The 144179-nt window shown below is 39.3% G+C and overlaps 5 protein-coding genes and 1 non-coding gene across 14 annotated transcripts in view; 1 reads left to right on the top strand and 5 right to left on the bottom strand.

Annotated features, from left to right (window-relative positions):
• Positions 1-14061, top strand: part of dab2ipb (DAB2 interacting protein b) — a 133544-nt gene extending 119483 nt beyond the window's left edge. For 7 of the 8 annotated variants that reach the window (XM_078272187.1, XM_078272189.1, XM_078272186.1 and 4 more), the window contains 5 exons: positions 1-205; positions 2370-2507; positions 7768-7970; positions 8050-8137; positions 10073-14061. The exon at positions 1-205 is cut by the window's left edge and continues 690 nt beyond it. In XM_078272187.1, the coding sequence (XP_078128313.1) occupies positions 1-205; positions 2370-2507; positions 7768-7970; positions 8050-8137; positions 10073-10240 (802 nt within the window). In that variant the 3' untranslated portion in view covers positions 10241-14061. The remainder of the gene's footprint in view (positions 206-2369; positions 2508-7767; positions 7971-8049; positions 8138-10072) is intronic. The other variant, XM_078272183.1, reaches the window with a different exon arrangement.
• A 14360-nt stretch (positions 14062-28421) lies between these two features.
• Positions 28422-57381, bottom strand: ttll11 (tubulin tyrosine ligase-like family, member 11). Its single transcript, XM_078271810.1, has 10 exons — positions 56213-57381; positions 52025-52124; positions 51437-51570; positions 48613-48903; positions 48196-48480; positions 44623-44718; positions 44422-44534; positions 34602-34823; positions 33581-33687; positions 28422-30124 (listed from the first exon to the last, which is right to left on the bottom strand). The coding sequence occupies exons 1-10, from the start codon at positions 56762-56764 to the stop codon at positions 29817-29819; spliced, it is 2208 nt and encodes a 735-aa protein (XP_078127936.1). The 5' UTR covers positions 56765-57381; the 3' UTR covers positions 28422-29816.
• Positions 57382-59131: 1750 nt separating this feature from the next.
• dipk1b (divergent protein kinase domain 1B) lies at positions 59132-73889 on the bottom strand. Of its 2 annotated transcripts, XM_078271419.1 has the most exons (8): positions 72240-73889; positions 71050-71100; positions 70863-70956; positions 69546-69627; positions 64839-64973; positions 61136-61243; positions 60677-60853; positions 59132-60591 (listed from the first exon to the last, which is right to left on the bottom strand). In XM_078271419.1, exons 5-8 carry the CDS (start codon positions 64893-64895, stop codon positions 59779-59781), a joined length of 1155 nt encoding a protein of 384 aa, XP_078127545.1. In that variant the 5' UTR covers positions 64896-64973; positions 69546-69627; positions 70863-70956; positions 71050-71100; positions 72240-73889; the 3' UTR covers positions 59132-59778. The 2 variants fall into 2 exon arrangements, with proteins under 2 accessions (XP_078127545.1, XP_078127544.1); XM_078271418.1 differs by lacking the exons at positions 69546-69627; positions 70863-70956; positions 71050-71100; positions 72240-73889 and adding an exon at positions 65884-66956.
• LOC144531939 (small nucleolar RNA SNORA17) lies at positions 69346-69478 on the bottom strand. Its single transcript, XR_013503283.1, has one exon. It is a non-coding gene; the product is annotated as a small nucleolar RNA SNORA17 (small nucleolar RNA).
• Positions 73890-73989: 100 nt separating the features above from the next.
• On the bottom strand, positions 73990-76960 carry mrps2 (mitochondrial ribosomal protein S2). The gene is made up of 4 exons (XM_078271420.1): positions 76921-76960; positions 76581-76682; positions 76354-76474; positions 73990-74712 (listed from the first exon to the last, which is right to left on the bottom strand). Exons 1-4 carry the CDS (start codon positions 76943-76945, stop codon positions 74166-74168), a joined length of 795 nt encoding a protein of 264 aa, XP_078127546.1. The 5' UTR covers positions 76946-76960; the 3' UTR covers positions 73990-74165.
• A 161-nt stretch (positions 76961-77121) lies between these two features.
• On the bottom strand, positions 77122-88488 carry ppp1r26 (protein phosphatase 1, regulatory subunit 26). Its single transcript, XM_078271148.1, has 5 exons — positions 88148-88488; positions 80682-84006; positions 78153-78267; positions 77893-77978; positions 77122-77802 (listed from the first exon to the last, which is right to left on the bottom strand). Exons 2-5 carry the CDS (start codon positions 83933-83935, stop codon positions 77763-77765), a joined length of 3495 nt encoding a protein of 1164 aa, XP_078127274.1. The 5' UTR covers positions 83936-84006; positions 88148-88488; the 3' UTR covers positions 77122-77762.
• Between the last annotated feature and the right edge of the window lie 55691 nt (positions 88489-144179).

Below are 144179 nucleotides of genomic sequence, written 5' to 3'. Positions count from 1 at the left end.
GATAGACCAACCTCCGCCTCAGAGCATTACTCGGGGCCGCACCCCCCCGAATCTGCTCAACAGTGGACCCTACCCACGGCCCTCCTCTGGCAACATGATGACATCTTCACCCGACTGGCCTGGCAGCGGCGCACGGCTACGACAGCAGTCCTCTTCCTCCAAAGGTGACAGTCCTGAGACCAAGCAGAGGGCTCAGCACAAACAGGTATGGGACTTGCACTGTAGCGTACACATACAGTACAATAATTGAGGATGATATTCATTAGGCTGTTATTCAAGACAGCCAACTATAGCTGTCTATGTAATCACCTGAAATTACAGTCATGGAAAAAAGTTTCCTGTAATAAAACGCCCATTTGTCTCATAGCATGTTGAAAAAGGCTGTGTGGGGGCGCAGACACTCACATTGTGCCTTTATGAACTTTAGTCATTGTGCATGTAATAACAGTAATTTGCATACAGGCAGCTCATCACTATGCCACTGTTTTACTGGTCAACTTTAATGGGCTGAGAATGAGGGTGGTGGAAGCACAATTATCATCTTATTAACTAGCGATATATGTGCTCACACATGCTCACAAGGCAACAGAAAACCGACCTCATGGATACAAACAGATATAGGCTATTGCTGGATTGGTGCATTGATAGAGTATGTGTGTCAGTGTGTGCCGTCACAGTGGGAGGTTTCCATTTCTTCAATGCCTTCGCTGGTAAGTCTATGTTCAATATTGGCAGGTCAGAACTATAGGCCGTAATTTAAAACACTGGTCAATGGTTGCCCTAGGTAACTGGCTGAAGGGTAGGGCATTTGCATATTAACCATAATGCTCTGCTCTCTTCTCTATGGAATATTCTACAGGATTGACTCATGGCACCAAATTTGCATGTTAGGGGAATTCAGCACACACGTTAAATATCAGTGGTTGAAGCAGCAACCTTAGGTCCAGAACCTTAAAGCCACTATGTGTACATTTTTTGTGTGTTTTTCATTGTAGTATCTTTTAAATGTCGGTCCCTCCGTTGCTCTGGTCCAGAATGAAATATCTCAACAACTATTGGATGTATTGCCATGAAATTATACACATGAATGGTCCCCAGAGAATGAATCCTTACAACTTTTGTGATCCAGTGACCTTTTCTTCTAGCGCCACCAGCAGGTCAAATTCTTCACTGGTCCAGTGAAATATCTCGGCATTTACTACGTGGATTGGTTAAAATTTTGCACAAACATTTATGGTTCCCAGATGATGAATCCTACTGATTTTGGTGATACCCTGACCTTTCCTCTTCTGCCACCATGAGGTTGACATTTGTTGTTTTGAGTGAAATGTCTTGACAGCTAATGGATGGATTGCCATGTAATCTGGTACAGACATTTGTGTACCCTTCAGGATGGACTTTCGGTGGTCTAGCGCCATCATCAGGACAAAATTGTGATATGTCCAATACTTGGGTTCATGACCACATACATGCAAACTAATCACATTCCCATCAGCCTCAAGTATACTTTGTGTTTACTGCTATTTAGCTAATGTTAGCATGCTACATGCTAAACGAACACAGTGAAAATGGTAAACATTGGTAAACACGCACCTGTTTTTTGATACTACTGGGGGATGCCAAGGTCTGAAATATTTAAATGCTGCATAGTGGCTTTAAGATGCTTCAAATTGTAGTTCAATTGCATGTGCAAAAAAGATAAAATTATTATTTTTTTATAACAGGTTTTCAATGAATTGACAGCAGTCACTAACGAGGGTACTAGTTAAGTTATGATACATTTTATCTGTAGGCTGACACAAAAAAAGTATTTGATTGTGTCCGTTTGTAGTTATTCAGAATCCGATATTTCAGCCTTTTCAAAAGCCCTTAATGCTAATGAAAGTGCTGGACTATAAAAAAAACATCCTACGTTTCCTCTCATGTACTGAAACAGCCCACGGCCACCTTCTCTACTCATCTGTACATCAGATGACTGGCAGATAGAAACAAACACACCTTAACTGATAGTATCTGCCTCCAGGCTCATTTCATTTCTCTCATTTAGTCTTACTGTATTTACCTTCCTTGCTGCTAGTATGACACTGTAGGTGGACACACTCACACATGTTTAAGTCAGTGCTTCGAGGTGTGTGCTCCAGTGTATGTGTGAGCTTGAAGACAGAGGTGTGTATCCATTCCACCTGCTGCTTTCAGTCCAGTTGATTTGGTGCATTTCAAGCTTATTTCTGTTGTTTCTGTGCTGTTATTGCAACCTGCCCCCCTTCCCCTCCCTGTCACTTGCACTCGGCTCATGTGTGTGTGTGTGTGTGTGTGTGTGTGTGTGTGTGTGTGTGTGTGTTTGTGTGCGTGTGTGTTGTGTTCACTAGGCCCCCTCCCCAGTGAACCCTAGTGCGCTGGACCGCACAGCAGCCTGGCTATTGAATATGAATGTGCAGTATTTAGACCATGAGGGGATGGAGCCCGAGTCACTGAGAAACAGAGAGGATCTGACTCAGGTGGAGAAGGTAACTTGCCTCCTCATCCAACCTTTGACCTTTACCAACCCCCCTCCCTTTCACAATCCACCTCAACCTTTCAGCCCTAATACTCCCACTTAACTATCCTTCCTTTCTTTACCCCTCATTAGTTCCCGCATAACCCTCCTCCTTAAAACACCCTTTCTCCACTTAATTGTCTGCTGGATTTATTCCAACTCCCTTTCCTCTAAACCTGAGGTCTCGTAGACATACCCAGATTGTCACTTAAAGTCATAATATGCGCATTTATTACATCAAATTGAGGTAAATAGGACATATTGTGCGTCTGCCTGGCTCTGCATGTGACCCCAAAATACCTCAATCTCCTATTTTCTCGAAATTGGCTTTTCAATAATGTTCAGGCTGTTTTTTCAAGGATGCTTTATTGCCTTTTTCACAGCTAACAGAGTGAGCTTGGCTTTGGCTATCAACAGCAGGAAAGTCATAGCAATAATGGCAGAAGATAGTTATTATAAGTCAAAATAACTGTGAGGCTAAATACAGCAGACAAGAAAATCCTATGTCTATGTCAGAAAATAGTTTTAAAAAAGACCTGTTATTCTCTCCAACAGCCCAAGGAGATGTATTCAGATCACTAGTTTTATTTGACCAACAGTCCAAAACCCAAATAATTCCAGTTTACTATCATATATGACATGAAAAGCATCAAATTCTCACATTTGAGTAGCTGGAATGTTTGGTGTTTTTACCTGAAAAAATAACTAAAACACTTAATAATAATTACAGCTGTCAATCAATTCCTCTTCTAGTCATTGGATTTGAACAACTTAGCTAACATTCCACTTCCTGTATTGTATCTGTTATATAAATGAAGAATAACTTCTAAAAAACACACTGTGCAGTGATACTTGCAGTGATCAATGTTAAATATTGTTATTTATTTATAAAATGTCCCTCAACCTTGAATAGCTCCACATACCCTCACAACTTTCCCCCGTCTTTCTTAGCATTTTTGGAATGAACTTAAAAGCCCAAAGCAGGCGTGTGTATGTGTGTGTGTGTGTGTATGCACATGCAGTACATCCACAGACATGTTAAGCTTGTGTGCGCTTGCATCTATGTGAGAGATGGAGACAGAAAGAGGCTTTCTGCTGCTTCCACTGCCTATGTTCCTGCTTTTCTTCTCAGTAACCTTTACAACTGTTCACCCTCTGCTTCACTTCCATGCTCCCCCATTTTTATTTATTTCTTTCCATCCATAATGAATACAAACCTGTCATCCTTACATAGCTCATACTTTATGGAAGCCAGCAGCCCAGGCAGGGAAAGCAACCAAAGAAGGCAATAACTTCAGTGTTAACAAAGAAGCCGCAGCCACCCTAAAATAGCAGAGCAGCAACATGAGAAGGATTGGAAAACAGTACATCTTCCACAGCAGCTTAGACACAGGCTGCAGCTAATGGTCTGTACAGTCTTAACTAAACAGGCCCACAGTAGCCATTTTAAGCTTTCACATCCATTCACATATACTGTATGTATTCAGTGATCTGTAACAAATTAGGGAATGCATTCGTCTTGTTACGTGGAGTAGACATACAAATAGAAATTCTAATAAATTAAATTATTTGCTCATTTAGATGAACACAAGTAAGATAATAACATACTATTTCTTTTTTTTTTAATTTAAAAACAAATGCTATTTAACATTTAATTTCCCAGTGTAATACCACTGAATATATAAGAGCAAGCAATGCAAGCATAGCAAATGTGAAACACAGGAAGGTTGGTTGAATTTCTGTGCCGTGCATTTCATTTTATCTTGATGTCGGATTGTGCATGAAGGTGAGGATGAATGTTTCAGTCTTTAGGAAAGATGTGAGGTTTTTTTCTTTATTGCCAGATTATACTAAATGTGCATCTGCATTAAAAAAAAAAAGGAAACGGAACCGAAAATCAAATAGAAATGTATAACTGTCATATACATCATTTTATATATTAAGAAAAAAAACTAAATTAAAAAGGGAACCAACGGTGCTAATGTCTTTTCCAAAAAAATTCATGAATTAAATACTTTAGCTGTATTACAGAAAATAAGATTAATGACCAACTTGTTGATTTCATCGATCATCTATGTAATAACCATATTATGACATTTCTATAATTCACCTAAGTTTAATGACTGACAAGCCCTTCTTTAATATTTAATTATGGGTCTCATAATCAAAAAGTATAACTCCATCATCAGCAACATTTGGATTCTTGATGTTTAATTCTTTAGCGTATTCCCTCCATTTCCAAATTGTATTAACTGAGTATCCTTTTATTAGATATTGATCCATTTCTAGGGTCAGTTTAGGTGGTGTTATGCCAAAATTACTATATTTTGGTTTAACTGCTTGTTTAATTTGCAATATTTGTGTGATCAAAATTTATATTTTTGAGGTGATAAATATAGCCATAAAATCTCCCTCCAGTATTTGGACTTTGTCGTTTCACAGGTTTGGTTTCTTCATCCATTTTCCCAATCTCTTTCTTTTAACAGTCCTACTAGCTCTGAGTTCAATGTTGTTATGGTTGCAAATACAGTCTACCTTGATCCTCATCAGGTATAACACCAGGACAGCAGATGCACAGATGCATCTGTTCAAACCACCTTTGTTTTCCTCTCTTTTGTCCTGGTCTGTGTTCAATATTCAGATGTGTTCATTATACTTGTTCTAATGCACAAAATCAAAGAACAGTAGCAAATAAAAAACACTGAGATAATATACAGACTGTTTTATAATCCGTTACAACCATAAAAGATTAAAATACTCTCATCTCCCACCAAAATACACAGATATTTATAAAAGGTCAGTGATGCAAAGGCACAGGGTTTTATCTGAGTAAAACTTTTATTACACTAAATATTCAAATGTAGTCAAAATATGCATTAATGTTGGACTAAGATGTTTTCTCGGTTTTCAATGCTGCAGTTAAATAAAGACAGAGATGGGGAGAACATCTGATTAATACTGTGTGTTTCTGTTCCGACAGATTTGATTTCCTCCTTATATGTTTCAGATAGATATAGAGGATGCAGGTACGAGAGAAGAGTGTAGGGCTGGGGTCTGCCATTAAGTTAAAGTTTTTTGTTTATTTCATGTTAAGTATACATTTGAAATAGAAATGTAAGGGCTTCATTTTAGCACCATGCACTGCGCAGAACGAGACATAGTTTTCATGTTTTGCATGCCTCTCTTTACGCAGTATTAGCTGTTATGAGGTCATATTTTTGTGGGTTTTAAATTAGTTTGTATTTACATTATCTACAGTAAATCTTAAGCATAAGTTTTAATGTAAACTATGAAAGTTGGAGAGCCAGATTTGTCCCCCATTTGCCTACCACTGGCGGAGGGAAAGACATCAGGGGTACAGAGTAGATGTATTGCGTGTTTGAGAGAGAACAGTGCAGGACAAAGGCAGTTACAGATACAGTACATGTCATTAATTCTCAGGGGATCTAGTGACAAGAGCACAGAGATAGAGAGAGTAGTGTAGAAAAGGGTGGAGGAGCCGATAAGATAAATCTATTTGAGGTCACCATTCCTCCTGGAAGGAGCGGTATGATGGGAAAAATGTCCCAGTGGTGGGCAGGGGAGGGACATGGAAAAATAAGTTGAAGGTGACGAGGAAAGATAAATGATCCCAGCAGCATCCTCGCTGTGTGTAATTGAATCTGCTCGTGCAGGGTGCTTTGATAGTTTGTCTTTCGCAGTGTTCTCTTTCAGTTATTGCTGAATAATGAGCTGGATCATGTTCAGATATAATACAAAGATAAACTGTTCATTTTGAGTTTTTTGTTTTAGTTAGGTCTAAAAATGCCATTGATTGAATGATTGATACCTCAATTGATTTGTTTTAGGGAGTGAGTTACTCTCAGCTATAAGGAAGGAGACTTTTGACAAGGTTAATATCGTCAGCCAGAAAGACCAAGAAACATCAGTTAGGATGAAGCTTTACAAGATGTAGTATTTTCTTTAGCAACAACTGAAAAGACAAGGAATTAATCTAGTAAAGCAAACTGATTAGAATTAAGGCTAATGATCTGATTCCACATTTTAGTCATGCTAGCAGCGTGGCTTTATCGATGTCAATGTCGATCAGCTGGCCTGGATTGCCATTACAATTTTGTACAGACATTCAGTAGGATTTTTTTTTTTTCTTTTTTCAAAATTGCCATAAAATTTAACCCGGACATTCATGTACCTTTGAGGATGAATTGTAATAGATTTGGCAATTGTTAAACTTTTCATCACATCAAAACCTAATTTGTCCTATACTTTGTTTTATGACCAAATTCCTGCAAAACTACTGACATTCCCGGCAGCCTCAGCTGCACTTTGTATTTACTGCTTATTAGCAAATGTTAGCATGCTAAGACTGTAAAACATGCTAAACATCAGCATGTTAACATTGCGAGCACGCAGGTGTTAGCATTTAGCTCAAAGTACCACTGTGCTTTAGTAAAGCCTCACAGAGCTGCTAGCATGGCTGTGGACTCTTATTCTTGTTTCCTTGTCTGTAGTTTCACTCTCACTGGTCTTCCAGTGACACGCTGACTGATCACAGTATCCCTCACTGTTATAAGAAATGTGTTTTTCTATCCAGAAGATATTTGATTTCTCCATTAGTTTCCCCCTTGCCTGAAGAAAACTCCTTCAAAAGCCTCTCTAAGGTCCAGCGAGAGGTCAGGGAGAGATTTTCAGAGCTTATTTCACAGACTAGACTCCGACTTCACTGGTTGCATCCCTCCCTCCTCACCTACTCTTTGTCTTTATCCATCCTAAACTTCCTTTCTTTTCTTCCTCTCAGTGTTTATTGCCAGTTTAACCTCAACAGGTTCATTGGTTTCAGAGCTAAACCAGAGGTTTGACCGTGGACAACTGAAAGCTTCTCCCACGTTAGTAGGAGTGTTTGATTGGAAATAAAAATGATACTTTGATTAAAATGGACATTTTTCTAGGGGCAGCTATACAGGTCTAGAATGGAAGAGCAATAATGAAAATGGCTTGTAAATGTGATTCCCTTCTCTGTTCTAAACAGAAATTATACTCTCTCAGGAACAACAGGACATAATCTCAGGCCTGATGGAGAGATTTCTTTTCTGTTTTTGTCGGCTATGGTAATGAAGAAGGGGACATCGCTGATAGGGTTGATGATGATGATGATGATGATGATGATCATCATGATGATAATGACAACAGCGATGATGAGAATCTCCTCATCTCTCTCCTTCTTCGTTCAGTACCAGCAGGAGATCTCAGTGCTGCAGGAGAAGCTGCGGGCGTCGGTGCAGAAGCTGGAAGAGTACGAGGCCCGTTTGAAGGGTCAGGACGAACAAGCACAGAAGGTGCTGATGGAGTACCAGGCCCGACTGGAGGAGTCGGAGGAGCGCCTGCGCAGACAGCAGGACGACAAGGACCTCCAGATGAAGGGCATCATCAGCAGGTAGGGAGAAGAAGACGCTGTCGAAATGCCACTTTGTGTTTTGTTCTTAAGATTTTAATTACGTTTGTCTTGTTTGCAGGTTAATGTCGGTGGAAGAGGAGCTAAAGAAGGATCATTCAGACATGCAGGCAGTGGTAGACTCTAAACAGAAAATCATCGACGCTCAGGTCAGTTCGATCTTTTTTTTTCATGTTCATTTGCAAATGTGTGGCAGCATGTACGTCTGTCTTTAATTTCAATGTAAGATGGGTTCCTTTTACAAGCCCTTAGGTTTTGTTTTTTTTATCCCACCTGTGCATGTTATTATGTTATTGTATATTTCCTCCTTTTTTTATTTTTTTTGCACAAATAAAGAAATACAAATTAAAAAAAATATTTTCACATGTACAATACATTGACAGAAAATAGCTAGCACCCGCTGTGCTGGTTGCATATGGCTCTGTAGATACTTTCTGTCTGTGCGAGTCAAATTTGTATGTGCTGTCACTTGCGTCCTCTGCTTGAGGAAACAAAGGGTCACTGAAATACAAAGAGATGTTTAATTCATAGCCGTCTCAGCTCTGGCATTGACAAGCTTGAATGGCTGAGCAGAATTTCTCCCTCCCACTATCTCTCTCTCTCTTATAAAACATACATTTACAAATTCCTTATCTAGTTTTCTGTCAACATGTAGCTCCTCTATAATCAATGTGGTTCTTATTCATATAAAACTGTTCAAAATCTGTCTTAGAAAACAAAAAAGTGTTGCTTTAGAGCTGCGAGGAATTCTGAATGTTGATTTTTGGGAATGTAATTATAAATTAAGCAGAGAATGATTCTGTGGGTATAACTGTTGCAAGAACGGATTAAGCACTGCTGTAATGTTTGTTACAGCTGTCTGTGGACACCATTTCTTCTATACACTGGAAAACGTGTACATTATATGCATGCAAATACAGATACACAGTTAAGCTCAAATGTGCCTCTTTGGAGATTAATGTCAAAGTGATTTTACAACAGAATTGGCGGGGGAAAACCAACGATGCTGCAACATGACATTTGCACAAACCTAGACACGGACATCCATAGGTGATTAATCTCCTTCACGCCTAAAGTAATGAGACTTTGCATCTGCAAACATGCCACTGTAAGGCAATAAGTTGTCTCCCTCAGTAACCAGGCATAGAGAATGAAAATCTCATTATGAAGACAATGAGGGAAGTTTGCTTCTGTGGCTCAGCGCTGCCTACATTATATAATTAACTCAGTGAGCCTCATGCAAGAACCACTCATACAGAGAGATTCATAAGTGCCACATAATTTGTTGCATTTTTCACCCACTTACAATCTTTTCTTGGGTACGAAAATGTATTAGTGGCCGAAACGTGTGGTACAAGTCATGTACTGTCTCCTGTAAAACACTTGTTCAACTTAAGAATCATAATGCCTTCGTCTGAATTAATTTGGAGTTTAAATGTGTTACAGAAATCAATTAAATAAAAACTAAAACTGCATCATGGCTTGCCAATTTTTTCTTAGATTTTGCCATTAGTAGTTTGGTGTGAAATCTTACATTTACAATTCCGTAGAAATTCTCACAGTCTAACAGCCTCAGGGTCTTTATTGAAGTTGCTGTCCAAGGAAACCTCCTCCTTTATAACACTCCATTATAGAGCGTCATTTGGAATACGAAAGCGACACTGCTAAATTTGTTACGTTTTTGTCTGCTGATTTCCGACCGCAGGACTTGAAGCTCTGCAGTGGAAAAATTCTTCTTTGTACTTTTTTGGTAACATTTTTGTGAATGAAAATGCCTGCAAATGGAGCAGAGAAGGTAGCCTTATATGGTGATTTGGGGGCGTTGATAATGCTAATAATAAGGTTCAGGTTTAAACAAACAATTCACAACAAGTTTGTGCAATTAAAAAAGGTTTTGTAAATCCAACTTGTACAATCAAGCTTCACAGAAAAAAGTAAGAGAGATTTAGGATAAGAATACAAATATGTTCTTGCATGAGGCTCTTGCATAACCTCCACCTGAGTAGGAACACATCATTGTGGCTTGTCTGTAAATATAGATTCTACAATATGTTTTCTAACTGTATTTATGTGTGTATGTGCAGGAGAAGCGCATAGCATCGTTGGATGCAGCCAACGCCCGTCTGATGAGCGCTCTGAGCCAGCTAAAGGAGCGCTACAGCATACAGACCCGCAACGGCATCTCCCCCACCAACCCCACCAAACTGCAGATTACTGAAAACGGAGAGTTCAGGAACAGCAGCAATTGCTAGACAGACTGGCATCTGTCCCGAGTGTGTGTTGAGTGCCTGCGTGTGTACAGTTATTCAATGAGAGGACATCTACATGCATGCATGGCTGCATGCCTGTTTGAAAGACTGCGATGGTTTGCGTGTGTTTTTAAAAGCGGACAGAGTACTTTTGGAGGACATTTCAACTTTTTTTTGACACCAGTGCAGGAGTGAGGTCATCACTCTGAGGGGCCCAATCAGAAGAGGCGGGACTTTAGCGTAACAGACAGATCCCCAAGAGAACAAGATCACCAGACGGCCTTCGTTACGAGGGTGACGGCCAGAGGAGGCGGGGCAGAGCTTGTAAATATGAAACTCAAAGCTGTCTATCAGACAGACACTTTGCCAGTGGATGTATGCAGTCACTGGGGCAATTCAAGAGCCTGCCTCTGCCTGGGACAAACCACTATATAACCACACACAGTGACAACCGCCAGACACGGTCACCCTAGCAACCTTCCTCTCCTCCTCTCTCTCCTTATTCTTCTCCCTCTTGACGACCAAGTGGACCCACTTACAAACAATAACACGCATTGAGAATTATCACGTTAGTTGTCTTGAGAGGATTCCTTTCTAGTGCTTTATTTTAAAGTCATTGTTTATAAAGAACCAAATAGAAGCTCAAATATAGATATTTTTAGTCCAAAATAATCTTTATGTCCCTTTTCATTCCTTGGGTGTGTTCCTGAGCGTCCTGATGAGCCCTGCTTTCATCCCCTCACCCCTCCATCCCTATGTAGTGCACTTTGTGAGAAGCTATTGGTACATGAAACGCCTTAATTAAGGAACACACCTCAACTTTATCCCACAGCTCCCTTATTTCTGCAAAAAAGGCACAACTTATACTGTGGATTTGTAAAGGATACAAAAATAAAATTGTACACACATAAATGTATTATGAACACTAAAGTAAATGAATTCTATGTAATACTATATTAATGAAATTTAATATAGATGTATGCATTTCTTTTCTTCTATAGAGTATACGCACATATCTATATTTGATAATCTCAAATATAAAAGCAGCCCTTTATTTAGGAGTGAAATCTAGTTTTATTTTCTTCTCTTACGATTAAAGACTGTAGTGTGTAGCTTGCTTTAGAGCCCTGGAGGAGATCACATCGAGCAGTGATCAGCACCATAGCCTCAGTCACCCCTTCCAATCTCCATGACGCTTAACCCTTTACATACAGTATGCACTACATTTGAGAGAAATGTCTGTACGAAGTGATCTGTTATTCTTCTGGTGCTTATCATTGCTCTTAAAGACACATCAATTAAACCATGATTTAGATTTAGGTTTGAGGCATATGTGTGGTCTTCTCACTCTAGTAGCACAAGAGCTATTGAGTGCTGATATGTGTTTAGACATGTCTCACTCATACTATACACTGGACTGGTGAGTCATTGTAATAATGGCCTCCTTAGTTACAACATTTTCTCTCTAACTGCTTTGTGGTAATGAAGTATGCTGCATCCAAACTGTGACTCTGTTAATCCAAGTGGCATCATCTCGCTCCTCTCTGTCTGTTTTTCTAACTCGCATCCACCCTCCCTCCATCCCTCGTTCTTCTGAATGTGAAGATGCTAACTCCCAGTTGGTCTTAACATTGGGTTAAGTCCTTCTAATATTTCCTCGCATTGCTGTCATTGCTCCATACCATTTCAACATCTGTATTTTGTATATTTTTGTACTCATTCTTCTTAACCAGTAAACAGACTGTATACATCAAGTGTGAGGCTCTGCATGCTTCATCCTTGCTCTAGGGCCAATGGTAGCGTCAGTATCACCATTTGTTTTCTTTTGTTGCCAATTCGAAGGTGATGATGATGATGAATGCTTTGCCGCAGACATATACAGTAAATATATGATAACCGAGTGCATCAAGAGGCTGGACAGCCTGGGAACGTGTAAATAAAATGCTCACACTATTTTTACCTAATGTTAACAGAGCTTTTTGTAAATGTATCTTGTGCTCAAACTCTGCTGTATCAATATGGATATTGTAAATACAAAATAGCTCAGTCGGTCATCTGTCCTCATTTAGTAGAAATTATATAATTAAATTAACCTTTCAATGTTCTCCCTGTTAAAGCTATTGTTTTGTATTATAGTGTGATATCACTAGCCAAAAAAACTAAGTAGGAGTTTGACTCTTGGGAAGTCGTGGAGGATGCCATACAATCCTGTATGTCTCATCAGTCTGGCTCTATGCACTTTTACATTCAATGGTTGGTGTTAATTATTAGCTGAATTCTTCTTTTTTTAGCACAGCACCTGTTCCAGGTGTTTAAAAACGTGGCAAAGTTCAAAACCGAAGAAAGGGATTTTTGGTATAGCTCATTCACAAACGGTTGTATTTATGTTTTTTTCCTTTTTGAATATAAAGGAATAGCCTCAAACTGAAGATTCCTCTTGTCGCAAAATATCTGAGATATATGACTTTTCTCCTCAGCATACCAGGTATTCAGTCCTAAAACAATATTGGTCAACTGCAGAGATTCAAGCGAGACTATGTTACTTTTGACGGAAGAAATAATACATACTTTCAAATGAATAGCTGAATTCATTAGCAATAAACTGCACTATTGTTCTATTCAGAAGTTGCTTCTGCTAACTAAACAGCCTTATAGCTACTTTTTTTACCAGTAGCATTTGGGCATAATGTTAGCTTAAATGTCCAAATTTCAAGTAAATTTTACTGTAAAAGGCACTTTACTGATTCATTTTGATGACGTTATGACTCTTTCCGCATTTTAGCTAAATGCTAACGGCACACGACTATTTAGCATTTACACTCGCTAAACACATGAAAATAGTGATGCTAACGTTACAGCATACTTGGTCTGTTATGACAACTAGCTTTTGGTGGCTAAGGTTAGCTAACATTAGCAAATTGTATGTTAATTTTTCTGTAAAAGGCATGTTACTGATTTTGTTTGCTGACTTTTGACTTGTGCAACAGTTTAGCATTTTAGCTAAATGCTAAACAACATTTTAGCTAAATGGTGAACTACTGTTTAGCATTTACACCATGTATGTACAGTTGGAAATTATGATGCTAACAGTACAGCCATAGAAATAGAATGCCTTACCCGGGCTGTAATAACAAGTAGCTTTTGGTGGCTAAGGTAAGCTAACGTTAGCAAATTTAAATGCATTTTGCTGCATGATAATTGCTGCATTACGGATTGAATCTACCGATCTTTGATTCTCTTAGCCTTTTAGCTTAATGCAAAGCTATTCTTTAGCTAAATTGTTAAGTGCCGTTTCGCATTTAGTTAAAACAGAGGATTAGCATAACATAGTTTAGCAGTGGCGGTTGTTAAGCAAAAATTACAGTCTCGCTTTAAACTGCAGTGTAGGCCTACAATAATAAAAGTGAACTTATAAAGGGCAGTCATGTATCAGTACATCTACAACAAGAGGACACACTCTTATGTTGGTTGCTAATTAGACTTCTCAGCTATCAGTTCATTTATTCCATCCATGTTCCCACAGTTCTAACTTAAAGAGTCAGAAAACATGAGCTCACTCTTGACAGTTCAGCCAGTTCTACAAAAGATCAATCAAATATATAAAGCTATAAATAAAGTAAAATATGTTGTATGTTTTCTATTATCTTGTAGAAAATACTTTTGTAAGTATGTTGAAAGTATAAAGTATTTGCTGGATTCTGCTTCCTTTGACGACAGTGACAAAACAATAATGTACAGAGGAACTTGTGTTGACAAAATGTGGCTGTGCAATTTATGTACATTTGCAACTAGACCTATTAAAGTTTTATTTAGCTATTTTAAAATCTTTGTTCTCTGTGACGTTTTGTATATGTAAAAATGTAAATTAAGCTTGATTTGAGTGTGTGCGAGAAGAATCACATGTTCATTAAATACTTAAGTAGGCCTAGATAAATGACAAGCAGCAAGAGAGACCATGTTCAGACTTGAGGTCCAAAGGCAGAGTGGAGTGCATGATGGAGGGATGTGACAGACTGGTTTGAGCAGTGCCTACTCCTCAGCAAGCCTGACCTACATACTGCCTGATTGTTATTCCCCAAAGGAGAAAGCCTGATTTTGTAGCAAAATGTCTCAAGCTGTAGCTGTAAATTGAGCTGATTGTTATATAAAAATGCTCACATAGTTTTAAGTAGAACTCAAATCCAGGAGGTATGCCGTAATAAAGTCTTTATTATTATACAGTATGATTGAATGGTTCAAGTGGACCTCATTAACAGCACTCACAGAAAGTTCCTGTGTTGTAAATTGCTCTCTGTGAGTCAAGATTTCTTTGGCATTCAGGACACCAGGCTAATTAAACTAGCTCCAATGCTCCCACCCATGACTCAAAACTATCAAAGGCTAGTAAGCAAATGTAAGCCACTAAGCCATTGTTGATGGTGAGCTGATTTCCTGCCAGGTGCAGTGCAACAGTCGAGGAGTACTTTAATACTTTAAAGTGCCCATATTAAGAAAAAATCCTTTGGGGTTGATTTGGGGTGTTATTTTGTGTCTCTGGTGCTTCCACACGCATATAAACTTTGAAAAAAAAAACATCCATGCTGTTTTGAGTGAGATACGGGTTTCTGAATGTGTCCTGCCTTCCGTCTCCGGGTGAGCTGTTCAAAATCTGCACAGCTTTCTATGTAACTAGCCGAGACGAGGGGCCTAGGGGGCTAACCGTTAGCATGCTAGCTCGTTCTCAATGGCAAAACACTGCTACAACACACACAAATTCACCCTAATCTACAAAATAAATTGTATAGAACTACTTAAATGTCCCTGTTCTGCAGGTATTCCACACAAAGTTGGAAGTGCGCCCTCATTTAGAAGAAGTCTCCCGGCTAATCCTGCCTTGTACAGGCCGAAGTTGCAGAAACAGCTAGCTAGCTCATGTAATCCTTACCTAGCTACTGCGCATGTGCGACTGACAACAAAGATCTTACAGAAGTTGCAAGGTCTCACTCTGTAGCTAAAACAGAGACCTGACACAGGGTGAAAAGAGGATCTGCAGCAATGTGCAGTACAACAAAAATATGGTGTTTTTTGAAAATTAAACCATGTAAACCTATTCTGATACAATCTCAAATTACAATTATGAACCTGAAAATTAGCATAATATGGCCACTTTAATTTCATTCCCAAACATCAACAACAAAAAAAGTGTTTTGTGCTTTGGATAACTATTTTATGCATAACTAAACATTTTATAGAAACATGATGTTTTGACCTATTACTAGGCTAGTCATATTATAGTATGTCGAAAAAAGTCATAGTATAGTATGTCAAAACAAAATCATGAAAAGTCATACTATAATATGTTGGAAAAAAAGTAATAAAAAATCATAGTATGTAGAAAAAGTCGTAAAAAAGTTATAGTATGTCGAAAAAAGTTATAATATAGAATGTCGAAAAAAGTCATAGTAGAGTATGTTGAAAAAGTCGTTAAAAAGTTATAGTATAGTATGTTGAAAAAATTTGTAAAAAGTCAAATTATGGTATGTTGAAAATCATGAAAAAGTTTGAGTATGTCGAATAAAATCATAGAAAGTAAAAGTCGTAAAAAAGTTATAGTATGTTGAAAAAAGTAAAATAAAATTCATAGTATGTCATGAAAAGTCATAGTATTTGTTGAAAAAGAGTAAAGTTATAGTATGTCGAAGAAAGTCATAAAAAATCATAGTATGTAGAAAAAGTCGTACAAAAGTTATAGTATGTCGAAAAACGTTATAATATAGAATGTCAAAAAAGTTTTTAAAAAAGTCATAGTATAGTATGTCAAAAAAAAAGTCATAATATGTTGAAAAAAGTCTTGTTATAATATGTCAAAAAAAGTCATAGTACAGTATGTCGAAAAAAGTCGTAGTATACTACAACTTTTTCATTTCAACATATACTTTCAACATATACTATGACTTTTTTACTTCTTTCAAAAAAGTCATAGTATAGTATGTTAAAAAAGTTGCAGTATAGTATGTCAAAAAATAAAAAAGTCAAAGTATAGTATGTCAAGAAAAGTCATAGTATAGTATGTAAAAAAAGTCTTATTATATGTCTAAAAACGTCATTTAAAAGTCAACAATAGTCATAGTATAGTATGTCGAAAAAAGTAATAAAAAAGTAAAAGTATAGTACGTCTATAAACTTTATCGACATAATATACCATGACTTTTTTCAACAAACTGTATATACAGTACTATGACTTTTTCTTTTTTACTTTTTCGACATACTATACTATGACTTTTCTATGACTTTTTTGACTTACTATACTATGACTTTTTTGACTTTTTCAACACACTATGCTATTTTTTGACGTACTATACTATGACTTTTTTTTGACATACTATACTATGACTTTTTTCGACATACTTTACTATGACTTTTTTTTTTACTTTTTTTCGAGATACTATACTATGACTTTTCTCAACATACTATAATATGACTTTGACTTTTTTTTTAACTTTTCAGCATACTATACTATGACTTTTTGACTTTTGTTTTTTACTTTTCGATATACTATACTATGACTTTTTTGACTTTTTTTGACATACTATACAATGAGTTTTGACTTTTTTTGACATACTACACTGACTTTTTTCGACATACTATACTATGACTTTTTTTTTACTTTTTTTGACATACTATGACTTTTTTGACTTTTTCAACATACTATACTATGACTTTTTTTTTATTTCAACATACTATACTATGACTTTTATTGACTTTTTTAGACATACTATACATACTTTTATTGTCATACTACACTGACTTTTATTGCATTCCATACTATGACTTTTGTTGACTTTTTTCGACATACTATACTATGACTTTTTTTGTATTTTTTCAACATACTATACTATGACTTTTTTGACTTTTGTCGACATACTACACTGACTTTTTTCGACATACTATACTATGCCTTTTTCTACCTACTATACTATGACTTTTGTTTTTGACATACTATGATGTTTTGTTGACTTTTTATTTTTTACAAAGTGTAATTTTGTGGAATCGAACCCTGTACCTTCTTGTGATGAGACAACAGTGCTAACCATTGGACCACCGTGCTACTCTCCAATACTATGACTTTTTTTACTTTTTTCGACATACTATACTACGAATTTTGTTTTTTACTTTTCGATATACTATACTATGACTTTTTTTTAATTTACTTTTCAACATACTATACTATGAGTTTTTTGACTTTTTTTGACATACTACACTGACTTTTTTCGACATACTATATGATATGACTTTTTTGACATACTATACTATGACTTTTTTTTTTTATTTCGACATACTATGACTTTCTTTTCAAAAGTTTCGACATACCATACATTTTTTTTCGGCAGTAAGTCGGACTCGTTTCAGGTGAGAGTTGGCCTCCGCCAGGGCTGCGCTTTGTCACCAATCCTGTTTGTAGTATTTATGGACAGGATATCGAGGCGTAGTCGGGGTGGAGAGGGGTTGCAGTTCGGTGGGCTGGGGATCTCGTCGCTGCTTTTTGCAGATGATGTGGTCCTGATGGCATCATCGGCCTGTGACCTTCAGCACTCACTGGATCGGTTCGCAGCCGAGTGTGAAGCGGCTGGGATGAGGATCAGCACCTCTAAATCGGAGGCCATGGTTCTCAGCAGGAAACCGATGGAGTGCCTTCTCCAGGTAGGGAATGAGTCCTTACCCCAAGTGAAGGAGTTCAAGTACCTTGGGGTCTTGTTCGCGAGTGAGGGGACAATGGAGCGGGAGATTGGTCGGAGAATCGGCACAGCAGGTGCGGTATTACATTCAATTTATCGCACCGTTGTGACGAAAAGAGAGCTGAGCCAGAAGGCAAAGCTCTCAATCTACCGGTCAGTTTTTGTTCCTACCCTCACCTATGGTCATGAAGGCTGGGTCATGACCGAAAGAACAAGATCCAGGGTACAAGCGGCCGAAATGGGTTTCTTCAGGAGGGTAGCTGGCGTCTCCCTTAGAGATAGGGTGAGAAGCTCAGTTATCCGTGAGGAGCTCAAAGTAGAGCCGCTGCTCCTTTGCGTCGAAAGGAGCCAGTTGAGGTGGTTCGGGCATCTGGTAAGGATGCCCCCTGGGCGCCTCCCTAGGGAGGTGTTCCAGGCACGTCCAGCTGGGAGGAGGCCTCGGGGGAGACCCAGGACTAGGTGGAGGGATTATATCTCTAACCTGGCCTGGGAACGCCTCGGGATCCCCCAGTCGGAGCTGGTTAATGTGGCCCGGGAAAGGGAAGTTTGGGGTCCCCTGCTGGAGCTGCTACCCCAGCAACCCGACCCCGGATAAGCGGATGAAGATGGATGGATACTATGATGTTTCGTTGACTTTTTTTTTTATTTATTTTTTTAGAAACTGTAATTTTGTGGAATCGAACCCTGTACCTTCTTGCGATGAAACAACAGTGCTAACCATTGGGCCACCGTGCTGCTTTTAAATACTATGACTTTTTTTAACTTTTTTCGATATACTATACTACGACTTTTGTTTTTTTACTTTTCGATATACTATACTATGACTTTTTTTTACTTTTTTCGACATACTATACGATGAGTTTTTGACTTTTTTTGACATACTATGACTTTTTTTGTATTTTTTCAACATACTATACTATGACTTTTTTCGGACATACTACACTGACTTTCTTTCGACATACTATATGATATGACTTTTTTGACTTTTTCAACATAGCTATACTGACTAATGACTTCTTTTTTTATTTCGACAAACTATGACTTTCTTTTCAAAAGTTTTTCGACATACCATGAATTTTTTTTGATATGCTATACTATGCCTTTTTTTTCGACATTCTATTCTATGATGTTTTGTTGACTTTTTTTTGTACTTTTTTTGACATACTATACTATGACTTTTTTTTTTTTACTTTTTTTGACATACTATGACTTTTTTGTATTTTTTGGACATACCATATTTTGATTTTTTTTTGTTTTGTTTTTGACATACTAAAATATTACTTTCTGACTTTTTTGGACACACTATACTATGACTTTTTTTTGACATACTATGAATTTTTTTATATTTTTTCAACATACTATACTATGACTTTTTTTTACTTTTTTCGACATACTACACTGACTTTTTTCGACATACTATTTGATATGACTTTTTTTTACTTTTTTTACATACTCTACTATGACTTTTTCTAAACATTTTCGACATACTATACTAAGACTATGACTATGACTATACTATGACCTTTTTTTAACTTTTTTTGACATACTATAACTTTTTTCTATTTTTTGGACATACTATATTTTGATTTTTTTTTTTTTTGACATACTATAATATTACTTTTTGACTTTTTTCGACATACTATACTATGACTTTTTTTGACATACTATGAATTTCTTTTAATTTTTTCAACATATTATACTATGACTTTTTTGACTTTTTTGACATACTATGACTTTTTTTGACATACTATAATATTACTTTTTGACTTTTTTCGACATACTATACTATGACTTTTATCTTTTTTACTTTTTTTGACATACTATGACTTTTTTGTATTTTTTCAACATACTATACTATGACTTTTTTGACTTTTTTCGACATACTACACTGACTTTTTTCGACATACTATTTGATATGACTTTCTTTTTACTTTTTTTACATACTCTACTATGACTTCTTTTTTTTTTAATTTCGACATACTGTACTATGACTTTTTTTCGACATACTATATTATACTTTCTTTTTAAAATTTTCGCCATACTATGACTTTTTTCGACATACTATACTATAACTTTTTTTTACTTTTTGTGACATACTATGACTTTTTTGTATTTATTGGACATACTACACTGACTTTTTTTGACATACTATAATATTACTTTTTGACTTTTTTCGACAAACTATACTATGACTTTTTTTGACATACTATTTTTTTTTTTGTATTTTTTCAACATATTATACTATGACTTTTTTGACTTTTTTGGACATACTACACTGACTTTTTTTGACATACTATAATATTACTTTTTGACTTTTTTCGACATACTATACTATAACTGTTTTTTGACATACTATGAATTTTTTTTTATTTTTTTCAACATACTATACTATGACTTTTTTGACTTTTTTGGACATACTACACTGACTTTTTTCGACATACTATATGATATGACTTTTTTGACTTTTTTACATACTATACTATGACTTCTTTTTTTTTTAAATTTCGACATACTGTACTATGACTTTTTTTCGACATACTATATTATGTATATCCCATTTATCATCCCATGGGCCCACCACCTGTGGGAGGAACCGCTGGGGTCGGGTGCGCTGCCACATGGGTGGCAGTGAAGGTCAGGGGCCTCGACGGACCAGACCCGGGCAGCAGAGGCTGGCTCTGGGGACGTGGAATGTCACCTCTCTGTGGGGGAAGGAGCCGGAACTTGTGCGGGAGGTGGAGCGCTACCGGTTAGATCTGGTGGGGCTTACCTCTACGCACAGTCTTGGTTCTGGAACCATAGTCCTGGATAGGGGTTGGACTCTTTTCTTCTCCGGAGTTGCCCAGGGTGTGAGGCGCCGGGCGGGTGTGGGGATACTCACAAGCCCCCGGCTGAGCGCCGCTACGTTGGAGTTTAACCCGGTGGACGAGAGGGTCGCCTCCCTACGCCTGCGGGTTGTGGGGGGGAAAACTCTGACTGTTGTTTGTGCATATGCACCGAACAAGAGTTCGGAGTATTCGGCCTTCTTGGAGACCTTGAGTGGAGTCCTGCATGGGGCTCCAGTCGGGGGACTCCATAGTTCTGCTGGGGGACTTCAACGCGCACATGGGTAATGATGGAGACACATGGAGAGGCGTGATTGGGAGGAACGGCCTCCCTGATCTAAACCAGAGTGGTTGTTTGTTGTTGGACTTCTGTGCTAGTCATGGATTGTCTATAATCGAACACCATGTTCGAACATAGGGATGCTCATAAGTGTACTTGGTACCAGAGCACCCTAGGCCAAAGGTCAATGATCGATTTTATAATCGTTTCATCTGATCTGAGGCCGTATGTTTTGGACACTCGGGTGAAGAGAGGGGCGGAGCTGTCAACCGATCACCATCTGGTGGTGAGTTGGGTCAGGGGTGGGGAAGACTCTGGACAGACCTGGTAAGCCCAAACGGGTAGTGCGGGTAAATTGGCAACGTCTGGAGGAGGCCCCTGTCCGACAGACTTTCAACTCACACCTCCGGCGGAGCTTTTCGTGCATCCCTGTGGAGGCTGGGGGCATTGAACCCGAGTGGACAATGTTCAAAGTTTCCATTGCTGAAGCTGCAGTGAGGAGCTGTGGTCTTAGGGTCTTAGGTGCCTCAAGGGGCGGTAACCCACAAACACCGTGGTGGACACCGGTGGTCAGGGAAGCCGTCTGACTGAAGAAGGAGTCTTTCCGGGATATGTTATCCCAGACGACTCCGGAGGCAGTTGCAAGGTACCGAAGGGCCCGAAGGGCCGCAGCCTCTGCCGTGAAAGAGGCAAAGCAGCGTGTGTGGGAGAAGTTTGGAGAAGACATGGAGAAGGACTTTCGGTCGGCACCAAGGTACTTCTGGAAAACCGTTCGCCACCTCAGGAGGGGAAGCGGGGAACCATCCAAGCTGTGTACAGTAAGGATGGGACGCTGTTGACCTCAACTGAGGAGGTAATAGAGGCGGTGGAAGGAGCACTTTGAGGAACTCCTAAATCCGACTAATACGCCCTCTATGGTAGAGGCAGAGCTGGAGGATGAGGGGGGATTGGCATCAATTTCCCTGGTGGAGGTTGCTGAGGTAGTTAAACAACTCCACAGTGGCAAAGCCCCAGGAATTGATGAGATCCGTCCAGAAATGCTTAAAGCTCTGGGTGTGGAGGGGTTGTCTTGGTTGACACGCCTCTTCAACATTGCGTGGAAGTCTGGGACGGTGCCTAAGGAGTGGCAGACCGGGGTGGTGGTTCCCCCTTTTTAAAAAGGGGGACCAGAGGGTGTGTGCCAATTACAGGGGGTATCACACTTCTCAGCCTCCCCGGTAAAGTCTACTCAAGGTGCTGGAAAGGAGGGTTCGGTCGATAGTCGAATCTCAGGTTGAAGAGGAACAATGCGGATTCCGTCCTGGTCGTGGAACAACGGACCAGATCTTTACTCTCGCAAGGATCCTGGAGGGAGCCTGGGAGTATGCCCAACCAGTCTACATGTGTTTTGTGGATCTGGAGAAGGCGTATGACCAGGTGCCCCAGGGAGATACTGTGGGAGGTGCTGCGGGAGTACGGGGTGAGGGGTCCCTTCTCAGGGCCATCCAATCTCTGTACGACCAAAGCGAAAGCTGTGTCCGGGTTCTCGGCAGTAAGTCGGACTCGTTTCAGGTGAGAGTTGGCCTCCGCCAGGGCTGCGCTTTGTCACCAATCCTGTTTGTAGTATTTATGGACAGGATATCGAGGCGTAGTCGGGGTGGAGAGGGGTTGCAGTTCGGTGGGCTGGGGATCTCATCGCTGCTTTTTGCAGATGATGTGGTCCTGATGGCATCATCGGCCTGTGACCTTCAGCACTCACTGGATCGGTTCGCAGCCGAGTGTGAAGCGGCTGGGATGAGGATCAGCACCTCTAAATCGGAGGCCATGGTTCTCAGCAGGAAACCGATGGAGTGCCTTCTCCAGGTAGGGAATGAGTCCTTACCCCAAGTGAAGGAGTTCAAGTACCTTGGGGGTCTTGTTCGCGAGTGAGGGGACAATGGAGCGGGAGATTGGTCGGAGAATCGGCACAGCAGGTGCGGTATTACATTCAATTTATCGCACCGTTATGACGAAAAGAGAGCTGAGCCAGAAGGCAAAGCTCTCAATCTACCGGTCAGTTTTTGTTCCTACCCTCACCTATGGTCATGAAGGCTGGGTCATGACCGAAAGAACAAGATCCAGGGTACAAGCGGCCGAAATGGGTTTCCTCAGGAGGGTAGCTGGCATCTCCCTTAGAGATAGGGTGAGAAGCTCAGTTATCCGTGAGGAGCTCGGAGTAGAGCCGCTGCTCCTTTGCGTCGAAAGGAGCCAGTTGAGGTGGTTCGGGCATCTGGTAAGGATGCCCCCTGGGCGCCTCCCTAGGGAGGTGTTCCAGGCACGTCCAGCTGGGAGGAGGCCTCGGGGGAGACCCAGGACTAGGTGGAGGGATTATATCTCTAACCTGGCCTGGGAACGCCTCGGGATCCCCCAGTCTGAGCTGGTTAATGTGGCCCGGGAAAGGGAAGTTTGGGGTCCCCTGCTGGAGCTGCTACCCCCGCGACCCGACCCCGGATAAGCGGATGAAGATGGATGGATGGATGGATATTATGACTTTCTTTTTAAAATTTTCGGCATACTATGACTTTTTTGGACATACTATACTATGACTTTTTTGTATTTTTTGGACATACTATATTTTGATTTTTTTTTTTTCTTTTTGACATACTATAATATTACTTTTTGACTTTTTTCGACATACTATACTATAACTGTTTTTTGACATACTATGAATTTTTTTGTATTTTTTCAACATACTATAATATGACTTTTTTGACTTTTTTTACATACTCTACTCTGACTTTTTTTTTAATTTCGACATACTGTACTATGACTTTTTTTCGACATACTATATTATGACTTTCTTTTTAAAATTATTGACATACTATGACATTACTTTTTGACTTTTTTCGACATACTATACTATGACTTTTTTTTGACACACTATGAATTTTTTTTACTTTTTTCAACAAACTATACTATGACTTATTTGACTTTTTTGGACATACTACACTGACTTTTTTCGACATTCTATAATATTACTTTTTGACTTTTTTCGACATACTATACTGTGACTTTTTTTTACATTTTTTGACATACTATAACTTTTTTCCATTTTTTGGACATACTATATGTTGATTTTTTTTGACATACTGTACTATGACTTTTTTCGACATACTATATTATGACTTTCTTTTTTAAATTTTCGGCATACTATGACTTTTTTTTTACTTTTTTTGACATACTATAACTTTTTTCTATTTTTTGGACATACTATATAAAGATTTTTTTTTTGTTATCGGTGTCAGAGCCACTGGATAGACTACTGTATATCAGATAGAAGGGTTGGGGATGTAGTGGCAAATCTTTACCTTGCAGATTTTTTTTTGCCTTTTTGACATACTATAATATTACTTTTTGACTTTTTTCGACATATTATACTATGACTTTTTTTGACATACTATGAATTTTTTTGTATTTTTTCAACATATTATACTATGACTTTTTTGACTTTTTTGGACATACTACACAGACTTTTTTTGACATACTAAAATATTACTTTTTGACTTTTTTCGACATACTATACTATAACTGTTTTTTGACATACTATGAATTTTTTTGGATTTTTTCAACATACTATACTATGACTTTTTTGACTTTTTTGGACATACTACACTGACTTTTTTGACATACTATAATATTACTTTTTTCGACATACTATACTATAACTTTTTTTGACATACTATGAATTTTTTTGTATTTTTTCAACATATTAAACTATGACTTTTTTGGACATACTACACTGACTTTTTTTGACATACTATAATATTACTTTTTGACTTTTTTCGACATACTATACTATGACTTTTTTTTGACATACTATGAATTTTTTTGTATTTTTTCAACATACTATACTATGACTTTTTGACTTTTTTGGACATACTACACTGACTTTTTTGACATACTATAATATTACTTTTTTCGACATACTATACTATAACTGTTTTTTGACATACTATGAATTTTTTTGTATTTTTTCAACATATTATACTATGACTTTTTTTACTTTTTTTGACATACTATAATATTACTTTTTGACTTTTTTCGACATACTATACTATAACTGTTTTTTGACATACTATGAATTTTTTTGTATTTTTTCAACACACTGTACTATGACCTTTTTTCGACATACTATATTATGACTTTCTTTTTTAAATTTTCGGCATACTATGACTTTTTTTTTACTTTTTTTGACATACTATAACTTTTTTCTATTTTTTGGACATACTATATAAAGATTTTTTTTTTTTGCCTTTTTGACATACTATAATATTACTTTTTGACTTTTTTCGACATATTATACTATGACTTTTTTTGACATACTATGAATTTTTTTGTATTTTTTCAACATATTATACTATGACTTTTTTGGACATACTACACTGACTTTTTTTGACATACTATAATATTACTTTTTGACTTTTTTCGACATACTATACTATGACTTTTTTTTGACATACTATGAATTTTTTTGTATTTTTTCAACATACTATACTATGACTTTTTTTGACTTTTTTGGACATACTTCACTGACTTTTTTTGACATACTATAATATTACTTTTTGACTTTTTTCGACATACTATGAATTTTTTTGTATTTTTTCAACACACTATATTATGACTTTTTTGACTTTTTTCGACATACTAAACTGACTTTTTTCGACATACTATATGATATGACTTTTTTCGACATACTATACTATGACTTTTTTTTGACATACTATGAATTGTTTTGTATTTTTTGGACATACTATATTTTGATTTTTTTGTTTGTTTTTGATATACTATAATATTACTTTTTGACTTTTTTTGACATACTATACTATGACTTTTTTTTTGACATACTATAACTTTTTTTGTATTTTTTCAACATGCTATACTATGACTTTTTTCGACATACTATATGATATGACTTTTTCAACATACTATACTATGACTTCTTTTTTTTATTTTGACATACTATGACTTTCTTTTCAAAAAATTTGACATACCATGAATTTTTTTTTGACATACGATGCTACAATGTTTTGTTGACTTTTTTTTTTATTTTTACAAACCATAATTTTGTGGAATTGAACCCTGTACCTTCTTGCTAGGAGACAACAGTGCTAACCATTGGACCACCATGCTGCTTTCCCATACTATGACTTTTTGTACTTTTTTCGACATACTATACAATGAGTTTTTGACTTTTTTTGACATACTACACTGACTTTTTTCGACATACTATACTATGACTTTTTTAAATACTTTTTTTGACATACTATGACTTTTTTTGTATTTTTTCAACATACTATACTATGACTTTTTTGACTTTTTTCGACATACTAAACTGACTTTTTTCGACATACTATATGATATGACTTTTTTGACTTTTTTTACATACCCTACTATGACTTCTTTTTTTTTTAATTTCGACATACTGTACTATGACTTTTTTTAATTTTTTGGACATACTATATTTTGATTTTTTTTTCTTTTCTTTTTGACATACTATAATATTACTTTTTGACTTTTTTCGACATACTATACTATGACTTTTTTGACTTTTTGTGACATACTATGCTGAGACATTTTTTGACATTTTTTGACATACTATATTACTTTTTGACTTTTTTCGACATACTATACTATGACTTTTAAAAAACAATTTCAACATCCCATGATCCCATTCTACTACGTTACAGACAGAATACCAGCTGAGATCAGTTTCATTGTTTTTTTAATCAGGGCAGCAGTTTTCAGATTACATTATGTGTTTATATAATTGCAAAAGCATTCTCGACTGTTGTAGAAAGAAGTGGCTAATCTTTAATGCAATATCTACATTGCCCATTATCAGCAACCATTCATCCAATGTTCCAAAGGCACATTCTGTTTACTAATCTGATATAATTTTAAAAGGCTAACTGAGAAAACATTGGAGAACCTTTTTGCAATTATGTAAGCACATAATGTAATCTGAAAACTGCTGCCCCCAACTTATGTTGTCTTGCACGTTTATTCCTTTTTCTGGACCTTGTCTTCTCTCTTGGTCTATATATAGTAAATGCATGTGTGGAAGATGTTCTTGTGAGTGATCATAGCTGTGTGTTCTTTGACATTAACTTTCCTCTAGACCCTCCGCCCCTGAGAATTAGGGCCCGAAGGCGGATTATTAATCATGATGTTGCTGAGAGGTTTTCTGCCTTGTTCGACCCATGTTCTCTGATGGGATGCAGTGATGCAGATGTGTTTATCCAGTCTTTTAATAGTCAATTTTAGATAACGTAGCACCAGTTAAATCATCTCCCATAAAAAACCTTGTCCTTGGATTAATGAAGCAATCCAAAGTTTTAGGAGAAATCATAGAAAAGTTGAATGTCTTTGGAAATCTTATAAACTTGAGGTTCATAGGCTTCACCTTAAAGAACTAAGGGTTACTTTAAACAAGATGCTGAGAAAGGTGAGAACTTGCTTCTTTCTCAGCTTATATCCTTGAATAAGCACAATCCCAGAATCTTATTTGACACCATTAATGCATTAGTGTCTCCTTCTGGCCCTCAAACAACTGTGTCATCTAAATAGGACTGCAATGAATTCCTCCACTGTTTTGTAAATAAGATCAGAGATGTTAGGGCAAACATCTCACCATCACTTTCTCAGAACTCTGTCTGTGACTTGTCTCCTGCTCATTCTTGGTCCACTTTTAAACCTGTGACATTGCATTCGACATACTATGACTTTTTCTTTTTTTTCGATATACTATACTATGACTTGTTGGCAGATGGTTGTGCTGTGAAACATATCTAAGTTCTAAGAACATGCTAAAAAATGGAGATATTTCCGCATCCATCAACCTTGTTTAAAACCAAGGGGGTAAGCTTCTTCTTGGACCGCGAACCTCCTATGGCGCCATTTTGATGCTAAAAAGCCATCACCTCCCGTTAGCATTCCATTGACTGCCATTCATTCATTCATTCATAGGCTAACGATTGTGTCATAACCACGTGACTTACTGTCGCATAGTAGATGAATTACCGTATAGTACAGGAGAAGCGCGCAGGCAGTTTCGTCTCACATTAGCTGTTTAAGTTTAATTACTAATGTTAACTAGCATTTTAGTTAGCAATAATTAGCCTGTGTCCATGTTATCTCCTTACATATACCTACGCTCTCCGTCTCTGCAAGACTGGGAATGATTGAGATTTCTCTTGGCACAGCTACCAGAAGACTTACAACTTTCAGACAGGTTGCTCACGTCATATTTACGTCGTCTCTCTCAGTTGGAGGCTGCGCAGTAACGCTCAGCCATCACCGGAAAAGTGCTTCTAATGGCCTTCACACACATCAAAACACACACTCGGTTCAAAGAGCAAAATTATTTTTATTTTTTTAAGTGTTATCAATACATTTTATTCATATGATGGATCAATGTTAACGTCATAAATCTACTTCATGTTAAATACATACTGCAGTTAAATATATCGTCATTCAGTACGTATTAGCAGGAAACAGGTTTAGTTCACCGTCCGTTAAACCGCTGCACACGTTGCAGCTGTTTTTAGTGATACGTTTGATTGTTCTTTTGTGTAACACATCACACTTAATTCTTGGTCTGCATGTGATTAATTTATTTCATAGTCATGGTGTAAAACAAACAAACATACAATTCAAATATTAATGTTCCGATGAGTATCTGTAGGTTAAATAATGCAAAAATAACAGCGACGATCTACGACAATCTACAACCTTTCTGGTTGGCAATCATTTTGTGTGTAGCTACGTCACACATTGGATGAGGTTAAATTACAAAACCTAACTGAATTACATTTAAGAAACAATGCATCCGAGTAAACTGTAAAATGTTGTGCCATGCAATAACTAATTCCCAATGGCAGTTGTGTGGCTACAAAGTAATCATCCTAAAAAAATGTGTTCGCTGGAGGTCTGAGGGCTGCCTGACTGAAATAGCTGCTGAACAGAAAGAGGATAAGTGGCGGCACGGCCTTTTCCCTTTGAATACTTATTCACTTAACTCATCACTAATGGACTCATGGAGCTAGGATGCACAGCTGGGCCACTGGCTGTAAATAGTCTTTCACCATTGAGCTAAACACAAATAAATACAGTACAGTACACACGCACTCAGACATACACAATATGCCCACACAAATGCTCAGTCATCCATTTATGTGCAAATGTAATAGTTCAAAGAGTTGTGCAAAATCAAGAATATCACACACACACACACACACACACACACACACACACACACACACACACACACACACACACACACACTAAAGACACTCCCTTAACTGCATTGAATGTGAAGCTGGAGCGTCTAATGTTATCCCTGAAAAAAAAGTTTGTTTCAGTGTGGGTATTGCCAAAGAAAGGTGAAGGGAAGCAGATAGCTGCCCTGTAGAATCAGTAAGTATATTAAAAGCAGCCATACCCTCCCCTCCTGACTGGACCACGCTGTTCATATATGATCACACCAGGAGGGGAAGAAGAAATGATCCAACCCACCCCCCGTAGACATCTTCCTCCTCTGAAGAAAAAGCAATCAGTCTGAGAACAGTCCTCTTGCAAGTCAGCCAGCAGGGTTCAAGCAAGTCCTTCTCTCAGCTCCCATCATCCCCCCCCCCCCCTTGCGGGAGCTTCAGAGGAGAGATGGACATCTAATTTCCCTGCTCCTGTGGAGAAGGCTAAAGGCAGTCTTTGGGAGTGGAATGCCTAGTTGGAGCCCTCTCTCGTCAGTTCTCCACATTGGCCCTGAGTGTGCGAGGCTTGAGTCTTTGATGCAGCCGGTAGTCCTGGCTGGACGCCCTTCGCAGCGGAGCCGGAGAGTTGAGCTGAGGGTTGGTGAGGCCCAGCGTCCTGACGGCCCGTGGCATTGCCCTGCTGCAGCTCACAGAGCGCCTCTCTTCCACGCCAGACTGGGACTCCAGTTGAGCCTCGCACAGCTGGAGTAGTGAAACTACCTGCTCCCTCAGCACCAGGGATTTGAACCTCCGACCTGCCAGGTAGAAAAAGGCTTCCACAAATGCTTGTAGTCCCATACCTGCAAAACAGAACAGCGTGGTTTAGGTGAGGCCGGAGACATAGGAAGGAATCTAAGAATTTAATGAAAATGCCAATAGTTCACCTTTTGTATGGACAAAAAAAAAAAATCTGTTTATTTGTGAACTTTAGAGGTTGTTGTAGGAAGATTTTGTTACCTTTGGACAGAGCCAGGCTAACTTTCCCCCCTGTAGCCAGTGTTTGAGCTAACTATTTGCTGCCTTATACTTAAAGGGGTGGTTCAGAATTTTGGACATAGGACCTCATTTCCAAGTTAGCCGTGTGTTATTTATCAGTGGAGACTGTTTAACACTTTTCATCCAGTCCATCCAGTTGCAGAGTTCGCTGGTGCTAGGCTAGAGCAAGTCAACAGTATCCGCTAGCCTGCTACTAAAAACAGTCTTAACCACTCCACAGTACACCCGAGGCAAATCAATTATAACGCCAGACTATCGATGTAAATGTCTGTGTTGATAGAATAATGTTAGAAATAAAACTACCCTTGCATCTCAATGATCGCATTACATTTTAAGGGACTAGTTTCTCAGCAGCGGCGGGAATTTTACTTCGCTCCAGTTAGTAGTACTGCGCTGAAAAGTAAACAGAGAAGTGCACTACAGTCGGACACCTAGTAGTAGCCTAGTACAGTGGTATTGAAGCATTGGATTGGAAACTAAGGACTAGGCAACATGGTGATTCAGTGTGCATTTAGAAATTGTAAAAATAACAGATGGGCACCACAAAGTTTCCACAAATTTCCATTAGGAGATCCAGAAAGGAACCAACTGTGGCTTCTTGCTGCTAGCTTGGACATCAAGACACCGACCGAGACTCTACTCAAGTGGCGAATGAGTAGTGATCATTTTAGACCAGACGACTTCTGTCGCCCCCATGAGGAATTCTAAGTAATGACAACAACACTGTCGACGCATCCACATGATGCAAGCCTTCGGCGATCACGCACCACCCCAGCCCCTCCTCCATACAGTCGCTAATAGCTGTTATCCCATCAAATCAAGGAAGACATGGAGGATTAAAAACAAAGATGGAATATTGAGAAGAGGTAATTATCTTGAAATTGTTATGTCCTCTTTGTCTCCAAAGCTGAACGCAGCTGTTCTTCCTCAGCGGTGACGTAAAACGTCTGCGTGCGGATGCCGCCGGACGACACCATTTTGTAAACAAAGCCATACTGAGAAATACAGAGAGTTTGTGGAGCTGATAGGCTTAATTAGCTTTGTATCAACTCATTTGGCAATGGCATAAATGTAACGGGCGTTCAATAATATAAAATAGTCGTGCAATATAGCTTTAACGGACAAATATGAGAGTGGTATCGATCTTCTCATTATCAAAAGAAATATCGACTTTAGATCAAGTTAAAGGTGCAGTAGGTAAGACTTATAAAACTAACTTTCTGTCATATTTGCTGAGGGGTGTCAAACTGTGTGTCAATCACTGCTCATGCACACACATTCATTCTCCCTTGTGGAGGGAGGGGCTTAGGAGACTGTTTTGGGCTTTAGCAGAAAGGGGGGAGGGACTGAAAAAAATGTTTGGGCTAAGTCCTGGATCGTATCTACAGCACCTTTAATCAGTTAAGGTCAGCAGGTCTTGACATCATCCATTCATCAGTAACCCCTTATCCTTAACAGATCCCAGCTGAAATTGGGCCAGAGGCAGGATACACCCTGGACAGGTCGGCAGTCAATCACAGGCCTGACACGTTGAGACAGACAACACATTCACACAAACGCACAATTTAGAGTTCCCAAGGGAGGTTGGTGGTGGGGCTTTCAAATCACAATGTTGGGCCCAGTGGTAGATGACTGTAAACCATCTGTGATGGACGATGCCATCTGCCCAATTCTAATATACATATGACCTTTTTAATCAACTAATTTAAAAGCTATGTAGTCAACAGAGTAATAATGAAAACATGTTTTAGGTGTTACCCTAATTGTTTTCTAAAATACCTTGTTGTTAGTATACAGCCCAGGAGTCTCTCCTGAAATGTAAACGTGTTAGATCAGAGAGTTCAGAGCAACGGAAGGTTAAAGAATGTTTGGGAAAACAATAAACTGTTGAGAAAAACAAAGGTCTCTGTAATATTTCCTTGTGCAGCCTCTGTTACGCGATCTAAAAGAGGAAGACAAATGTGCAGAAAACAAATGACTCAATGGAGTGAATAAAGATGCTAATTCAAAGCGGATTAACATCGTGAGAGTTGGTAGCTCATTTGCTGGAGGACTTATCAAAATGGTTACAGATCACAGGAGTCTGGTGCAAGAGAGCATGTTTTTTTTAAATAAATTCCTTCATGTGTCCTTTTAGACTTTGCTGCATAAGCCGACAAAAACACCATCATAAATATGTAAATAGCAATGAAACGTTTTATGCCTCTTCTTCGATTACCACAAATCCACCAAAGCACATACACAGAAATAACGGACCCCGACACTTCAATCTCCCCAATCATTAGGGGTGGAACGGTACACAGAAGTCACGGTTCGGTTCATACCTCGGTTCAGACATCACGGTTCGGTACAATGGAGGGAAAAGCAAACCAAAAATGCAGAAGGCAATTTTTTTTTATTGTGCATGTCTCAGGCTGTCCACTGAGCTAGCTGTAACAGCTTGAAGTGTATAAAGTAAGATGTAAACAGTAAACAATAAGTACCCTGCATCATCTCCAGACTCCATCTGTAACTTGTAAACAAAATAAGACAAGCTAACAGCTAATACCGGAGCAAACAGCAAAGCAAACAGGCCTGGAGGCCATTTGTGGTCGAGGCGAGAAGGGATACAGCTATGTCCATGTTTGGTTGTATATGGAAGGGACTAGTTTGCTTCGTGTGGACTCACTGGACCGACTGACTCGACGTGTAGGTGGAGCTCAGGAGCTTCAGAGCTAAGGGCAGGGCTACAGATTAGGTGTCCCTAAAGAACCGCGTGTCTAACATTAGTTCCGCATTACATTAATTAATTTGCACGCAAGTTTTATTTATTTTTATACCGTGTATTCTCCGTGTAAATTCATGTACCGAACCGAGACACCCGTACCGTTTTCGGGTTAATACGAATACATGTACCGTTCCACCCCTACTAAACATGTATGAGCTCATTCTAAATTCAGCTCACAATCTCCTCTGTAGGCCTACAGACCCTTCCATCTTGGTCTATGTGATCTCCATCCATCCGCCTCGCCTCGCAAACATTCCTCGCAAACATTCCTCGCAAGGTGCAATGCCTGAATAATTCATGTTGGATAGTCTCTTTGCTGTCACATTGTGATCTCAGCTCATTTCAATTATGGTAGTGCAGTGTCAGAGGGAATCTGACAATGAATGACAAGTAATTATCTCCAACCACATTATTTGCTCCGACTCTTTGTCCTCTACAGTTTTCTTTTTTTTTGGGGGGGGGGTTGTTGTTTTTGTGCGTGTGTGTGTCCTACCTGCTTCTCTAGAATCGGGCATCGTTCCTGACCAACGACGTGTGATGTCTATGTAGAGGATGTCCACTGAAGCCATAGAGAAGTTACTGTTGCTCAGCTTGCAGGTCCTAAATGCCATCAGGAATAATCAGAAATAAAAAATCTTATACGTCAGTCCACATGTTTAAAATCCAACTGAAACAACATTTAGTCATCCCTTGTGCAGTCAAAACAAAAAAGTCAAAATGTTTTTCAAACATATTGTCAATTAGAAGGAAAAGGTCTTTGGGAAATATCAAAACCGCTTTATGCAAAGATTTGATTGGCTGTTTGGAAACAAGTTATATGTGGTGCCATCATGACATTAAAAACTATAAAATATAATAATGTCTTCCTTATGATCACAGGAAATGTGATTTACAGAAAAGATATGCATGAAATACTGGCTCAATAAATATGATTTTAAACATATCTAAATCTACAGTATATTAATGATATTTGGAAACAGAAGGAGACTAGCTCATAGTCCCCAGCTCTACCTTTTTTATACAGGGCTTCAAGGAGTTACACTTGATCAACATCTTTCCTAGGCACTACATATCAACAATATGAGAAAGGTGGTCCACTGCTAATAAAACGGGTCTCGATATACTTCAATAAGATCAAAATCAGCTGCTGCTAGTAGTAGTATTGATATGCACTGACTGTTACGGCTCTCAGCGGAAGCCAGATTACAGAAAAGCTGTATTTAGCTGTTTTTAGGCAGTCCTGAATCTTTTTCAGCTCTATTCGAGTACAGTTGCGTCGTTTATACACATACCATGTGGGCCATACCAGTTATCGCTAGACCCAAGACTGAATCAAAAAGTGCTTACACTCTAAATAAGACTACATATGCATGCGTTTGTATAAGATGTCATCCTTGTTTTTATGAGTTTGTTTTATTTGGACATTTTGTGACTGTGTGGACCCCAGGAAGATTAACCACTGCTATGGCAGAAGCTAACGGAGATCTCACAAAATAAATAAATAAAGTTTGTACCTGATGAAGGTTCGGAAGGCGGTGGGCCCCATACGCATGTTTCCCTTGACCCCGAGGAAGCGTATGAACAGAGATGCGATCCGCTCCACCAGCCGCAGGTAGTTGAACTGTTTGGTGTACTTTGGGTAGACCTGCTTCAGACACAGCGAGGGCAGAGCTCCTTCATCCGGACTCCTCTCTTGTGTCTCCGCCTCCATTGGAATCTCCTCCCCGTGTTGGGAACTATGGCCATGAAATAATACATAATGCATTGTATTTCAGTGAGCGACATTTTTTTAATTTTTTTTTATTTATAAGCAAGTTGTCCGAGCGTGGAGATTTAAAGACTAAAAAAGTCCCTACATTTACTGCTTTTTGTGCTGTTGAGCAGCAGGGCTAAAGGCTGTTTTATGCTTCTGCGGAGGCTCCACGCAGAGCTTTCGCCGTAGCCTACGTAAGTGGCCTGGTGTTAATACTTGTGCGCTGGTGTAGGTGTCGAGCCGGCGTGTGTGCGCGTGCGTGCGTGCGTGCGTGCGTGCGTGCGTGCGGAGTGTGCGGTAGAGGGAGAAGAGAGAGAGTGACAGCGATTAGCTTCGGAGCCAGTAGTGACTCTAGAGTCATAGTGAGAGAAACAAAGTGTCTCCCCTGTGCTTTCTGACCATGGTGAGACATGTTTAGCAGGAAAAGTTAACCCTCTCCTTGATTTCATGTTTATGGAGAAGGAGAACCAGGAAATGAGTCGGGGGAAATCAAGGGGGTAAGCCTCTCCCAGGAACGCGTAGCTCCTATGGTGGCATTTTGATGCTACCAAGCCATTACCTCTCCGACTTTATTTGTCCACTGTTCATTTCTAAAGAAACACAACAACGTATAAAAGGCTCCATTACCTTGTATCTCACGTTATGGCTCCGTAGCAGATGTTTTTGTAAAAATAGACTAACGACTGTGTCATAACCATGCGACTTACTGTCGCATAATAGAGGAATTACCGTATAGTACAGGAGAAGCTCGCAGGCAGTTTCGACTTACATTAGCTGTTTAAGTTTAATTACTAATGTTAACTAGCATTTTAGCTAGCAATAATTAGCCTGTGTCCATGTTATCTCCTTACGTATACCTACGCTCTCCGTCTCTGCAATATTCGGAATGATTGAGATTTCTCTTGGCACAGCTACCAGAAGACTTACAACTTTCAGACAGGTTGCTCACGTCACATTTACGTCGTCTCTCTCAGTTGGAGGCTGCTCAGTAACGCTCAGCCATCACCGGAAAAGTGCTTCCAATATCCTCCACTGGTCTCCGTCCAGATATATATGTCTATGGGGGAAATGCAACACTACCAAGCCATGGCCAAGAGATGTGCGTCGCCGCGACGTGTAGCTACATTTTTCGAGAGGTGCACGTCAGGCTACAGCGTAGGGTCCGGTGTAGACGCAGAGAGGTCTGCGGGGGTACGCCGTTGATTCGACGCAGAAGCATAAAATGGCCTTAAGTAATGGCCTTCAGCCCCTGCAGCACAAGAACATAAGGCCAACCCAGAGAGATTTGTCAGCTGAGTTACAGATTACCTGAGGTAGATAAATGCACCAAGATTTTCATTCGAGTCTGCACTTACAGACTGGCTTGGCAGGGAAACGGGAAGAATAATGTTTCATGAAGGATAAAGAACTCTTTTCACTCCTCATGTCGCAGCCTTTTTAGTATCTGATGGGAGTTCCATGCAAAATATCAAAAGAACGGCTTTGAAAATGTTTTATGAGGTATGAAATGCCCTCGCAATCATTTAAAAAAAAAAAAAAACTCAGGAGCCTCTGAACAAAATCCAGCTTAGATTCAGTTTTTCCAAAAAAGGCATTGTGCGTATCATCAAGGCCTAATTAACGTGTTGAATACATTTCCTTCCTCATACAACAACTTGATCATTGTTTATAATCATCATTGTAAATGTTGGCTAGCTTGCCATCTTCTTTTTCCACGCATTTTTCTGGCATATTGTTAGCGCCACTTGTCGATGAGTGGAATAGGGTAAAACCATTGGTAGAAATGTGTATCACCTCTCCCCTTTCCTGTCATAAAGCTATCCCATCAATGAAAGGCCATAAAAGCCCAAAACAATCTTTAAAAAAAAAGGAAGAAATGTGTATCACATTACCAAAGTTCTCATACTAATGAAATGCACAGGGTACCTTTAAGAAGCCCTAAAGAGCAAAATCCAGAGAAACAAAGAGTCAATTCAAATGCAGTTTACTGCGGTTTTCCCTGTTGTAATGATCTTGGCTCACATTGAAATCAAATCACATTCATTTATAATAATATATAAGTTACAGGTGTTATTGGTTACCACCCCACTGCCTTTTTTCCACTTCTTTTAGTTCAGTTCTTTTTTTTTGAATGTCACTTGCCTGTGCCTCACCGCCAGCTATCCCATTGTGCTGCTCCAGAGAGATTAGCCTCCTTCTCATAAAAAAAATGAAGAGAAGCCATGCGTTCTGTGTGTTTTTAACCTCAGGAATGTGTGGGCATGTACACAATGTGCTTGACTGACATTGTCCCTCCCTCTCGTGTTAGCTTTGCTGCACCTGTTACTGTAGGGCACTACCACACTTCTATCACTCTTAGTAGTTCAGGGAGTGCAGTGAACTCAACTATTTCCCATCATAGCAACCTGAGCATAGGGGTCTCATCAGCGAGAATAATGAAAACACCTGTGTGGGTGTGCAGGGCCTTTAAAGACAACTCTTATGGTCAACACATAACACACAAGCAACAAAGCAAAACACAGAGGTACAATAACGTCAAAGGGATTCATAACTGCTGACTTTTATGAGGCAGTTTCTTTGTCCATGAATTAGTAAGCAGTGTGAATGGCACTGAGAGAGCACTGTTGAATGTTTAATAGAATCAATCATCCCTCAGCAGCCAGAAGGACACCACCCACATGTATTTAGGCAGAACAGGCCTGGCTAAAAACGGACACATCTTCAACGGAAGCTGACAGCCAGCAAGACAGTGAGGGGAACATCGACAAACATTCCCAGCAGACGGAGAGAAGAAAATGATGGAGGCGAAGCAAGAGGGTAAAAGGTGAAGAATGACAGGTTATTAAAAAGACATACAGAGAGGTCTGGTGCCAAATGGTAGTTGAGTGTACGTGAGGGCTAGGCCTAATTTATCCGGTATAAATGCTATTTCTGGCCTCCTGGTGAATAAATCTTCAAAGGGTTTTACACAATGTCAAAAGTCTCCGCACACTCCATTTCAGAAATCTGAATTCATAGCCTGAGTTTTTTTCAGAGCATAAGTCCTACAAAAACACTCAAAACTAATTACTCTCCCACAGCTAACAATACACTTGGTGGGTGTGTGTGTGTGTGTGTGTGTATAAATGATTTAAAGCTTTAGTGCGTAACTTTTTGATAGTAATGAACGTCCGTTACATTCAAGCCATTGCCAAATGAGTTACTACAAAGCTAATTAAGACTATCAGCTCCACACCGCTCTCTCTGTATTTCGCAGTATGGCTGTGTTCAGAAGATTGTGTCGTCCGGTGACTTTTACGCGCAGAAGCTCGAGTGAAAATAATTACCTCTTCTGAAGAGTCTTTCTGAAGAGGATGTTTTTTTTAATCCTCCATGTCCTCCTTGGCTACAAGCAACTGCGTGGAGGAGGTCACGGAAGGCTTGTATCATGTGGACGCGCTGACAGTTTTGTTGTCATTACTAAGAATTCCTCATGGGGGAGACAGAAACTACACACTATAGCTTTAACCCCCTTTTCTCTATTGTTCCTATCCACACAACCACAAGAACCAATAAAAACTTGAAGCAGCTATAAATCAAATTCCTTATAATAATGTATCAAATGACATTGTAAAAATGTGAGAGCGTGGAAGGGTTTGCTGGTAGTGATGAATCTTCAAAGAGTTTTCAGTCAGTTGTGTTAGGAGGAAGTGGCAGCTTGATGATAAGTAACGGTGCTGCAAAGGGTCAAAATAGTAGCCGGTTAGGCACGACGCGAAGCCGAGTGAAGTGTAAAATAAATTAATAAATGCCGGCATGCGATTAAAAAAAATTGTATCGCATCGGCCCTTAATCACATCGCGATTAACGCGTTAACGCTGACAGCCCTACTTTTTATACAAATTATGTCTTAGTAATTGTGTCCCTTGTACCCTATTTAAAAAAAACAGTGTGTCTATAAATATATACTTTTTGTTCTCACCCACACTCACATACACCATTGATAATGGCTAATAAATCACTCACAGACACACCGTACACAGGATTAATGAGCTGGGTACATGAAGTACATGTCAGAGTCTCTGATACCATCACACCAGCCTCATTATTCCACCTTTTCTCCACCTTTTCTTCTCAACAGTTTCCCCACTTTGTTCTGCCATTTGATATTAACTTCTCTCTCTTACATAAGCTCTCACTCCGTCTCCTTTAAATAGCTATACCTTTTTTTACTCATTTGCACTTTTGTGTTGTGCGCCTGGTCAGTTCTCACCTCTCTTTCACTTCATCTTGACAAATTAAATGAATATGTTGGCGAGTTCAGTCTAAACTCTGCGTTTTGAATGACTGAATCCCATCCATTCCACTGTAGAACAGCTGTCAGAGACCACAATGCAAGTACATTTACTTACAGGTGCACCATCTGTGCAGTAAACAAATGAATTAAGCTCCCAAAACAATGTCGGGAACAGTTTGTTTGTGCTCCAAAAAGACTGTTTGTTAAGGACTCTGAAAGTTAAGTTAGAAGAAAAATAAATCTGTCCTTCTTCATTAAAATACAACTGAACTGAATCTAAATCTATGCAGCGAATGGCAGCTTAAATCATGTCTTCTTATTAAAAGCTTTAATCCACTGGCATACCTTAAATTTATTTTACTCTGTGAGTGGAGTTCAGCATCAAAAACTGTTAAAACACCATTCAAAAGACTGTCTGGTTCTAATGTAAAATGGTTACCCAATTGTCGTCTCCCCTGCTTATTTCCCTCAATCAGCCAGTGAAGTTGGTTTTTCATCAGCAGTCACATTTTCAGAAAAGCTTGCATTAATCGTGTTAGCTTTTTTCATTCTTAGGTGGATCTTGAATGCTGGAGTTTTTGGCTTCAGCATCGCTAGTGCCGATAGTGAAAAGAAACTGAGCACATTTACTCAAATACCCTGCTGAAGTAAAGTTTGTTTAGGTACTTGTACTTGAGTATTAGACTTTAATGCTACTTTATGCTTTTACTCCACTGCATTTCAGAGGGAAATATTGTACTTTTTACTCCACCACTTTAATTTGACAGCTGTTAGTAGTTACTTTTCAGATTAAGGTTGCACATAAAAATAAGCTTATAAAATACATACAATATGTATTGTTAAAAATTAAACAAGTGGTTCCAATGTTATTGGCGTGTGATCTCTTACATCAACCAATGTATTGTCTTTTTTATTAGTTTCCCCAAAGAGACATTTTCTCTCTAAACTTCTCAGATGATTCTATTTGATTATTTATAAGTTTAATTGTTTATTACCTAGTATTTCACAAGAAAGATGAGCAAAAACTAAAAAAAAAAAGTAAGAAATGCAGACTTGTATCTTGGGAACTTTTGAAGAGGCCCGACCACTAAGTTAAGAACCACTGGACTAAACTAATTATTTTAACTCGATTATCTAAAATATATAATAAAATCGACCAGCTAAAAACAGTAAAATACTTCTTACATATTGACAGATCAGTATTAACAATCTAATAGAGTCACTTATAATAGTGTATCACATTTATTTTGTAAAGACTGAGTCATTTGTTTTTAATCTATAAAATACATTTTCAGGATTGTTAAGAAACTGACACCGATAACTATTGTTATAATGTTGTTTGCAGGATTTTTATTTTTAAAGGATAATGGATAAAATTCACTGTAGCATCCAACGTGGCAGCATTTTTTCTACCAGAATAACATGTATGTTCAATGCATCTGCCTTTGCGTCCATGTAAACACACAAAGAACAGACTGTGTAACTGAATGATTAATGGCATCCTATTTTGTGCCCGTGTCGTTGGCTGCAGTGATGAGTACATGTTTTGGAGCATATCCAATATGATGGCTAATTTAATAAATATTAGCACTAGCTAGTTGAAAAATAATCAGCATATCACCCCCCAAAACCACAAAACTCAGTCAACATCTGCAAAGCTGACAGCACACTTCCTTGCAATCACAACCTGACATGAATACTAAATCTTGGTGTTTAAGAGGCCCACATTTTTTAATTTGCGAATTCTTTTCAATATCACAATCCTAATTTGTGTTGTTATGCACTCTATGAGGTTCAGCTGACAGCCGTTGATTTAGTTTTACCCTTAGTCTGGATCCTCTTTTTATCTGCAATCCTTGATTGATAATGATTTTTATTATTTAACAGCCGAGTGCTGACTGTCAAATCATCAGTATCACAAATCTCTAACTACACCCCCCTTAGACCTGCACCTTAATACCTGATGATAGACTACTGTCACTTGCTATCTTATGATTTATTGCGCTCTATAGTCTCTATATAGTGTCATGGTAGATTTCTGCAAACGTAAAAATACATGAGAATTAGAGCCCGACCAATATATCGGCGGGCTGATATTATCGGCCGATATTAGGCATTTTCCAAACTACTGGTATCAGCATTTATAATGGCCGATAAATGAATATTTAAAAAATAAAATAAAAACGAACGAAACACCCTTCAACCATGTTATGAGTGTTGGCGTTGCATAGTTTGTCCACCAGAGGGCGCTCTACAACCTCCCTGTTGGCAACACTCGTGTTTAACCCTTTAAGTTTTATATCTTAAGTTTGTATTTTTATAAATTTTTATCATAACTTTAATATATTTTGATGTTCAGTTGTGACAATAAAACAAAGAAGTTTATTTTTTAAACTACATTATCATTATTTTAGTGAGGACTCAAAAAATAACTACAAATAACGAATGTCAGGGAAATCTGTTTTGTTACGCGTTTCTGGATTTAAAAAACAAAAATATATATATATTTTTCTTTTTAAAAATCAGATAGATATTTTTATATATATATATATATATATATATGATTTTTAAAATCACCAAATATTTGTATCGATATCGGCCTTAAAAATCCTTTATCGGTCGGGAGAATTTAAAACATTATAAACCCTCTCTTTGTCGGTGTCAGTTTCTTCTACAGCTCACTATAAGCAGTGCTACACTTTTACAGACACTCACACTGTGATATTTTATATAGTACTACTTAATTGGCTTTAGGAGGCTTAACATTTCGAGAAAGAAGTGTCAGTGTGTGTCTAGAATAGAACAAGAAGTCTGCATTTTGTAACAAGAAAGATCCTTTAAAGGGCAGTGGCTGTAGCTGGTTTAAAATAAGTAGGACTTGACCAAAAATGCCGCACTTTGAAACTTATTTTGCATGTCATGTATGCGACAAACTTTTTTTTGTCAATAAAAGTGACAAAAACATTCATCTCCATAGGCTCATTTGTTGTTACTCCTTACCAACCTTTCTAGTTTCAAGTAAACTGATGGACAAATGTTGTCCACACAGCAATTTAAATGGAGAGTGAATGTGATTGAGAGCCTAATGTTCAATCAGAATTACAACACAGCTACAAATATTACGAATATTGAAGTTCAACAAATTGTACACATAACAGAAAACAATTAGGATCCTTTGATTTTGTTTCATTTAAAAAAAAAGAAAAAAAAAAAAAGGTATGTACTGAGTGGTTCAGTTGAAAATAAACTACCCAGTGCTTTCAGGTAATCTATGTAACACTGTAGACTGAATGTTTTAACGTATTTATCAACCATTTACAGTGATACTAATATACCGGCAACAAGCTAATATCAGCCCAGCCAATTCATCAGTCTACCTGAAATTGTCATGATTAAATCGTTTGGTCCAATGAAAAATGCCCATCACAAATTTCCTAAAGCTCTGGGTCACATCTTCAAAATTGCTTATTTTGTCTGAGCAACAGTCCAAAACACAAAGATAACACATTTACTATCACATAAGACGATGACGAGTGGCAAATTCCCACAACTGACAAGGTGGAGCCGTAGAATGTTTGACATTTGACATCATAAAATGACTGAAATGGGTAGTGGAGTAATCGGTTATTGTTCAAGTTCAAAAATAGTTTAATGTAAAAGATAGAGATGTAAAGGTTTGAGTAAACCCCACTAACTCAGGGCCTGAGGTCTAAGTCAACATAACAATTATGATTAAAGGATTAGGGGGTCTTTAAAAGTACGTAGATAGGAATTAGTTGAAAAGAGCAGAATTTTTAATGTGAATACTGCATTATACTGTAGTGTTATTCACGGAGTACAATATGTGGTTCTGCTGAGTCTAGCTCGATCAAAATATAGCAATGCGGGAGGGACGAGGATTAAATTTATTATAGACGGATTATATCAATGTGTTACTGGTCATGAATGTAATAGTTAAGTGGGTATTATCCCCGAGAAGATATCTCTGTTACTTGCAGAACAAAGCAGATCAAATATCTGATATAGAAGATAATCTGTAGAGGAGGCCAGAAAGAAGTGAGGGGAGAGAGAGGCAAGAAATGGAGATTGCGGTGAAATAGAAACAGTAAATCCTCTTGTCACAGAAGAAAAACAGATTAAGAGGGGGGGTGGTGAGGAACCACAAACCCTAATGGTAGACGAGATTTATTGCCAGGCACCACAGGGGACCGGTCAGCCATAGAGAGATTGAGCCACCAGACTTGTACATTAATGTGTGAATTTCCACCTCGACTCAGCTGAATTTAATTTTTCTATTTTACAGGCTTTTGGAGAGCTGCGGAGTGGTACAGAGCTGAGCAGAATAAGGTATCATGTCCCTAAAAGTGGACTCTTAACCCTACAGTCACATTAGCTAGAAGAGACGGCGACAAAGCGACAGGCTGCCATTCATTTTCAATGGGAGTTGCCGTTTGCCAGCGACAAGCAACGAGCTTTCCGCTGCCACGAGCAAGGCGAGGCCGAAATAGACAAGAAGTCTATTTTCTGCAAATGCTGAGCGATGCGACAAAGTGACTGCCAATCGGAGTGAGGCAGCGTGAGGGCAGCGTGACGTATGTACGTTGGCTGCTCGAGTCGAAGAAAATCATTCAAGATGGCGGAAACGCTTCAGGACATTGTATTTCTGTATATATCTGATATGTTTGGCATTTTATCTCATATATTTAGTTACTGCTATCGAGAAATAAATGTTTTCAAATCCAAAAACATCGTTCTTGTGACTTAAAAATACCTCTGAAGTGACTTGTAAGACATGCTTGAAGGTAGCACCGGAGAATTTCTGTTTACTGTTGCCAAGCAACCAGGAGTAGGCTAGGCACGCCCAGGAGCGCCCACAAGCGAGTGTGTGTCGCTCTATTTTGTAGCTAATGTGCTACCTTCAAGCACGTCTTAGGAATCACTTCAGAGGTATTGTTAAGTCACAAGAACGATGTTTTTGGATTTAAAAACATTTATTTCTCGATAGAAGCGTTTCCGCCATCTTGAATGATTTTCTTCGACTCGAGCAACCAACGTACATACGTCACACGCTGCCCTCACGCTGCCTCACTCCGATTGGCAGTCGCTTTATCGCTCAGCATTTGCATAAAATAGCTCGTTGCTTGTCGCTGGCAAACGGCAACTCCCACTGAAAATGAATGGCAGCCTGTCGCTTTGTCGCCGTCTCTTCTAGCTAATGTGACTGTAGGGTTAGACGGGCAGACAAAAAGAGGACGATGTAAGAACCGTGTGTTTCCTGTGCGTGTATGTAAGTGTGTGTATTTACATTGAAGGTTTCTTGTGGCCAGGGTCCATAAGGCGCAAGGTGTCCCTGATCACACCAACTTTGACCTCTTCGTCGACCGGACTGGGAACATATTCAAAAACTCCTGGTGCCACCTGAGACAAACACAAATATTTATTTCAGCAAAGTGAATGACAGGGATGATAATACTACGATAACACTGATGTTTACGTTCACTCTTACCTCCTGTTCATGTTCTATTCTCATACTGGGGTTAGAGTTGACCTCTAGTAATACAGGCTTCAGGTTCTTTGTCAGCAGGATGTCAAAACCTAATATCTGAGACAGAAAACAAAACTTGTAATTACATTTAATAAAGTAGACTGTATACTGTAAATGGTTTGGGTGAAAATCAATAGAGAAAATAGAATGAGAGGTCAGTGGAAAATACAAGTCCAAAATGCATTGGTCCATATTGCATGACTTCTTTAAAAACTGGTGGTTGTGTATATAACGTGAGGAAGCACAGATGAAAATAAATTTGGTTTTAAGTGTCTATGATGAAACATTTAGAAAGTTATTGACCAAAAAATGGGTCACAATAGCACTTTGGGCCATTATCCCTTTAAAAAAGAAGGTTGTACGTAGTAGTAGTACATACAGTCAGGTCCATAAATATTGGGACATCGACACAATTCTAATCTTTTTGGCTCTATACACCACCACAATGGAGTTGAAATGAAACAAACAAGATGTGCTTTAACTGCAGACTTTCAGCTTTAATTTGAGGGTATTTACATCCAAATCAGGTGAACGGTGTAGGAATTACAACAGTTTGTATATGTGCCTCCCACTTTTTAAGGGACCAAAAGTAATGGGACAGATTAACAATCATGAATCAAACTTTCACTTTTTAATACTTGGTTGCAAATCCTTTGCATTCAATTACAGCCTGAAGTCTGGAACGCATAGACATCACCAGACGCTGGGTTTCATCCCTGGTGATGCTCTGCCAGGCTTCTACTGCAACTGTCTTCAGTTCCTGCTTGTTCTTGGGGCATTTTCCCTTCAGTTTTGTCTTCAGCAAGTGAAATGCATGCTCAATCGGATTCAGGTCAGGTGATTGACTTGGCCATTGCATAACATTCCACTTCTTTCCCTTAAAAAACTCTTTGGTTGCTTTCGCAGTATGCTTCGGGTCATTGTCCATCTGCACTGTGAAGCGCCGTCCAATGAGTTCTGAAGCATTTGGCTGAATATGAGCAGATAATATTGCCCGAAACACTTCAGAATTCATCCTGCTGCTTTTGTCAGCAGTCACATCATCAATAAATACAAGAGAACCAGTTCCATTGGCAGCCATACATGCCCACGCCATGACACTACCACCACCATACTTCACTGATGAGGTGGTATGCTTTGGATCATGAGCAGTTCCTTTCCTTCTCCATACTCTTCTCTTCCCATCACTCTGGTACAAGTTGATCTTTGTCTCATCTGTCCATAGGATGTTGTTCCAGAAATGTGAAGGCTTTTTTTAGATGTTGTTTGGCAAACTCTAATCCGGCCTTCCTGTTTTTTGAGGCTCACCAATGGTTTACATCTTGTAGTGAACCCTCTGCATTCACTCTGGTGAAGTCTTCTCTTGATTGTTGACTTTGACACACATACACCTACCTCCTGGAGAGTGTTCTTGATCTGGCCAACTGTTGTGAAGGGTGTTTTTCTTCACCAGGGAAAGTATTCTTCGGTCATCCACCACAGTTGTTTTCCGTGGTCTTCCGGGTCTTTTGGTGTTGCTGAGCTCACCGGTGCGTTCTTTCTTTTTTAAGAATGTTCCAAACAGTTGATTTGGCCACACCTAATGTTTTTTGCTATCTCTCTGATGGGTTTGTTTAGATTTTTCAGCCTAATGATGGCTTGCTTTACTGATAGTGACAGCTCTTTGGATCTCATATTGAGAGTTGACAGCAACAGATTCCAAATGTAAATAGCACACTTGAAATGAACTCTGGACCTTTTATCTGCTCCTTGTAAATGGGATAATGAGGGAATAACACACACCTGGCCATGGAACAGCTGAGCAACCAATTGTCCCATTACTTTTGGTCCCTTAAAAAGTGGGAGGCACATATACAAACTGTTGTAATTCCTACACCGTTCACCTGATTTGGATGTAAATACCCTCAAATTAAAGCTGAAAGTCTGCAGTTAAAGCACATCTTGTTCGTTTCATTTCAACTCCATTGTGGTGGTGTATAGAGCCAAAAAGATTAGAATTGTGTCGATGTCCCAATATTTATGGACCTGACTGTATGTAGTAGGAGGAGCTCAAGAAGTTAGTTTGAAATGTCTTTGGAAAAGGAGAAAGCTATTAACAAATGTTCTAAAGGCTCACTTGGCCAAATAGCATGTACTTTTGAGACAATCCCTAACTTCAACTCATCTGTCATGCATAGTACAAGATCAATCAAGCTTGAGTCATGCACTGAACAACAAATGGTAAAAAAGAATGAAGTTATTTCGGATGGACCTTGGCGATTGTCTGAATATTGAGCTTAAACCTCAGCACACCTCCCTGTTTTTGGCCTTATAGTCTATTTGTTTAGATTCTGGCACATCTGCTTCATGACAGTTCTGCTGCTTTGGCTACAGCTCCTGTTCGCACTGTGCAGATCACCTGGATTACTTTTACAGAAGAAAATGTCTGAATCTAATGATTATGAGAGAAGATTTGAAGTTTTATGATTTGTAAACAGATTTATGGACATTTATCTTCAATGGACATTGCAGATCCTGACTCCCTGTAAAGCTTGATTTATGGTCCTGCAGAGGCTCCACGCAGAGCTTTCGCTGTAGCCTACCTAAGTGGCCTGAAGTTTATACTTGTGCGTTGGTGTGTGCGTTGATCTCTTTAAGAGAATAGCAGGGCCAGCGTGTGTGTGTGTGGGGAGTGTGTGGTAGACCAAGTGAGAGAGTGACGGCGATTCGCTTCGGAGCAAATTGCGACTAGAGGCATTGTGGGAGAAACAAATGGGCGTTTTTCCATCACATGGTACCTGCTCGACTCGCCTCGACTCTACTTTATTGGTTTTCCATTATGAAAAAAAAAGTCCCTGGTACCTGCTAACAGGTACCTTTTTTTAGTACCACCTCCGTCCAGGTTCCAAGCGAGCTGAGGAGATACCAAAAAGGTGACGTGAAAACCTGCAGACTACTGAATGGTCAGAGAGAATCGTCACTAATCACTGCATCATCATTGCTAGCGACAGACGGGGGTGTCCTGAACAAACCCGCCATTTTTAAATAGTTTAGCCAGCGGTGTTTTTTTTTGCTGCCTCCAGCTTCTTTTGAAACAAAATTTGTCTTCTGGCTGTGGCAACAGCCACATGCCGAGAATCAAAAACAACACACCTTCGACATTCTGTGTGTGTCGCGTTAGGTCACGGCAGTTTCCTGCACCCAGCAACGCTCGCCTCAAGCATGAGGCGGTACGTAATCTGCAATGGAAAATGTAGGACGGGGCACCGCGGCAGAGCCGAGTAGAGTAGAGTCGAGCAGGTACCATGTAATGGAAAAACGCCAAAAGTGTCTCCCCTGTGTTTTCTGACCACGGTGGGAAATCCGTAGCAGGAAAAGTTAAGACTCTCCATGATTTCGTGTTGTTTATGGAGAAGGAGAACTAGGAAATTAGTAGGGGGAAATGCAACGCACGCCGAGCGACGTGCATGTGTGAACAATACATGCATATTCATTTACATTCCTGCTGAACACATTCAGTAGGAATGTAGCCACTACCCACACGCCACTACCCACCTGGAAGCAAGTGGGTCCCGGTTTGCCAGGCGGTATATCACACTGATAGTAGACTCTAAGTTCAGGTACCACGGCGATGGCAGTCTTGATGACAAGGGCGATGATGTCTGACCACACCTTCTTGATGTCTACGCCTTTAGCTGCCAGCCTGTACAGCACGCTGGAGAGAGTGCGCTTGCTGCCTGTGCTCTGGCTGTCCGAGTGGACAAAGTTGCCGCTGTGGACGTTGAGGGAGTAGTTGGTCAGGTGCATGAAGACATGGCTCAGATTCTTCTGGCTTGGTTCCTACACAACCAGAATAAGAGTGACCTTAATTATCTGCATTGTCCAGAAGTTTAAGCACACGTTTCATGGCATCAAAGCAAATAAACAGCATCAAAGTAAACCTGCTGACATCAATAGCACCGTCATGGCTACCTGGTAGGGCTCAGTGCAAAAACGTGTCAGGCCTTCCTTGGCAATGTAGATCTCCAACGGCTCCAGGGACTTTAACAGCACGTAGAGGCGGATGTCAAACTTGAGCTTGTCAATGAGTAAGGGCCTCTGGATGTACTCCTGGACCACAGCCTGTTTGGCCTGTGTACCCACCATGAGTTTTAGGTCACTGGGGTCACGAATGAGGTAGATGCCGTCCCCCTGAGAGCCCCCATCTGGCTTGACAATGAAGGTGGGATTTATTGTGGCATCGTTCTCCTTCACCATGCGAATCTACAGTAGAGGTTGGAGTCAGAAAGGATCATTTAACAAAAAACCCCAAGGACTGTTATCGGTAACACTTGAATCACACAGGTTAGACACACTATGTGATTGAGTTTGAGTGATGAAAGTTTGATAGTGCTTTGAAAAGATGTTAATAATTCATCATAGGTCCTTAACAATTTGTCATAAAGAACATAGTCTTCTTTAAAAATGTAACAACCTTATAATACAAACCTTATAAGTCACTGTTCATCTTCTGAATTTAAAAACTTTTACTCGATATACTGAAAAGAACAGCGGACTGGGATTGCCTCCACACAGCTCTCACAGACCATTTTCCAATATGTGAAATTCGTATATTTTTTTTTTTTTCAAAGCCACATCCACGCACGGCCAGAACGGCTAACAAAACAGAGACGCTCGGATTACAACACACAGAGATGGAGTGGGACTTAATTCTCTGCTCAGGACACCACTATATCTACATGTAGTATTACTATAGTAATGGTAATAGTTCTATCTATAGCAAATATGTGTTTGTTGCCATAGTGTGTGTGTGTATTTTATATATATATATATATATATATATATATATATATATATATATATATATATATATATATATATATATATATAAATTGTGGCTACCATAATTCCAGAGCTGAACCCTCGATAAGCAATATGGTTAAATAAATTCCCTTATTTGACTTCTAGCATCTTCTAGGTGTATTATATCCATCCATCTATAGGGTATAGGCTTTATCTCTAGCTACAAGCTAAACAACATCCATCTTTTGTACCTTTTGAGTCAGGCGTTAGATTTTTGTATTCACAAATGTGACCAAATCAAAACCATTTATTATACATGGAAAGTCAAAGCCGAGCCTTATATTTCTGTTTTAGTTTTAAAAAAATTTTTTACGTAATACTCATTTAGTTGACTATCTAATGCCTAATCATTGGCACTGTGACATACAGAACATTTTGAATAAAAGTCTTTATGATTTGTGTCTTTTGATGATATTCTGGTGCCCCCTGCTGGATATAATACATTGTTGCTATATTACATTGCTGCTATTTATTTTTATATATATATACACACACACACACACACACACACACACACACTTCTGAAATGATATATGATGACAAATCTGAATGTTGCGCGCTAAGAAAATAACATTGACAAATAGAAATCTTTATCCTCCTGCTCAAATGGCATGGAGAAAACAGTGATGAAAACAAAACACTTTTCTTTTTGTCTGATCAACTTTTCTCCTAAATTAATTAACACACAAATCTGGATAAATGCTTTTCATTTAAGGCTTGTTTTTGGTTGTTGTTGGTAAATTGTGACATGCTTGCTCACTGTAGTCAACCAAGGAAAAGCAGCTGAGGGACGCTCATTCTTCCACTATTCTCCTCAGGGCTCTCCCTCCTTGTCATACGTGTTTCCTTTACAAAATAATCATACTAGATTCAACCATGTGTTAAGAAGTGCCAGATGACCATAAAGGGTAATATTCATAAATGTGGTACAGTCTGTCTTTTCCCCTCAAGGAGAATGAGCAACAAAGCGAGCACATGACACACAAATTAAACAAGTCATACCATTAAGAACACTACTGCTGCAGTATAGCATGGTGAGTTACAGTGGACAGAGAGAAAAAAGCACTAGTAGTGTATTAGACAACAGAAGATTTCACAACTTCAGCATCTGTGTTGTTTTTGCTAAAATATGACCAATTTAGAAAATTCAGGGGAAGGAAGATGGCAAAAAGAACGTCTGTGACTTTACTTTTCAGAGCTGTCTTTTATTTATAAAGCCATACTGGGAATTCATCTTGCAATCTTTATCCATAATTGACATAATCTGCTGCTTTCTCAAAGGACATAATATAAGGAATTTATGTTTTTAGATGAGCCACTTAAAAAGATAAAAAAGACCTGTTTTGACTTGTGATAGCAGGAACAGCACAGATGTTATTAATGACATTGTTGCATTCCATTTAGGGATTCCAAGTCCAGGCCAATGCTGTTATGCATGTTGACTTATTAACATGGCCTACTGGTGCACTTGCATGGCATTTAGCGATCGTTAATGCTATTAGTAACACCTGTGCTTATGCTGCTGTGTCAAGTCAAAATGTCTGCTGTGAAATCATCATTATGATTATCATAATTACAATCATTTAAATCAATGTATTTTATATCTGGCTGAATTTAACACGATCGTAACCTCTATGTTAAATTACTCTTTTGCGTAATCGTGTCTGTTTTAGCTTAGTTTAGCATTCTTAGTATTGTTTTTATTTTTTTTGTATCGTTTTATCCACTGTATTTTTTGTCCCTTGCAAAAAAAAAAAAGATTTCCGTCCTCACTTTTTACACATACCCTCACCTCTAATCTTTTGTCATCTTATTCTTGTGAACTACAGTCAGAAACAGTGCCAACAATTTAGTTCAGTTATTCCAAAAGAAAAACCTCCACTAATCATGTCCAGTATCACAATTCTTTTGTTATAATGTTATGCAACTATACCTGTGTGGAAAACTGCTGGCACTCCTCAGGCAGGATCCAGGAACGGGGATAGAAGTCGTACTCTTCTGGGAACAACTCTTGCATAGTCCGCACTGCCCGACTCAGGTTGATCTTCCTCAGCATTTCAATCATTCCTGCAATGCAGAAAGCACTGTTTCAGAAGGCAGGCGTCAGGAGGAAATGATAATGCTCGGGGAAAGCAAATACAATCTATGGAAGGACTAAAAAAGGAAGGAAAAACAGACATGAACTTGTAAGGAGATAGAACTCAATATGATACAGGTATCATCTAGAGGAAGATCAATGCAAACCAGGAGACTCCAGTGATGTACATTGATACAATAATCTCGAGAGTTTATAAGTAATGATTATTGCCATGGCATGAAAAGGTTAGCATTGGAGCAATGGGGATCAGTAAGGGTTTAACTAAATCCCTCCTGTTGTGATTATAGAATACTGAGTACACATGAAGTACTGCGAGCTGAAATAAAGCCATCTCTCCACCTACAGTTCAATAAGAACTGGAGTCGGGTGCTTTACATCAGCTGAAGGTTATAGGAGAGGAGAGCGGCAGAAGCGGTAAAATACCTGGGAACTTGTTCACCTGCCCTGAGACGATATTGTCAGTGTCATGGAAGGAAACGCCATGCCAATAGATATCACAGGCTGCTCGTCTCCCCAGAGGAAACTGAAAAGAGAGAGAGAGAGAGAGAGAGAGAGAGAGAGATAAAAGAGGATTTAAAAAAACAAAAGGATAAGAATATGATTTTATGAAAATCACTTTTTTTGCATCTGTAAATGAGAGAGAAGGGTTAATCTGTTAATATCAGGTAATTAATCTCAGGACATTGGCAGGGTGTTTGTCCTTCTGGTGATCCCAGAGTGCAGAGATACTCTTGCCTAAAGATGGTAGGTTGTGCGTGTTCTGCTGTGATGAGCTGGGAAAAAGGAGGGGAAGGGATACTATAAAAGGATTTAGAGAGCTAGGAGATCCTACTGGCACAAGGCACAGCTTTTGTCCTCAACACCTATACTCCTACCAACACTTACACACTCCAAACCACATATTATGCACCAAAAGTGTTGCTACAATGAAGTCAAAAGGATAGGACAGTCAGTGGGATGTACAGCTATATCCAAATTACATGTCTGCACGTTCATCCTTTCAGTTTTCCATCTCATATCAAAGCAGATGGACGAATTCCATCTTAAAAAGTTTTCTAACAAACATGATAGAGTTCAAGAAGTGTTTGGAGAATCGTGACACCACTATTCAAAACATCAACACTGAACTTGGAAGAATTTGTCATGGGAGTCTCTCTCTAACTTTATGACATCAGGACTCTTGATCAAGTTATACTGGAAGGTCAGCAGTATATCGTCACCACTTCTAAATTCTCAAGTCATACGACACCCCCCGCCTCCACTAGCCAGCTACAAGATAGATCTGTGACAGAGTTGCATCTCATTAGTGAGTTAGCAAGAGAGCGTGTGAAACGGGGAAATCCTGCTCGACAGCCAAGACCTGCTATAAATACTGCCACACAGATGCCAGCGTATAACTGTCTAATCGCATCAGGGAAGGAGGTCAAATTAATTGAGTAGTTTCTATGGATCAGTGACAAAAATAACCATGTTTTATGTATTGAGAAATAGACATATGATCACTTTCAAGCCATTGTTGTGGATTTAAATCATGTGTGGGTTCATGTGAAGTTCTTTTCCGAGCCACTTTGTGAACGAATATGCTTTGCTCACTGAAGCCCAGCCAAAGGACAATGTATTCCATTTAGCTACTGTAACAAAAGTTCAGCCATATATAGAATACATTTCAAGTTGCAGCACATCTATCATGCCTCCAGTAAATAGCATTTTAGCATGTATTCATTTGTTATACAGGTTATTATTTTCAAAAGATGCTCCAAGGTAGACCCAAGGTGGCAAGCCTCTTAAAATGTCAGCTTAGTCTATAAAATCCTGATCAAAATACCAAGCCCATAATTAAATGCATAGTTATTAGTCTTATTTTCTGAAGTTGTCACTCAAACCCTCAGGCTTGCCATTCTCTCTCTGCCTCAAAGCGGACTAAAGGTCTATTGGATTACAGGCGCTTAAGGCTAATCGTTTCCCACTGTTTAAGAGAATGCCATATGTTGAAAGTTCATTGACAGCTGTCTCTCAGGCCAGAAAACACTGCTGATGTAGATACTGTATTTATTCATTTGGATGTAAATGGACCTTAAAAGCCAAATGTACAACTCATCAGTCACTAAAATGTCTTCATAAACTTCTCAATTGTATCCACTAACCGATTTTGTAAACCTACTTAAGTGTTTAGGGTCTTGTTTAAGGGATTTTCACTGCTCAATTTTCATTTCATAATTGACAAACAAGGCTACTGGAGTTTCAACCTCTTCAAAGACGTTGACAGGTACACAGGATCTATAATGCCCTTGACTTTGTTGGGGGTGCACCGTGAGGACTAAGCGTGGTAATGTATAGGCCTTTTGTCTACCGTTTCCGATACCAGACCTGGAAGGGTTTAAGTGTCACTGCGTGGTCACCGGTGATAAGTGGAGTCTTTACTGCACCGGTATCGCCGCGTTCAACTTCTTCATTTCTCATGCATAATGGAGAACCATGTTAATAATTGCGGATAGCAGGTATTAATTGCATCATTCAAACTGACCATATGGTGGTTGTGGCTTGGAGAAATAAGAGCTGGATCAATTAGCCCCTCTCGAAAATGTTTCAAAGTTGTTGCCTTACATGTAGAACAACTTTCATCCACATCCATCCTCTGTAATTTTTACAGTAGAGCAAACTGGCATTTCTGGCTGGGTTAACCCTTGTGTTGTCTTCCCTTCAACCTTTTTTCCGACGCCATTTTTTTCAGTTTGTTTCGGCTTTTTCCAACGTTTTAATTTTTTCTTCTACACATTTTCAGTGCTTATTTCTACGTCCCATATTTTCTGATATAAAACAAAAATTTAAAACGGGTCAATGTGACCCGAAGTCAACACAAGGGTTAAATGTGATCGTGTCATCTAATGAATAATGTACCATGCTTTCAATCAATGACTTCTTCAAACTTTGATACCGATACTGGATATAAATAATCAATAGAAGAGAATAACAAGTCTTCACACTCTAAATAGAGCTGCAACTAATGATAACGATTAATTTGCCGATTATTTTCTAGATCTATGACTCCATTTACAATTTACTATATGGATGGAAGATTCATCAACATTTTGTGTTTAGAGAGGTACAAACATTCCTGCGTCTTTGGGAATCCACTCCCTTACCTTATCACTATCAAATCTCCTGTGTATTTTCTGACAGACCAGATTGGCCACCTTCAGTACTGCATGTATTCATACCACTTTCTGACGAGGACAATACATTTAAATAGTTGTGTGTGTGTGTGTGTGTGTGTGTGTGTGTGTGTAACTGCTGGGAAGCTGCGCATAAGGTGCTGCAGCTTTAGATATAAAAAGCCTTTTTGTTGTTATAACCCATTTCCACAGATTAGATTAATAAAAACATTAATTTAAACACATATCAGTCATTTGTCATTTTGCATAAAATATATAAATTTAAGTGTGCAAAACATTCTTACAAATACTCCTACACAGGCTCAAATGTCAGTTCCAACTTTCAGAGATATTGCTGCTCATACAATTTCAGATTTCAGATTATGAAGATAACAAACAGGCAAACTATTATATCATCTAATCTGAAGCACCATTCATATAGAATCTGAATAGAATAGTTTTCCAGGGGGAGGCTGGCTAGTGTAATCATTGCTAGATTGATTTTAAGTAGTAGAGTATATGGATGCACATCCGAACCAAAGAGGGCAGGTGCTGAGCCAAAAGTGAGCAGATCAAAACATAAAGAAATAGCTTGCACACTAGGGCTTGTTTACTACACCTAGCTGACACTACGAGCCCCACTGCTCTTCATCAGACTCAGAGTCTGAGCTATTTATTGGTTTATTCCTAGATTGAGTTTAATCCTGTCTTAATTGTCCATTACAATAATGTTTATGGGCTGCAGCAGCTAAGATTCTATTGTCTTTTAACGACCACTAAAAGTTATCTCAGGTTTTAGAAGGGCTGTGCAGATTAATATCCTTGAAAGCTATAAGAAATGTGCATTGTTGGCATTTTCGTGTCCTATTCACACAGACACTCCAGGCAGCCTTGGTGTGTGACCTTTCCAACCCAGATCCAGCTCTCTCTCTCTCCCCTCTCTCCTTTTTCTGCAAACATATGGTTCTGAATAGCACAGTTTGAAAAAGGTAGGACAGAAGTTTTCATCCATGCACATTCGTGACAAACGCCTTAGTTGGTTGTCATCCGAATGAAACACTGAGCAGCTGATTTCAGGGATCTTCTCTGGGTCAAGCATGCACTGCTTTGTGAAACAAGCACAGTAGCATTTCATAGAATTAAAACCTGCACAACACATGGGTAAACAGAACCTTTTCACGGCAGACATGTTTACATGTCATATTAGGAAAAGCACAGATGTATTCAAAACCATTAATGATGGCTGCATTCCACTTAGGAGAGGCCCTGGTATTGTGCATGCTGACTCACTGAAATAGCTTACTGGGACATTTGATGGAATTGAACCATCGTCCAGGTTATCAATTTCAGCTGTGCTTTTCCTACTATGACAAGTCCAAAATGTCTGCTGTGAAAAAGGTCCATTGCATTTCTCTCAGGCAAACTGCAAAATAACAAAAAAGAAACTCATGTAGCACACCTCTTTCCACTTCAGCTGTTTGATGCTTAACTTTAGTGCCTCCAACGAGGTTTTGGCTTTCGAGATATCCACCGTCACTGGTCTTCCTTTCCTTGCATGTTTGAATCCATCCTCACGGCGTGTTTCTTGAATGTTTTTGGATGGGTGGACGGTTACATAGTTCCCATTATTCTCCGATTTGCCTTGCAGTATCTTTCCAGTTCCTTTGACGTGAAGTGTCCGATCATGCGCCAGTCTATTCAAATTTCTCCCAACATGAGCAGAAACTACAGACCCATGCAATGACACATCTGAGGTGTGTTTGCCACAAGAGTTCTTGTCATCTTTTCCCAGCTTACTTCGACTTTTACCCCTATGTTTACAAGTGATGGAGGTGTTGGACGCATCTCTGTCAGCTATGGTGGTGCTGGAAGGGTCTGGTGGTGAGACAGAAGCAGAGGGAGAACACACTGGCACCTGCTCCTCAGTATCCACACCCTCCTTATCTGCATCCTCGCCAAATGATTTCATTTCCTCGAGTTGAATATTGACTTTTACATAATGATCACTCATTATGCGCAATGCTACGAGTGACGCTGCTGGGCAGGGCACAGTTGTACCACAGAGTGCAATAATCTGACGCCGGCAAACTAACGTTATTCTGAAATAATGTAAAACGCATTGCTAGCTTAAACGGCTAATAAAAAAGTAAAAGCCATTTGCTTCTGTCATGTCGTTTCCAAAACAGAGGGAGTGAGCAGACCGTGCAGATATGCTCACAGCATTTAACGTTACCGGCTGACAGCTCAGGCTAAAGAAGTACCGTTAACGCTAGCTCACGCCTTTTGCCATATGGCCACAATGAATCAATGAGCAACTTCCAAAGGCTAGCAGCTCTCACAAGCTGTCGTTGACTTTCCCTACTGTAGCCGCTAGTGGCAGCACTTGTAGCCAGCACTGAAGCTAACGTTAGCTACTTGAAGATAGCTAAACCTGACGTTAGCCTGTCAAACCTCATTTAGCTAACATATGGGTCTGTACCGTTGGCGAAACTACCCTTTAATTCATGACAGACGTTTTCTAGCGGTGACCAGCGTTGTAGTGATGCCCGGAGTCCTCTGCTTTCTCTGTGTTATCGTCCCTGTGTTGTTAAGCAGCAGCTCAGCGGCAGAAGGCAGACCAGCTCGTTGCCCAGCCTCCATCTGGTTTGAACCCAGCTGATGCTGCCTTTTGAGCTCCTCGTAACCTCCGACTTTCGAAAGTTCTCTAATTCTCTATGACTTTTCGCACATTAGCTAACTACAAATAGAAACGGGGCTCTGGTGGTGTTTGTAAATGTATGTAAATGTTGATCAGTCTATTGATGATATGATATTTATACGTCAGTGTGTTTTTTAAGCGGCGTGCTTTTATTGCAGAAAATAAAAACTAACGTTACGTGCAGTCATGTCAGAAACTGAAATAACCACACCGATACCACACAACGCCGATAGTAATGTGTATGTATTTACCTGTTAATTTTAGAGGGGGATTGTTAGCATTTAAATATCATGAACCTGTTCTATTTACCTTTTCAATTGGCATCTGCTTAGAAGTAGTGACTGTTTCCTACAGCCCTTGAAGGCAATAATGGGATGTCATGTTTCAGTGGCTGTGTCCCCCGTTCTCTTAATACATCCATGGTGTTCCCCAGTTTGAGCAAAGAATATCGTCAAACAAATACCATTATTTACACATGCACATTTGGGTATCTGGAGTCCCTACCAACCCACAAACTGTGAAATAAGACAAGACAGCTTTTTAGAATACACCGATCAATGTATTGTATCCATATCCATGTTTGTAAAAAAAAAAACAGCGGGGTCATATCCATGGTTTTTCATTTCTTTTTTATTGGCCTTTATTGACTTTTGAAGAGAATGTCTTCTTGCAAAAGGCTCACAAAAGGACAAAGACCCCAAAACCATCTGCAGATGAATCTTTACCTACATCCAGAATGTCCAGTACACCCTCTGCGTCCTTCATGGTATCACCTCCCAATGAGGTGAGACGGAGGATACAGAGAGTGTCTTCAGTCAGGACTCCCGGGCGTCAGGAGAGTGTGGGTCTAACTGCTTAAGAGAAACCAAGACCAGTACCACCACCACCACCACCACCACGTGAAGAGAGAGTTAAGACATCATCAGTAAGGATTCCCTCTCAAAAGGACACAAAACAGTCTATACCATCTACAAGGCTGCAAAGTACTTCCACCTATCAAAAAGAAAGCTCCTCCACAAGTTTCAAAACAAAAGCAGGGACAAAAATCAACCAAAGGGTGTGGCAGTTGTGTATCTAGCTGCTGAATAATTGCCCCTACCACAATAAACCCCAAAAAGGGTCTACAGCTGCCAAGGAATTGAGGCCAGTCAGGAGGACTAGCAAAAGGTCTACAGTAAAAAGGGATCTGAGGCTGCAAACGTCTCTGGCCGGACCTAGATCATTTGAGGAACGTGTTCCATACAGACTCAAGGGAGAGCCTATTGTAGATCCAGAACTAGTGCCAAAAAGAACCAGGGCAGGACCTGTGACAAACAGGACAACTGATGCAGAAACTGATTGCTGAAACTGCCACTATATCATGACAATAGCACATAAGACCAATTCTAGCTGCAAAAGCTGACTAAAAATGAGATGGTTTTTGTGTCTCAAATCAAAAAATCATAGTTTCAAAATGAATTATGACAAAAATGTTGGTCCTGTAAAGGAGAAAATGAAAGGTATACCAGTTTTCAATCATATACAATACCGAGTGCTCTAAAAGGTCAGTAAAGGTGATCTACTTCTGCTTTCTAAGAGAACATCTGCCTGACTTCTCCAATTTTGGACTTTTGACTTCTTCTGTCCTGACACCAGCTACCCAGTTTAGATACATGCAATTTTATTCACAATAGTTGAAAATTGGTTTAAACAACTTATGTTTATTGATGGATTAGAAGTTTAATCATATCTGCTGATCATTTACAAGTCCAGTCTGTTCAGGTGGATTTAAATACATTGACAATATCGGATCAATACCAGGAGTGACAGTGATACTGTGTATATGCATTATTCCATCCATTATTTGTATCTTATATCTGCTTCACATGCAGATTCATTGATACACAGGAAACAGCGGAGTTCCACCAATATTTACAGTTGTACAAAAATTATCACAACGTGTTAAATTTGACATTCTGACTCTCTAGGGATAGACAAAACAGTATTCTATAAACTATTTTCAAAACTCAGTTTACTCACAGATTGTTTTACGAATAAAGTTATAGGCAGTGCCCTGAGAATATTATATCTAAACAGATGAATGTGCTTTTTAAAAATAATGCATTGGAAAACAAAAGTAAGAAATAGTCTTCCTCATCTGCCGTTTCATATTGTATATTCATTATTTCACAGTTTCCTGTAATTCACAGTCAATGTAGAGTACAAATACATTAATAACGACCACCCTCTAAGACATTTGGCAAAGCTTCATAAGCAAAAACTCCTCATGTGCATGTATTAATTTGCTCATTGTGTAGAGGTACAGGACGGATAATCACAACCTGTTTTCAAGAGTATTGAGTGTTAGAAATTTTCTTCCACAGTAATGTCTTCAGGTTGTTGAGGACTAGTGAGTGGTGCACCTCCATCTGGCTTGCCAGACCGCTGAGTGTCACACAGGTGCGTAGCTGCTTTTCCAGATCCCCTCGGAGGTCTGAAGGTGCTCCAAAAAGCAGAAAATCCTGCAGCAGCACGCACACCTTTGCAAGATTGGGCTGTAAAACCTCGGTGTTGCACTGCTTCACTAGTCGATCGCAGGTGGCCGTGCAGTCCCGGCCATAGGTGCAGTCAGCGTTAGTCTCACATCGCCGTCCCCTCAAAAATCCCCGCACGACTGCCTCTGATGCCACACTGCGCAGGTTGGCCATCTTGCAGTCGTACTTTGCGTTGTAGCCCACATGGCGAGGACTGGCATCACATATTAGGAAACTCCCGTAGGACCCGTGGAAGACCTCTTCCACAAACTCCAGCAGGCCGATGGTGATGCGAGCCCTGCGGGGCCAGGCTGGTGCGAGCCAGTGGTTCAGGCTGGTGCTCAGGGCCTCTGGGACCAGGGCCTGCAGGTAATGAGGCACCTCTAGCCTGTAGAGGGAGCTGTGGGCCACACGTTCTGTCACATACAAGTCTCCACAGAAACCCAGCAGCTTAGGGGTGTGCTCCTTCTCCTGCAGCGCCACCATCAGGAGGTACTCGTTCATCTGGAGAAGAGCCCAGATGGACTTGGCCTCGGCTAGAGACACTTTGCCATCCTGGTTGACATCAGCCAGGGTAATGACCCTGTCCACCAAGGTGCTCAAAGATGGCTGCTCACCAAGGTTAGCCTGCAAGAAGGAAGTATTGTATGGTGATAGATATTAAAGTATATGTTCCGATATATTATATGGTGTAATTGCTGAAAAAGAATACCTTGAGGAAACTGTGCAGCATCTCTTTAAATTCATCCATAGAGGTTCCACGTGTGGGCTTGTCAAATAAGCTCATCTCCTGTCGCAGTACAGAGTCTGGGGACCCATCAATCTTCACTGGATCCTCAATCCCACACTTGATCACAACAGGTCTCTCCTTCCACAGTCCACTGTACACCTGCAAGTTAAACAAATGGGACAATCATTTCTAAATACAGGCATCAAATTTAATAGAAGCTGAATATTGAATATTTGAATATTCAAAGGCCTTAGGGTGATATGCTTATATTTTAAAAGAATAAATACAACCTCTTCCACTTTCTTCATTATTTTAAATGTAAAATTCTGGTTGTTTTTATTAACATACATGCAAAGCGTGCCTGATTTGGAAGTGGTTTTTTTTTTTTTTTGCCAAATGTATTCTGTGGGTGTGTGTACAGTGTGTGTGTGTTCACTGTACCTGATATGTAGATGAGGTGGACATGCAGTGCTGCAGGGTTAGGGTTCTCTGCTCACACAATGCCTTGCAGGACGAGCCTGATATTATGCCCCTTCTGTAGTGATCGCACTGCAGAAGGAAACAGGAAATGCAGTTCATTAAACACAGGAAACGGTAACGTCAATGCTCCAAGTGTCTCGTTCATCCATCAAGTATTTCAAGATTTGTTTTCTTCCTTTATCCATACATGCTTACGGCATATTATACATGGCCAAAAACCAGAGTAACTGATTAAAGAACAAATATGTGTTTTAGTGCTTTAATGTACTACTACAGTGGTCAACAAATTAACTAGCATAATAATCCCACAAAACTACATGTAGATGTGTTTACATTACATTTCATTTAGCTCTCACTTTTATCAAAAGCAACTTCCATTCACACACTGATGGCCCAGCATCAGGAGCTATTCAGTGTCTTGCTCAAGGACAACTCAACAGGGGACTACAGGGACCAGGGTTCGAACCGGCGACCTCTCAATTGGAAAATGACCGCTCTACCACCTGTGCCACAGCTGCCATAGAATTTTACTGTAAGACTATTTGTATCTTAATATACATACATGATTAATTGCATCTTAACACATTTTAAAGTATTAACGTATAACAGATCATTTTAATACACTGCAATTCAATTTCCTGTAAAGCGATGCAATAACCATATACACAGTGATGCACTCAAGAGTAAAGGATAGTAATGACATCCTATTTGGAGTTTTATATATTAATATAAAACATGTACAGCAGTCAAACAAGTATAAATTGACTATGCTTCAACAATGTTGGAAAATATCTCTAAAAGTGGCATCCTGGTTATAGAAGATCAGTACCAGTCTCTGTACTGTATGGTGAATATGGCAGCAACCGGGTAGCTTAGCTTCTTCTCTTAGCTCAGCACAAAGACTGGAAACAGGGAGAAACAGCCTGGCTCTGTTCAAAGATAACACAATCTGCCTACCAGCACCTCTAAAGCACACAATATGTCATGTCAAAACAAATGTTGGTTTACAGCGGTAAAGGTCAGTGGCTTCATGGAATCTCGTCATCACCTTCATGTTGCCAGGAGACTCCAGAATTTCAGCCCATCTAAGCTAACCTGCTGCTAGTTTCGCATTGCCAGACCTTCCTCCACAGTGGTGTTGAGAGAGGTCTGGCTAGTCCACACGGCATTCCGGGATTGATGCCTCTGCAAAATAGCCTCTGGAAGGAACTTGTTTTGGTGGAACGTGTGTACGTTCAAAGGTTGTTTTAGTCGTGCAACAGAAAACTCAGAATGGACAGATAGTCTAGCCAGCAGTCAACCATAGTCCTCATAAATCGATCAGAGTTTAAATTGCCAGCACAAAGAAAGCAGAAGGTGACGGACATCCCGCGTAATTTCCGGCGGCCCCTGAACAATCGCGGAAATGAAACATTGTTGATATAGATTAACCTGCTGCTGACCATAGCTTCATATTTAGTGAGAGTAGTATTGATCTTCTCATCTAACTTTCGACAAAAAGAAAATAAATAAGGGCATTGCCAAAAAATGTTTAACTGTTCCTTTAAGGTCATTCATGGATGTGTGATGAGATAGCATTCATGCTTTCATTAGTTCAAGGTTGGATTACTGTAATGCTCTTCATGTTGGTCTGAATCAGACCTCCATCTCACGCCTTCAACCTTGTGCAAAATGCTGCTGCTCGCTTTTTAACAAATACATCTAGACGTGCACACATCACTCCTGTTCTCTACACCCCTACATTGGCTCCTTGTGCGTTTTAGAATAGATTTTAAGATTTTATTGTTTGTTTTCAAGGCCTTAAATGGCCTGGCCCCAGAGTATTTGTCCGAGATTTTAACCCTGCGTGAGCACAACCGGTCATTGCGGTCTTCAAATCAACTGGTTTTAGATCAAGGTATAAACGGTGGGGTGATCAGGCTTTTGCAGTTGCTGCCCCGAGACTCTGGAACAAGTTACCCCCTGATATTCGCACTATTACAGATGTAGCTCTTTTTAGGTCCAAACTCAAAACCTCATCGTTTAGAATGGCTTTTAATACGTAGTAGTGGTGTGAAAATGTCCCTCTCCTGTTTCTATGTAACCTTTTCTGCTTTTACCGTTTTCTATGTTTCATTCTTTTTATTGTCTGATATGTTGTTTTATTCTCGGTTCCTGATGTAAAGCACTTTGGATACCTGCTGGTTGCTGTAAAGTGCTATATAAATAAATGTTGATTGATTGATTCCCATGATACCACTGTTCTTACTTGTGTAGGTTATTAATTGTGGTGTGTCCTAAATAAACCCTGAAGCAGTATGGCAAAGCCTGATGACTTACTGTACATCCAGTGTACATGCCTCTTTGCCATGCAAAGCCAGAGGAAAACAGCACAGAACATGACTGTCTCGCACTATTCACAGTTTACTTTTGAGCTGGCACAAATCCTGGTAATCCTTCTCTCTATAACAGGAGTTTACTGCCAGATATCTACTGACACACCTCCACACTGCACCTCTCCTCCCAGTTCACCAAAATACAAAGCAGCAACAGGCAAATCAAAATCCTTTGTGTACCCAACAAAAGTTCCCACCTCTTCCGAGCTAATTCTAGTGTCATGAAATGCTTCCCTGTAATTGTATTGGTTTTTATTGATTACACATGTCTAAAACTGAGGCACACACACTTTCACAATACCAACACAGGCACACACACACTGTTGTGCAAATCTGATTATTTGGTATGATGAGGTTACATCATTGATCTTTTCATCAATTACCCTGAGTAGTTATATTCTTAATCACCAATGTGTTCCTCAGTGTCTCTTTAAATGTCAGTGCCTGTTTCTGTTCTTCAACGGCCAAAGGCTCTGGAAACAGCTGGGCACAGCAGGAGAGTAGTTCAGCTATAGGCTGTATCTTTACCCAGCGTCAAAGGACGTGTGAAGGAAGAGGCCAACCCAAGCAGCCTCCCTCGTCTCCTCAAAAGACAATCCTCCTGTCCCGTTGTCATGCTCTGATGTGAATTCTTGCATGTTATTTAAGCATTTCACTGCATCAGCTGGAACATTATTGTCTTATTCCATCTTGTAGACTGTATTCTTCTTTTTCTGCCTTAGGACTATCTGTAGATCTGTGACACAGCTGTAGCAACAACAAATAAGCTAGTTTCAAATATCACAAAATGTGCCAGAATTACATATAATAACAGTTTGTTTTTCACCCAGTAACTCATGAAACATACAGCATGGCATATTGATTTTCTTGACTCAAACCAAATCAATTTTGTATTGACTTGCATGTGTGCTATCACAGTTTTCTCCTATCTTGAATACGTGGCAAAAACTCCCCCCCCCCCTGCATCTCAACAACAATTTACAAACATCATATCTGAACTACCTAAATCATGTCTTTTGTTTTTGTTGTTGCCATAGTGGCCAATAATGCACTTTTTATGTGGCTCTTATATTTTACACACCAGTGTGTTTCCATGTAAACTGAAACCATAATATAAATTTAGTTCCCACAAATTAACCATGTATCTCAGCAACATAATATTTAATCAATAATTAAGCCTGACCACTGACGGAGATGGTTGTACAGCAGTAAACGAAGCCTTTCTGTAGCATCCTGACCCTCATCACAGTGATGAAGTCGTGAAATTGGCGTATTGAGAGACTACTTACAATGACCATGTGGCACACATGCCCACGGCAGAGTTCAGAGTAAGATGCATACTGCATGTAGATGACCCAGCTGGCGATGAGGATGCCCAGCCATACCAGGAGAAGGTACTTCACCTTAATGGCAGGGAGACGACTCTTTGGATGGTGGGAGGAAAGGGATGGATGGAAAGCAGAAGAGAAAACACACAGTTAGCCTAGAAGACATAAAAAAATGCCTATACTACGATGATTAAAAGAACAGGTCCCTTGACCTCAGGATAAAACTACGGTATCTAATTGGTGAAATAAGAAGGCCAACATGTACTTAAAAGTATCAAAAGTTAAAGTATTTGTGCTGTAAAAAAGCCCCCCTTGTCTGATATATTATTAAATTATTGGATTGTTAATACTGATGCATCAATGTGTAAGCAGTATTTCACTGTTGCAGCTTGTCACTACTTTATGATGTAGTGTAGTCCAGTGTAGTAAAATTCTGTATTCATTTTTTTGGACTTCTCTGTAATCTTTTCTATTATGAACAATATTGGATAATACCTCTAAATGAAACCATCTGAGAAGTTTAAAGGAGAAATGTCTCCGAATTGCTAACACCTCATAGAGATCTTACAAACTCCAAGTAGACTTGTTTAGGGGTTGGTAAGCATCAATTTAAATTACAGCTATGCAATGTGTTTAATTTAACAAGCTCATCATTTCTTTTTGTGAAAATAATATTTCCAAGTGGAAGCATATAACTAGCCTACCTGTAAATTGTACTTAAGTGGGCTACAGTACCCGAATAAATGTAGGCAAGCCACTGATTTACTTTCCATCACTGAGGCCTACACAACAATAACAATAGGCTATATGAATGAACAGCTGGTCACTTGACCTTAATAAGAATACAACAAAGATAGCTTATTTATTGATCTGCACCATCTCTTGTTTTAAGACATTTTGTGATGCATGTAGGACTGGACACATATTGACCTGTTTGGCATGCATGCAGGTAATTTGCTGTGTAATAGCAACAAAGGCAGACTGACATTACGCTCTCCATACATACCTGCAGACCTTTGGACAGAGGGCAGAACAGCACCAAATGGAGCAGTCTCCGCAAAGCCCTCGGCATTATGAGCGACTCTGTTCGGAGGTAGCGCAGCGAGAAACCACGGATCCCAGTCTGATCACATCATTACGGCAAATCTACGCCATGCGTCGCAAGTAACCAAAACCCACGTCTGATTATAAAGCGCAGCGTATATGCCATCCTGTTTCCTTCAGCTTGTTTGTAGGCTACTGCAACAAACGCCTCGGAGCTGACACAACACAGGATCTGACCTGATGGTTTCGTAATCCTATTTTTCAACGCAAATCATTAGCCGGAGAAAAAAAAAAAGCAGAATCAGGAATGCGTCCTTGAAATTGATCGATTTCACATTTCAGCACCAAATGGGCCAGAAAATCTCAATTTTACCCCAGAATGAAATATATCCTCCTCAGAGCCCAGTCTCGATCACCGGCAAATCCAATTTAATATAAATGCATCGTCTTTTATCTCATCAGATTAAACAACAATATGACACAGTGGGTCTCCAGATGAGCATACAGCCTCTGTTTCTCAGCGACTTATCACTGCACGCCTTTAAAAGGGAAAGATGCGGGATCTCAGCCGTGAAATGTTTTAATACCGCCGACATAAATCTCGCCTGCGCTTCACTGTCCGTCTCTAAAACACAAGTCAACAGCACATCCTACGCTCTTACATACATATATGTTTACCCTCTCTAGACGTGCCTTGTGAAAAGAAAAAAACGTTAAGGCCAATAGAAAATCGTTTGTCCCTGTTGCCACGAAACATTTTAATCAGTGGAGAGCCACCTTTTGAAGCTAGTGATCATCTAGTAAAATCATTTTTTAATTAGCCTATACATTTCTGCTGATCTCTCTCCAGATTCGCTAAGTTGTAAATATCCAACTCAAACTGAAATTCTGCTGATTCAGTTAAAGCTCCAGTGGGTACATGCAACAAAAAAAAGCCCTGCTAGAATTTGAAGTAAAGTGAGACCTCTTCCTGCAGCTCCCCCTCTCAATGCAACAGAACAGCCAATAGGAATGCTCTCTCTATCTTATCTAATGACCTGTGATTGACCAAAGTCTCCCTTCACGGCTACATTAGAATTTCTGAACCCTGAATACAGAGTCAATGGCCCTCATTTATTATATTTAAATATATATTATATATATAAGTTAGGTTTTTGTATTTTATTATAAACTTGCAAGTTTACAAGGAAGCACACAGTTCACAAAAGGCACGCAGCGATTAAGTGAAAGGTCTGTTCAACGAATAAGAAAAAGCATACAGTATATATGCATCTCCTCTGCATTATTTACTAAAATTGTTACTTCATGTCTGCTTTGAAAATCTTTTTTTTTTTGTTTGCTGTCAGAGTTCAAAATGTTCAACTCAGACTGATGACTCTGCCTAAGGTGGTATTCAGAAATACACAAGCAACATTTAACTGTCTTTAACACATTGGTTATGTACTCCTTTACCCTTTATTTAACTATATACATGAGAACTTGTAAATCATTTAAATAAAGGGTAAACATATCGTACATATAGGCTTATATGGGCAAATTAAGTGTATATTTCAGGTAATTTGTCAGTTGTTTTTTTTCACATCCTCATAAAGAATGACACCTTGATTACTTCTTTGTTTATCTAACTACTACTTATCTAACTGGGCCACATCGTCTATAACTACCACTGTGTGACTGCTACACAAAAGAAAAGCGGGACACGCTGAATCTCTACATGAGCCACAGCCGTACGGCGCCTGATTGAACCGCGCTGCAACATGTGTTACTGGTTGAGGGTTTAAAAAAAACAAAAAAACACACATTCACGAGGCGCTTTACCTATGCCGTATGGTAAAACCGCCTGTGACTGCACAGTACAAGTTCTGCTTTCAAATGTTAAGTTAAAAGTAAAAAGAGAGGCATTATCAGCACAGTGTGGGCTACTTCAATGTTGAGATTGTCTACTCTAATAGAATGCTGGATATTTAATGCTTTGTATTTAAATTGTGATTTTTTGTGAGTAGAATCTGAATCTGCAATGTTCTCTGTCAGGTAAATGTAGTAGTACAATGTTTTCCTCTGAAGTACAAGTGCACAGTAAGTCAGTAGTATAGGCCTACAGTTGCATATGAAGTGCTTTGGGGTCCTTCTGTAAGTTATTGGTATATATGGTTCTGGAGAAAGCTGCAAGCAGCGATACAGGAGGCCAAGCAATCAGTCATTCCAAACAGGCATGTTTTAAGCAGGCACTGCACTAGTGGTACTAAGTATGCAAAGTGAAACATAAACAGCAGTGACTGATAAATCCATTTACTGTAGGTTACCTGTGATGAACTACTGTATATGTCATATAACTCCTGGTTTGGTGTTGAACTTTCACAGATATGACCTCATATAATATAATAATTAGGGGTGTGCAAAAAAATAAATCGGTTTGTATTCCAAACGTGATTCAAGCTCTACCGATTCAAAATCGATTCATTTATTTATTTATTTTTAAATTGTATGTCTACTGCAATCACATGATATATATATATTGATCACCAAGGCGATATTCAAGGTCCCAGTAGCTTACAGACATCACACACAACATACACATACATCATAAACAGGATGTTAAAATAACAAATAAACAAATCCACATGAATAATATGGACAATAAAAGATACTGAATAAACTAAATAAAAAATCCACATGAATGTACTAAGGGATGTATATATATATATATATATATATATATATATATATATACTGTATATAAATGGGAAAAGTAACTACATTTACATACTGTGAATCGTTTTTAACGGAGAATCGTTTTTGGATCGAAAATCGATGTTGAATTGAATCGTGAGCCTAAAAATCGGAATCGAATCGTGACATTTTCTGAATCGTACACCCCTAATAATAATATAATAGAGGGGGATATTTTATAGCATGAACCCGAACCCTACAGTCATTAACTCAACTTGTGATATGTAAGGAATACAATTACAAGCTGTGAAATATTAGGAATATCATTTTCTTTAGGTTTAATACTGCAAAAGGATTTTTTTTTTAAATGGTTGGCAAATAACTTAAAAGGAACTACAAATTCAAAGAAATAGTTAAGGGGGTAAACAACTTCAACTGCTGTTGCAAAGTCAGCAAAGGTGTTTTAGTCTGATGTTTTTCAGTGTTAATGTAGTTAAATAAAAGAGACTCAGTTACATTGAACCTTTTATTGAATATATGGTCAACAAGATATCACAAAGGTATACTACTGCTTTTTTCGAGGCATGCCTTAATATTGTTCAGGAATGTCTTGAAGCATTTGTTTCAAGGTGGTCAGATGCAAAATTCTCACTTTCAACCATGTCTTCGATGCATATCTGCAGATGGCTTCAAATGTCTTGTCCCAAGATTCAACAATCATTTAATCTTTTACTAACTTTCAAAAAAATGATCTGTTGGTAAACAACTTTCAATCCAAATCCCCACTGTTGTAGGTAGTGACTGCAGATGATGTAGACCTTTTATTCTCTGCCACCTAATGACACAGGCTCAACACAATGTTGGACTCCAACGCCTCAAAGGGCATGCTGGACGAGAGCCAAGGAAAAGCAGGAGCAAATAGTCTGCAAATGTCAAGTCTGCATGAATTCTCACCTTCCCGAGCACCTCTGCTGCAGCTCCACGGCTTTATCTGGTCCATCAAAAGATGAACACCGGTCCTCTATATGATGAAGACCTTCAGTAGAAACAATCAAGGCAAAATGTTAACCGTGTGTTGGTCCTACTTCTTGGTTTATTCCTCTTAAATTGTCTTTTTCAAAATAAAGAGGACTATTTAAAAATATAGATGTACTTCATGTGACTAGCTGCAGTCAAGATTTATAATAAACTACATACAGTACACATGAAGAATTTGGGTTGGCCTACAAAACATTGTTACAAAATGCATTTTATAACAATTCTGGAGCTGCTCATTACAGAAACGTAAGCCAACCAATCCTTGAAATCTGTGAAGTTTTGGGTGTAACTGACAGGAACTATGGGCTTATAGCTGCCTCATAAGAAATGAACAAGACAGGCAAAAACTGATTCAGTGCAACAACAAAAATGTTCTCAAAGTAGGGTTGCACCATATTGACAAAATGTTATATATCGATTATGAATACTGCGATATCGATTTTTTATTTTGATATTTTTAAACATATGTAAATGTATAAGTTATGGGAAAACGCATCCAAATAGATTAATAACAAATAAAACAAGTTTTCTTCTTTTTACAACACAAGGTTTATTTCAACTGACAGTCATATTGGACTGGTACAACATGAATAGATAAATAACGACGTGTCCACAGAACAGGACAACTATTCTTTCGCTTCTCCGATTCGTTCCGTTTAGTTGTCATCATCTATTTCTTCACTTACACCGTCACTCTGTCTAAATATATGCACACACGTCACATGGTACGCTCCATAGGGTTTGTCACGGAGTGGACCCGTGCGCTAACGTGCACTAACATGTGCAAGTGGCACGGTAACTGGCCAATGAAACATGATCATTACAGCGTTTCAAGCGGGCTCTAAATTGAACACAAGTAAGGCACACAGCCAACGGACGGGACGCAGCGCTCCACAAAATATTGCATACTTATCGCAACACTTAAGATGTAATATTGCGCAACGTGATATTGCGATAACGATATTTCAATATATCATGCACCCCTGACTCAAAGTAACTCAGGTTTTACTCAATGGGAATATATCAATCTTTTGGTAAACTCAATCTAAGTATCTGGCCCGGTTCCATACCCAAAGCCCACAAAACATGGGGAACTGAGTAATCGTGAGCCAGTCACTTACTGTCTGCCCACTTATTGCACAACAGAGACACTGCAGCCAGAGTTGCGTCTCAAGGGGCAAAATGAACCCTTATGCAATCTACAGAGTGTAAATGTTCAACAATAGCAGTTACCGTTCTCTGAAACGCAGTCATCTCAATATCTGAGGTCAGCTTTCCTCATGGGGGCAAATCCATGCGTCTTCTCTCGCCATGTCTGTGCACGTACCTGCAAGAATGAGCAATACATCAGGAGACAGATGCTAATGTTTACAAGTATTCCAATACAAAATCATAACCAGTAAAATATATATTTACATACCAAAGATTAGTGTCCACTGATCCATCAATATTTGCTATCCATGAGACAGAGCTGAAGGCCACATCCATAAATGAGAAAAAAAAGGTACCCATTATGTTGCTTAGGCCAGTAGCCTACTGACTAATAAGGAATGAATTGACTAATTCCAATCCTACTTCTTCACAAATGACAGATAATGAAAATAATGACATGTTTCTGTTGCTGACATTTTATTTCCCACTACATCAACTTGCTGTCAATTGTTGTATTATTAACCACTCATGTTAACATATTAAATGTAGATCATATTTTATACAGAGCTGCAACGGTTAGCTGACAGAGAAAACTTAAAACAACCATTTTGATTATTATTTATTCTTTTGGCAATAATGGCAAAGATTTACTGCTTCTAGCTTCTTCAATCTGATTGTTTCTTCTTCTGTTTCTTCTTCTGATTTTCTTACTCTTCTGTGATAGTGGATTGAAATATGCTTTGATCAATCAAGAGAAACATCATGAACCAAATAGTTAGTTGCAACCCAATTTTCATTAAATTAAACACACTGGCTATAAGAATGTATACTACTAGGGACATATTTACACTAGGCTAAGTTACTTCTTTAATCTTACTAATCACCCGAGAGAGATAGTGATACCTACCAACACGCACACATAACAGTTACAGGTTTGACAAGCTTTCAAATGCTCGGCAAGCCGCCCCACCCATTCTAACACACCACCAGTTGATAGATCTGCTAAATACGGCTAATTTAGATACAATTAAGCTTGTGATAAGACCTGAAAGAAAGTGAATCAAGTAAGGCGAAACTCTTGTGATGCACTCGTGAACATGAACTTGCTTAAGCTGAAACTAAAAATAGCCTGTTATTGACCATGTAGCTAAGGCAAAGCATGAAACTATTAACCAAACACTAGAAACAACATTTGGAACAAGCATTTATCCGAAAGTAACCTCGACTGTACCACTGCGATGAAAGTTACCGGTATACAAATATTAACATTACACAGCTAATGTAAGTAGACATTCAGTTTTTGAAGTCTATATGTAAACATTTAAAACTTTAAACACGTGAAACTGGTCTTTTATCAACATTATCTCATATCACCTAATACAATACAACGGTTATGACGTTATATGTTTTAGTCACATATTCCCACCATTGATGGTTAAAAATAAAACTCCCACTCACCATTTTGTCCTTCCAGCACGTTCCCTCTGGTGGTCAGAAAAGGTCGATACAGAAAAACTTGATATACAACTACGGAATCCGAGAGCGACCAAACTTTATCTCTTAAGCGAACCGCCTAAAGTGGCGTACTAGGCTTTATATACCGCAATTAATACCACGGTCTTCTGCCTTTAGAAAACCAGTGACTCCTTTGAAAATGTTCTAATAAGTGATGTTGCCATTAAAACATTTTGCTTTTTAACTAAATAGGTAAGGGACGTCATGGAAGACAAGCTCATAAACTAACTGACTAGAGAACATTTCATACTCCAGTTGAGCCGAGTTTGTTTCTAACCACCATCTTTTGTCTGCTGTCAAAAAGCTAAATGGCGTTACAGTATATGATACTAGGACACTAACACATATCTTGATTCTTGATTTCTAAAACAACCAGAAACGGTAGCTTGAATTAAACATTTACCTGATTAACAGAAATGACTACATTGCAGTCAAGATGCATGTTTTTAAAGTACATTTTATAACGTTCTGGAGAACAGTGCACATCTTATTTGTCTTAAACACCATTTAGCTAACGTTCAGTAAACGTGCTATTATTCTTGCATATTGATGTTATACATCAACATTATGTTCACGTAAACTGAAATATACAAACTGGAGGTCCCATGATTCAAAGTTAATGGAAGAAAATAAAATTTGAAATTATTTTGAGGGCTGATTGTTTCAGTAATTTTTCAAGCAAAAATGCTTGACATTCTCAGTTTCCATCTTGTCATGGGAGATATCCTGCTAGTTGGTTTATCTTTGGGTTTTAAACTGTTGGTTAGATAAAACAAGCAATTTGAAGATCTAAGTTTGGGGTCAGGGAATAATAATATAACTGGCCTGAAGTATTTTAGTATTGGAAAGTATTTTAAATGTTTTGAACACGTTTTTACAAGTCTTCCCACAAGTGTATTATAGCATTTTGTGACATGCTGCAGCACATTTAATAACTAAAATGCTTAAAAAAAACCCCCGACCATCTACCGTCTACTTCCACTTTCCACTTACCGAGTTCAGCAGCGTTTTCCAAAATTTGTACCAACATGGCCTCAAGGATGCACCGTAGTAGGACTGTGCAATTAATCGGAATTTTAAAATCACGATTACAATTCTGGCTCCTAATGATCACAAAAACAGAATAATTGAGAAAAACGACTGTTTTGCACATTACGTTTTGCAAGTAAACTCTTATTTTGTCCTGCGTTCTGAATGAAAACAAAAATGTTCAAATTGGAAAAGTATTAAAAGGGGGAATATCACAGTTCTAGGTGTTTTCACTGTTGATTTGTTTCACTTCTTCCACTGTTTAAGTTCAATAATTGCAACATCTCGCGTTAAATAATCGCAATTTCAATATTGACCAAAATAATCGTGATTATGATTTTGTCCATAATCGAGCAGCCATACACCATAGTGCCAAAAAAGGCGAAACATTTGACATGAGGTAAAAATTAGAGGGAAACTTGGACACTGAAATCATTTGAAGGGATTTAGTTATTACTCAGCTTATGTTCAACAACCTGTGACCGTGAATATGAACCCAGTAGCAACACAAAGTGCTGTCTGATTTAGTTAAGGTTATACGAAGGTTGTGTTAATAGTCACGATAATTTCAGTCCTCGTCATTGTTCGGAGCCAGCGGTGCACAACAGTTACATTTGGACAAACTACTGTAGGTAAAATGTTAAATTAGAACCAGAAGACCATGTCACAGAAACAGAATTCATTAAAGAGTAATATACACACAACTTTAGTCTTAAAACAAGACAGCATTGTGGCCTCAGTCCCAAACACTAGCATCAGATTTCTTTTCCGTTTTTCATTTTTGTTTTAAATGCATTTTTCTTTTATTTTTTATCGTCTCTTATTTAAGAATATATTGTGTCACGAGCTTGGCGTGGAGGGTGCTAACAGGCCGTGCAGTAGTTCCATCCGTCTCCTTTTGTCCTTGGCACGGTTGATAGTCATCTTGAATAAGCGACAGTACATCTCCATGGCAACTGGAGTGTCATCATTCCCAGGCACAGGGTACGTCACCAGGCTGGGGTTGCAGTTTGAGTCCACCACACCCACTGTGGGAATGTTCATCTTTGCTGCATCTACGATTCCAACATGAGGCTGAAACACATTGTTGAGAGTGGAAAGGAAGATGATGAGGTCTGGTAAGCGGACTCCTGGGCCGTACTGGCTGGGGGCGTTGGTAAGTAGGCCGCCCTGCCAGTATCGCGTGTGGGCGTACTCCCCACAATTCTTAGCAGTGCTCTCCACCAGATGGCCAAACTGACGCTGGCGGCTGACAAACAGTATGACGCCACCACGATACGCTACATGGGCGGTGAAGTTAAGGGCTTGCTGAAGGTGCTCCACAGTCTGGTCGAGATCAATTATATCTTGGCCCAAACGGCAGCCATAGAGGTATGGCTCCATGAACCTAAGCAAAAGAGAATTCAATTTAGGTTTAAGCAAAATGCTCACAGCAGCCTACTGAGCTTCAGACACCGCAGTATAATATTGACTTACTGATTGGTCAGCAGTCACTCTATCACACCATATTCTGTTCTGCTCCGTTTCTTTGCTGTGGTAAGCCAACTAGTGCATAAAGCCAGTATTGATAATCCCTCAACAGTCCCTTGATGCGTTTTAATGTATATTTAAAAAAAAAAAAAAAAAAAGGTAGTAGTAGGGCTTTATTGTGGCACTGTTTAAATCTTTGTTGGGTGTAATTTTACATTTCCAACTTGCAAAGCACAATAAATACAGAAGCTTAGGAAAAAATATATGTTAAATCCTAAATAAGTCACTTTAAGCAACCAGAGTGACAGGAGTTATGTAGTTTACAGGACAGTTTGTAATTGTACATTGACTTTTAGTTGTTCTAGCTTTACTCCAATACACTGGATCTGAGGCCTGTACTACGAATCAAGATCAACATGCCCTGGATTTCTTTCAGTTACCCGGATTCACCTAACTAACAACCGCGGTCCTGCATAAACTGTGTCACGACAGTGGTTAACAACTAGTTCAATCAACTCAGGGTCTCCCAATCCAGCGGCGTGCGCGTTCACATAAAAGAGGCGGTGTTTGCGCAGCATGACCAATCGCAAACATCTACCAGAGCCGCATATTTTATATAAGAAGATCAAACTATAATTCTACATAAATATGAATTACACGGACACGGTTTTACAGGCAAAACGCAGGAAGTAAAGCTGGCAAAAAAAGATGACGCTGTTATGAGTAAATCACAACGCTTATTATATTATCAGTTGCAACCCTGGCAGTGGTAAGCGATCGCGAGAGAAAATTAAAAAAAATATATATGGCAACACACGGCTCAAGAAGCCTATACGTAAATCCATCCGCTGAAAATCTACATCTTTCATAAAAATACCCATCAGGGAATGTGAACGGGCTTGTCGGTCTCTAAATGTTTTAACTTTCATGAGCGCCTCGCTCTCTCTCTGTGTACAGGTCTCAGGTCATTTCAAATCAATGTTGTGGAGCACAGAATCAAAACAAGGTCATGTCTAAATAAGTACAGACTGCACTGTGTATTATCTGGTAGAAATCAATTTCATTCACTAGAGCTGAAACAGTTAGTTGACTAAATGATTAGTTGACCTACAGAGAATTAAATCAGTGAATATTCTGACCATGGCTTAATTGTTTTGGTCCATATTCTCTGGTTCCACCTTCTCAATTATGAGGATATTCTGTAAACTGAACGTTTTCGGGCCAAACAAGTTAATGTATGACACATAACACGAAATTTGTAATGACTTCTTAATATATTCTGACATTTAAGAGACAAAAACAATAATCAATAGACAGAGAAAACTGATTACTTGATAATGAAAATAGCCATTTGTTGCAGTCATCTCTCACAATCAAATGGTCCAATTTATCCCTTATTGTATTTTGTTGTTAAAGTGTGTTTTGAGAGTACGTGACTGACTTAAAAATTCCAACCCCAATGTCACTACTGAGTGTAAATCCCTCTCCGACAAAGCATTAAAGCAACGACATATATTAGTTAAACTGATCAATGATCTGTGCGAATTTAAATACCAACCTGTGCCTGCAACCCTTTTTATGGCCAAGATGCACTCTGGCGTCGAACAGGTCTTTCACCGAGAAGAGCTCTGACACACGAAAAAAGTCCGGCTTCTCGAGTGGCTGCTTTATTACTTTTTCTGTATGTAGAAGAAATAACATTGCTGCAGGTCTGGAGAAAACCAACAATGACATAGCTAACTTAACTCACACACACTCCTGCTAGTTTAACATTCGTTAGCTTACCTGTAGCATCATCAATTTGGAGTTGGGGTGATCTGATAGACGCTGCAGTAGCATACTGGTGTCCGACTGTAACAAGCCGTGAGTGTCGCAGCCCCCAAAGCCCTAAATATCAAACACAAATATCGTTTTTTTTAAACATCTGACATCAACATGTAACAAGCTAATACTGCTAGCTAACTAGCTAGCTACAGGCGTTGGCTGTAAGCTGAATGGCTAATTTGTCAGTTAGGATTACACGCATGCTGCAACTGTTTGCGCAAAACGGTGTTCCATGCACCCAACATATTCCGACGACAACGTTTTTCTGTCGGACAATTTAAAAATACTAATGTGCAGATACCTTTTGTCAGTGCCCGGGCAGCCATGCTTGCTTGAGTTCCACAGAAGGTCAGCAAACTGCGACTGCGTGTTTGTAGTTCATTGACTGCCGTAAAGTTCCGTTCCGTCGTGACAGTTTTCCATAATAAACTACAATACCCATGACGCCATTTTGTTTTTAACTTCACAACTTTATTGAAAAACATATGCAACACAACTGACATGAACGATCTCATGTTGTTTAGCTATAAAAAAAACAAACAAACAAACAAACGAGTAACTAAAAATAACTCAAATGTTTGGCAATAAAGATGACACTTCTTACAAAAACATCTGTAGTATCGAGAAGAATTCATGGCATCTATCTTGTCCAGGACAATCCAAACTGAGTTTTAAAGAATATGGTACAAATAAGCAAACAAGTGAACTTAACTTTCTTCCATTTATTGTTATATATTGGTGAATCTCCTTAATATATAACTTAACGGTATACGTGCAGTTTAGTGTCCCAAATTCCCCGTAACGTAACCCCATTTGTACAGGTCCTATCCCCTGACCAATCGGCTATCCTAACCGTAACCACTCAAGGTCAAATGCCTAACCCCAACCAATCGAGCTGCTTCGTAGGTCGGGTCTTGGCGTAGCCTTAGTGGAATTTGGGACACTAAACTGCACGTAAACCTAACTCAACATTAGAAAACAGGGCAAAAACATTTTTTTCCCCCAAAATCCACCCTAAAATAAATGTTCTGTGAGAGAAAAAAAAAAAAAAGAGGCCACAATCCAAAATTGCGACTAGCTTGCAACATAAAAACCAACAGCAAACCTTAGATAAACAAACACACACGTTTTCTTAATTAAGTTTTACTCTGTTATGCTGTGGTGACTGGGTGCTTCATTTCTCCTGAAAAAGATGAGAATCATTTAAGATGAATGGGTTTTTATTTGACTGATCAGTGGAGACAAAACCATTGTGGTCCAACCACATACGTACCTGTTGACTGGAATGAACTGAAGCTTTCTTTTGACACGTTGCACAGTCTTTCTCTGCAATGGAGCCCTACTGTCAGAAGGTACCCCCTGCAAGCATTGTGTAATACACATTTCACACACTCTGGTGAGTTTAGCTGATGCGTTACTGATAATCTGTTTATCATGAAGAGGTACATAAATTAACAATGGGATGCATACATTATTTGTATAATGGAGCAAACAAACTGCTTAAAAAAAAATCATGTTTCTACATAATTGTACCTTATTGAACTTTTTAGCAGGGTATCTCCTGTTGAACATCGTGCTTCTCTCCTCTGTGGTAAGAGCTATGCAAGGTATGAAGGTGATGCCAGGATCAATGGCACTGGACAAAGACCTGGGCAAGGCAGAGCAGGACACAGATCAGACCAATTCCCAGTAATTACTTAATTCTCTAGTAATTCATACCAAAGTCCATCTTCAAGCCAGTGAATGTACCTTGTAAATTAAAACGGTAGGTGTTACTTCAACCATGAGGAGTGTTACTGACACTGTGATGCAATGAGTATTACTATTATACATTATTAATGAGAAAGACCCATTGTTGCTCGGATTCCACTCTTTATTACACTGATGCACTTGAAAGACACAGCAAAGGTTTTTTTTTTCCTGAAAGAGTAAAAGAAAAAAAAAGGAACACTTCTTACAAAATATTTACAAAACCTGGCAATGCACAGCATGTTCAGTAACTTTTTTTTTTTTTTTTTTTGATAAACGAAAATAAATAGCCTTTTTTCACATAGGAAATTCAAGAAAACATCGACATGACAAAGAAATGAACACACTAAATATCAAGTTTAGCAAGACAGAGAGGAGTAACTATATGTGGCTTTTGTGGAATCTGGAACAACACGAGTCATAGAGGTAATAAGTCCAAGACTGTTATAGTGGCTTGAATCAACAACTGAGCTTTAGATTTCCATCAATGAGTTTAAACTATACAATGAGCCAAGAGCACTGTGTCTGAAAAACATATGTTGTTATCAAGATGTAGTATATCGCTATAGTAGTTGAGAAAGCATTGTTCCAATACCAAATGGTGTTCTAAAATTGCTCAAAAAACGGTGCCTATTAAGGGTCAAGATATAACGGGTTTTAAAAAAAGTGCACCCTGGCTTTACTCTTTATGTGCAAAAGTTAGAAGTTAGAAAGGCTAGCCTCAATCTGTAGATGAGGTGAGAAGGTCATTTTCTGTAATTAGAAGAACCCATATTTAGAGCTTTAGCAGTGCGAGGTAAATGCATAAAGAGGTAAGATAGGGAGGGATAAGGTGAGGAGTGAAGTAAAGAGACGCGTTCTCGAGTTGGAGCTAACGACACAGAGTGGCTCTCGTTTGCTGGACCCGCGTAGAAAGGTACTACGTGGGGAGGAGAGAGTGGAGGGTGGCCTGTCGTCACAGTGATAAATACAATACATGGTTGGCATTGTAGCATTTTGGCAGATAAAGTCATGATGAACTGTATCATGCTAGATTAGTTGGCATCTGTCTGGTCTTTATTATAAATCTAAAAATTTAGCATTTAGGAAAATTTGCATATATTTTGATGAATGAAATTGCAAAATTATTTTTTTATTTTAGCCATATTGCTCAGCTCTACATGACATTTTCCCATTAACGTAAAATAATAGTATTTAGGGCTGCTACGAAGGCTTATTTTCCATTATTGAGTACTTATTTTCTTGATCAACTGATTCATCTTCATCAGAGCCCAAAAGGGATGTCTTCAAAGGTCTGGTTTTGTTTCACAAACAGTCCAACACCCAAATAAATTCAAATTACTATCATATATGACAATACTCCAATTTGGGAAGCTGGAACCAGTTTGGCATTTTTACTTCAAAAATGACTAAAGCAATTCATTGATTATCAAGTTAGTGGCTGATTAATGTTCTGGCGACTAATCAATAATTTCAGGTCTAATAGTGTTTTGCGTGCACAAGTCTCTTTTCTGTTTCAGTCTAACCACTTGAGTAATGGTACAACCTGTGCAAAATGTGTCATTTTGATTTACTGTACACCACGTTGTGGTGTACAGTAAATGGATCCAATCATAAAATATAGCCTATGTTTTGTCTTCTGGCTTTTATTACGATACCTAATGAAGGCAGTAATGGAAACGTATTACACAATTACTTTTTAACTTTTGCACATAAAAGGACTTCTTAAAGTAAACCTACATATCACAGGTAGATCCGGTAAGATTATATAATATCAGCATGTATTTTTCTGATTAACATTGCTAAATTGTGTTGTCCCTCCCGTACTTTGAAAAGATACATCCAAATCTTAAGCATTTTGTCTTAACCTTAAATCTTTATTTTGTCACATTGAGGTTATTTTTCTTGGTCACTTCTTTTTACATAAAATATGAAAGATATTTAGGATGATGTCATTTTCTGCAAGAAAGTATTCTGCATTTTGATGGTGGTACAACTCATGCAGTCTGCCTCTTGCACCAAAATGTCCCTGTATTGCTTTTCAAAGGTTTGATGATATGAATGAACCTCAGAGGCCAAAAAAAAAGATCTTACGATGGTGCCATTGTGTTACATAGCAGTATAAATGTACAAACACATTACAAAAAAAAATCTATCGTATCAACAAACATTCCCTTCAAGCCTATAAATGAATGAGCTTGATCATAACCTACATTCCATTTACCAGCAGGGCAAGAAATTAAGAGAAGACATTAACTCATATGAAATTGGATTATGGTGCTATGGGACATAGAGGCCAAAGAAAATACTTACAATGTGGAAAAGCCCTGCGTCTTCTCTGGATTTCTCCTGTTGCCTGACTGACAATCTGCCTCATCTATAAATTCTTCCTCTGTTCTTTCTAGATGCACTTCTTTATCATCTATCTTCATGCTCTCGCCTTCTCTTTTTTTCTCACTTAGCAAGTCTGCGCTCTCCCTTCCCTTGCTCCTTTCCCTGCTTCGAACCTGGACATGGTTGGTCCTATTAGATTCCAGTTCGACAAACACACTCTTGTCTTTAGACATATGCACCATACTCTCCGTCTCTCCTTTCATAGGGCACTGAGACCTGTGGGCGGGCACGAGGCTCCGTGCAAAGGAAATCCTTGGATGCGTCCTGGCAGTAGACATAATATTCAAAACAGGGGAACTGAACGTGGTATTTACATCTGTCTCTGTAGAGCAGGGAAAAGATGCTCTGCTGGTCCTTGCAGAGGACCAAACAGTGACTGGAGTCTGTGATATGGGCCCCCCGCTTTGATATGCTGGAGTTGCTGATGCAGTCTCGCTGATTTTAGATGAGGTGATTTGGAATGGAGTTCGACTGAAAGTCCTAGGGTCAGTCGTGGGGAGTCCAAAGCTCTGGCGCCACTTCATTGACTCAGAGCGAGAAAGGGCAATCTTAGGACTCAAAACGGGCCGAACTCTCTCCGTCTGAGGGATCACATCCTGGCCGTCACCCCTACCAATGCTAGGCCTCCTTTGCTCGGTTCTAGCAGCCCCGGCCCCGTCTGCCGGCTCCAAAAGACTGGGGCTCCTGGACTGGACTGAGGACAGATGCGATTGTGCACCAACGGTAGAGATGTCTGGCAGCAAGCTCTGTGGTGTTGGAAGAGGCTGACTACTCAAAGGAGATTGTCCAGAGAGAGGACTGATACTTGTTTTTGGAACTTCAGCCAGCTGATTTTCCTGTTTAATGTCTTCAACTTGAAGTGGGGTACAAGCCACCACAGTAACGCTCCTCAATACATCTCCGTCTTTGCTTTTCTCTGCAGTGGAAACTTTGGCCTTTTCAGCCAGAAACCTTCTGATCTCTTGCTCAATGCTGTCATCGCTGTCTACTGAACTGCTGTCTTCCTTTATCTCAAGAGCAGTCTGGGTACTGTGTGGCAACGGGGGGTCTTTACCCCCCGCTGCGGTTTCACCTTCACGCACATCATGCTCTTTACTCTTATTAGTTTGTTTATGTTGTGAAACGCCCTTTTTACTTGATCCAGACTTGTCTTTTAGGTCATCCTTACTCTTTTCTACTTTTTTCAAAGGATTGCGCTTGGAAATAGGATCCGGTTTCAACTTTTTGGTCTTTACAGCATTTCCCAGCAGTGTTTCTTCATCTTTGAGGCTCATCCTCGATTTCCGCTTTAAGTCTCTTGTTTTTTTCTTTGACTTCTTTTTTGTCTTGAGCAGGTCTTTTATAGCGGTGTCTAGGTCCTCATCACTGTCAAGTGAGCTGCTTTTGTCTTCACACTGCTCGGTCTTGCAGAATCCAGCTATTGGGTACGTTTGACTTTTCTGGGAAAGTACCAACGGGCAGGATTCTTTTCGATGCTCAGGTAAAGGTTTAGGGGCTGTTTCTTTAACAGTGTTATCTGGCCTTGACATGTTGGAAATGCTACAATTGTCCTCCTTTTGTTTTCTTCTCTGTGTCGAAGACAATTTTTGAGGTTTCTTTTGGGTTGCAACTTCTTTTACTTTCCCTGGTTCATTTATACTTTGAGGCTCTTGAGTCGCAGCAGTGGGTGGCTGTTTGTGCATTTGGGCCTTCTGCTCAAGAAATTTCCGGATTTCTTGCTCTATCCCTTCTTCACTATCAATGGAGCTGCCATCACTTTCTTCATCTGGGCAGTTGTCAGGAGGTGAAGATTGCAAGGACGATTCGGTGGGGGTACAACTGCTAAGGCCAACACTATGATGGAAGGCCCCCGGCATAACAGTTTTTGAAATGTCCAGTATTGCCTCAGCACACATGAGCTCTGCAGTTGTATTAGCCTTCGGAAGAGCAGGCGTAGGTTGCTCTTTAAAACCCTCTACTTTAAACATAAGCAAACCATTTCCTTTACCCTTCAAGCTCTCTGAAAGTGTATTCTTGGGTATGAAAACAGACGAAGCAGGAGGTTGAACAAATTTCAGTTCTTTCTCTGCTCTGGTCTTTTTCTTTCTCAGTCTGTGTTTCTTCATGTTTTCTGTGCTTGTACTTCCAACCGCATGTATCAATGACTTAGTAATGGGTTTTTGCTTGTGTAATAATGGCTTCAGGATGCTCTTCTCCTTGAGTTGCTCAAGCTGGTAGCTGCGGATAGCTTCTTCAATCCCATCGTCGCTGGTGGAGTCGGACTCCTCTTTGAGTGCAGGTGGATTGAAAGTTTCCCTTTTGTTCTGCTGCTCCTTTTTCTCCAATTGGAATCTTTGAATGGCCTCCTCAATGCCGTCATCACTACTGGAATCATTCGAGTCTTCCTCCACCTTAACTGTGACCGGGCACTTTACTTTGTTGAAGAGGCTGATTGTTTTAGAGGGGCTCTTTGTCTGCTCTCTGGGCAAAACTAAACTTTTGGTTGTTGTACTTTTATCAAATGTCTTAACGGTGTTGTCATTTAGGGATTTAGGGATGCTTTTGATATACTTTTGTATAGGTAAAACAGCTGGTGCTGTGGGAGTCTCAGCTTTCACACTTTTTGAAAACTCACTACTGGCAGTCAAAAATGCATTGCTGTCAGTGTTCTGTTTGGACACCTCCTCAGGGGCAGGTGGGCTTTTCCTGGCAATTTTGGATGATTGTAGAAAGGTGGTGAAGCATGGTTCTGCCTTGCGTTTGTGATCATCCTTTTCCTTCAGGTATTCCAGTATTGCCTCCTCAATTCCTCTGTCCACAGAATCATCGCTGTCTGAGTCACTGCTCTTATGGTTGTTTGGGGAAGAAACATCTGCCTGTTGGTTTTCAGTGGCACCTTTAGTTTTGGACTTGGCTCCAACATAAGAACCCACTGCAACTTTGCAGACTTGGGGATGACCTTCCTGTCCTGCTGGCACATTTCCCTCAATCTCGTCGCCCATCTCGAGTGAGGATTGGGTGCTCCTAAGGCTCTCTATGATCATCTGGACCTTATCTGAGATAGGTGTGCCTCTGGTGGACAACTCAGTGTCCGAGTCATTGAAGCAAATTGGAAGGCTATAGCCTCCAGGTGGGCCACATGTTCTCCATTCTGTTTGCGTCACTACGACAGGAGGTACATTCATCAAGTACATTCTAGTGACGTGAGGTGAGGTCCTCGACCATTGGAGAGCAGCTGCCTCCGATCACGATCCCATTGTTCAATCTGAGAAGAAAACAAGAACAGAGCAACAGTGAACAACAGGTCAAACTACACTGATAATTAAAACCACTATGTGTATAATTTCTGTGTGAATAATCCATCACATTATTTTAACGGAATACATTGTTGTTTGTTCTGTGTCCACATACTAGATCATTTCGTAAAAGCTGTGAAAGAAGTCCATTATGCCATTGGAGTATTGCAAACTGATCCATACAAAAACAACTGTCTAAATGACGTCCAAATTTACATTTCGTCCAACCATGGAGAGACACTTTGAACTGGCAATTTATTTCAGGGAGATTTTAGGATAGTTTCAGGTAGCTAACTAGGCTACTTCTACTGACAACCTCCAACACACATTTAGAGAATATAAGAGCTGCAATGGAAAACTATTTTTACATTTTAAAATAACTGGTTAGTTTGTTTATTCTATAAAATGTCAGAAAGTACAAGGTGACGTCTTCCAATTAAAGCCCTACCAATAATGGATTTTTTTAAGAATAGTAATATCGACATTGAGTTTAGCATTTTATTTTGGGTTTTTATATGCATTTTTATGTAATGCTACAGGTAGACAGAAAAGGTGGAAGAGAGGGGATGGCATGCAGCAAACGGCTGCAGTCAAGGACTCGGCCTAAATGGGGCAATCACAAAGGTTTAGTTTATATTTTTTTTTTACAAATTGTAACCAAGATATGTTCCAAGTGGGACATTTTACAGCTGAAAAATAAACTTGCAAGGGCTCTCTGGTGGACAAAACTATGTAACAGAAGAAGAAAGTTGTAAATTACCTCACATTTTCAGCATTTATGTACAGTAATTTCTTGCTACTTTTCAGCTAACATATACACAGATACCGATATATTTCCAGTGAGCTAAAATCGGCGCACTATATGTAGATTATATCGGTCTACATCTAGCACTAATAGCATACATTACTTGTTCAGTACTACAGAAAATGCTACATTACTAATATTGTCTTGGATACTGTATTATTAATATACCTTTTTTATATATGTCCCTGTTGTTGAGCTCTCTCCAACCCTGACAGAACGTACATTTGTACAGTTGTTACTGAACATTTCATTTTGTCAGTTGCCTACTATTTGACCATCAGGATCAAGAAGCTAATATTTCCCCTCTATGCACATCAACTTTCACCAAAATCTATGACTATCTGCTCATTTCCTCTTCCTCACTCCCCTTTACTTACCCTACAGTCTATCAGAGTGGTCAATACTGACAGACGACACCCAATCAGAATACATATCCTTGTTAACAGCTACACATCCTGAATATGCAGCAGAATAGGCAATGCCAGTGCTAGGCTGCCATCTTGTGGAGGAACTTGTGACCACTCTGCAGTACTTCATTACAGGCTGTATGTTGTTATCATGCAATGGTGCTGCATGGTTCTAGGATTTTGTTTGTGGTTCAGGGGAGCAGGATTTAGTGCTTATTTGTGGCCGATTTGATGAATTTCTAGGAGTATTTGAGATGACTGTGTGTGCAGTATGTGCAATGCCCTGTTTTGGTCCCAGTTACCAAATATCACACAGAATTGCTAAGACAGTTAATGTAAGTCAAGTGCATAAAAGTGATTTCTCAGTTATATTGCAATACGGAACAGGATCACTGCTGGAAATCTGGTAAAAGTGAAAGGAGGCAGTGATGCTGGAAGACTTTAAAACCACTGATGGTGTTCAGGTAAATTCTTTTCACATTGAGGGGAAGAATGGACTTCATTAAGACTGAACAAATAGCCCCAGGTCTTTGAGGTAGATCCAGATTGTTTGGAGCATGCCTAAAAACCCAGGGCTGCCCATAGCCAGATCAACCTGCAAGTGGACCCTGGGGAAAAATATAATCGAGAGATTAAAAATGTAAATGTATGGTCTTTTAATCAAGCCTTGGTAAGCAAAATTGCAACTGAACAATAAAGTATTAAAAGTTGATTTTGACACCCCTAGAAGACAGGGCTTTAGATCAATTAAAATATGGTGCATACACAAATTTGCAATAAAATCATATTGCTGCAAAGTAATTGCCACACAGTGAACATAGGGCTGCTCTGAAGCTGTGATTGGAGTGTTAAAAACATTTTATTGTAGCACAAATAATACAAAATAAAGTATTCCACTCCATCCTGAAATAAGATGACTTTGCAGACACATTATCATAATATATTATTGGGCCTATTTGTTGCTTACATACACCCTCCAAATTGTTACTGTTAAGATATTGTTGGAGTAGGAACTGAAGGTACAGGTTGTTAGTGGCTAGTCCATCCATTCATTAAAGAGCACCCAGGGTGTCAGTGGTAGGCTAACAGCAGCAGCGCTTTGATCCAAAGTTCCCCTTTAATTACTGTATCAATTCCCTCGAATAAAAAGTGTTAAATGATCACGTTTATCCAATTGCACCATGTCCCCTCAACACCCTCTCTCTCATTCAGTTTTAACGCTACATTGGGTTGTTGTATAAGCTCTCATTGATGGACAAGTTTGACTGTGTGCGCATATCCAACTGTGTAATGCAATACAGAGTAAATATGGAAAGTATGAAAACAATTATTAAAACTTATTAAAAGTCCTGCATTCAAGTTCTTACTAAAGTTGAAGTACATTCTCGGATAAAAAGGTACTTAAATTATAAAAAGTACTTTTTTATGCAGTATGAATGGCACCCCTCTGTCATACCATTATATAATTAGATAATTATTACTGATACATCAATATGTAAATAGAACGTTAATAATTTAGCTGATGAGGGTGGAGTTTATTTGAACAACTTTATATGTATGGAAAACAATGCACCATATTTCACACATTTTTTTTATAAACATATTTTAGATATACTGCAAAGTAACTAGTAACATTAAACGGGAAATCCTCAAAGTACAAGTAACTTTAACTGAACTTCTTTATGGTAGGCCTACTTGACCAAATGCACTTGGTTACTTTTGGAAGGTATAACCAGAATGATGCTATTTATTTGTATCAGTTAAACATATTCAGCTTGTTTGACTGTCCCCTACATTGTTCCTAGAAAGATAACGTACTGCCTCAGGGAGATGCCTAAACATGCAGGCCATGTAGCTCACTGAGGAGCAGGGTTGAAGACTGACAAACAAGCTGCAGTCATGAACCTCACGCAAATCGAAAATGTTACTTCAGGTACCTGCCAGGCTCCGTAGACAATGGATGATAATCGAACTGAACTCTACTATCGGGCATCTCCAGAGACAAACCGTGTTAACGAGCATGCTTAAAGACATTTAACGTTACCCAATCGAAAAGTCGCTATGCAACAGCCTTTGCTAGCCTACGTACATTAAGCCAAATGTATCCTCCCTTCCAACTCAGTATGCACCCTACAGGGGGAATGGACAACTCGGCTACAGCCTGACACCGAGAGACAACATGCCCATCACGTAATCGTTCTCCTCAGTGATTATAACCTGCTAAACCTGGTAGAAAAGTGCAAATAACTACAGGAAACTAGGATGGGTCATCAAAGACGACCCGCTAAAAACGCCGAGAATCACAAAAAAACGAGCTAAAAACGTAGCGTAGTCTTACAACTTTGTTTGACATATCATGTGTACAAAGAAAGTTTCAACAGAAACGCCAACATTAGTGGGTAGAATTTTTTGTAAAACATAAGCAACAGCGTTTTTGCGTGTACTTTCCCTCCCGGACGCTCCTTGTTGCAACGTTGCAACAGAAAAACCCCGGCTGTCCCCGTAACCCTCTAGCGGCACGGACTGCATCGATGCCCGGCGTGCAGCGTTAGGAGACTCCGCAGAGCAACCATGTTTCTTGGTACCGCGGCCATGGTTGTCAAAACCCTCGGTATTCGGTCGATAACACCGCTAAACTTAAGTATTGAGCGTTAACACTTATACATAAAACAGTATGGTTACATGTTTGTGAGAAATAGACGAGATGGTGTGAAACATCGCAGGGATAACCGTGACTAGTCGGCGACTTGAAAGACACAGGCGGGCCTCCCGGCTGCTGCAGCCCGGCATTTTCTCCGGCAAAGAAAGCCTTTGTATTGAGCCACAGCTTACCCTCCTAGCCTCGGCTATTTTCCACACAGCTACAGCCACAAAACACAATCCACAAGTTTAACTCACCTGGACATGTCACAAAACGACCGCTACAGTAAAAGTGTGTTCATTGCTGCGTTGATTTAAGATGTTAGGAAAGCCGTCGTTGAGATACTTCGGTGTCCGTCGCCAGCTCACTAACCGCCTGAAGCTCTCGCCGTCGAGTCCCCCTCCGCACCAACTGCCGGGCGGACAAGCTTCCTGAGTCCAGCCAAGCATGGACCCTTTCAAATATGGCATCGCATTTGTCCGGAAAATATATAGACTTACATTTATATTCTACATTATTACATTACAAAACACAGTGATGTCTATTACATCGATCAATGCTGCATTAATAAACCAAAACTGGCTTTTCCGGGAACCTTTTTACTTTTAATAGTAGGCTAGCCTAGGCCTATCCCATATGCCACAGTTGAACTATCATACGCCTTATTATTAGAACGTTTTATCGACGGCAGAGTAGTTTGATGAATTAGAGTCTATTTCTAATTATTAGACAACTCCTAGTATAAAAATAAAACTATGTTGGAATAGCCTACAATCCTATTGTAGCCTATATGTTTCAGTGGTGATTTGTTCAGATTAGACTTCACAACTGCTTATTTAAGAGATTTTCTGCATTATACTTCTAAAACAGGCAAGATGTGACTATGGGTTACATCCAAACAGCACCACCTTTATAGAGAGTATCCACTTTATGTTTAATTCCAGACAATGCAGACATTGATATTTCAATCAAGACCCAGGAAAATAGATTATCTTTTGCATTCTGTTCTCATTCTCAGTTAAGGTTCACCCACTGTGACTTAAATGAATATTTGTACTATATACAAGGTTTACAAAAGCAGCTATACAATAAGCTTAACATTTGAGAACCTTTTACTAACATGGTACTCTTTACATTTCTTCAAAAAACAACGTTTTTGTAGTCTGTCAGGTTTGTTGATTCACAATTTTTACTTAGTAAGATATTAATCTTCAAGAACGGTCTATGATAGGATGCATGAGTCTCTCACTTTAACTCAATATAACTATTTTGTTTTAAATGTTGCTCTACATATTATATAGGGGTTAAGCACCTCATTGCAAAGAGGTATTTTGGCAGATTGTGTACTGTTGGAAATGTCAACATATCAGTAATAAAAACTAAATGGCAATGCATAAGAGACCCTGCCAGCCCTTAGCCTCAATAAAACCAACACAAAAACAAAAGTGGATCCAAAACCAATTGAATTTACCAATACAGGGATGTGAAATTGTGTTATTAAACTGTTGGTGAGGGGCTCATTCACAGGATAAGGTATTCACAGTGATGCTTACCTGTTTGACATTAAGTCACTAGTGATGCAAACCTCTTAAAATACTGTATAAAATAGCTTCTGAGCTAAAAGATTACCTTCAGTCATTTGACATTAGCTGTTTACACAAATTAAGTCATTTGAATTTGCGTCCCCAAACTGTCACAAATGTAGACATCAGCGGACCTGAATGAACTCTTATATATAATTATATATATTACAAATTTTCTCTGTCATTAACCCTGAATGTAGTTAATAGAAGCTTATCTTGTGCATAGTTGAGTCTACAACAATTTACAGTTAACTGTTGCATTGTGTGCAATATCTAAGCTTGTAAAAACATATTTTAATATAGAAAATGTTTGTGAAACCAAATAGGACCAGCACATCTAACCCATAGATAGTAGTATAACAATAGTCTTGCCCCTGTTTATTGGGAAAATATTTTAAACGTTTAGAGGTTTTGGAAATAAACGTTCTGCAAAATATGTCTGGAAGGTCATCTTGATATTGTAACTTTTTAATCATTATTAGCCCATAATACATGTCTTTAGATTGGAAGTTACTGAACATGTTACATTGGGATATGGGAATACAATTGAGGGATGCATTTCTGAATTTGTTGTTTGTATTGCACATATTCATTGTATTGTACATAGTGTGTAACCTTGAATAAAGCAACAAGTGAACACACATGTCCTTATAAGTCCTATACGTTCGTTGCCAGTGTTGTTAATATTTTTTATAAGAATTGGAGGGATACAAAACAAATACTGTATCTAAGCTCTGATGCACTGCACTTTACTATTATGATGTATGTGATTTAGGATTGTTGTCATGATTCTGCACATTACCAGTGCCACTCCTGTTGGCACAGATTTCTTCGCCTTACAGGAGCTCTGAGTCATGTTCTGTTGTTTCAGATGGGGTATGCTACAGTGTAATGGGTTTCTTTCTTCCGATTCCAAAAAGCAACACTGCTACTCTAGAGGCAATTAATCCATCAAAGTGTCTGGCCATTTGCCTTCTGTAAGTAAACATCCTGTTCTGTTTGGCCCTGAGATTGCTGTTAGTCAGTCAGTGGAGTGTGGTTAATATTTTAATTCACGGTACTAGTTTAAACCAGTATTTTTCATATTATTTGTGGTAGTTATGACTGCTTCTAATTTTAGGGATGCAATCAACTGTTCGTTTCATTACCGATTAATCGTATAGTCTATGAAATGTCCAAAGAAAGTGAAAACAATACAATACAACTTCCCAGAGCCTAAGGTAACGTCTTCAAATGTCTTGTTCAAACAAAATCTCAAGACGTTATTTTCAGGGAAATATACAAATATATTATACAAAATATACAAAATCCTTTCATTTGAGACTGAAAACCAGAGAATGTTTGGGATTTTTTGTTGTTTTACTAATTTTGCTTGAAGAATGACTGAAATGGTTGCAGATGAATCGACTAATTGTTTCAGCTCTTGAGGTCTTTCTTAAACATTTCATGTGGTGGTCTGTCTATATTCTGAGTATCTGCCCCTGCTTGGTGTACTATCTGGTCGAATATGAGCTTCTCTTCATTTTAACACAAATGTAAAAATTATATATTTTTTAAGCATTGTTAGCTACACCCCCCATGACTTTTCGATAGCATGCTATATCTAATATTATGCTGGTAGCTGAGGGCTTGTACATGTAGCTCAGTCCGAGTTACCATTGGTGGCTCAGTAATTGCAGGACAAACGTATGTAAGGATGCAAAAATATACACTTAGCGTAGTAGCTTATGGCTAATGTACTGTTGATGAGTACATCAGTTACTGAAAGTGTAGATTTGGGATTCAACAAGCTAGTAAAAGTAATAGACACTGTAACTTTTGTCATGCAGTGCAATGATCCACACAATGAGAAAACCGATTCCCAGGCCTAAAACTGTTCACCCTTGACATTTCACTGCACTTCTCCAGGATGGAATTGCTATCCATCATCTTTACATTCTCCACACACATCTGCTCATCCTCATCTCGTGTCTTGACTTGGGACTAGGCCCGTGTGTTTTTTTCTCTGACACTGTAACAAATACACGGCTCCACTTTTCCTAAAGATAAGGTGGTTCGAAATGAGATAGTCACTGTTACATTTTAAGTTGTCATAAAATGCACATATATTAATCAACATAACCAACATAAAATCACTGGTAGGACAAAAATGGAGTATATGTGATCCTGTGAATCAGAATCCCAATAAGTAACATTTAAAGGAATTTGCCTTGGTGGTTGGTGCATACATAAACAAACCAACATATTGAACATTAATATGAAAATAAACAATAAATACAGAAACAAATACATACAAAATAGCTGTTTAACATAAGTGGGTATGGTGTGTGTGATATGATTCAAAAACAGCCATTTACAGTTTATTTTTCTGATACTGTAATGCAGCGAGCACAGAAAACAGATCAGGCAATTTTGTAAACGTATAAAGTTGCATTGCCCGTATAAACATTGTTTATGATTCCCATAGGTGCTAAACAGATGGTTGCTATGCTACGCTGCCAATGTGTGGCTCTGTTATGTTAATCACACTTTTTTTAGATAGAGATATTCAACAGTTTAACAGTGCATACAGAGTGAGTTTGCAAAGTCACTTAAATACTGTCTACTGAATTTGAGAGTATATTAACAATAGTATGAAACGCAGATAATGCGTTGGAGAGTTAGGTTACAGTTGGGATTTATTTATTGGCATTTATTATTTTATTAGTTTTTCACCGGCCTTCCTTTCAACTTTTTGTATAATCAGCCAAATTGAAACACAAATGAGAATGGACACAGTTGTAAAGATCACTGAAAAAAGAAGCCTGTGAAAGGTGCAATTGGTGGTTAATAGTCCTCATCTTACATATTAACATTTGCTGCCATTAGGGATATCAATGTATGAGACTTCCCACTGGAAAATGCTTTTTTATCTTAGTTTTTTGGTTATATTTCAATAAGAGAAGCAATCGGACTTTGACTCTCCTATAATCTACATTCAAGTGATTTGAAAAAAGAAACATGAGGCCTTTAAGGGTGCTTTGATCTGGCAGTCAACATCAGTCTGTCCCTTCAGACACTTTTGTGCAACCATAAGAAAGTATTAAGTACAAGGAGCCACTACAGTAACTACACTATTCTAAATGCAACGGTATACTCTATTCTGTTTCACTGTAAAAAATGAAGCAATTTGAGCAGCACTAATGGTAATGTGACTGAAGCAATTGGCCCCATTTTCATGGCGGCGCAAAGACTGGCACAAGCATCACTGTGTATTATATGAAATGGTAGGTTGGCCCTCACTCAACACAAGAAGGTTCAAACATTGGTTGACTTTTGTGTACAAATCAATAACTGGACACACTCCTTCATATTTAACTACACTTTTAACACCTAGTAGATCTGAATACAATCTAAGATCAAGTAGATACATACTGTATGATGTTCCACAAACTAAAACAGAGTTTGGAAAAACTGCTTTTAGCTACAGTGCTCCAACTTCATGGAATGACTTGCAAAATCAGCTAAAACTGCAGGTTTTTATTTCCCATACTGGATTCAAGTCCTACTTAAATCAAATATATCAACATGTCTGCGCTTGTTTTTAAAATGTGTTCTGTTTTTATTTCTTATTTATTTTTGCAGTCCATCCCTGTTTGTCTGTTATTTGTTGTCTGTTAAAGTGTATCCTTCATGTGCTGGCTTCTCGGCCAGCGCTCACTTGTAAAAGAGATTGCAATCTCAATGTGATTCTTTTCCCTGGTAAAATAAAGGTAAAATAAAAATAAAAAAAATAAAAAAGCATCACTACAACCTATTGGTATGTTCCTGACCTTGAAATGCACTTTGCCTGGAACTGAGAATAGATGTCAGAGGACCATGTCAGTCCTCAAACCATGTCAGTCCTCAGACCAACACTCACCAGGCATGATGGAAATACGAAGCCGTCTGTCTGTCTTGTCTTCCCTGCTGCTCCTTTTCCTGTCTGCTGTGGATGCTTAGCTATGCAGGCACAAAAGGTAAGTTAAAAAAGAGGTTCAGCACCATGGACAGCAACCCTGCTCACTCCAGACTCAGATGTGAAGAATATGGGAACATTTGAGATAACCACAGTAGCTAAATCCAACTTTTACCACAAAAACACATTATATGTATCCTTAAGGCCTTAACATGTTGAGGTAACTGCTGCTGCTGGCAATCAGTATAATATTGCTGCTGAATACATACAAGGCTAGGCCATCTATTTATTTTAGAAGAAGACAATCAAACACAGATGCAACTTGACATTGCAGATGTCATGTGCTGACTTGAATTTCTCTTTCCAGGTCTTGATAGTTAGCTAATGACCCACCACAGATGAACAGACTGAACAATAATGCAACATAGCCATACCTAAAGGTGGGCAGCTACTGCTTTAACTGATTCCTAATGTGGACTGTACCATGAAAGAATAGTCAGTCATCAATGTATTTTATAGTTCCAACAAAAAGGAAGCAAGATGTAGTGGTTCCTAAAAAAATAAATACATCTAGAACAGGTTTTCTGGACAGGCCATATATTAAAACCAATGGTAGCATTATTCTAGAATAGTTCAAACTGCTGTCTCCTTACCAGATCCGGGGGAGAGCATGACAACTGCCCTTACAAATGCTGTAGTCGGAAGGAAGAAATGTAAGTGAAATGACATCCTGTTACAAAGCTGTATTGATTTCCAATGTTATTTAGAAAAACAGAAAACAATACAGGGATTAACCTTGAGAAACACAACATATGATGCTCTACTTAAACACACAGGTTTCATCTGGAGGGTTGTTACTACACCACTTTGTAGCCTTGTCAAATTTGAGTTGCAATCACATAATAAAGCAATATAACTATATAACTATATAGCCCCTCTATAAATCTGGGGGCTGCTAAACATAGACATAAGAATGTGTCTTCTTTTTCTTTTCTTTATATTTCATTTTTATATTGTTTCTGGAGGAATAACAGGACAATTTTGCATCTTCTCGCATGCTTCATTGGCAATTAGGTTTGAGCCAGCCATAATGCATTGGGTTGAAACACAGCAGATTGAGTCCTTTTTAATTATCTATACATGTAATAAATGTATACAGTCTGTGTTACACCCAGGAGCATAAAACACATGGGTACCATGAACTATACTCTTCATGTTCTACAGAGGTAATTGCAGCACCAAGATGCAGTCATTATAACCTTTTATTATTACATGAAAACCTTCCCATCTTCAGCATATTTTTTGTAAAACCTCCCATATGAAGTTCTCAATTTCTCAAAGGAGATATTCAGTGATGTAGCAGTCATACTTAATGTACGTTGCTCCTACAGGGGGCAGCAGAGACCCACTGTGGTGCTTTTCTTGGCAGTATTTGTGTTCAAATGAGAGAAAGGTAGTTCAGTAACAGCCTTAATTACAACATAACGTTCAATCATAATTTGTCTGCTCTCATCCTGCATCATCTTTTTAGAGGAGCTTGACAACCTGATATGATGGCTGATGTTTATTAACCAAAATGAAACTGATCCAGAGCTCGAAATGCCACTCGGCAGGGCCATTATTTTTCTTAATGCGCCTGTCAAATAACAAAAGTGCACATGTCTTGCCGGCATATGTGTGCACTTAGAGCTGGTGGTCTGGGAAAGGAAGATTCTGCAAATACAAATGCAGGCAGACAAGCAATATTTGCCAGGTAACTGTATGAGGGTTTCAGGTGTCTGCTGATACTTGTTAGTAGACCTTTCAGTTTCTGCTGTTTCCTTTCTGGGGTTCAGCTAAGTAAATACCATAGGCAATAACCATAAAGAAGACAAGAGACTGTCCTCCCCTGAAAAACAAGCTTGTTGAAGCAGCAATTACGACCCATATTTATGTTTATAGTGGGCTGTAGTTTATGACCGGAAGCAAAGGAGGAAGTAAGGTGAAGAAGTACAAGGAAGTAAAGTAACGTAACAAAGGTACTGATTTTAACCCAAACCGCAATCTTTTTCTAAACTTAACTAAGTATTTTTGTTGCCTACCCACCCCAAGCTGTGAACGACGTGTTTAAAACCACAACCGTTACGTTTAGATATGAGGACTGAAAACGCTCCTGCGGTTTGTATTAGTGGGTAGGAATAAATAGCCTGTATGTCCTGTATGGTTTATGGGACTTGTTGGATGGAAGCGAAGGCACAACAGTATACTGTAGAAAATAGTAAGAGGAGACAGGGGAAAATGACTGAAGCAGTAAGTGCTTGAGCCCGACGTATAGGCTGTAGAGAGAAGGAGAGCCTAAAGACCCCCTCCAATGACAATAACATTTTCAACCTTGTTAACATGTCCATATGGTCTTTTATATGCTACAAGACATACTTTGAACAAAGTAAGCAGTCAATGCCATGACTGAGCATTTCCACCTTGAAATTCAGACAGCCAGGGTATGTATATGTCACATACCTAAGGAACTGATCCTGTCAACGTTTTGGATTGGGCTTTCTTTATCATTAGCATAATGCTATAACAAGTATAGCAGAGTATTTTATTTTTTACATACTTTAAAACGTGTCTGGAGGAGGACTTTAAGAGTTGAAAACGGAGGTTTCACAATGAGATGTAAAAAGGCTTGAAGATGGTGTGCAGAAAGAAAGCCAAGACCCCAGCTGTGCCCCTGCTCCCACTCAACACACATGTATGCACATATGCAGCTCCACCCACACACAAACACAGTGGGCCAGTGATGATTTGTAGAAACAAATATCAGCACTAAACAGATATACCAGTATTACTTCTCACCTCATATTTAATGCATGAACAGCTGAACCAACAAGCTTCAATCACGGTCGTTGTTTCACAAATTTGCATTAAATCCAGAATAAGCCTTCATATACAATAGCTCAACTGAGAAAGCTAACATTGTAACTGTTCAATGTAGTCTGCAAATCAAGCAACAATTAAAGTTCGTTATGTTTCTCCAGCTAACTGTGACACCCCCTGAGTCTAAGTTGCATTTCTATAGCCAAAAAGAATGAGGTGCCTGCACTCTGCTAATTCTCCCATACGTTTATATCCCATATATCCATTTATATATGTAACGTATGGGAGAATTATCAGAGCACCTCATTCTTTTTAGTTGTATCCAGCCCCTTTTTTGCCCTGCACCTCACCGGTGGGGATGTGCACACTACCACTATTGCTCTACATGCATTTCTATAGCCAACATTATACATGTTTTATACACATAGACCTACATACCCCGGTGGCTGAATATGCTGAGTATGTATTATATACATACATAAATACATATTAAAGATGCCTAAAGACCATCTGGACTCTGTTTTTGCTGTTTCCAGAAGCTTCAATCATAACGCATTGTGTTGTTTTCTGATTGATTTACATCGTGGCAGCTTAGTTTCCCCTGAGGTTTTCTATTCTTAGATTAAATGTAAGTCTCTAAGAAAGAAAACAATATTTCTGCCTGCTGACAGGTTTGACATGTCAGATGATTCTGTGCTACACTGATCTCTGACATCCTATTCATGTGAATGCTTCCGAACATGCACAGCACAGACTTAAGCCTCATGGCAGGGCTGTGGCATGATGTTTGGGATGAAAAGTGTCACCTTAGGAATTTAAACTTGTTCTTTTGAATTCACTGTCAGTTTTGCGACCTTCTCCAGAGCAACAGCAAATGAGTTTGTAAAAATGTAAACACAATCACGGAGAGGAATCTGCTTAATTCAGCTGTAAATTGGTGCTGTGTTTAATTTGTTATTGTATCCCACTAAGGGAAAGGTGTGTTTGTCAGCATGTTTGCTATTGACCAACATGTGCACATAAGCAGTTGTCCTGATGTATTTGGCTCTGCTGCTATTACAGTGTGCTCAGGCTTTACCACATGCTTATTTGTTCTTACAAGTTTTTGTCCTTGCTTTTTCCCCAGCTGGGGCATTTTGATGTTCTGCAAAGTCGCACAGAGGCCATGTTGCATAACCACTTTTCACTCTCAACCTCAGAGACAGCCTTTGTCTTGATGGTTTTTCCTCACAATTCTTGTAGGACTTTTACATTTTCACAAAGGCAAAGGAGTCTGTTTTTGTATCAGACTTTATTTTCAGTGCATTTTGTGCTGCTTATTATCATTTAAAGGCATGTGAAGTAGGGGAATGTGATGGTCAGGTGTACCATGGTTGAACTTATGTGGGAGGAGATGATACTGTTACTAGTATTTCCACTGTGGAGGCAACTAAGCGAACCAGAATAACCTGGCATTTCAAATACACACAGAGACTGGAATGAAAAGAGTAGCATGGAAAGACAGATGAGATAAAGGCTGATCTAGCAAACATATAATGCTTTTTTATCTTATGTTCGCAGATGCAGAGTGGGTGAGGACCCTAAGAGCTCTGCGGACAATGTCATGTCACATAAACACTCTATTTCTAACCCCAACAGCCCTCTATCATCTCCACACAACCGGGTATTGATTAGTGTTAAAAGTACATTTCTCTCTCAGCAGGTTTGCTGAGCCCAGCTGTCCATCAGACCCCTTTTTCTTTGCTTAATGGAATATTCCAGAGTAAAGAGAGTGAGTAAATGTGTGCCTTCAACACCTCCACTCCATAGGGAATGCTGATTTGATGAGTTCCTGTCATGGAAATCACATGGCAGTTATACACTTGGGAGGTTTTCCACAACTCATTCGTTCTGTCATTTAAATATGATGACTCTTTAATGTAGGTTGATGCTTATCGTAGATCATCTACATTTCTGCATTAAACAAGAAGTGTTTTCTCCCTTGCACAATGGCAATGATTTAAAAAGCTCAACACAGCATTGCATCAAAGAAAAGTGAAAGGTATTCCTTTCTAGAACATTTACTGTATGTTTATTATTATGGATGTAATAGCATCCTTTCCATCCTGGAAAAAAAACCCATTACCTTTCCTCAAATTGCTGCTTAAGCCTTTTGTAGCTCCAGAAGGAGCTGTGTGAAGTTCTGATTGCCCCTGCGGTGCTTGAGGCTACAATTGCTGCTAGCATAACACACCTGCATCGCCAACCCAACTGTTGGTGGGTGGTTGAGTTGTGTTGTGGGTAATGTCGGGACCAGGTTTTAACAAGGAAGAATGTGAATGAAAAAGATAATAGCTCAGATTCTATAATGCATCGGGTTTGCTTCTTTCTGTTTTTAAATTGTCCAATCATGAGTCCGCCAATGTTACAGAAGTGCAATGCTAAATCAGTGTACTTTCTAATTTAAAAAATGTACTTTTAGTGCAAACCAATCCAGGATCCAACACCTCTGCCAAATTGTAGAATTTGTCTTCCAAGTTGTGCATTACAATGAATTATGTGCTTGTTTTTGTTTTTGTTCCAGAAGCAAGGGAAATGAATTTTCCGTAATGTAACTGGTGTTATGTGAGGAACAATTAGTTGTTGAAAAAAAGTGGCATTCACCTTTATACTCAGAAAGGGTATTTGTTCCTGAAGTGAAAATTGAGTGTTTTATTTTCTGAGCTTTTAGCAGTTGACACCTAGTTCCTTTGGGAGTGTTGGAGGATTTCAAACTTTAACCATATGTCTCCTAAAGGGGTGTATCCCCATGTGCCTTTTAGTTTGTTCCTGGTTACCCCTCCTCTGGGGCTTTTACAACCACATCCAACCTCATTACAAGTAAGGATGACATCATGTGCAGTCCTTTCTCTGTCCCTGAAGGCCCAGTGTGGAACAGTGTTGCTAGGATCACTGATAAACACAGGAGAGTTATTATTATTATTATAGACCAGCCTACGCACATGTGTGTGGAGATGTGCATGGTTTGCATTCACACACACCTCTCTCGCGGGGGAAAGAGGTGTGGAGATGGCTCGTGAGAGCAGTGCCAGGTTAGTTGATTGACACAGAAGTGCTCATAGTCTAATTATACTCTCCCTTCAAATGCAGTACTGTGCTTGAACCTCAGAGATCTGCCACACACCAGAGACAGACGCTGGCTGTTGGATTTTGTTGACTATTGAACTGAGTTTTGGAGCAGCGGGACTATGTGTGCCAAAAAGGCCTGGTGAAGAGGCACACATTGTATATTTGTGTTAAGAAGTGTCAATAGTAAAAAGCAAATATGATTGAAAATATCAGTGCTGTGTTGGAGTTGGATTGCCTAGAACACTCAAATTCAAATTCATTCTTAAACTCATAAATATTGTATGATCCAATAAAACAGTGAGATAACACTGGTGAAAGTTAACACATCCTGCTGAGTTCTTGGCAGCCTTGAAGAAAAATGTTTGCCTAGTCGATGTGACTTTTAACCTGAATGCTCCCTTGGGTCCAGGCCTGGGATTGGAGTGAAAGGTTGTCTATAAAATATGCATGTCACACTAGGGGCTAGTGGTGGAGTGTGTTTGTGTGTTTGTGTGATGGGTGGAGTGCTAAGGGATTATTTGAGAGGTGTGGAAGTGTAGTTTAAAATACACACATTCTGTGAGTAGATTTATGCTGTGACTGTATGGAATTATAATACAGCCACAATTCAAATTATTTTGTGCACAAAAAAACAAGATGTAAAAGCCCTCAAGTCTCTTTTAACCACACAGCAACATCCAGCAGAACCTACACAGTAAAGCTGCAAACGAAAAACTAAATTAGCTGAAGGACGCTAAAACGCTCCCAAAAGCTGAGAGAATCTTGCGGGTTGAATGATAATTCTCTGTGGGTTGGTCACTGCTAGCTGCCCCTCTCACATTTCCCATAGTCATTTCATCAGTGCAGCTTTAATGTCAAATACACTTTGAAGTTGCATTTTGATATAGGCATAATGTGCATAACAACTGTGCTAATTACTACAGTGTTGTGAAGCACATCACCTCCTGGGAGTTTGTCTCAAGGTCTGAGATGGATGAGGGGCTCCTGAGCTGCTATGAATCTGCTTTCACAGCGTGTCACCATGGGGCCAGGTCTGGTTCAGCCCATTGAAACAACATGGGGCTACTTCCACATGGGCTCATGACCCGCAATAAGGAGTCCAGTGTGTTGGATGACAGGAGAAAGTGGGGTGTGAAAGTGGGCTTTGGCTGATTGATCCCTGGATTAAAACTGATTAATGGGACAGAATATCCTCCCGGCGCTAGTGCAAGATGCTGAGGGATACAAATCTGAGTCCGCCTCTACAGAGAAGTCGAGCTGTGGAACAAACCTCTCAGATAAGGCTGGACACTCTTCACTGGAGTTCTAGGATGAGAGACATTGGCAGGCGCAGTGATAGTCAGAGGCCCCCAGCTGAGTTACACTGCCCTTCATTGCTTCCACATTTATCTGACTGCAGCACCAAGCCAACTCAAGCCTTACACAAGGCAAACAAGAAATGTAAGGACAATGCTGTACTGTACAGTGAAAATATGAAGTATCCACTGAAAAGATTATCTGTAGCTCAACAGGATTGCAGCTGGCATTAAATATAAATTCAGCTGCTGTAGCAGGTCAAAATATTTGTTCCTGAGTGCTTCTATGTCAGGCCATGTATATATCCAGTGGGGCTCCAGGATAAAAAGCTTTCAAGAGTTTATCTTCTTTTGTGTGTTCTTGGTATTCAAGGAGAAATGACACCCTTACTGAAAGGAGACAATCCGTTTATAATCATTATCTTCAGATGGCAAAAGCTTGTCACGTCAGCTATAATGCAGTGCAATGTCTGGTTCTGGTGAAAGAAACATTGACTCTATTTCCTTATCAACTTTATCCTTTCTTTTTTACAGTTGAGAAAAAAACTCATCTTACAAGCTGCAGCTTGACATTGCTGCTGCAGCAGCTTGTAAGATATCCCATTAATTTACCCATTTGTTTTGTTATAGGAGAGATCCCGTGGCAGTCTAACACCAATCAAACCAAACCAAAAATGGAAAAATGGCTCCCCTGTGGGCTTCAGCCACATATTCCTTTTAAAAAAAACATGGACATGCAAGTACTCCTCAATACAGATGGAATCAGTAGATGGTGGTTTGGGATAATGTCACCTCCCGCTTCCCTGCCAACCCTTTTTGTTGGTTGCTAGGAGACAACACTGTAGTGCCTAAAGGTTTTCAGAGATAGTGTAATAGTCTAGTGCCCTACTTTTTCAGCTGAAGTGTGAAAAACGTTTGGAAAGATAGCCGAATTTTCGATAATCATTCAAAGGGGGAGTTTTAATCGCAGGTTATTGGCAAACATATTGTTCAACTACAGGATTAAAGTGTTACAGTAGTCTAAACAGCAACTTTCTGTGATATGGCAACAGACATATTAAAAACTACACTGGAGAACACAATGATTACATAAACTGCTCAGTCATATCCAGGATTTTACAAAGAAAAAGCTTTCAAGTTTATCTCTCTCTCTGTCAGTGGTTGATTGTAAAAAGAATGTACATCTCCACCAGTGGGGGTCAGTAAAGGTCTATATCAGCTTGACACTCATTCATGGCAACTTTATTGTTATTTTCCCCCTTGCCTTTCTTCTCGTTATGTTTCAATTTTCTGTCTATCCAATCAAACTACGTTCTCACAACCAGAGTGTGGAAATACACCCGGCAGTATATTGGAGAGGACCCATTCCAAACATCAATTTGGACGAAAGGGGAATTTCCCAAGAGGCCTTTTTCTGTTCATAAAATCCCCCCCAATCCCTTTCCTCCCAAAAAAAGTCCTATGTGCAAAATATGCTGTTGATTCAAACAGCTCTGAAGATTAGGACTGTTTATCCACTAGACATGTCCTTCAGGCTACTTAAAGAAGAAAAAAACACTTATTCGCAAACAAGCATTCAAAGCTTATTTTTTGGCTTTAAATCTCAGAAGCTAACATCCCTTGTCCAAATATCTGTTCAGTGAAACTACAAGATTAAAATAAAAACAGGTGGCTTTTAGTTGAATAGAATATGATGGATGCGACAAGAGTTGTGGGCAGGGGCATGTGGTTGAAATTAAGGGTTTAAGCAAAGGATTAACAATAGTTATGTTTAAACAACAGATGGTCCGATAAAAGTTTAATGTAGTAGAGAATATGCACAGCACAATCTCTGCATATACATGGAATCCATAAGAACATGTCGTTTGGTCATGATCTCTTGAGAAATGAGGAACAGAAATGACATTTTTTCTTAATTATAATGTAATGGAGTAGTAAAGTCTTTGACCTGACCCATTGAGCTTGATCCATCTCACTTTTGAAACGCTAAGCTACTGCTAGGAAACATTCTTTGACTTCAGACTAGCTATAGCCAGAACTCATGGTTGCATAGTAATGGGAATGATTTAATGTACCTTGTGCAGGAGGAAAACCTTCTTTATATGCATGTTTTCCCCCCCACAACACATACATCAAAGGCATTGCCATGCTGTTCTTGCTCATTGTAGCCTTTTTCCCCAGTGTTTGTACAGCCTCGTGAAATAGGATGCCTGGAAGAAAGATGCAGTGTGAACCATCACAAACACAATTTAATCAGCTCTGTAAACTGACAAACATGCCTGGAAGGAAGACACCGAGTGAACCAGCACTGTAAAAATATGGTTTCATGTCAGCTTTTGAGACTGATAAACTGGACTGAGAGGAACAGAGTGTGCACACAAGCACAGGGTTACAAAGACCAAGGATCCTGGTACTGGGTATATTCCCATAGTAAGTGTAGGATCTACAGTTGTCAAGCTGTATCTTTAGTCCTTTGGCTTGATGAAAAAAACATGAAACTAGCAATAGTTATTGAAATTGATGTTTTGATGCATTAGCTATATATCAGACAAACTACTCGCAGCCTTGTTCTTTAAGACATCGATCATCTTATACCATCACCACCCCTCATTAATCTCTTATGTTTGTACCTATCAGACTTGGCATTTCCAGGAGTCAATAAGTATCAATATTGGTTTGATTTTTCCTGTGTAACAAGAATTGGTGTCATAAGAAAAAAGAAAAGGAAAAAAAAGTCAGGCCATTCACCTCTGAAAATGTTGCTAAAAACCCACTACATTTGAAATGTGTTCTTTTCTTGGCTTTCGGCTGTCATTTTCTTAGAAGAGTAACTCTTTCTCCTCAATCTACCATCTATCTCAGTTGAAGAGAAAAGAAACAGACATGCCTGCAGCTACAATGAATGAGAAGATGGAGTTTGGTTCATTTTACTGTGAAAAGTGCACATTTATAACTAACATGAGTCTAAATAACTCCTACAGTTCATGTGTAAGTAATCTCGCTTCGTCGTGAAATAGGATGCCTGGAAGAAAGATGCAGTGTGAACCATCACAAACACAATTTAATCAGCTCTGTAAACTGACAAACATGCCTGGAAGGAAGACACCGAGTGAACCAGCACTGTAAAAAATATGGTTTCATGTCAGCTTTTGAGACTGATAAACTGGACTGAGAGGAACAGAGTGTGCACACAAGCACAGGGTTACAAAGACCAAGGATCCTGGTACTGGGTATATTCCCATAGTAAGTGTAGGATCTACAGTTGTCAAGCTGTATCTTTAGTCCTTTGGCTTGATGAAAAAAACATGAAACTAGCAATAGTTATTGAAATTGATGTTTTGATGCATTAGCTATATATCAGACAAACTACTCGCAGCCTTGTTCTTTAAGACATCGATCATCTTATACCATCACCACCCCTCATTAATCTCTTATGTTTGTACCTATCAGACTTGGCATTTCCAGGAGTCAATAAGTATCAATATTGGTTTGATTTTTCCTGTGTAACAAGAATTGGTGTCATAAGAAAAAAGAAAAGGAAAAAAAAGTCAGGCCATTCACCTCTGAAAATGTTGCTAAAACCCACTACATTTGAAATGTGTTCTTTTCTTGGCTTTCGGCTGTCATTTTCTTAGAAGAGTAACTCTTTCTCCTCAATCTACCATCTATCTCAGTTGAAGAGAAAAGAAACAGACATGCCTGCAGCTACAATGAATGAGAAGATGGAGTTTGGTTCATTTTACTGTGAAAAGTGCACATTTATAACTAACATGAGTCTAAATAACTCCTACAGTTCATGTGTAAGTAATCTCGCTTCGTCAGACCTTCCTCCACAGTGCTGCGGAGGAGGGTCTGGCTAGTCCACACAGCATTCTGGGATGGGAGAAAAACATGCTTTGGTTTATTGGCATTTCTTTAAACCAATCACAATGGTCATGGGCGCTAAGCACCGGGAAAAGGTACTTGTTTTGGTGGGACATGTGTACGTTCAAAAGTTGTTTTAGTCGTGCGAGAGAAAACTCAGATTGGACAGATAGTCTAGCTAGCTGTCTGGATTTACCCTGCAGAGATCTGAGGAGCAGTTAACCATAGTCCTCATAAATCTACTGGAAATTAAAATTCCAACACAAACAAAACGGAAGGGAACTGACATCCGGTTGAAAAGACTGATATCCAGCGGAATTTCCGACGGCAACAGCGCAATGCCGGAAGTGGAACGTCGTGGATATAGACTAATTTGTAAGTAATCCAAGTTACCTATGCAATTCATTGACAAATGCATACTATAAATTGGCCTATCTGGATGCAAACTGTAACAAAACAGAGAGTATACAGCCATGCTAACGGCTCTGTGAGGCTGTATTTAAGCACAGCAGTGCTTCGAGTAAGTGGGTAACTTTGGGGATGTGTTTGGCATATCAAGACTTAATGAACGATTGCGTTGGAATGTACTTTCTCCACTTGGGCAGTCAAAGACAGTTTGACACAGCTTTAAAGTCAGCACTAAAATATATTCAAAGGGAAAACTTCACTTCCAATCTTACAATTCCCTGCTATACAAGCTCATTTCCATACAATAAGTAGTGCCTGCCCTCTACCACAAACAAAACACATTTCGAAATTAGACTGGCACTCGGAGAGCGCAGACCTCCACCAAGGCCAATGGTGCATTCACACGTTCCTCTGATGGTCCCATTTTCTGAGTTGGGAAGTCGGTCTTCCGACTTTGGTGTGTTCATTGGCTTTTAGTTGTAATGTGGAAACAACATAGATGCTACAAATAACGTGTTGTATTTTATTGCTCAGCAACACGTTGATAGCTGTTCCCAGTATTTGTGTGACAACGAAGAGTAAAGGAAACAGATCAGGTGAGCCATAAAATATAAACAGGAACTATTTATTCATTTTTTCATTTTGATGCTCCTGAACACATCATCAGTGTTGTAATTTTGGACAGGATAGCCGATAGGTCTATTTGATCTGATTTGTGACGTGATGGTCAACAAATATCATATAAGAAACAATCTGTATTCTCTGTAAATACTGGGTATTATTTCTCTCAGTTGTGCAACCCACTGTGCTCCCTCTGATGTGATCTCCATCTTCAGGGACTAAAAGTAGAGCACTAACCCCAGCTGTGAAAGGCTTAGAGTTTCTTGGCATGCCAGGAGGCCCACATACCTGAGGTGATTTGGGATTTGTTGCAAAAGACTTTGCTGCAGTGGCAGCACACGGGGCTAATGGCCCATTCATTTCTGTTGACAGTGTGCTGTTGAATCTGGACTTAGGCCATGTGCTGAGATTTTGTGTGGTCGTCTACAGCCACACTTCCAGGAAGCATAGTTTAATCCTTAGTGGATCAAAGGCTGAAAACGCATTTGTTGAGAACAATGTTGAGCAATTTGTTTAGTGGTGTGCTGGCTCTCCTTAGAAAACTCAACGATTGAAAAATGTGTAATGGAACTTTGCTCTCTGAATATAAGGGAGAGCAGCTGAACTACAAAAAGCAGGATTTTTCATAACAAATCACTCCCAAAAGATTGTTGCCAATTCAAGCCACATAATTGAAAATTATTGAGTCAGATGCAATCAAGACATTACCATTCTGAGCATTTTAAGTACACCTATAATACAGCAGCTTAATTAACATCAGCAAAGAAGGACAAAGAAAGTGGACTAAACATCACACTTTTGGCATTGGAACTTTATGATAACGCTGACGGTTTTTACTTGTTTGACGTACAGGAGAGAAACTGCCATTCTGTCCACCTGTTTTTAATGCTAATTTTGCATTTGTGCATATAAGAAAAACATGGAAGCGCACAGTAAATGCCAAAACAATTCAAACAACATCATCTTCAATTGTCTTTTCTTCAGATTCCATCAATTAGTTGAACTGCAACTGTTGAGTTTGTGGAGACAAAACACAGCTTAACAAACAAAGCAGACAACCCAAGATTGACATGAAGACATTATTTCTACTAAAACATATTTAAGATTTGTGTACATGGGATTATTTATAATTAGGAAATGAGTATTCATTTGAGGTAAGACATTAAAACAGGTGGAATTAAAATATGTATCAAGCATAAGGGTGATTTCCGTCAGCAGTCTGGGGGAAATGTTCAAGTTACAACGATCTATATGACGTTATTAAGTAGAATCTCCAAAGTTAGGTCTTGCATTGAAAAAAAATGCCTCAGATGGTTGGGAGTAGGACACAAGCCATCCAGCCAGTGTGCAAACTACTGTATACCATGGATTTCGGGGGATATTACTGACATAAAGCAGATGAGCAGATTTATGTCAGTATATCTGATATATAATAACTTGTTAGTTATCACGTCATCAAACCTCCACACGGGTATCAAACCAAACATTACAGTATGATACTAGCCGGTCAACTAAAGCAAGGCAGTTTTTGATATTGCGCCCGCCACGCTGCGATGGTGATAGCAACAATGACATGCATGCCTGTATCTTCATTAACGTGAATTAGTGATGAATCACCCTCATGCATGAATCATACATCAATAATACCCTAATTTTACGCATGATCCATGAAGAGCCAGAAAAATAGAAATGCATGGCAATAATAGCATATTTTCTATATTTTAGAGACCCCCCAAAATTTCACAAATCATGTTTTTGAAGGAACTCATGTCTTTTTAAGAGGAGGCAACCTCCCCCTGGCTCCTAATCTGCACCCTGCATCCAGCCAGATGCACTGTACAGCAAGAAACTGAACAAAACTGCAGCTGAATTATTTATTTACATTTGTAAGCTTGGATAGACAGCATGCCTTGCTGTGATCTTATGTATGTCAGTTCTGATGTCTATAACATGCACTTTCCATAGCACAGGTTCAAAGGCTATCCTTCATGAATTGATTGACCTTGTGTGTGTAATCATGGTATATTTATATTGTCACTTTTGTAGACACAGTGTCTACCAGAGATGGGGACTCGATTCTGAGACTCGGACTCGAGTCACACTTAAGTTGCACAAACAGCTGACTTCAGACTTGACTCGGACTCGACCCAAAAGACTTCAGACTTGACTCGGACTCGACCCAAAAAACTTCAGACTTGACTTGCGACTCGACCCAAAAGACTTCAGACTTGACTTGCGACTCGACCCAAAAGACTTCAGACTTGACTCGGACTCGAGTTTCGAGACTCGTCAACAACCTGTTTTCATGCAATTATAGCTTTTTAAATCCAAACGTATTCATGTATTTCTATTTTCTTTTATTGGCGCATATACGGGGAAACGTATGACGAGCTGTATGTCCCCTTCCCTTTGCCATAATGTGCAACGTAACGCATGCGCCTATGTGCGCGCACTCACATATCAAAAAATGCATTGCCGATGGCGACACCAAATCCTCCTGGAGTTGTGCCTTTTCTCATTAGTTTTGCTTTCAATAACTTGGTAAACAGTGGCAGTAAGCCAAGAGCTACATGCAAAGTGTGTGGCACCAAGATAAATGATGCCGGATCAAAAATCGCAAAGTGTTGTGCTAATGCTGGGAACAGGCAAATTGTATCTTATAGTTAGTGGTTGCTGAGGCTAAGAAATCCATGGCGCACAGGAGGCGGGACGCACGGATCCATCTCCCCAGGAACAAACGCTGTGTCGGGTGGGCAAACTCATGTGATGCGTAATTGATCCCGTGGATGATTTGTAGGCTATTAAGTGAACAAGGTGTACCTGGTCCACCAAACACTGGGCCGTCTTGACTGTCTTACTTCTGCACATATTTCTGTTACTGTAGTCCTATTTACTATTTCATTATTTCATCCATGCGTGGCACAGCGGATCCGTGCGCACTGTCACCTGCCGTGGAGACGCTGGCCTCACTAACCTCTCCTCCTCTGAGTCGGGTCTCCCTCGCGCTGGACTCAGTTTCACTGAGCATACTAACACTTAGAAAATAAATAAATGGCATTACATCAGTGAGTTTATACTGCTTATTGTGCGTAATTTGGACTGACACTGAGATGCATGTTGTTCTGTAACTGGTGTGGCGCTGCCACTTTTCTCTTGATTTCCTCTTCGACATTAGACATTTTTTTGAGTGAAAGAGACGTTACATTTAGCATACATAATCACAGGTAACAAGCTAACCATCGCAAAGTGTTGTGCTAATGCTGGGAACATGCAAATTGTATCTTTATAGTTGTATCCATATGATGTGACAGACTTAGGTTAATATTTCACCAGGTCCGAGGTCTAGAGGGATGTGTTAAGTAGACACCATAAAGTTATCCTACAACTGATTTTGATACTGTACTGTATGGATGGTAGCTACAGGACATGTTTTGAATTCATAAGATTTAACAATACAGTGTTAGGGACAGATCAGATGGCCAGAGACTTGAGACTTGACTTGAACTTGCCCCTCAAAGACTTGAGACTTGACTTGGACTTGAGCTCAAAGACTTGAGACTTGACTTGGACTTGCAAAAAAATGACTTGTGAACATCTCTGGTTATGTCTACACACGTGGCTGGTTTTCATGGCTGGTGAAGGGTGGTCAGGTGGAGGCCAAGCTGTCAAACACAAACACTTTAGCACGCTGCATCTGTCATGGCTGTGTCAGAGAATAGAGTGCAAGAGAGAAATAAATGGCGAGAAGCCGTTTTACAGCACAATGCCCTGCTGTTTATACACCACTCAGAGGCTGTTCAACTGGAATGCCACTCTGTATTTTGACAAAGATATTGAGGTCCAAAGACTACAGCTCTGAGAATTTATTATAACCTTCACTACCAACAATGCCAGCAGCCACTGAGCATAGAGGGAGAACAATAAATCAAAAGGCCACTTGTTAGAGCCCAGATGTTAGACAAGTGAACATATCACACGTGTCAGCTGTTACTGTATACTTATCATAGAACTATTAGCATTGAGATGATGTTAAACCCAGCTGGTGCATTAGAGGATTTGAAAGAAAAGTGTTGGTAGCTTTTTACTTTGATTGAAAGGATACGTTTTGGGGATATTCTTTATGTTTTTTTAATTGCCAACAAATCACATGAAAAGACCAAAACCAGCAATGAATTGTTCTCACAGGTAGCATGTTGTCTGTGTCTGTGTAGCCAAAGCCTGTTAGTCCTCTGTGCCATAAAGATCCATTACTGTCCAAAAAGTATTAAAAACACTTTGAGCCCCACCGTTGCAGTGGACGGCATGTTTCTTCACAACCACGAACAAGGGCACAGTTCCAGACAATTCCATAGAGCACCAAATATGTGTTAATCCGCAGCTGAAAATAGTCCCTAATAAAAACATGATATACTCCTGTTTGAGTAACATTTGCTAACATCTACAATGCCCTGGCATTTTAGGAAAATATTTAGCCTTTTATTAAAATGAAAATATATATTTATGAGTAGTTTTCAAAGATTTATGTCTTCAGTAGGAACCAATAAGCGTAGGGATGAGAGCCACAGACAAGGTAGAGAAGTCGGAAAGTATTAAGAGCCGGACTGACATGTTGTTGAATTCTGTCTTTTCATTGGATTTGTTGACAATAACAAAAATATAGAATGTCGCCAGCCTTCTCCTTTGACATGTTTAAATAAAAAGAAAATGTAATTTCATGTGATGAACATACAATGTTTGCGTATTTTGTCTTACATAATTATAGTAACTTTCATACAAATATTTCATATTATTTTCGTTTATACATCCTAATTTATACATTCTGATTTAGCAGTCCGTCACGCACCACAGACTCTAGCCTATGTGATTCACTAGTTCTTTTTTTCTATTTATTTTCTTTGTTTTTATAAAACTCATCTTGTGATGTTTTATTCAATGTCCACTGATGCGCTATTAAAATTGAAAGTCTTGATATATATTTATTCCCGGTACCCTGGATTCATATGAAACATTAATGATCTCTGTATTGAAACTGGGTTTATTGCAGCAACTGTGAATGTGATATAGAATAAGACAAACAAGTATAAACAACAGCTATATTGAAAATAATATACGGATGTGCAAATTCAGGCAGAAGCACCCATTCAGCATGACAGAGGATTTTAAACATTCAAATCCTCCCCACCTCTGCCACTCTCAGATCTGCATCTGCTCTCAGTCCACCCACATGTTCTGCTGTGCTCTCTATCCATCCCTCTGTTTTGCTTTGTTACTTCTCTTTTTTATTCTGCGTGTCTCTTTCCCTGGGGGTCCTCAGTGCTGGATGCCCTTGGGTTCTGCAGATGGACTCTGCTCAGCCCTGGGGAAATAAAAAGAGGGCTCTCTCTCTCTAGGGGTAAAAGAATAATGACACGGTGGACGGGTTGTGCTCTGCGGCCTGATTGTGACTTCCAAATCCTTACAGTACAGTGGAAATAGAGTGGGAACTGCCGGAGTGGATTTCCACAATTCTAACTAGGCAGGATGTTCAAAATCCTGAGTTCTCAAAATAAATATAACATCTTTACAATTTAACGTAGAACTGCAAACAATCATATGTTATATGTCTAAAAAGTAATCCACACCTTCCAGCAAATCAAAATCCAGAATTCTCAATTGATAGACCTTTGTTTAGTGTGTGTCACTAATGTATAATGAAAGCAAAAAAAGCAGAGTTGCCTCAAAATACCAGTTTTTCTCTGCGATGAAGTAATATTTTATTGTTGGGTCTTTTAATGACCTTCATAGTAGATGCTACAACTTGACGAAGCTAGCACACAAATCTACCTACATTACATTGCCATTGTAATGGTGCACACAATTTAGCAGAATGTAGAGAAATTAGGGAGCATAAAAAAATCAAGATTACAGTTTTTCAAAATGTTCCCAGATTCATTTACTGCACCTCTGGGGAAACAGCATGTTTTTTTTACCAGTGAAATATAGCTCTAATACAGCTCGTAATGTCATTTTATAGGGAAGTATTATGCACCTTATCTCTTATCGCTTACAGGAAAGAGTCTGATTAAAACATCTCATCTCTCTGTCTCCAGGCAGCTATATTTGGTTTCAAGATCCCAGAGCTAAGTGTTTCCTCTTTTGTGGGCCACATGTGTCCTGTCATTGCGATAGTATATGCAGCCTCTGCTGTTGTACAGTAGTAATGGAAACATACTGGTATAGCTACTCTAGTCAGTCCCCACTGGCTGCAGGCCTCATTAAATCTGTGGAGGGCTCAATAGCCTGTCACACCACATCTCTCTGCCCATTTATCTGGGGGTGACCATTGTTGCATGGTTGTGTGCGCACTCTAGTGTGTGAGTGTGTGAGAAACCCAGGATGTGTGCTAGGGTATCAGTAGGTCACTGTGTTAGTGATGTTTACTGTCTGTGTCTATTTACGGCTTACATTTCATCACAGGCATCGGATACTATAAGGACTTATGGGCTGTTCATTCACACACAAACACATGAACACATCTTCACAATAAACACTTTGTCTTTCATTGATGGTTTATGCATTTTCTTTTTAGCACAATAGGGGAAAAAAATTCAATTTCATTGATAGCCCATTGATAATAAAGGTTGAAATAAGGATACATTTATTCAGTCTTGTGTGTGCCCCCCTTTACACACACACACACACACACACACACACACACACACACACACACACACACACACACACACACACACAAATACAGTCCATGCTACCATAGCTGGTAATTTATGCTGTGGATATATTTTTGGCTTCTTCTTTTTGCATGTTTCCTTCTCAGCCTGTCTGAAAGACCTTGCACTTGGCATTTTTTTTGCTCATTAAAATTCACTGAAGGGATAATTCAAGGACACCCCTGTTCTGCAGGTGGATCATTTCAGCTGTCAGGAAACATCACAGGTAAACAACACGCGAGGAGAGTGACAGAGGGAATTGTTTCCATGACACTCAGGAGAAGAATGAAGGATGTCTTGTGACATTGTATGTAAGGACATGGGTTAGACAAGATGCACTGTTACACATGTTATGTATATAAATTGTTTAATTGTATCCAATGATGAAATTAATCACTTTTTATTAGCCATGTATTTTGTTAACCAGTCATTTAGAACAAATTCCAGTCCCAAACTTTCTTAGCCACTGCAACTTTTAGTTAAAGCTCTCCATTTTCTTTCTTGTTTTTCTTTCTTGTTTCTGATGAAGTTGAAGAAAGAGTCAATATGCTGCTAGTTTTCAGTAACACACATCTTGCAAAGCCATTTTAGCTGCAAAGCTTCTTCTCACAGGGATTGTCACTCTTTATCACAGCGAATGAAAGAAGGTCAACACCCAGTAGTCTTCTATTCAGTAATGGGACAATGCAAACCTTCCGATTGTCACTTTGTATCACAAATCCCAAGTAAATGAAAGAATGCAAACACAGTTACAGGCTTACTGTTGAAAATGTGTAAAGAAGTAAAAAAGTCCAGATAACGCCGATGACATTATTAGGAGTTATTTTAGCTTTTCTCCTCAGACTTCACAAAGCTCCCTCCAGAGCCACAAAAGACATTATACAACCCTTCGGGCTAAGTAGTGCTCACCATGACTAATAAACTGACTCGTATGCGTTAAATAGGTAACCTGGCTCCGCCCTCCTACGTACTTCTGCCCAATTTTCATTTTCCTTCAGTACCAAATATTTGGTGGTCCAATCAACGGGGCTGAAAATGATGACGTTGAGGTTGTGCGCTAGTTTGAGTTGTAGTTCCGTAATGGCGGCGGAGAAAGATGCGAGCGAAGCCATTCGGTCCGTTGTGGCGCTGTAGAACATTCAGAAGTTAAAGCCCGAGCAAGAACAGGCTTTGCTGAGTTTTGTTGGTGGCCATGATGTTGTGGCCCTCCTCCCCACGGGGTTCGGGAAAAGTCTGATTTTCCAGCTTGCTCGGTTAGTGGTGAAGGAGTTGGCTAAGGCGACCGCTAGCGATGCTAAGCCGACGTCACGACCAAACGTTAGCGATTGGTTATGGCAGATCCAGATTAAACTTCAACAGAGTACCCGCCTGTACGAGAGTCTGGTAGGACCAGGCTATTAAATAGGTGGATTCCCCCTTTAACAATTCAAATCTGAGGACAGATCTGTTGTGTGACTAACAACGCTTTGAGATTTTTGGAAAAGTTTTTCCCCTAAATAATTTCTCATTTACTGGAAGAGATTTAAAAAAGGAGGCAGTAAGCTTTTATGGACTTACTTACTGTTTCGTTATTTTCTTATAATGTTGTAATGACAATTTAAACAAACTACCTACTGAGTTATTTCTGTACCACACAAAAAAAACCCACATGTGCCTGATAATCCTATCCAAAGTGTTCCATTTATTTCCAAAGAGGAAATGTGTTTAAATTTCTGTGGTGTTACTTCCGGATGAATGTGAAGTAAAATGACTGTCACATCCAATGTTTCATGTTATTTTCTGAATATCTTCATGTTGGGGTTTAGTGTTTAAGTGCAGAAAACAGAAAATGAATTAGGTGACACTGGGAAGAAAATTATGCTGCTTGGGAAAAACACTGCAAAAGGCAATCCAGTAATGTTGGGGAGTCAACAGTAAAAATTATATTTAATGGTCTGGGCTATTGCCTGTCAGTCACAAGTTAGGTTATGAGGAAAAGAAACAGAGCAACAAGAAAATACACTGTTCTCATTTGAGATAAATAAAGAATTGCTGCATAGTTTGGGAATTATCTAATACCACAAGACGGATGAGTAATCTTTATTAAAACACGTTTAATAAGCCACACCTGCTGCCCAAAAGATAATTGCAAACTTGGTACTGAATTGCTCTGGACAATGAAAAGCATTGAAGATAAAAGAATATAAAATGTACTGTCAGATTGTGTTATTAAGGCCCCCGGCCATTGTTTTCTTAGCACAGAATGTGGATTTGTATATATATTTATATTGACCCTATAAATTGGAGTTTCTGCCCCATTTAGAGGAAAGGATGAGGTTTGTTTGCTTTTGTTTTCGGGTGCAGACTTTATGCTGCCATTGTAGAAAACCCCCATTGTGTTGGTAACCTGTTTTTTACATGATGCATTTTTTCTCTAATCTATTGTGCATTAGTACTAGCTGTTTAATTTCAAGATCCATCCATCCATCCATCCATCTGTTATATTTGTAAAGTAATTTCACACAAAGTCTGTTTACAGGTCTTGGGGAGTCTTAAGGCCCGGACAAACAGAGCCAATAATCGGCCGTTAGACAGTCTGGCGAGGTCAGTGACTCGAGTCTGTTCGGTGTTTTCCAAGCCGTCGTCCATCTGAGGGGCCGTCGTCCTTCATTTTGGCCGATTTGACATGTATAATTGGCGGGGCGGGCACTGCCGGCAGTCGGACTCAAATGACCCATGTGATTGGTAGAGTGCTAACCCGGAAGCGGGGAGCGGAATGAGCCTGACTAGAGACTCTCAAAATCTGACGAAAATCTTTTAAACTGACCTTTGTTGATCTGAAATGAAGACAGATTCAGCAACTGCATGGCCTATTTCTCGCTTAAAATGTTTTCAGAAACACGTTTCGGTGAACTATTTTAGTACAATGAGATCGTAATCTGAACAAGCAGCCATGACAGTCTGTCTTTGAATTTCCAGAGAAACCAGACCCACGTGATGCGTTCATCCAATCAGCTGCCGGTTTTCATTTTTGGGTGACAATACAGATTAGCGCCGCCTGCTGTTATGGAGACGTATTACGTCTCGTCTCTTCGGTGTGTTCTGAGGCATTTTTTTGACCAACTCGGGGAGACTGATCAGTCCAACTCCCTTTTCTGCCGACGGTTGGCTGTCTGGTTGGTGTGTAAGCAGCTTTACAAAAAAAACATTTTTTATAAAGCCTTTTATGGCACACCTAAATCTCTAAATTAACTGTTGGCATTCAAGTTCCATTGTTTGTAACGTAGGTGCCCAAGGAAGAATGTGTGGAATAAAAAAGATGATATCTCTGGTTTTGCTGCATCGATTTCGATCCTTTTCTTTTTAATTTGCCCATCGTGACTCTGACAATTATTATAGATTTCTATATTATTATAGAAGTGCAATGTTAATGAGTACTCTTTTAAGACATACAGTATGCAGTGGGATATAGGTTGCTGTATCTTGTCACATAAAAAAAATCATCTTTATATAATGGATAAGGCTGCCATTCTTTATACAATATTGATCATGAGAAAGCAGTGATGCAACTGTGTGCGCAAACCAAGCCATGAAAAATGTAATGTTTAAAAGATGATCTCTTTAACATGAAGTTAAACATTACAACCATACGAGTTGGCAGGTAAGTGAAGTTTTACAGCAATTCCTTCTGCTGAGTATCCATACAGAGACAGAGGTGTTCTGTATGTAGGTCAGGAGGAGAGGAGAATGTTTGCAAACACAGACAACACACCACACCATTGCTTTTCCGTCACCTGTGAATTGTAAGGAATTTGTCTTTTTCCACATGCTTACACCACTAGAGCTGTTAGCAGGGTAGCTTATGTTGTTACCATACTAGCAAGTTGATTCAAAAGGCTGTCTGCAGTAAAAATGTAAGATAAAAAAAACCAAGCTTCTTGTGGTTACCAACATTTGTGTATGCATTTCCTGCAGCCCATGCTTGTAGAATGAATGAATAATTTCCTGGTCTGATAATAGATAATACCACATACTCTCACGTTCCTTAGATAATTCAGCAATAAAATGCAGGCAAAGAATTGATTGTCTAGGGTTGGTTATGGCTCCATCTATTTTTCTTTGGACGTCACGATTCCTTAATTTTTTATAACTTTTTTTCACAAAATGTTCACTCTTGTGGTTTGTGACAGTCAGTGTGATGGTGATAATGCACAAATGGAAAGGAGGAAATACAATTAATGAAAGCGTGATCACAATCATTTAAACTCTCATGTGTCATACCTTAAACGTTATCTTAACATGATATCCTGAAAGCATACAATTACATTATTTGTGTAGAATGATTAATGTGTATTACTGTGATACTCCATAGCATGGTTCTGGGTATTAATGAGGTCTTGTTTTTTTAAATCTCTTTTCAAGGCTATGATTGACTATTTCCACTCACACTTTGTCTTTCCAGTTTGGGAATGATTTAATCCGATGCCATGAATTAGTAATTGCAGATCTCGGATTTGCAGAGAGAAAAGTGTTAGCTAAATGCTAATTTTGTCTCACCCATTGCTCTATAAACAGCCATTTTACCTCAGGAAAGAGACATACGATCATTAAACCAAATCAGATTTTCAAACTAGTCAAGAAGACACAATGGTGGAATGTTACTAGTTTTGCAGTTATTTGGTAATTAGTCTCGCATTGCCAGACCTATCTCCACAGCGCTGTGGAGGAAAATCTGGCTAGTCCACACAGCAATCCGGGATGGGAGAAAAGGGTGCTCTGGTTTATTGGAATTTCTTTAAACCAATCACAATCGTCTTGGATGGTGCTTAGTGCTGGAAGCAATAACGGTTCCTCTGCAAAATAGCCTCGGGAAGGAACTTGTTTTGGTGCAAGATGTGCTCATTCAAAAGTTGTTCTAGTCGTGCAACAGAAAACTCTGATTGGACAGATAGTCTAGCTAGCTGTCTGGATTTACCCTGCAAAGATCTGAGGAGCAGTTAACCATAGTACTCATTAATCGACCGGAGTTTAGAATGCCAACACAAAGAAAGCGGAAGGAGCAGTCCCCTAAATGAATCGTTGTCAATACAGACTATTTGGTCATCAAACAAAGTATTAAAAATGAAGACTTTAACCAAATGATGGCGCTAGATGAAAAGTTAGGGGATGACCAAAATCATTAGGATTTTTCCTCTAGAAACCATGAATTTCCATATTAAATGTGCCAATCCATGTTGAGATATTTCACAGGATAAGTGAATTCCTAGACCTGCTGGTGGCGTTAGATAAAAAGTCAGAGGATGACCAAAGTCGTTAAAATTCATCTACTAGGGATCATGACTGTCTGTTGAAGATTTCATCAATCAACAATCCATCCAATAGCTTTTGAGAAATGTCAGTCCAGACCAAAGTGGTAGATTGACCAACAGACCAACATTATAGAGCCAAATAGCGTTTACCATATATAAATACAATCAGTAAGTTACACGTAGCAAGGGAAAAAATGTCTGACAGCATTTCATAAGACTGGAGAACCTGTTGGAGAGAGAGTGGCATTTCCAGTTTGGCTATGAGACTTGCCCACAATTGAAAGAAAGAACCCTAGTTCCTTAATTTGGCTCTATACTGTAGGTGCACACAGTGCTTTTTTTTAAATGCATGGACACATGGGTGGTGCTACTGAGAATAGGTGTCAAGTTACTTTAAATTACCACAGGGCTTTGTATACACAAATCACTCAAAGTTGAAGTCTAACTCTGGAGCCTCTTATATGTTACGTGGAAATGCCCTTTATTGAACCAAACTAAAAAAAATAAATAAAAAAAACATTAATTCAGAAAGAATGAATAATACACTTTGGGAACACAAATTGCAGTATAAAGAGAAAAACAATAAAACAGATGACATGGATAAGCATTAAATGTGCACATTAGAGGATGGATACCCGATCCGAGCTGTCCGAACCCAGCCCGGCCCGTTGGGTACCGTCGGGTCCCAACGGGCCGGGCTGGGTTCGGACAGATATTTAGAAATGATGTTTGGGTTCGGGTCGGGCTCGGTCACATCAGCGCGATAAGGCATTGAACATTTTAAATTTAAAAAAGCTTATTATGTAGGTGCGCGCCTGTGTTAACGTGCGCTTGTTGCCCCGTGTGCGCTGATGTGCTCATCTGTTGACATTTCCGAATGCCTTCCTACAGTTGCTTAATAAAAGCGGGCTTTCCACACAAACAAACGTATCTGTCATTAGTATGAGAAAAAAACGAGATTTTAACTGTGTCGGGCTCGGGCTGGGTTCGGTTACTGCTCTGTCGGACGTGGGCTGGGCTCGGAAAGAAAAGTGCACATTGCTCTTCTGAGACCTCATACAATAATGCCTCTGGATATCATAGCTGCCTATTAGTATTTAATAAGCAGCTTCCTATCCACTGTGGGCCATTAGTAGCCCAAGAATAATAACAGCTATCAGCAGGGTCCAAAGAGTCCATCCCCAGCCAGAGCCAAAGAGAAAGACAGAGATGTAAATTCCATTCAGTGCAGAAATGAGGAATGAAAAGCTGTAACACAACTTCTCTGAAATGACTACTTTGAACCAAAATCTAAGTTTAGCAATAGACTGAGCAGCCTCGATAAACAGAAAGAAAGCATTGAAAGGTTTTGCAACAATGGAATGACGAAAAGATCATTACAGCATATCGGGAATAGAGGAAGGTGCAGACATCCATGCGATGGAGAAGAAAATCTCTCAAAGTTCCCTCGCCATGTTTCCATCTACACGTTTTTATGCAAATTAAGTAATGTCGGGTCAAAAATGCCTTATGCAAAAAGTAAAATTCGATTGAATTTCATTAATATCGACACAACGTTTGTGCGTTTGATCTCATTGGATTTTCTCTTAATCAGTAAACGGCTCATGCGATAAATGCTGATGGAGACGTTATTTTCTGAATAAATAATGAATTGCAATTTTATGGTAAGACATTTCATTTCTGCCACATATTTCCACTTTGTTTGCAGACATGGCAGGTGTCAACTAAGACAGATATAAGTGGGCGAACGAGGAGACAAGAGACTTTTTTAATCTAATTTATGAGCAAAATATAACGGCTATTTGTCATCTGGCATTTACCTGCATCTGCATCATCAAAGCAATGTTTTAATATCGCAAATGTTTGCTTGAATGTTGTGCGATTCAGTGCGAAAATGAATGGAAACGCTTTAAAATGTCTGAAATCAATTCGATATACCAATTTGATCGCAAAACAGCATGTGACGTAATTATGCACAGGTTTGTATTCGCTTTAAAGCCGTCGGATGGTAACACACTTTCACCGGCTTTATTCGCATGAATTATTTTCCAGAATAATGTGTTTGTCTTTGTCGCTATAGTAGTGTCTCTGTGTGTGCTTAAGTGCTTCGTGCTTCTGTGTTGTTGATGTGTTTTAATGTGTGTCTATGCACTTTTACCTGTCTACTGTATATGCTACTTGTATTACATTATGCCAATGTGTTCTTGTTTTATATTTATGTGTTGTATTGTTGTAGCTTATCTATTGTTTTAAGCCGTTAACCTGCTAGGGACTGCAGATAACAATTTGCCTGCATGGCTAAATCTGGCACATTTACATGTTGGACTCTGTGCTTATGTTGATTAATGTGCGTTGTCCCTTTTAAATAAAGAAATAAAAAAAAGAAATATGTTTTCAGCGAACTTCAGATAATTTGATTGACAAATGGATGGAAACATAGTTACTGTCTCAGGTTGATTGCATCGAGCAGTGATTGGCCCTGAAGCAGCCATGGATTTGAATCTAGTTAACCCCAGCAGAGACTTCCTGTCAGAGAGGCCACTGGGGTCAAGATAGCCATGGCGCTGCGGCTGTGCTGTGTTCCAACAATCGCCCTGACACCTTCTGGCTCTGTGACCCCTCACTGCTCGCTGATCAGCCTTTCCATATATAGCTTATGGGAGACAACTTTGCCCACGAGTCCCAGCCTGTGTCATTGCCTAATCACACATACATTTTTCATGACAACCTGCACACAGATAAAACCGTTGGTTTTATTTTTTAACGGTCTCATGGTCTATTAAACTTCTGTGATAATACAAAGTTATCAAATGCCCCAAAGCTCAGCTGGCAGTTTGACTGTGACACATCTCCTGATGGAAAAATAAGAAAGCTTGTTGGGACATTATGTGGTAAAAATGGACTGTGTTTCAAATGTCTACAACACAGTTTCCTGTATTTGTCTCTGGACCTCAAGATAGGAGAAAACTTAAGAATGGCGGACTCCACCACTACCAATAAAGCTACTACATAGAGAGATAAATACAAAAAAATGTGCTTTGATTTCATGAAAACATTAGGAAGTAGTTTGCCATTAGTTTGACAACTTGGGAAATATGTTTTTTCATTTTCTTACTGAGAGTTAGACAGAAAAATCAATACCACTCTCATGTCTATGATGATGATGGATGCCGTGTCTCAAATTCCTTACACTAAAGTGGAGCCAAAATATCTTGGATAGGGACGCTGCCATCTTGTAATTTTAGAGCAACAGTCTGTGCAGTAGTGACTGGGTAGTGTCGAAGTCTTGCCCATACACATGCCCAACCAATCGCGAGTCAACCGCATCAAATAACTAATTAAAACCAAACTTATCAGAAAAATGAACACTTGAACATACGCATGCATTCAGATCAGATCTTGATTAGAACTACTTTAAATAACAGAAACCATCTTTGGGAAAAAATTATTTGACGTGTACTTTAATTTTTTTGTTTGTCCCATGTCCCTTTTGCTAACATGGAGACATATACTGCAGCCAGCCATCAGGGGGCGATAGACATGTTTTGGCTTCACTTTCGGGGAGCTGTCAAACCATCAATATGGCAAATATGAAGTTACAGACAGTGACTTGTTAGCTTAGCTTAGCATATAAGACTGAAAAAAACAGGGGGAAAGCTAGCCTGGCTATGTTACTCTGCCAGAAGGCAGATTTTAGTATGTTTGGACAGTGCCAGGCTGTTTCCACCTGTTTCCATCGCGCATATATATATGTATAAGAGTGGTATCATTCTTGTCATCTAACTCGCGGCAGGCGAAAAAGCATACATGGAACTATGCCTTTAATGAGCTTTCTGTAAATCTCTTTCTGTATTTTTCTGTAATTCATCCTCTCTCATCTTCTTTCTCCCTGTGTTCCTTCTCTCTCTGCCCATGACTCTTTATAACCTCTATAAAAGCCTTTTCTATTCTGGATTGGATGCTTAATTAGTGTGTAATTATAGTCGCTGGCTCTTGGCTGTGTAGCTCCAATGGAACAGAGCCTCTCCATAGACCTCGGTAATAGTCTGACAGAACCCAAATGAGAGAGGCTCCCGTTCCCAAATGCTAACTTAATTCTCTGCTCACACCTTATACAGTCAGCTCATACTGTCCAAGGATGGAATTGGAATAAATGAGACACAAAGAAGATAACAAGGCTGATAGATCTGACATTTCCAATGATTGTCATTGTTGTTGTGGTTGCATTCATTTCTACTGTATGTCTGGATCCACTGCTTTGAATAATGAACTATTTAGAAAAGTTTATGATGAATTGTTGTTGTCGGTGGAGTGAAATTTTGTGTTGGGTCATTAGAACTACGGTATATTTTCATAAATAACGCCAGTCATGCACACACACACACACACACACACACACACACACACACACACACACACACACACACACACACAGTGATGCTCATTATCTTCTTGGAGTCCCCAATTTCATTCCTTTAGCGGCAGAGAAGAGGTTTGTGAAATGTCTCGTGGAGAAGCACAGCGCGACAGAGGCCGATCCTGACCCAGATTTATTTCCTCATTGTTTTAAAGGTAAGGCTCAGATTTGGAGCTGCAGGTGTGCTGTAGGTATACAAAACACTTCCCCTTTTTAAATATGCACTGACATCTATCTTCCTGCATATTTTATCAGCTGGAGCGGAAGCATCGCGGTTACATAAGCCTTTTAAGGATCATTGCAAACTGTGGTAATTAAATGACTTTTTTTTCTTTAAGTGGTAAGGATCAAGCGCTAGCAAGCTGAGCAACAGTAATGAAGGTAACAAGGAGGAAGGAAGTGGTGGCAGAGTGAAGACAGAGACAGGAGTGACTCAACAAGTGAGGGCTGGGATAAATTTAGAAGGCGGCCGGGATCGGCACAGAGCGATAACCTTTGAGAAAGGAGTATGAATGAATAGCTGAAGTGGAGAGGGAATATGCTGAGATGCCACTTTTCTCAAACGCTTCTAACAAAACATCACACTGTCGTCCCCAAGCAAAGTCACTTTAGTAGCACAGCAAAAAAAATAAAAATAAAAAATAGCTTTAGCGGTTGCAATGTAATTGCCCGTCTTCTAAAGCTTTTTTTCCACCAAAGAAAAAGAGGGAGAGAAGAGCGAGAGAGATAGCGAGTAGGTTGGTGGTGACAAAAGCATAAAAAAAAGCATAAAAAACTGAAAAACAAGCAACACAATGCCACGCATCTTATAAAACACTTTTTGTCGATACAAGCAAGTTCTTCTATCAAGCAAAGCAAATACTGGAATCTAAACAGAGAGATCTTACTGTACACCTTAATAATGTGTGTGTGTGTAATCATAGTTTTAATTCACCATATGGCTTCTTGTTTCTACTAAGAGCTGTCCACAGTGGGCCTGTAAACCCTACACTGTGTTACAGATGAAGTGTTAGTTGGCCGGTCCCAGCAGTATAGCAACTAGAGCAGCTTCTGATGGAATATTTAATGTAGGACACTCTAAGAATTGATTCCTGCAACATTTCCCTCACATCTCCTCATTACAAATGCTCTCTCCAGTTTGCCTTGTCCGTCCACACCCTTCTTTTCTCTCTTCACATGCTGACATAAAAGCCACACAGAACAGATGAGTATTTCAGCTACTCTGTGGGTTGTCTATTCATACATAACTACATGAATATAGAGGAAATTGGCTTTGAAATGAAATGCAAGAGCAGGAGATAGCAGAGGGGAGGTGTCCTACAGGAGCATTAGCCAGGGCGTGATAAATTATGTACTGCTGAAATGATTCCAATTTCCATTGTTCTCTCCAAAAAAAGCCATATCTCTCTGGCCCTCACTCTCCATCAACAGATAGATGCAAAGGCGATGAGAAAGAGTGGGAAAGATGGAGGAATTCAGTGAGGCAAACAAAAGGTTAATTACAGAGGGAAAGAAGCTATGTATGTCTGTGAGCTGAAGTGACATTTGTTAATATGGAAAGCATATATTGAATTAGCATATGTGTAGGGGGTGGAAGGTAAGAAGGAGGGAGGAGAATGATAAAAGGAATGGGGGGGAATGAAGACAAGGCTGAAAGGTTATACTGGAAGCATGTTAGAGATATTGGAGAAAGAGCCATTAGATTATGGCAGTTACCAACCTGTTTCCTACCTGGGCCTTATAAACTTACCCTAATCCTAACCCTAACCCTATTTGCTTTATGAGAATTATTTTACAGGTGTTTCATTTTACTTTCATGACTAGCAGAGTGAACCCAAATGGGCAAATTTATTTTTCAGCCTTATTAGCATGAAGCTGTTATCACAATCATGTCTCCTACCAATTGTGTTGATACACAACTAATTCGCTTTGCCAATTTGCTTCGCCAAATTAATTTTTCGTAGAGGAAACTTAATTGCTGCCTGATTATGTTTACTGGCATTGGGGGTTTTTTTTTCAGGAAGTGTGCCATCTTTATACTGCACACAAGTCATAACGAGGACGTCGGCTAGGATCAGAATTAAACCCAAAATTGTTTATATACCACTGATTTAATTTAATAATGAGTAATTAAATGCCATGTTAAATCAGTTTTTTTTATCAACATAATGAGAAATAAAAGTTTATACCTAATACATCTGCCAAATGTCCACTGACAACTTATTTCATTTTTTTTACCAAACAATATATTGCAACTCATAACTTATATTGCAACTAAAGCATGATTAAACATTTTCATGTTAATATGTTTAGGCAATCACATCTCATGGTTAAAACTACGATATTTCCCCTTAAAGTAGGGAAATATCATAGTTTTGATGAAATATTAAAAAAGAGTCAAAAGGTACTAGAAGGACCAGAAAGGACATGAAATAATAATGTACAAGACAAACCAAGATCTTTAACCAAAGTCTTTTTGTTGCTTAAAACTAATCCCACTCTTAGGTCGCAAACCCCGTCTCCACTCTCTAAATCCTGCACCTTGTTAACCCTCCATCCACCCAACCCCCTCTGTATGACTTGTGAGTGCTACAGATATGTAGCAGGAGTGGATATTGGATGGAAAGCAAATGAAATGTGTTGACAGTGAACGTTAGAAATAATCAGTATAAATATTGGACATTGGCTAAGAGATATGTCTAAACATGTACTTGTCATGTTGATAATGAATGCAATCTGAGCAGCATTACATTTCCTACAAAACACATTTGCTGTTGCATATTAGTTATATACAGTATGACTGTGATTTTTAGGAGAAAGTAGGTCAAACTGGGAATCATGATGGATTGGAAAAAAATATATAATTTTCTGTAAATATTGCAATGCATCAGAGAGGAATTAGCCTTTTACTTTTACCATGCATTTCTCAGCCCAGTATCCTTTGGAATTATGACTTTGTAACTATCATACCTTATAAGCCTAGCAGCAGCCAGATATTTAACGGGAGCTTTGGGTTTGTATTTCTGGGGCCAGTGATGGCATGGTAGGAGAGATTTTCATTACAGTCAAACGTAGGTCATTGTCCACATTCAGTGTGCTGTGTGCCTTTGTTTTGAGGGTGACCATAGTGCTAAAAGCAGTCTCTGTCAGGTGGTTGTTCTGTGACATACAAACCAAAACCATTTGTCCATCTTTTGTGAGGAAATCCTGTTTCTTTGGTGATATGTTCATCTGAAATCTATGATTTCTTCTTCTTCTGAAGCACTTCCATGTGATTCCTTGGCCACTTTTATTTGTCAAATAAACTATTGTAGTTCCAAAAGTTTACAAATGTTACGACCAGATTTTACGATCCAGGGTCCAAGAGGCCAAAATGGGTTTCATCAGGAGGGTGGCTGGCATCGCCCTTAAAGATAGAGTGAGAAGCTCAGTCATCTGTGAGGAACTCGGAGTAGAGCCGCTGCTCCTGTGCGTCGAAAGGAGCCAGTTGAAGTGGTTTGGGCATCTGGTAAGGATGCCCCCTGGGCGCCTCCATAGGGAGGTGTTCCAGGCACGTCCAGCTGGGAGGAGGCCTCGGGGAAGACCCAGGACTAGGTGGAGGGATTATATCTCCACCCTGGCCTGGGAACGCCTCGGAATCCCCCAATCGGAGCTGGTTAATGTGGCTCGGGAAGGGAAGTTTGGGGGTCCCCTGCTTGAGCTGCTGCCTCAGCGACCCGACCCCGGATAAGCGGACGACGATGGATGGATGGATGGATGGATGGATGGAGATTTTACGTGGAGCACATCTACATTCACTGACATAGACATCTGCGCCCTCCATGCTCTTGTTTTTCTCGTTGTGCAAGCTGAATATCTGGCAGGTATGGTGTCTTAATGAGAAGCTTCTTTCCAACAGATTTTGATCAGAAACTACTTTATTTGATTTTTGATTTTTGATTCAGTATCCTTAGAAAAATGTTTGCTCACCAGGAGTTATCGATGTGTCATGCAGTGAGACAGCGGCAGCCTCCTTCAAATCAGCTATTGAAGCCCTTTTGTTTCCTCATGGTGGAGGCACCGCTATCTGTACAGAGTGCCATTCAATTATCATAGGATAGTGAGAATGTAAATGCACAGAACATATCTTCTGGTTGTATGATATTTGCATAATAATGTCTGTGTTTCAAATTGGTTTTGTCAGTGTGCTGGATAAATACAATGGGTGTTGCCTCCCCTGCAGCTGTGACTAGTTTATTTAACTACAGTATGTAGAAAAAAAAGTATCAGTGCATTGTTATCATTTCCTGCAATTTGTTGACTTTTTTTCCCCCCTCTGCTGTTGGTTAGTTCATAATTTGCCAACCCCCTGTGGTGCATATTATCTCTATCTTTTATTGAGAGAATGCTCAAATTATTCAGCAGATGCCTGAATTTTGGTCACTTCCTGCCTGGCTTCATTTTTGTTTTTTTGAGGAAACATTTCCCGTCTCGGGGTCTTTTGTAATCTGATTTTCTCATTTGCTAAATTTTCACCTCAAATGACATGGAGAGAGAGCAGGATTCTAACAGAGAGCTGAAAGCGGGTTTTCAATATCTTTGATATGTGCGTTCAGAACAGCAAAACTGGCAGTGTACTCTGGTGCCATTTTTGGAAAAAGGTTGTGTGATCTCTCCTCTCACTCTCTCCCTCGAACGCTTCACCTGTTCTATTCTCTTGCTCACACAACACCAAGGAGCTTCCACATAGTCAGGCGCTTTCACAACAATCAGTGTGAGCACACATCAAATTAATGTGCAGCAGGCACACCAGTCAGTCCGAAATAAAATATGAATGCAGTTTTTCGAAATACCTACTCCTCCTTTACAGCTTTGATCTTAGCAAACGTCAAATTGAATATTTAGTAAGGATGAGCTGTAACAGAAATTAACCCCTGTACTGTTTATAAAAATCTTATGTACTTCACGAGCAGAAAAAAGTAATAAGGGCACAACTCTGCTCTACCACTCTCACTATATTTAGTCCAAGAAAAGACACCTTGGACCCAATGTGCATGAATTGAATTTTGAGTATTTTGAATAGCACTTTGTTATAAAAATGTTTTTCCGTGCATTGAGATCTCAGCAGCTGTGTTCTGGGGCTGATGCAGAATTACAAAGTAATGTATTGCTTTTATACTCTTTGGAAAATACATGCATTCAATGCTGATGGTGGCGATGAGCCTAAAGTAAAACACATGATAAACATTCCCATTCCTTTAACTGGCAAGAAGATACAATACATTTTATATTTTGTGTGATGTATTTACCCGCAAAGACTTTTTTCACAGCTTTTTTTTCACTGAGGTTCAGTCATAAATCATATGGCTATAAAGAGATGTGGTGCAGTGATTTTAAAGCAGTCCCACTAACAGAATATTTTTGTGAGCTGAGAACATCTCTTAGGGCAATTCAGAGCAGATCTGAAAATACCACCTCCCAGAATTCTGCACTGTCATGCACCTGGAGGCACTGCAATGTGGAGTGCTGTATTCATTTTGCACACAACGACTCTATAACTATACGTGACGTGTTGGTCACAACACAAACCAGTGGCAGGTGAATTCAAAACAGATTCCTATCGACAGTGATGGCCTGGAAAAAAAAAGGATACCGTCAGGACAACACTTTTGCTTCTACGTTATTAAGAAATGTTTGTCTAATGTTTGTTTACTCCATTGACAGTATATACTGTAGGTATACAGTAGTTGTGGTGGCTAAGAACATGTAACTTTAGTTAGGGTAAAAAGTTTGGAAGGCATGAGGCTGTTCCACAGTGCTAGAACATATGGTCCAGAGAGAAGGCAGTTCACACCATGAAGGCCAATGAGCAAGAGCAGTCAACAAAAGGCAAGAAATACCAAATTCAGAAGGATTATCTCACCCAGGAACTGAGGTAAACAATAAACAGCCAGCAGCTTTATAGCAAAAAATCCATCCTCCTCCTAGCAATAAATTACCCACTAAACCCAAAGAAATTATTTTGCTGGGGAATTTCTGATTCAGAATTTGAAACACTTGATTTATTTTAGTCACATTTCTATTATTTTTTAGATGTCACAGCTGAATCTAATGGTCTTTGAATCACAGTGCATTGCATTGTGTATCTAGATACATATTTAATTGTGTGAGATAGCATTTTTCCTTAAAGTGCAACACACTCAACAGAGAAAAAATGTGCAGTAATGGTGTGCTTTTATCCATGCAGTGGTGCAGTCAGGTCCTTCATGTTATCTATAAATTGCCTGATCAGTATAAGATCTGCAATTATCTTTGTTTAAGATTGATCAAATTTACAAACTGCACCAGCGATTTGCATTAACCGTACATTTGTCAAACCGTACATCATGCAGCTTTCACCTTATGTTCAAAACTAAGTAGAGCAGCCGTGTAAGAAATAGTATTCATGCATACAACCGCTGAATAAACACTGACTGAAGCCATTTACCTCAACATTGACCACATGAGTTATGTGCTGTTATATTTAATGAAGGCACACACAGCCACATCTTCACTTTGAACCTTTATCCCCTTGCTATGCATACAACTTTTTCTGTAAACAGCTTGAGGTCCAATAAATTAATGTATTATATTTGGCTACATGTATTTGGGTGCTAAAAGGCAAGGCAAGGCAAGGCAGCTTTATTTGTATAGCACATTTCAGCAACAGGGCAATTCAAAGTGCTTTATATGAAAACAGATTAAAACATTAAAAACAGATAAAATATGAGAAAAGTTACAGTGCAGTATAAGAAATTAAACATTGAAGAGCAGTTAAAACAGTTAAATATATAAAAGCAGATACAATCTTTATATGCTTATATAGATTGTTATACAGTGTCAACAATGCAGCTTCAGTAACAGTTATTTAAAGAAAGGCAACATCAAAAAGATAGGTCTTCAGCCTTAATTTAAAAGAATTAAGAGTTGCAGCAGACCTGCATTTTTCTGGGAGTTTGTTCCAGATATGTGGAGCATAAAAACTAAACGCTGCTTCCCCCTGTTTAGTTCTGACTCTGGGGACAACAAGCAGACCTGTCCCAGACGACCTGAGAGGTCTGGGTGGTTCATAGTGTAGTAGCAGATCAGAAATGTATTTTGGCCCTAAACCGTTTAGTGATTTATAAACCAGCAAAAGTATTTTGAAATCAATTCTTTGAGGCACTGGAAGCCAGTGTAGAGACTTCAGAACTGGAGTGATGTGATCCACTCTCTTGGTCTTGGTGAGGTGAGGACTCGAGCAGCAGCGTTCTGAATCAGCTGCAGCTGTCTGATTGATTTTTTTAGGGAGACCTGTAAAGACACCGTTACAGTAGTCAAGTCTACTGAAGATAAAAAGCATGGACAAGTTTTTCCAAATCCTGTTGAGACATAAGTCCTTTAACCCTTGATATATTTTTAAGGTGGTAATAGGCTGACTTTGTAATTGTCTTAATGTGGCTGTTAAAATTCAAGTCTGAGTCCATGACTACACCAAGATTTCTGGCTTTGTCTGTTGTTTTTAACATTATCGTTTGAAGCTGAGTGCTGACTTTTAATTGTTCCTCTTTTGCTCCAAAAACAACCACCTCAGTTTTTTCATCATTTAATTTAAGAAAGTTCTGGCACATCGTCGTTAATTTGTTCAATGCACTTAGTCAGTTGTTGTATTGGAATATAGTCCCCTGGCGATAAGGTTATATAAATTTGTGTGTCATCCGCATAACTATGGTAACTTATTTTATTGTTTTCCATAATTTGAGCCAGTGGAAGCATGTAGATGTTAAACAGGAGAGGCCCCAGAACGGAGCCTTGGGGAACTCTGCACGTCATATTTGTATGCTCAGATGTATAACTCCCTATAGACACAAAGTGGTCCCTATTCTTTAAATAAGACACAAACCACTTTAGTACTGAGCCAGAAATGCCAACCCAGTTTTCCAATCGTAGTAGTAATAGTAATATATCATGGTCGACCGTATCAAATGCAGCACTGAAATCAAGTAATACCAAGACTGAAATTTTGCTACTATCTGTGTTTAAGTGGATGTCATTAAAGACTTTAACAAGAGCTGTTGTTTAGTGACAAGAAAAGATTGAGTTGTTGAGAAACCGTTTTTTCAATGATTTTACTTAAAAATGAAAGGTTTGATTTCGGCCTATAGTTGCTCATTAGTGACGTGTCTAGATTGTTCTTTTTTAAGAGTGGCTTAATGACTGCGGTTTTCAGGGCCTGTGGGAAGACACCTGAGAGAAGAGACGTGTTTACAATCTGTAGAAGATCTGTAGCCAAACAATTCAAAACATTTTTGAAAAGGCCCGTTAGTAGAATATCAAGGCAGCAGGAGGAGGTTTTCAGATATTGTATAATGTCCTCCAGGTTTTTACGGTTAATCATATGGAATTGGGTCATATTGGAATTTGTTTTGCCTGGACACTGTGACAACACATACCCTGTACTTGATATGGAAGCACTGATTGTTTGTCTAATTTTCTGAATTTTGTCTTTGAAGAAGGTGGCAAAATCATTTTTGAAAAGGCTTGTGTGTATCTGCTAACTGCAGAGATAGAACAACCACTAATTATGGGTTTGTTCTGTTAATTTGTTGTCCTATTCATCACTTAGTTATAATTATTATTATTATTATTAAATGTTAATTGGAATGCACTGCTGCTAATTCAAACCTGATGTTGAAAGCGGCGGCACATCATGGTTGTTTTTTGTACTTATAACAAAGTAGCTTTAACTTGATTAGAAAAACAAGGTCACACCTGAATCTTCCCTTTTCCCTCCCACATGCCCCAACCTCTGCAGAGAAATCACCTATATTGCTAACTTGGCAACCCCAACTCTACCTACCCTAACAATGTCTTCTATGAAGGAAAACAGCCTGCAATGCCTTAGTAGTGCTGATGCAAAAATAATGTAACTTCTCTCTCCATGCCTGCCTCCACTTTCTCATTTTCACTAGTTCCTTGGGTACTTATTTTGTAATGCTGCATATGGGATGTATGGTTGGGATAGAAAAACTTCTCATGTTAACGATTTGCGAGCGTTCATCATCATCATCATCATCATCATGATTGTCTTATTATTACAGAATTGGTCTTTGGTGAGGTTTAAAATACTGTGTATTGACGATATAACACCATATCCATTAAATTAGTTTATTACATGGCTTGGTTGAATACTAATGTAGAATGCGGTCTGTTATTTTCTTGATAACAGACCGTTGCTAAGTATAACACACCATTGCCATGCATAGCAGAGCGTTGCCATGGACGCAGTTCTGTTCACTCTGGAGGACAGCTATCAATCAATCTGCTGAAAGAAGTCCGGATAATTTATTTATTTATTATTTACATTGCAACATGTTTACGTTACAGGTGTGTCAACATGCAGCGGCTGTGCAAAAAGGAAACGAGATGAATGAGGACATAAACGTCAACATAAATATTCCCAAAGAAGCCATTTACCGTGTCTCACTTCACCATCAACGGAAATGTTCAGTTTAATGTGAATTAGAGCAGCCGATAGCCCGCTAGCTCACTACAACACGTCAGCTAATGTTGTGTCAATTCCTGCAGTGATTAAAACGGCAGCTGGGTAATTTCTCCACCACGGCAGCACCCCATAAAATATACGGCTAGTGTTGAGTTAAATAAAGTTTAAATAATGCTGATTTTTGATAACCATGTATTTCTATGTTTTTTTTTATTTTATTAAATTGTATGCTGCAGCCGTGTTAGGAAAATATGATTGAATCCAACAACTAGCAAGGTTTAAAACTCCATCATGCTGTTGTAATTCTCACACCTTTTGTCTCACACTCACTCACACTTCACCTGTCTTTTCAAGAGAGATTGGATTAAAACCCAACAATTAACATGCAAAAGAAACCGCCTCCTATACAGCAGGAAGAAACCTTCTGTCTCCAACCCCTTGGTATCCTAGACTAGGTTAGGACAATAGAATGGTAATTCCTGTAAACTTGTAAAGATTTCACATCTGTATGCAAGAATCTGTTGATCTGTGGCTGAAAATGACCCAAAGGGGGCAGAGTTTAGAGCATGTCCTTCCTCATTGGACAGCGAAGAAACCAACGAGATTCGTCCAACATGTCACCATGCCAACGAAGAGCCAATAAGGATGGTTTTTACTCACAAGAGTGAAAAGTAACCGCCCCTGGGACTAGAGGAATAAAGCAGGTAGAGAGATCGAGGCGAATAGATGTGGAAACTTAAGGGTTAAACAACTATTTACATGCCCGCTGCAGCGTAATTCATGTATTTTGACTTATCATTTTTATTAATAAATCTTTGTGTTAAATCTTCATTTGGACCAAAGCCTCTTCTTCAGAGATTCTGAAACACGTAATTTCTCTACACTAGTACCACAGCCCATAAGGTGGTGTTGATTAATAGACAAAGGGTTGCATTAAACAGCTGCAGAGTTTACGTTGCTATTCCAACCGTAGAGACGGAACGGACTATTTTCTTTAGCGGAAGCAATCGTATTACAATCAATAAACTCCTTTTTAAATCAATATTTTGTGTCAAATTATTGATTTATTTGGTAAGTATCCATGTAATAAGCGGGATAATGTAGAGCGAGGCGGTTGTTATAGCGAATACAACCCCGACAGGGTGATCAGGGCCCCGATGCGGGGTCCTCTACATTATCCCTTACTTAATCACCGTGAACTATTCTTTGGCTAGCGTCCATATTTGTTTGGTTTTCAGGCACTCACGTATTATTAAGTGCCAAGTCGGATATATTAGAGCTTTCAGAAATATCTTGAAAAATCGTAATTACTCCCATATGACGTGAAAGCGGCATTAGCATCTACAAAAACTTTGAAAATCTGTAAATCAATACTTAGGTTGTTAACTGTAGCAAACAGTTAATTCTCTGCCCTAATGTGGCCGAAATCTATTGCACCCACAGTGTTGTCTAAAAAAGGAAAATTAAGTAAAAGCAATGGTAAGCAGGTAGGTTCTTAGCTTGGATTTGAAAGTAGTCAGCATTGTCTCAAGTCTTAGCTCTTTTAGCAATTTGTTCCACATTTGAGCAGCATCTTGGTTCATTTTGGTTTAGTTGAAGCAGTAAAGGCAGTTACACACCAACCAGACGGCCAACCGTTGGCAGAAAAGGCAGTTGGACTGATCAGTCTCCACGATTTGGTCAAAAAAGTGCCTCGGAACACACCAATGCGACGAGACGTAATACGTCTCCATAACAGCAGACAATCTGTATTGTCGCCATAGACTGCTAATAATATACAGTCTATGATTGTCGCCCAAAAAATAAAAACCGGCAGCTGACTGGACGAACGCGTCACATGGATCTGGCTGCTGCTTCCGGATTTTGGATTTTTCAAACGACCATTACAGGCGACTCATTCAGATTACGATCTCATATTGTACTAAAATAGTTCACTGAAACGTGTTTCTGAAAACATTTTAAGCGAGAAATAGGCCATGCAGTTGCTGAATCTGTTTTCATTTCAGATCGACAAAGGTCAGTTTAAAAGATTTTCGTCAGATTTTGAGAGGCTTAGTCACGCTCATCCCGCTTGCCATTTCCGGGTGAGCCCCGACTGCCCTGTCTCCGACTGAGCATGTCAGATCGGCGAAAATTAAGGCAGACAGCTCCTCCAACGGACGAAGGCACGGAACACACCGAACAGACTCGAGTCACTGACCTCGCCAGACTGTCCAACGACCGATTATCGGCCCGGTGTGTAACTGCTTTAATAAACCATGAAAAGCCTATACTTGTTGGAAAAGATTAAATAAACATGGTACAGAGATTAAATAAACATGGTACATAAATGTACACAGGCTTACGGCTTTTATTTGTATTTTGCAAGCTGATAATTTACGTGTAGCCTACCTAAGTTTTACCTAAATCATTAATAAAGTAAAGTTACTGTGCAACATTTGCACACAGATCATCATGACAACACAGAAGCAGAAATGAAATGAAATCCTACATGTGTTTGTTGGCACACATGGACAGAGTATTTTTCTCTCTTTCGTTCTTTTCCTCTTTCACTTAGTTTGAATTTCTCTCTTACAGTATCACACATTCCCATCCCTATTCTCTCTCTCTCTCTCTCTCTCTCTCTCTCTCTCTCTCTCTCTCTCTCTCATGTTTATTTCATAGAAGCCTCCAGCATCTCAGAATAAATAAATTATACATTTCATTTTGCATTCATTTCAAAGCTCCTTTCAGGAAAGGGACTAAGCTCATTTGTCCCTGAGCTTCAGTTTATCCCAAATGACTGCATCAGACATTATCATGAGCGTCTGGGAGCCCTGACTGTCCATGCTCGTTTGTCATGTACCAGACATAATTCCCATAAAGTCCACATTCCTCCTTCTAATACCGCAGTCTGCCATTGATCCTCGGATTAGATACAGCAAGTAGGCAGAAGAAATATGTGAAAGCCTACACCAAAGGAATGCTCACACAAATGATATTATGAAAGATGCTCGTTAAGTTGATGTTCATACCTGAAGCAGGCAGTTTTCATGTTTTTTTAAAAGCATCTCGATTAAGTTGTGTCACAAATATTATTTGATATTGTAATTTTCATTTATGTAAGACAAACCTTCAGCTAGAACTATTGCTGAAATTTGTTCTTCAGTTCCTTTTACGTATTGGTTTTAACAGCAGACCGCAATGGTCATACTGGGTCATGCTTTATCTGCTTTTTGTATTCGTTCTTATGTGTTTTGTATATGCTGCTGTGCCATGCTGCTGGGCCATGTGTGGTGGCGTACTGCTGCTGACCGACTGACGTTAATAATGTTAGTTCTTGGCGCTCCTCCTGCAGACTAGCCTCTCATGCTGAGGGTCAGTTTGACCCGTGGTAGTGGTATTGTTAGGGCCAGTGAATTGTCCACAAAGTAGTTTATTCCCTCACCTCCCTTCACATATGGACACACAAATTGTCAGATGTATTTTTATGCACAAAATACACAATCCATAGGTGCACATGTGGTACATTAAATCCTGTAATTTCACACATGCACACGCAGGAAAACACACTCATTCGTCCATGTAGATACACACCGCCAATAGAATGCTTGGGCACTCTCCACACCATATGGACCCTCATGGCCATCTGTCCTACTGTCTATGTGCCAGGCGCTGCTCGTTGAATCGCTTCCTCTTTCTCAATTGGACCACATTGCTGCCCCCACTGCAGTAGGCCTCAGCGTTTAAGCCCATTTTACATGAACTGTCATAACCCAACATGAACACTATCCACACTTTAACGAACAGCATCCCCGAGGAGCAACTCCCAGGAGTTTTAAGCAGTTTCCACTGCAGTGATATTGCAACAGAAAATATGGATTTTTTTTTATAGCTAGATAGCTGGATAGAGATAGATAGCTAGATATATAGATAGATACTGTTGATAGCTAGATAGCTAGATAGATAGATAGATAGATAGATAGATAACACACACTACAACAAATGTGTAATAATCCACAGCTGAAAATAGTCCCTATGAAATGCACTATTTGCTCTTGCTTTGGTCACTTTTCCTAAAAAATACAGCGAAGAGTGAAAATTGTATTCCCTGCATTATAATTGTTATACACAAGCGTCATTGGTCAACATGCAAATGGTCAGAGACACAATGTCTGCTCTGTTCAGTCTATAACTTGAACTAACTAAATTTCCTCTCTTTCTGGTGCCTTTTCCACATATGTTTGTGTGAAAGGCGTTATTCCTCTTTTTAAATATGTACCTGGTCCCATTTTGGGTGCTACACCAGTGATATCTCAGGAAGAGTATGACTCACACTCCCAACCCTGAGACTGTGGAGCAGAGCCCCCCAGGGGAGCCAGTCTGTTAGGAAGGCTGTTCCAAAAAGCTGATAGGCTCACCTTAAAGGTGTGATGCTATCCTCAGACATATCACCTCATCCTTGCTTGGTAGTGCCTTATCAGATAGAAAACAAGCGAGAAAACCCAGGGTTATTTTCTGCATATTTGTTCTCTGCCTCTGCTTTGATCACACGTCTCGTTCTTGTGGAAATTGCAAACAAACTCCTTGAATAGAACAACAGTGGCAATTATGATAGAGAAGGGCTGAGAAAGTTGTGTGTTTACTATGACATCATAGGCCATATATATATATATATATATCACATTTGCAGACAATTTATCCATCCATCCATCAATTAGCTATTCTAGCTCGTCCTTTGCAGGGTTACGGGTAGCTGGAGCCTTTCCCAGCTGGCAGTGGACACACTTCCATATGTTTGATACAGTTCAGACACAATAGCATCAGCATCCAAAATCTAAGCTAACTAAACAAAAAAAAACATTATATACACACACATTAGAAACTAAAGAATGGCTATTTTTGCAAAAAGAATGCAAATGTAATCAATAAGCATTAGTCAATACAATTTCACAGTTAAACGTCATGTCATGTCAACCACATAGCAAAAGCAACCTGTTCATATGTGGGCTAAAGTGTCTTTATTCTGCTGATGGCTCTACAATAAGCGTTGCATGGTGCACCTAGGTTTTTATTTATTTGTAGTTGTTTTTTGTTAAGTTGTTTGTGTGTTGTTCTTCTTTTCTGGGGGGGAAGAATTCCTGGTCTGGTGGTGCTTTGTTCCGTTGAATACTAACAGCCCTTCCAGAAAAATGCAGAATTTTTTTGTGATTGTTGCGGGCAAAAATCCTTGATGTTTGGCATGTTTTCTTAAAAAATGCAATGGAATATGCGAGATATTTATGCAATTTTATGCGATGAAATTGCGGGAACTTGCAAAAACTGCGGTTTCGTCATGGCTTCATCGCGGGGTTTGCAGCTTTTCGATGATGTTCACGTCACGTAATTACGTCACTTCATAACGTCACTTCATAACGTCACTTCATAACGTTCCCATGGCAACAGGGGAAAATGGCTGCTCTTGTGTGAAGTAAACAACATTTTTCAACTTTCTGATAAGATATATGTGACTTTTTTGCAACGTAAATGCAGGGATTATGAAATTATGCAAGCCCCAGCATATTTTGCGCGGAAATCCGCAATTTATGCGGCAAAAGTGCGGCGTATTTGAAAAAATTCGGCCCCCGCATAAATATGCAGACTTTGGCTGATTATGCATGGAATTATGCGATCACATAATCGCATTTTTCTGGAGGGACTGTAATATGACTTATATTGTTATTAGCTTAAAGGAGAAAGCTGAATGATTAATAAGCAGTGCATAAAACCTTCAGCAAAACATGATGGAACTATTTGTGTGTGACAGTGTTTTGTGTTTCTGAATACATATTTGACAAAGACAAGTTTCTGTCCTCTGCAGAGGAATACTAACCCTTGTGCCTTAAGCCGCCTACACATGATCCGCAGTAAAACCACTCTGTGCTGGCCGCTGCTGCTCTGCGCTGGCCGCTGCGCGCTAACCCTAACCCTGAAGCGCGGTTTATGCTTCTGCGTTAAATCTACGCCGTGGCTACATACGTAGGTACGTGGAGACATGGACCCTACGCCGTAGCCTGACTTGCACCTCTCGAAAAGTGTTACTACACATCGCGGCGACACACGTCGCTCGGCTGTGGCTTGCTAGCGTTGCATTGCATTTCCCCCAACTCATTTCTGGGTTCTCCTTCTCCATAAACAACATGAAATCAAGGGTTAACTTTTCCTGCTACAGATTTCCCACCGTGGTCAGAAAGCACAGGGGAGACACTTTGTTTCTCTCACTATGACTCTAGAGTGTTACTCGCTCCAAAGCTAATTGCCGTCACTGTCTCACTCGCTCTACCACACACTCGAGTCCCCACGCACACACACATGCCGGCCCTGCTGTTCTCTTAAACCTACATTGTGTAATTTTTTGAGTTGATTCTTAGCAAAAAACCCTTTGTTCTTTCACAAATATGTGCTCATTCATGTGTAATTACTTCCACCAACTAATCAAAGTATTCTCGTAAGCGTAGAATCTGCCATTCAGAATCATTCAGAATACATACAGGCGAGTCGCTCGAATGACGGCCGGCATGTTGCGCATCCATCTTTAAAATACATTAGCCAAAGAGTGACATACCTTCGCCTTTTGCCCTCTTACACTCAGTGGCACCGCGACGAATGCCAGGGGGAGATTACTCGCCAGGGAAGCGAAAAAGAGAATTAAAACGACAACGCGACAGGCAAAGCAACAAGACCAAAGTTAATATAGGAGTGGCTAGAACAGCTACATGTAAATGATGGAGATACTAAGAGCTAATTTCGGGTTCGGCCACCGTAGGAGTTAAAACGCCCTCGGAATGGGAAGGGCTAGAAAGTAATATTCAGTTGGTTGTCATATACAATTTCACCGCTAGATGGGAGAAATTCTTACACAATGTAGCTTTAAAGAGATCAACTCACACACCATCGCACAAGTACACCATAAATCACGCTTAACCGTCGCACACGGCTTTGAATTGCAGCCGAGTGCTGCGCTCAAAGTTTAAATTATTTCAGCTTTGACCTCGTTGCCGCTGACCTTTCAAGGCGCAACCAATTCCAGAACGCATACCTGCTCTGCACTTTGCCTCTCTGCTCTGCGCCCTACCTTGTGGTTTCGGATCATGAGTAGGCAGCTTTAAAGTGATGCGGTAGAGGATTCCTCTTCTAGCAAGGCAATGACCTCAAACATGCATCAAAGATAAGCCGGGACAGTTTGAAGTCCAAGAAACTTGCCTTGGAGGCTTTCCCTCCATAGTCACCAGTCTCTCTCTCTCTCTCTCTCTCTGCTGTGTCATTCAGAGCATACTTCAAAGATTATTAAATGAGAATCCGAAAAAAAACTGAAACCATCTAGTTTGCTTCTGTCCCTAGAACCATCCCATAGATCAGTGCACAGACAGATATTGACCTTCTTCCCAATGAAATTCTAGTCCAATGCCCACATAAGTCTCACACTGATGACCTTACCCTCATCAACAAGAGGCTCGATACGCTTCGCTTGGGACAGCTTCTATTGAAAGGAGTCAAGCCACAGTATTCTAGCACAGCATCGTGGCCTTAAAGATGCTTCTTCTACTTCACGCTTGGCAACCCATAGAAGGCACGCTGGAAGTTACAGTTTGATGAGGCCAGCAGAACTACATCGTAATGGAGCAGAGAGATAAACTTACTAAACTGGACACAGTTGCGCCCCTTGGTAAATGAAAATCAAATGCACAGCTGACGACAACAAATAAGTTCAGTTACATAACTTTTACACGCTACTTTCAGCACCTTGTTAGGACAGTCGATAAGACAAAGTTGACCAATCATGTTCAATTAATTAAAATCAATACGTCCTCTTTCCTGCAACTTAATTGGAGTTCATCTGTGGTGAATTGATTTTTAATTTATTGAACAGGATTAGAAAGGTGCATGGCTTTCCATAATAGCTCCCACTGCTGGAAAATAAAGTTATGTCAATCCAACGAAATCTCTCCCGAACTCAAAGATTATGTTGATGTAGTGCATGTATTCAAGAAGCACAGTGAGCTCCACAGTTGCATAGCAGAGCCGACCATCTGGCTAAATTCACGTAAAAAAAATGCTTCGGGGAAGTGGCAAAGAACCCGCTTGTTCAAACAGAGATTGAAGAGAGTTGAGAGAATTTGCAAAAAAGGACAACCATCTCTGCAGCACTTTGCCATTCAGGCATTTATAATAAACAGTGTTAAAGAAAGTCAGACATATGCAGTAGAGCCCACCTGGAGTTTGCCAGATGCCACGCTCACAAAATACAAAGAAAAGAATTATTCATTCAGATGCAACACAATGTAATGTAACTCTTCTTCATCTGGTGAAAAGCAGATATTATCCCCTCACTAGAGAGAGGGATGGTTAGGGCAGCATGGAGGATGGGTATACATCTCAGCAGCAGGGACTACGATACTGGTAGGGATGGAGGGAACAATGAATGGGGCGGAATTCAAAAAATTCATTTGAAGACTCTGTTCCAGATTATACAAGCCCAGAAAATGCTGGAATGGCTTCTGAAAAAATCCCTGAACATCCTTGACTGGTCCATCAAAAGCTTGGACTTAAATCTGTGTCTCAGCCAAGATCATAGTTCACTGATTTGCCTTATCCAATCTGTGAGCGGGTAAAAAAAAAAGAGGGACAAAATGTCCAAAATCAAGGTGGGCAAAAACTGATGTATGATAAGAAATCACTGTACTGACACAAAGTACTGAATAAAAAAAAAGAGCCACATAAAGTGGCTGTAATTTCTGTCTATAATAACAATGTGAAAACTATTTGACAGGGTGAAAGGGGTCGCTCGTAATGAATAATTTACATATAATTGTCACCCAAATCTGCAGCTTTGAAGCTTTATAGCGAGTTTCAGCTCAACAGCACAGACAAGGCAACTAGCTGGTAAACAGTGTGGATCATTTAGCAGCTAAATAGCCAGATATTTTCCTCAGGAGTTGGTATAGAGACTAAAAATCAGCTACTTAAAGAGTGTATATTGGACTTAGATTCATCAGGTGGCCAGACCCACGAAACACACCACCAAAACCGTTTTTTATGACCCCAATATGACCCCTAGGTTTATTTTGCGCCAGAATTGTCCTTTAAGAGAGGTAGGTGGAAGGTGATTGGCTGAAAGGTGAGAGGGCAGTAACAACACCACTGTCATGAAAAGTGACATTATAAAATGTGTCATAATGAAATCTGAAGTGATATTAAATAAAAAGGGAAATTGGATATATATGCCATTATGAAATAAAAACAGGCCATATGTAACTAACATTACTCTTTGTGTCTGAAACCTAACCTACAGCATTGTGCATGGTATCAATTACAGTCAATACCATTCATCCTTTGTAACAAAAATAAATAAATACAATGACGTTGATAGACAGGACAGGAGTGTAGGTTATTCTTGTTTCTTTTTTTAGCTCCTATAAATTTTTTGCAAAGGCTATGAAATATGAACGATTTCGTGGCTACGACATGCACGCAAGCACATGCAAAAAGTAAGTCTCTGAAGTTGTCTATATACTACTTCTGTTCCTCCCTCGAGCAGCTGCCACGATGGATGAATCTTTCATAAGTCCTTACTAAAGAGCAAGACAGATAAAGTATATAAATATGAGTGAGAAAATGTGTACAAATCCCTTTTTCACTGTAGGCGATGCTGATAACTAAAGTGACTCAGTCAACGCTGGCGTGATTTAAAAAAAAAACTTATCTGGGTAGATTTGTTTGTTTGTCTGATCTGGTCTTCATATCTGAGCAGCAGGAGAGGGTGATGAATATCAATGGGCGGGTCAAGAGGTTGAGTCTCCACCACTGTGGGAAATTGAGTTATGTGAGGTCACAACGTTGTAACCACGTCAATGCTGTAAAGCCTGACTTGCTTAGTCTTTGTATGCTGGCTGTCAAGTAAGCTTGGATGAGGATGATGATGATGATGATGATGATGATGATGATGAAGATGATTAAATTCTGTCAATGCTGATGCAGAGGGGAGCTGTTTAATTGTATCATATTTATTTCTTCATACACCTGAGTTACTAATTTGTCTGCCTTAACTTGCCTTTGTGGTACTCATATATATATATATATATACATACACACACACACACACACACACACACACACACACACATATTATATATATCACACATTTAAAACTTGTTGGTTGGTCAGGGCAACCATTAAAAACATTTTAGTTATCGTCCTCTGAAGTGTTTACTCATAAAATCTAGTCTTTAGATTTGATCAGCCAGCACATTAAAACCAAGGTGTTGTGTGTGGTTGATACCAATCTGTGTAATGAAATTTCACATCCGTTTTTTTCGCTAACGGGAACTCATTCACACCAAGCGAGGCCTGTATAATAGCGGTGCAAATGTCACATCCTCAGGGGACTTTCAGATCTCATAGTTAAGGAAGATGGTTTCTTTGCTATAGCATGTAAAACTGCCTGCTATAAGCTAATTCATCTGTTAAATTGAACCCCGCTCTATGGGAGACTGTTTTTTTCTTTTTTCTTTCCTGTTGCCCTCAACAGGAAGTCAAGCTGCTCTGCCATAAAAACTGGGAAGGATCGAAAGGAGGCACAAATCAAAAGGACGCAGCTTTAAACTGCAGCTCACATGCTCCGTCAGTGATACAGGAGAGGGCTGAACTCAAACACAGACACCAGACTTAAGAAGATTACAGTGTCAAACTTTACTACGGAGCATTGAGAGTAATATTGACTAACATAAGCAGATGCTGCTAAGAGGCAGAGTAAATGGCTCGAAATTCGGGCAATAATACTGTGAGAGGGCAGAGTTTAAAGGCTTTAAATGCATCTGTTGATGATGAGCCAGTGAGGCACACCTGCTGCTGCAGCTAGCAGAAGGCCTGATGAGGTGATGAGCATCAGGTGTGCAGGGCACGGGAACACTGAGGGTGTCCAATTCTATACTACATCATATACATACAATATGTACTATCACTTTAACTGATACATGTTGGCAAACAGTTCATGAATAATAATAATAATAATAATAATAACTTAACTTTCATGATTTTATGTCTTAGATTCAGATTTAGCTTTTACTTGCGTGATTTTCTTTTTCATAGATATTTAATGAGTATTGTAGGAGGGTGCCTGAAGTCTAATATTTTCGTTGCCAACAGCTGCTTCTGTAATTGTTGCACACATGATAAGGATAAAGAACTTGAACCTGAACAAATATGGTCACCTGCTAGTTGCTAACTGCGTCTGTGTATTTTTTAGTTTTTTGCTTTTTCTCTGAAAACAGAAAATGACGTTTAGAGAGCGGTGAGACTGAAAATGGTAAAGTTGTGGGCCGGGCAGCTAAACAATGAGCTGAAAATCATTATAAAGTTCTATAAAGCCAAGAGGATGTTTTGACATTGCCATTTGATACATTCATTTACATTATTCTTAAAATATTGATATAGCCTATTTAACCTAGTGCCTAAACATAAACATGACATTTATTTTCATTTTATTTAGTAATATGTTGTCAGTGATAGATTTGTGGTTAGGTTTTCATAAAAACATTTCCCTGATTAAGTTGATGGAAAATGTAATCCATGTTGCACTATTTGTCTTTTAATGTGTATTTGCTGATGCAAACTGGTAGTATATAAATGTAATTATTAGGAGATTGATTAAAGAGAAACCATACCTTGCTGATTAAATAAAAGTACACTAGGCCATAAGAATAACATAAATGTTATTCTACATGAACTGTGAAATTTTTTTTTAATTAGTAAATCTTTTATTTAATTAAATACAGAAAAATAAATCTGTTTACATAGCACAGCGTTGCATTATTATGTGCATACATTAACATTATAATTGCTGTAACATATAGAGTACCAGATTATTTCACTGAACTTAATCAATCACAAATTAACCATGAATTATGTAAGTGGTTTCCTGAATAAATGTGACAAGATAGTGAATGCATGTACTTCTATACAGAATTGATTCTAATAATGCATGTTCACTGTTGCAGCTTCTTTAAAAATGTAACTAGGACTTTAGACTCATGTCTCTCCCTCTTGCTAGCCGAGATCTGTCATTGATTTCCAACCACAGAGAGCCAGATTCTCAAACACAATCACAACATTCAATTTATAGGAGCAAGAAGTACCAAAAGAGACATATATTTGACATAGGTGTTGAATCATAGATGGTATTTGTCTTTCTTCTCCTCCGTTACTTGAACTGATGCACGCTGGACTGCTGGTGTGATTTCCAATTACGTGAAGCTCTGTGGTGTGGGATTGCTATCACATTACGAGTTATCCTGCTGTCATAAAGAGCAGAACACCATTAAGAATGAATAACCAATGCTCCCTATAGTCACGTTTTTTTTTTATTCAGTAGCATAAATCATTAGCTCAACCATGACACATCCTCCACAACAACACATAACCTTGAGAACAAATAACCTAAATGATTTTAAGAAAATCTACAGTGTTGTTTGATGGATCAATACTTACAAAATAGGGTATTTTTCTTCTGTCCCCGGTTTTCACTGTGACTGACAGACCCGAAATTGGAATGAAATAGTCGTGCACCCTACACGCACAGTCTCAAGACAGCCAGAGCAAGCCTCAGAGATGTTCTAGAATGCCCATTTTACGCTGCTAATATTACTGTTTATTTACATGGAGTCTGGTGGGTTTAGCGAACGCAAAT

This window comes from Sander vitreus, chromosome 16, assembly GCF_031162955.1.
Source record: "Sander vitreus isolate 19-12246 chromosome 16, sanVit1, whole genome shotgun sequence".
In the NCBI taxonomy this organism is placed as follows: Eukaryota; Metazoa; Chordata; class Actinopteri; order Perciformes; family Percidae; genus Sander; species Sander vitreus.
The sequence above is the reverse complement of the archived record's forward strand: the minus strand, read 5'-3'. Positions and strand labels throughout refer to the sequence as shown.

Bases quoted from the DNA above. Each gene is read 5' to 3' on its own strand.
- ppp1r26 (XM_078271148.1), bottom strand. From the start codon at position 83,935: ATGTACTTGATGAATGTACCTCCTGTCGTAGTGACGCAAACAGAATGG. The intron at 78,268-80,681 runs GTAAGTATTTTC...TGCCTTGCCCAG, and splicing joins ACGCAGGGCTTTTCCACATT to GTCTTTGTCCAGTGCCATTG. The intron at 77,979-78,152 runs GTACAATTATGT...CAATGCTTGCAG, and splicing joins CTGCTAAAAAGTTCAATAAG to GGGGTACCTTCTGACAGTAG.
- mrps2 (XM_078271420.1), bottom strand. From the start codon at position 76,945: ATGGCTGCCCGGGCACTGACAAAAG. The intron at 76,683-76,920 runs GTATCTGCACAT...TTTGATATTTAG, and splicing joins TGCCCGGGCACTGACAAAAG to GGCTTTGGGGGCTGCGACAC. The intron at 74,713-76,353 runs GTTGGTATTTAA...TCTTTTGCTTAG, and splicing joins AAAAAGGGTTGCAGGCACAG to GTTCATGGAGCCATACCTCT.
- ttll11 (XM_078271810.1), bottom strand. From the start codon at position 56,764: ATGAGTGATCATTATGTAAAAGTCAATATTCAACTCGAGGAAATGAAA. The intron at 52,125-56,212 runs GTGTGCTACATG...CTCTCTTTTCAG, and splicing joins AACAGCTGAAGTGGAAAGAG to TTTCCTCTGGGGAGACGAGC. The intron at 30,125-33,580 runs GTAGGACACACA...TCTGTTTTGCAG, and splicing joins GCCCGATTCTAGAGAAGCAG to GTATGGGACTACAAGCATTT.
- dipk1b (XM_078271418.1), bottom strand. From the start codon at position 65,949: ATGCCGAGGGCTTTGCGGAGACTGCTCCATTTGGTGCTGTTCTGCCCT. The intron at 60,854-61,135 runs GTACAGTGAACA...TTTAACTTGCAG, and splicing joins CCACCTCATCTACATATCAG to GTGTACAGTGGACTGTGGAA. The intron at 60,592-60,676 runs GTATTCTTTTTC...TCCTTCTTGCAG, and splicing joins TGCTGCACAGTTTCCTCAAG to GCTAACCTTGGTGAGCAGCC.